This window comes from Bradysia coprophila, unplaced genomic scaffold (genome assembly GCF_014529535.1).
Source record: "Bradysia coprophila strain Holo2 unplaced genomic scaffold, BU_Bcop_v1 contig_50, whole genome shotgun sequence".
NCBI classification, from domain to species: domain Eukaryota; kingdom Metazoa; phylum Arthropoda; class Insecta; order Diptera; family Sciaridae; genus Bradysia; species Bradysia coprophila.
In genome coordinates, this window is record NW_023503751.1 from 2,004,407 (window position 1) to 2,148,585 (window position 144,179).

General features: G+C 37.9%; 2 protein-coding genes and 1 long non-coding RNA gene across 3 annotated transcripts; all 3 read left to right on the top strand.

The window, feature by feature from the left end:
* Positions 1-31,646: 31,646 nt before the first annotated feature.
* LOC119082930 (heparan sulfate 2-O-sulfotransferase 1-like) lies at positions 31,647-58,735 on the top strand. The gene is made up of 4 exons (XM_037192586.1): positions 31,647-32,465; positions 57,596-58,086; positions 58,158-58,312; positions 58,384-58,735. Exons 1-4 carry the CDS (start codon positions 31,647-31,649, stop codon positions 58,551-58,553), a joined length of 1,635 nt encoding a protein of 544 aa, XP_037048481.1. The 3' UTR covers positions 58,554-58,735.
* A 1,731-nt stretch (positions 58,736-60,466) lies between these two features.
* LOC119082900 lies at positions 60,467-60,684 on the top strand. The gene is made up of 2 exons (XR_005088739.1): positions 60,467-60,546; positions 60,611-60,684. It is a non-coding gene; the product is annotated as an uncharacterized LOC119082900 (long non-coding RNA).
* Positions 60,685-88,360: 27,676 nt separating this feature from the next.
* Positions 88,361-89,836, top strand: LOC119082897. The gene is made up of 5 exons (XM_037192559.1): positions 88,361-88,570; positions 88,632-88,913; positions 88,969-89,037; positions 89,104-89,232; positions 89,603-89,836. Exons 2-5 carry the CDS (start codon positions 88,632-88,634, stop codon positions 89,618-89,620), a joined length of 498 nt encoding a protein of 165 aa, XP_037048454.1. The 5' UTR covers positions 88,361-88,570; the 3' UTR covers positions 89,621-89,836.
* Positions 89,837-144,179: the final 54,343 nt, after the last annotated feature.

Consider the following 144,179-nt stretch of genomic DNA (forward strand, 5'->3'; position numbering starts at 1 on the left):
AGGATGAATCGAAATCTGAAGCAGAGTCGATTATCAAAATTTGCCCATATGAATCCTAAAAATATTGGTAATTTTAACAAAAGTTTGTCAAACTTCTGAGTCCCACAATTTAAGATGGTCGATACAGAAGCACATGAAGCAATTACCGTAACAACAAGATCGGGACGGCGATAAAAAAACCAGCCAGATCCGGATGGAATGAATGAACTTTTTAGCCCCGTACGAAGTACGAAGGGGCTTATAGGATTACGATGCCGTGTGTAATTGATGGAATTCGAAGCAGACGGTAAGGGCAAAGTGTTTGCCTATGTTTATAGATGACGAATCTGCAATAAAAATTTGGGCCGTCTGTCCGTCTGTCCGTCTGTCCGTCTGTCCGTCTGTCCGTCTGTCCGTCTGTCCGTCTGTCCGTCACGTCGATATCTTGAGTAAATCAAATCCGATTTCAAAAATTTTTTTTTTCCCTGAAAGATAGTCAAAATAGTGAGGCTAAGTTCGAAGATGGGCATATTCGGGTCGGCCCTTCGTGAGTTAGGGCCACCTAAGTGATTTAAGGTCTTTTGGTGATATTTATGGCAAAATAAACTATGGAAATGTAAATGACACGGCAAATGATAGGTATTGTCAATACCAATCTTCTTCTTCTTCTTTTTCAGCCTGTTTCTATCCACTGCTGGATGTAGGCCTCTCCAACTTCTTTCCATTTCGTACGATCCATTGCCATTTGCTGCCAGTTTGTACCTGCAATATTCTTAATTCCGTTTGTCCATCTCTCTGGTGGTCTACCTATAGCTCGTCTTTTATATGGTCGCCAGTTCATGATGTTTTTGGTCCAACGTTCGTCTGTCCTTCTTGCAATATGTCCCGCCCAGCTCCATTTCAGAGATGCTATTCTTTCCATGACATCAACGACCCTGGTTTGTTGTCGAATCCATTGATTCGTCATTCTGTCTCTGAGTGTTATTCCAAGCATACTCCGTTCCATGGCTCTTTGTGTCACTCTCAATTTTTCTTCGGATGCTTTCGTTAAAGTTAACGTTTCCGCTCCATAAGTGAGCACTGGAAGGACACAAGTGTCGAAAACTTTGCGTTTCAGACTATTATTCATTTTGCTTTTGAAAATGAGTCTGAGTTTTCCGAACGCTGCCCATGCAAGACCAATCCTACGTCTTATTTCTGCAGTTTGGTTGTCCAGACCTAACTTCAGTTTATGTCCTAGATATACATAGCTGTCGACTCGTTCAATGACAGTGTCACCAATTTTGATTTCTCTATCGTCCCCGATGTTGGTCATGACTTTTGTTTTCGATAAGTTCATCTTGAGGCCAACTTTGTTTGCCTCTTCACTTAACTGTTGTAGCATAAGCTGAGCCTGACCTAGATTCGCTGCTATCGGTACAATGTCATCAGCGAAGCGGAGATTGCTCAGGTACTCTCCATTTATCTTTATTCCCATTTTACTCCAGTTTAACTTCCTAAAAACACTCTGCAGAATCGCCGTGAATAATTTCGGTGAAATGGTGTCACCCTGCCTTACACCTCGGCCAATTCTGAATTTCTCCGTGCTCTTATGAAGTTTTATACATGAAGTAGCATTTTTGTACACATATCGAATTGTGTTGGAGTACCTTGAGTCTACTCTACATTCGTCTAATGCGTCCAATATCGACCATGTTTCCACTGAATCGAAAGCTTTTTCGAAGTCTATGAATAGCAAGACTATGTCGATGTTGTATTCACGACACTTCTCAATAAGCGTTCTCATCACTTGCAAATGGTCGTTTGTGCTGAAACCAGATCTGAAAGCAGCTTGTTCAACAGGTTGGTAGAAGTCGAACTTGTTAGTGTTCCTCTTCGTAATGATTTTCATAAACAACTTGTAGAGTGTTGACAATAGGCTTATGGGTCGGTAATTTTGCAGCTTTGTTATGTCTCCTTTTTTATGCAGCAATGTAATTACCGCATTTTCCCAAGCTTCTGGTACTTCTTCCCATTGGAGACATTGATTAAACAAAGCCGTGATTGCCTTTAATAAGGAGTCTCCACCTAGTTTAATGGCTTCCACTGGAACACCATCTTCTCCGGGAGACTTTTTGTTTTTCATCTCGGCTACTGCGGCCTTGACTTCATCAACAGTTATGTCGGGCATATCCTCCGATCCCACGTTTCTTATTTTTGGTCTATCTTCGGTTTCTTCCGTTGGACTCTGTCTTGCTGAAGAAAACAAATTCTCATAAAATTCTGTTGCAATATTTAATATCGCATTTCGATCCGTTTGGATCGTTCCTGTTTTGTCTCGTAATTTGAAGATTTCTTTTTTGGCGTTTGTCATTTTTCTCCGTAGGACTTTCATATTGCAGTTAGCTTCAATTATGTTTTGAGCCAATTGGACATTATATTTTCTTTCATCCGATCTCCTTGCTTTGTTGATACTTTTAGACAAGTTCCGGTATTCCACCGAATCTCGTCCTCCGTTTTTTACCAACTCTGCTCTGCTTGCGATCAGGTCTAATGTTTCTCTGCTGAGTTTTGATTCTTTCCCTTGGACGGATTTGCATTTGGATTTCATGAAACCCATTATTGTATCGACGATTTTGGTATTCAATTCGTCCAATGTTTCACATTGATTGTTGACGTTATCTAATTCGGCAGTCATTTTCGTAGCAAATTCTTCATTTTGTGTGTAAAGCCGTTGTACGTCAATCCTTTCACTTTTTTGAACTAGTTGTGATCTTTGAAATCTGGTATTTAACGTGACTCTTGCACGAACCATTCGGTGATCACTACCTGTTGAAAAATTGTTTAGGACCGTAACGTTCTTAACGGTTGACTTACAGCCAGTTATGATGTAATCGATCTCATTTTTCGTTACACCATCTGCACTAGCCCAAGTCCATTTACGTTGAGGCTTTCCTGCAAAAAATGAATTCATTGCGTACAAATTGTGTTGCTGTAGGAAGTTGAGTAAAACATTTCCACGCTCATTTCTTTGGTCGTTGCTAAAACTGCCAATAGAAACTTCGGAGTCTTCTTCTCGTTTTCCCAGCTTCGCATTGAAATCACCGATGAGATATTGGTAATGTGATGGGTTTTCGTCCAGAGCTTTCTCGACATCTTCATAGAATCTTTCTACTTCTTCGTCATCATGGGTGGACGTGGGTGCGTAAACCTGAATTAATTTGACACTGTATCTGTTATTTATCTTCAGGCTTACGTATATCACTCGATCGGATATGCTTTTCGTGTGAGTTATGCGATCCGACCACCGCTTGTTTATGAACAATCCGACACCGTGCATCAGCATCTGACTATCACTTCCTCGGTAGAAGAATGTATGCCCTGATTGTAATTTCAGGCATTCCTCTCCAGGTTTTCTCACTTCGCTCACTCCCACAACATCCCATTTTATCTTTTCTAGCTCTTCTTCCATTTCTTGCATTTTTTGTCTTGACGACAATGTTCTGGCATTATATGTGGCAATGTATAATTCGTTGTGGCTTCGTTTGAAGGTTTTTAGCATTAAAACACCACGCTTGCTACTGCGGGTTGGTGAGTATGAAAGCTTTACTTTGCTCGCCCCCGGTAATCCCCGAGCTCTGACCCGCGCATTTCTGCACGTACCGGGACCACAGTGCCTATCAAAGTGCACAGTGCCCGACGGAGTAGTGTTACTCTTTTTGAACATTCTTTTCCATAAAGCTTTGCCCATTCTTTTGAACCTATCTGAGCAAAAGGTTATTGACGTCTTTTAAAGGACGTCGTTGAAAAGCTTAACCTAGTAGCTAATAAGAATTCTGGGATCGTTCTATCCTTGGGCTTCCTGATCGTGTTGTTTCGCCTCAACGTTGGTCCCTTAACCCCAATTCTTTCGGCTTCCAACTCACGATTCATTCAGCCTTAAGATTGATCTATCTAATCCTATCTTATCTTCTGCTACGTCCTCGTTAAACTTCATTCCCTCCACTCTTTTTCAAACTGGCTTGGGACAGTCTTTGGCGGTGTTTGTCAATACCAATCCAGGAAAAAAAAGTTTTTTAAAATCGGGTGAGTGGACCGTGAGTTAGGGCCTTAGAAGTGAAAAGCTACTAGGGCCCTATGTGTATTTTACATAGAACTCAAGTAAATTTCATCCGTTTTTCGTAATTTTTGTTTCATTTGAAAGATAATCGAACACCGAATAGAATGTTGTTGAAAAAAAAAAAAATTGGGTCCTTGGACTAAGGCCGCTACTAGGGCCCTATGTGTATTTTACATATAACTCGAGCAAATTTCATCCGTTTTTCGTAATTTTTGTTTCATTTGGAAGGTAATCAAAGGCCGAATAGAATGTTGTTGAAAAAAATTAAATTTGGGTCCTCGGACTAAGGCCGCTACTAGGGCCCTATGTGTATTTTACATATAACTCGAGCAAATTTCATCCGTTTTTCGTAATTTTTGTTTTATTTTGAAGGTAATCAAAGGCCGAATAGAATGTAGTTGAAAAAAAATTGGATCCTCGGACTGAGGCCGATACTAGGCCCTATGTGTATTTATACTCAATAAATTAAAATTTTAGGGCTATTTGAAATTTTTGTTTTATTTGAAAGGAACGTCGTACGGGGCTTCGTAATTGCGCTATGCGCAATTTCTAAGATGTACATATTACATAATAATTTTACTTTAACTACTTTAACCGGCGCATAGGCTTACGGTCAAAGTAGGGTGACAGACGCACTAGGGTCACGTACGCAATAGATATACGGGTTTGTACGGGGCTCAGTCGCAGCAAACGCTCCGACTGTTCTGATGGCTCGTTTAATTAAAAATTGGCTGTTACATTCCAACCCTTTTAACTTTCAATCACTTGTTCGTATAAAATAACTCTAGCATTTCATTGTAAATCTACTACGTCAAAGATCGTTTTGAATTGAAAGTAATTTAGCAAACGTTGATTCTGCCTATAAATACGGTGTAATTCGAGAAATAAATTCATTCAACAAGAACGAGTTAAAGTGTTCACATCTAAGTAGAAATAGAACAGCAGAAGTTTAAATGTTTGTTTAAATTATAGTTTCGTTTTACACATTGAAATTGAAATAATCGAAGGCCATTTGACTGGCGTCTCTGTTATGATTATCTCGGAATCTTCCGTATCGTTGGGTGAGCAGTTGGAATTTTCGTGATTGGGCTTTATCGCTCTTTTCTAATGCTGCTTTTGAGCTAACCAGTGCCTGTTCTCTTTGATCAGCGCACTGCCGCACCTCACGTCGACTAGATTACCAACCGAACTCTGTGAATGTCATCTGTGAATTTCAACTTTGTGATCTTGTCCCACACAAACACAAAACGTCTAACCCAAAGCAATTTGAAGATTTTTTTTTTTTTGAGAATTTCGTTTCACTTTGAACCAAAATATTTTCTTCGTTGACGTAGACTTCGGAAACTACACTGTGTCTCTATTAACCATACAGTAGCAGCGTCTCTTTGGTTAACTGGCAAAAAAAAAATGCCTCACTAACTTTGAACCTCGTGGCTGTTTTTTTATGTTGTGTAACTCGATGGACGTGTAATCTGTAATGAATTAAATTTAAACACAATGCGAATGATATTTGCCCTAAAAAAACAATTCGAAAAATCAGAGATCCATAACATAAATTCCGACAGCGATACACCTCATCTCACCTTGGGTCAACTCGGTGCACCACGCGTCACCTCTTTGTACCACGCGTCACCTCGTTGTACCACTCGACACACCTCCCCAGACACATAAAATATATGTGAATAGCGTGAATTGTATCCCACCCGTGACGCGGCACCAAGGGCCAAGCCGCTGACGGTGTTTTTCAAAAACGGTCTCCGACGGGTCAGCGATACAGACGTTTGGGGGCGATTTTCAAAATCGACCTCCGACGGATCAAAGGCCATGACGTTGTTGTGCAAGATTGATTGCATGGGACAACCGGCTTATCTGAATGAAATTCTTGTGCGTGGTCGGTCAACTCGGACGAAACAATTTGTTATTCCTCGAGCCGAACATGTGGTGGGAAAGCAGACTTTGTTTGTACAAGGAATCAACGATTGGAATTCAATACCAGTGAGGACGAGAATGGCTAGTTCGTTGAGCCTGTTTCGGAAGGAGTGTGTGGAATTTTTCAATGGTCAAAGTAGGCCAACGATATATGTGTGAGTGAGGACTTTTATCGGTTTAGTCTATTTTTGTGAGTGAGAGAACTCCGTAAATCAGATAACGTTGAGATGAAAGTTATGATACGAGACTAGTTGTATCCGGTTTTGAGTTGCTTTGTTCATGACAGACAAACGTTATGTTTTAATACTTTGTTTGTATAAATTATTATTAAGCAGTGAGGGTGGTGCCAATTCTGCTATTGTTCTCTTATTTTTATTTTTATTCTTCTTCGTAAATTTTTCATGTGTTAATGTAGAGTGTAACGTCTTTTGCTTCCTTTTTTCTTTCTCTTCTTCTGTTTTTATCTTACTGTTGTGGGCCAACGAAATTATGCGCAAATTTTTGTATAAGGGTTACCCTTGCATAATGGGAAAATAAAATGATGAATGAATGAAAGGATCAGCGTGGCAGGTCTCCAGATGCGTTGTTCAAGCCTGTGCGGGGTATGTGATAAAACGCCACGTTTTTCCTTTTTACTAAAACTATATTGATCGGATAATAATGTTTGCCTGCGTCGTTCGACCGTCTAGATAAGAATGACTCGATATAATACAATGTAGAACCTTAATTCGCGTCCAGACCCAGAAATTCGTTTGTTTCGAGTGTCGATTTGTTTTCGTGGTGACAATTCGCTTGTCGTTCGATGGATTCCGGTCTGCTGAACCTTAATTCGTGTTCGAACCCAGAAATTCGTTTGCTTGTTTCGAGTGTCGATTCGTTTTCTCTGAATGGATTGGTTAAGATCGTCGACTGGTCTTCCCGTTAAACCAGTGTTAAACGAAAGGTTTTGGATGTGTGATTTTGTTTCTATAGCTCGTGTCGATGGTTGTTCGCTCGCTGTCTGCAATGTAAGTCGCATGTAGTTGTAAAAATTCTAGATTGTCGACTCAAAATTCGTTGAATGTTCGTGTCGTGTGCCTGTTATCCAATATAAAATGGGTCTTTATGGTCGGCGTTTAGTTTCGTTCGTATACTAATCGATGACTGGAGGAACTCCAGTGTTGATTTTTCGTTGTTTTTGGTTCGTCGTTGCGGTTGATTCTCATCTACGGTTTCGATTCGTTGTTTTGTTGCTTGTTGTTTCGTTGATTGCAGTTTTGATTTGGAATCGGCGATACGCTCGAGTTTTGTGAATAATTCGTTTTCCGTGTAAAGCTGTTTGTCAACAATTCAAAATCGCGGTGATGTACCAAAAGTAGCTTTCGTTGAATTTTTGTGTAAATGTTGCCATGAGTGATTTTCGTTGTATTAGCAGACTTGATGTTAGTGAATTTCAGTGAACTTTATCTATTCGTCGTCAGATGACGCTGTGTGGCACAAAACGAAATGGAGGCCGCAAGATTGTTACAGCGACACCCATATGTAGCAGGTTGGCGGGGTGGAACACACAGTATCTATCACTTAAGAGCACTTCAGGAAAACCGCCGTTTTGGTGGCGATTTTCCATTTTTTAGTACATAGAAAAATAGGTCTATTTCTGGCTATAACTCAACGATGGCTAGCCTAAATGAAAATTCAATGTCTATATTATACAGACATTGGGCTACTTTTTAGAAAAATCGCAAGAAAATAATAAAATCGGCATTCCAAAAAAGCTCTACACGTACGGCCATTGTACTCAGGCCCAACGAACTAAAGTTGAAATTATGACCATTATTGTCCATGCATAGATTGGAAATTACTCTTTTTCGATATGGAAGTTCAAACCTTACTCGTAACAAACATAAACATCGCGTCAAACAGTAGAAATTAGTCGCAAACTAAATAAAAATATTCCAGCCAAAATAAAAATATCGTTCATTCGATGACATTTGTAACATGTCCCGAATGTATGCACATATGGTGATTACACTGTAAATTTTTTTTAGCACACATTCTGTGAATACTAAAATGTTTCTTATATAATTAGATCTGAACATTTTCGATATAATACGAAAAATTCAAGCCAATTCACGTAAAAATTATATTTCTGATGTTGTATACCGCTTATTTTTGGTGTATGCAATTTCAATAAAAGAATTTTACATGATTCGCACTGAATTTTCGCGTACCAAATTTGAATTTTTGAAATAAAATACGTTTGGAAACCGTAGGAGCATTTTCGAGTTGGTTTTTTTTATCAGAATAACATATTATAAAGAGGATGGTTCTGTTCATTCATATAAATAATTGCACAATTTTTTAGTTGTTTCAATTGACAAGGATTTCCTTTATAGTTCATGTTATATTGTAAAGTAGGAACGAACTTAGTACTTACAAAGCCGAGTAGAGGTCAGTAGCTCCACAAAAATGCCTTTTCCAACATTTTTTTGGATGTTTGCACAAAAACAAAAACGCCAAGTATAGCTTCCCAGTCGCTGAATAAATTCTTCTTTACCTCATCAAGCAATGCAAATTGCCTTTTCTTACATTTATTGTTGATACATCACTTACAAACTGAATGCAAACAAATCTGCAATGAAACCTAAATTATGATCTGGGTGTTTTCGAGTGAAGTGATGAAATCCATAACTGGCTAAGGAGAATGTTTTTCAATGAAATCGAAAACTTTTTCTATAATTTCTATAAAATTTGTACTCAACGAATTTACTCTGCATATTGGCTCAACAAAATTTTTATCTCAAGGTTTGCAAATCACTATCCACCTCAATTAGACCTTTGATAATGTAAAATTTAGCAAAAATTTTGACTAACATACTTCAATCAAGAGAAATCAAGCTTACACTCACTAGCTAAGATAAAACTGAACAAATATGGATGATCATCATTGACTTTCTAGGGATTGCTGAAATGAAAATTGTCACCTCCGGAAAAGTGTAATGTGTAATTCAGACGATATTTCTTTACATGCGATTCAACATCATGATATTTACAAACATTTTTATTTATTTGGCTCTCTGATTGCCATTCCTCTTTTTATTCTCGGATCAATTATTTCGGGCAGCAACCAATCGTTATAAAAAGAAATCAGACGATTCTTCATTTTTTCGTTGAAGAAATTATCATCTTTCTCGACCCTTTCGATGAACATTTTGTATCGGTTCGATGTCCATATGACAAACATACAAGTTTTCTTGTCACAGATGTGTAACTGGCCTTGTATGTCATAGTAAATATTGTCGTTTCGTTTGAGCTGGTAAATGTTCGTTTCGCCCGACAGTGCCATGAAATTCAGTTTTGCTGAAAAAATTGAGTTTGTTACGAAATGCTGATTTTCTAATATTTAAAAGTAAAACGTAAAAACTGACACTTTCAAACTAAGGGATCAATCACAAATACGCACGCTCTACTGGGGTTGCCAGAACATATTGTTGGGTGTACGGTATTTGTGGTTTGATCTAGCCATATCATCTAGGTATACAAGATACAAGGAACACTACTTTGTCTATCTATTTACACCAGTTCACAGCAGGATTCGAAAATGAAAATGAAATCAATAGTGATCATCAATGAAACAAGCGTAACTATCACATACTCGATGATCATCCTGGTCAGCCAAATTGATCATCGATTATGTGATAAATACGCTTGCTTTATTGATGATCAAAATTGATTTGATATCAGAAATTGGATTTGATTTTCGACCCCTGGTTCACAAAACAAAAGTTCATTTTGTTACATATACGAAATTCCTAATATTGATAAAACAGACGTCGCGGCGTTTGCGATTTTTGAATGTGTGCAATAGCACATACTCTGCTTGGCTCACACCTGCAATCGCGGAAGAACATACTAATATAATTACAGAAATCAAGTAAAATTCCCAAAGATGTACTAGATTTCACCAGCTTCGACAAACGATTGGCATAAAAACAATCTGTGTTTAGTTGCTTCCTGTCCCATGTCGTGAAATTGACAAACCATAGGACAAATTCAAACAGAATAAAAAAAAAATTGCCCCTCCAGCTCTTACTAAGAATTATATTTGCAAGCCAACACGTGTAGAATTGTATCTATATCCTACACGTGTATCATTCCGTAAATGTCATTACACGTGTAAGACAAGGGAATATTACTGTCGATTTGGGGAATCGAACTGGCAGCAACTAAACTCAAATTCTTTGCGAGCTAGCGTCTAACCCACTACGCCATTGGGGCTGCCGAATTCAAATACATTATTGCCAATTTGTTTGGTTGTGATCGGTGGATTTATCTCCGCTCGATTGTTTAGGCAGTGTATTGCGCAACATTATTTATAAGTCACTGCATTTTGAGAATATTTTTTGTCGAAATTCGATAAATAATAAAAAAAAAAATCGGTACACAGCGCGATTTGAACACGGGATCTGCAAAACATCAGTCGTGCGTCTTACGCACTACACCACAAGGGTGTACACCACTGAACGATAAATAGCAAATACCTTCGGTTATCAAAACATCTTGCAATCTTCAATCTTGTGTAATTTGACGATTTACTCACACTGTTGCAACAATAAAATGTTCCGGCAGAACATCAACCACATCAACTACGCTGTGATATTGAAATTGTTCATGTAAAACACAAATTGATTAGCAAACGTGTTGAGGTGTTTCATTCGAATTTTTATACAAAATTTTTTGATTTTATTTTCGTTGTGGCAGTTTTTGTACTAACAGCAGTCCAACTTGATAAAAATTCGGTAGCAATATCGACACAAGTCAGTCTTGTGTGTATTGGTGTTTATTTACAATTTATGAATATGGCGATGGAATAAATTGCACAACGAAAAGGCTTCGCAAATATGTTCTCGTAGTGACCGAGTGGCGTAGCACACAAGTCGCTAAGCTCATGTTTTGCAGGGCGGTTCAAGTTTTTTTTTTTTTAAATAAAATTGTCGGCTACGAGTATTTATGAATTTTATGATTTTTACGAGACATCGAACTGAGATACCTTTTCACACTTTTAGGTATATAAATAGTAAATTAGTGACTTGTTGGTACATTTTTTGTTGAGCTGTGTGGGAAGGTTGTATTTCGAGCCGAAGACAGCAGCAGGACAGTACGGTATGTCTTGCGGAAGGAAAATGTGAAAAACCGATTTTGAGCGAGACAGTAATGACACAATTTCTGGCCGCAAAGGCGTGGTGTAATCTGGCACACTGTGCTAAACAACACACTTTTCAACTACGAAAAAAGGGAACTCGCACACAGTTTCGTTTTACCGAAATTTCGTAAAAGAGAGAATTACGTTGGCGACAGGGCTAACAAATGTTTTTAGTATGAAATTTGCGAGTGCGAGATCGTGAAAAATTCATTTTAGAAACGTCATTTTTTTGTTCCGTGTGCGGTGTGCCAAATTACCCGATACCCCTCCAAAAACGTTGTCCCAATTTTAATAAAAAAAAAATACTCACCCAAGACATTTGGATCGTTTGGGTCCATGTTTGTGATAGCCACAGGACATTGAATTTCGACAATCATATCGGTGTCACTTACAGTACCGGTTGGAGATGCAGCCAGAAAGTCATGATCTTTATCGATCACAAGCCCAATAGCTCTAACGTCCAAATTTTGTTCCGCGCCCAGTTGTTGTAGAGCTACGGGTTGCGATTCCTTCTGATGCTTTGCAGATTTCGTTTCAAAAAAATGCCGCTGAGTTTTCTCTTTTACCCATAATGACATTGATTTCGCTTTGCAGATGTTTCCGAAATCTCGGGACAATAGAATTTTTGGAGCGATTTCATTCCACACATTTGACTGCTGTTTGTTTCGTGTCTGCTCTTCAATCGATACTCTATTGGCTTGATAATTCTTTAGTTTCTCGAGGTGAATCGTCTTTTCGTTTTCAAAATCCGCTGCAGACATATCAGCCGTTTGAGCATCAGGGCCGTATCCAGAGCCAAGGTCCTTTACTCTGCAGAAAGGCGTGCGAATTATTTTGTTCTGTTTCATAATTTTTCGCCTTTCTTTTCCTTGTTCAGCCTTCCGCAATCTTTTGCATTCAATTTTTTTCGCCAAAAGAGGAGCGTCCTCTTTGAACTTGGTCTTATAAAGTGCAGACAAGGCTTTCTTTGTATTGAATTGAACCGCTGCAATATTAGCTCTGTATCCATATGCATTTGAAAGGGAAAAATTGACGCGTTTTCCACCCACAAATTTCGCCACGATCGAGTTGAAATGTTCTGCCGGATTGTTGGTTTCGCCCTTTATGAGGTCCTTGGCACAGTACATTAGCTTCCGCATTACAGCTGACATTTTTTCGTAGGTGTTGCACTGTTCGAGAGCTGGAATGTAGTTTCGGTCATCCTTACAGAAACTTTTTATGTACGAGGGACAATTCGAATGGTCTCCAAAAACGTGGCGTAGTATATTGCTCAGATCCGACTTCAACAACGATATCATCTCTTCTGGATTGGTGTTGCCTCTTTTTCGATATTGAATCGCGGAATGAATATCTTTTCGAATACGTTCCAAATTGTCGACGACGTGCTTGTTCAAGCCACGGGGACATCCTTTGACTGCTGCCTCGATACCTTTTCGAAAATTCCGGAAGAGATGGTTTGTACACTCAATTTTCTCAATGTAATGGTCCGGGTAGGGTTGGTGTTCCAACAATTTCGCATAGGTGCTGGAGTCACCATCAGCAATGAGCTTTAGGTATCGAATGTTATACAGTTCCACACTCGATTTGAAACCTTCTAAAATCGTTTCCCATTCCATTTCTGAGGACGGACCGGTAAAATTTTTTGTGCATGGATGATTTCTCGGAGTAATTCCCAGATTTTTCGCTCGGACACATCTCACGCAATATCGGTTCCGAACACCGAGCCATAGGACCTTGCCAGTAATAGCACCAACAACCGCACCAACACCTGACAGAGCTGTAAAGTTTTTGTTGTATGATCTCTTGCTCCATGCCGCATCTGTTACAACGGTGATGTACGGAATGCCATCAACTGGATCCACGTCGCCTCTTTCAATTGCTAGCCGTGCCTCTTCCTCTGCTGCCTCTCGCATACTTTGAATTGCGGTTTCTTCCCAAAATTTACCGATTGTATCATTCAGACTTTTGAATTTGTCAGCACACATTGCAGGAACATCAACTATGCTCGAAAACTGCTCTAACTGAGAATAACCGATTCCAATCAAACTTGCTCCAATGACGGCTGCTGAGTTGATGTCCAGAGTTTTTGCTGTTCGTGCATTTTGATTTGCGTGAATTCGGAACCGTCTGTGGCAGTCACCACATTTGACAACAAATTTTGAGTGGAAGCCGACTCGAATCTCTTGGACAACCCGCATTTCATTGAAAGAACAGTTTCCTTTGTTGTGGCGCGACACACGTCGAAGTTCATCAAAAAACAAATTCATTTCAACAATTCGTCTTCCTATAACTTCCATGTCTTCATCATTCTCTTCATTGCCACCTCCATCGTTGTCTTCATCGTCCTCTCCATCGTTGTCTTCATCGTTGTCTTCATCTTCCTCTCCATCGTTGTCTTCATCGTCCTCTCCATCGCTCTCTACAGCATCTTCATCGTCATTCTCGCAGTCGTCAGCAGGCTCCTGCTCTTCACCTGCAGCCTCATTCGAATTGCTTTCGTCAGAAAATAGTTGCACATCTTCATCGTCTTCGGCAGAATATCGTTCCTCTTCTTCAAATCTCTCAACGGTTGGCCCAATCTCTCCACAGGATGTTCCAGACTCTACCTCACACATATCATAATCGGAATTGCTGCTGTGATCTCGATCATTTTCCTTTTCTTGATTTTTCATCGACTCGCCTGACTTGCTCCTAGTAATAGAGAGATAATCTGATATTGTGGAGCTAGGAGTTTTATAGTTTTACTATGTTGTGTGCGAATGATGCTTTTGCTAGACCTTAGTTTACTGAGACAGACTTTCAAGAATTTCGTAACTCAGCAACATTTTCAGAGAAAAGGAACTAAAATATAAAAGTAAGAAGAACGAGCCGAAGGCGAGTGGAGTAATCACATGTGCCTAAACAAGCATTTACAAGCAGTGAAGTAACACATTTTATGTGTTTGTGGACGGTAAGTGCATTTTCCCTGTCGCAAACAGTAATATAAAGTGCACTTTACCGTGCATAAGCATGTAAATGTATATTTACTCACACTGTTGCAACAATCAAACGTTTCAGCCATCGATATAATATACTGTAGATAATGAGACACGAAGAACGAAATTTCGGAAATATAGCACACATACAAGTGCAAAAAATACGAATCACAACACAAAACGAAGAGAAAAAGGAAATTGAGAAATGCAGAGTTTCAATTATTTTCAAATATTTGTATGACATTGTTTCGCGCGCTTTCTCAAAACGTAAGTTACGTTACACATACATCTATGTGATCTTTCCGCATAAAGTTGCTTTGACATTACTTATCTACCCTATAATCGATGGTTTCAGCAGATCGTCAACCACATCAAGTCAGTCTTGTGTGTATTGGTGTTCATTTGCAATTTGTGAATTTGGGAATGAATTGCAGAATGAAAAGCCTTCGTAAATATGTAACTGTTATCGTAGTGACCGAGTGGTGTAGTACATAAGTCGCTAAGCTCATGCTTTGCAGGGCCCGGGTTCAAATCGAGCTCAATCCATTTTTTTTTAATAAAATTATTTATAAGAGAACGCCAAATGATTTCTTGTGGTGTCTTTTAGTACGAAAGATAAACTGAAATTTCGATGACAGCATTGGATACATCAATTTTTTTCTTCCTATTAGAATTTTTCTCTAAGAAAACAGAAATGCAACTGATTTCATTAGCCCCGACGGCCGAGTGGAATAAACACTAGCTCGAAAGAAAATGAGATTGATCGTTGTCAGTTCGAATCCCCAAATTGGCGGACAATGACGAACCTACCTATATGTCACACGTGTAAGACAAGGGATATATCAATAAATCGTCGGCGGGGCTTTTTTTTGTACCGATATCATACACGCGTAAGATAAATACAGCGATTCTATCATAATAATATATTATCTGTTCAAACTGACATCAACATAAGACAAATTATAAAAGTAATTTTTGATAATGCATTTTGTTTGTTCATGCAACTCAGATCAGCATCATTGTGTTGATTCTGTTGCATAAATCTCGGTGCAAAATACCATATTACGATATGTATTATTATGTATTACCAACGCACTCCAAGCTGCAAAGAGTACAATTTTGTATGAAAAATTTTTACACATTTTTTTACAGTGCCAAAATTTGTTCAGTTTCAGTACTATATTTAGAATGCTTGAAGTGCGTTGGTATTACACATGTAGAGCCTAATAAAGTACGTTACACTTAGATGTCATAAATAACCATCCGGCCTAAATTGAATCCGAGATCTCCAAAACGAAAGTTGCGCGTCGTACGCACAACACCACTTAGGCAGTGTTAGCACAACAAATAGCTAAGAACTTTTATCGCTATAAATTGTTTCAGTGTTTTTTAGGCGCTCAAGCACAACTCGGCTCCGCCTCGGATCAACAAAATTCACACGAAAAGTCTACTTTTCATCTTTTTATCCCTAGATGTAAAATACTATTTACTGACGATTCGTCCGATGACAGTTTATAGGATAAAATGACGGCAGAGAAAAGTAAACCAGGCTGGAGCGCTTTATTTGACTATGGCCCATTTCAGTTCATTTTCATACATTATTATTAGGACCGTAATTTGAAGTTTCAAAAATGCACCGTTCCTGCCTGGTTTATTTTACGCTGCCGTGATAAAATGTCTAATTTTTCCCCTCTTGTTTTCCCGGTGGAAGAAAATAGTATATTTCGTACCTAGGACTAAAAGTCTTTTTTAGAGTGTGAGAGGTTTCCATATCGCACTTTTTTGGTCTTAGGTATGAAATATAAGTTTTCTCCACCGCACACATTCGATTTTTTCTTTCGAACATGCATGCCTGAACTGAACAACGTTTCATTCACATCTGGAAGAAAATAATAAATTCGGCTCGAACGATTCGTTTTTGTCAGAATTTAATATTTTTCTTCCTTGGCAAACCAATAACTATTATACATTTCTATTACAAAATTTTATTGTTTCTATAAGTTATGCCTTCAATGCTTCACATCACATTGAAGTTATGTGTTTCCCTTACAGCGACTCTGTGGCGTAGCCCATAAGTCGCTTAGCTGATGTTTTGCAGGGCCTGGGTTCAAATCCAACGATTTTTGTTTTTTTTTTTTTTAAATATTTTTTCTCATATCTTGCCCAGTAATGCATTACGAATCAAGAAACACTTATAAAATTACTGCATGATTTTGACTTACGCTGTTTTTACTTAGCAGTGATACATTTGATTTTATCAGCCCCGACGGTCGAGTTGTCAATTCGAGCCTCCAAATAGACGTATATTTCACAAATGTGAGACAAAGGATTACATCGAACTGTCGTCTGTGAGGCTATCTTCATTTATATAAATTGTAATTTATTGAAAAAATACACCTCCGAAATGTACCGACCTATATGACACACGTGTAAGACAAAACGATACCATCATATGTTATTGACAACAAACGGACCTTATCACAAGTTTCTACTTGGTTAACATTCTAAAGATTTTATTATTCCACGTTGAATCGCATGTTGTCAACAAAATAAACGTAACGAAAGTTGCTTCACTCTGTTTCCGTGTGGAACAAATAAAACGAAAGAAACAAACGAAAACCACAAAAAATTAAAGCTTATGACACAATTCTTTTCGAGCTAGCGTCAAACTCACTACTCCATCGGGGCTGCCGAATTCAAATGCATTATTGCAACGCACTTCAAGCATAATACAAGTGGTAGTCTAAACAGTATTCTAACTGGACAGTGTATCTTACAAACAAAAGAACACTTTTATGTAAAATAGAGTACTTTCAGCAGCTAAGTATTATGATCACTCATGCTTGAAGTTCGTTGATTATTGCCAATTTGTTTGGTTGTGATCGGTGGATTTATCTCCGCTCGATTGTTTAGGCAGTGTATTGCGCAACATTATTTATAAGTCACTGCATTTTGAGAATATTTTTTGTCGAAATTCGATAAATGATAAAAAAAAAAAAATCGGTACACAGCGCGATTTGAACACGGGATCTGCAAAACATCAGTCGTGCGTCTTACGCACTACACCACAAGGGTGCGTTGGTCACTGAACGATAAATAGCAAATACCTTTGGATATCAAAACATCTTGCAGTCTTCAATCTTGTGTAATTTGACGATTTACTCACACTGTTGCAACAATAAAATGTTCCGGCAGAACATCAACAACATCAACTACGCTGTGTGTTATTGAAATTGTTCATGTAAAACACAAATTGATTAGCAAACGTGTTGAGGTGTTTCATTCGAATTTTTATACAAAATTTTTTGATTTTATTTTCGTTGTGGCAGTTTTTGTACTAACAGCAGTCCAACTTGATAAAAATTCGGTAGCAATATCGACACAAGTCAGTCTTGTGTGTATTGGTGTTTATTTACAATTTATAAATATGGTGATGGAATAAATTACACAACGAAAAGGCTTCGTAAATATGTTCTCGTAGTGACCGAGTGGCGTAGCACATAAGTTGCTAAGCTCATGTTTTGCAGGGCCCGGGTTCAAATCGAGCTCAATCCATTTTTTAAAAAATTATTTATAAGAGAACGCCAAATGATTTCTTAGTACGAAACATAAACTGAAATTTCAATGACAGCATTGGATACATCAATGTTTTTGAATGCTCGATTCGTTTTGTTTATTCATCAATGTCGCAGAAATCTCGGTGCAAAATACTTTGTTAGGCTCACGTTGAGTATAATTATGTATTACACATATATAGCCTAATAAAGTACTTTACACTTTGATGTCACAAGTAACCATTACGGCGACAAAAATGTAAACTAAAGTTAGGTCTGGACAATCTGTAGAAATCGACCTTAGAATTGGTCTTACATGGGCAGTTTTTGGGAAACTCCAAACTATTTTCAAAGGCAAATTCTAGTCATGGAGAAAATTTGTTTTTTTTTTGTCTATGAGTCCTTGTGTAATCAACTTTATTTTATGTGTTTTTATGAGGACTAAAATGAACGATCCACATAGAACAGAATATGGTCCACCAAAAACATCATTCGCTTTTTCAAGTAGATCAAAGAAATTCACACTAATATACACGTGTAGGATATAGATAAAATTCGATGATCGGTTTTTGGTCCAAAAATTTTAAAATTGAAGGGAAAAAGCTTACAAATTATACATCCGCATTCGTTGCTTGCGTTTATTATGTTTTCTTTCGCCGAATTTGAAGTTTTTCCCCATTTTTTATATTCTTTTTATAATTACACAACTTGAATACTGAATTCTAAACAAAGCTGACTGCAAGCTCGCATAGCCTGCCTGATCATTTTTACTTTTTCATAAGTGCTAAGAGTAAGACGTGTAATATATTACCGCAAGTTTAAAAATTTGCTTGTGGATCATTGTTTCTCCTAATCAATTCAATATGTGGAATGCAAATATAATATTTTTCAGATATTCAACCCTCGCCATCAAATTCGATAAAAAAAACCAACTCGAAAATGTTCCCACAGTTTCCAAACGTATTTTATTTCTCTTTGGTACGCGAAACTTTGCCCAATTTTTGGTGTATGTGTGGAAAATTCAGTGCGAATCAAGTAAAATTCTATTATTGAAATTGAAATTATTGAATTGAAATAAGCGGTATATACAACATCAAAAATATAATTTTATTTGAATTCAGATCTAATTAGAAACATTTTAGTATTCACATGAACAGAGCAGAATGTGTGCTAAACGTAATTTACAGTGTAATCACCATATGATCATCGAATGAACGATATTTTTATTTTGGCTGGAATATTTTTATTTAGTTTGCGACTAATTTCTACTGTTTGACGCGATTTTTATGTTTGTTACGAGTAAAGTTTGTACTTCCATATCGAAAAAGAGTAATTTCCAATCTGTGCATGGACAATAATGGTCATAATTTCAACTTTAGTTCGTTGGACCTGAGTACAATGGCCGTACGTGTAGAGCTTTTTTGGAATGCCGATTTTATTTATTTTCTTGCGATTTTTCTAAAAAGTAGCCCAATGTCTGTATAATATAGACATTGAATTTTCATTTAGGCTAGCCATCGTTGAGTTATAGCCAGAAATAGACCTATTTTTCTATGTACTAAAAAATGAAAAATCGCCACCAAAACGGCGGTTTTCCTGGAGTGCTCTTAAGTAGTCACGTGCCAAACTACTAAATATGGGTATCGCTGTAAAGCTGAGGTCCTCCACATTCATAATAAATAATTTCATCAAATAATTGTATCAGTGATGTACCAGCGCTCGTTAAAGTTCACCGAGGTTCTATCGATTCTCAGAAATTTTAAGGACGTCACATTTTTGGCTGTTTATCATAAAATTTTTTGAAGTTAATATTTGCCCCGGGCAGGCGCGCCGAGTTCTGTACGGCGTATGGGGCAGATGCCCTATACGACTTCCTGTCGCCCCATACGTTGCCCCATACGGTTTTACGTATTTCTTTTGTTTACCAAAATTTTGCCCCATACGAGCTGATAAAACGTCGGCTCGTCTGGCCCCGGGAGTACTCGACCTCAGCTTTTCAACGAACCCACATACGAAAGTATCCTCGCCACCTTACAGAAGTGAAATCCGGACTACGAAGCCACATTTTTCGACCTTTGGCCACTTACCAACAGCCAGGTATGGAAGATCAAAAAATATCTGAGACTGGTTTTGGGGCCTAGGCACCAAGGCCTAACTAGGAATATATAAGAAAATCCCGGAAAAAATAGCGCCGATTTCCGTCAGTCGAAATTCAAAAGAATCCATCAAAGCGTTTTCTATTATTGAAATAAAATAGTTTTATTGTTCAAATTGCTATCAAAGCTAGTAATGGAAAAGACGGTCCGTTTATAACAAGCTCCCCTTCCATATGCTAATTTCCGACACACGAAGAAATACTCTGTGAAATTGGAAGAATGTCTCCCGTTCAAAAAGCCATGCTATTCAGCAACTAATTCAGACATAAAGCAACTTGTCATAGCGTCCTGGACTTTCTCAATCGAACTCCTAGATTGTAGATAGTCCAGCGTGGGTACGCACAACAGGCCCACTAGAGGCTTAGGTAGTAGGGAAGCTCTACCCACTTACACTAACTATTAACTAACTAACTTGTCATAGGAATTTAATATACTTGCGTGATGTGTACATATAGGCGCGGAGATCCAGCTTGTAGAGATTTACTATTTTGTTAATTTCTCCAAAGACTGAAATAGTTACATCGAAAATTTAGTTAAACTTTATGCGCAGTATTTAAAATGAGAAAACGTCCCAGAGGTCCTCATTTCGGCGAAGTTGACTTTTCAAGTCCTAAATTGTTTTTTGAATAAACACATCGATTGCAACGTCTGAGCATCTTCGAAACTTTCTTTTCCATAAACTAGCAAAACTATTCTCAAATTTTATTCGTGGTACCAGCTCTGGGATAGCCTCTTTTATGTGATGTGGCTCTTCTTCTTCTCTTCTTTTTCAGCCTGTTTCTATCCACTGCTGGATGTAGGCCTCTCCAACTTCTTTCCATTTCGTACGATCCATTGCCATTTGCTGCCAGTTAGTGCCTGCAATATTCTTAATTCCGTTTGTCCATCTCTCTGGTGGTCTACCTATAGCTCGTCTTTTATATGGTCGCCAGTTCATGATCTTTTTGGTCCAACGTTCGTCTGTCCTTCTTGCAATATGTCCCGCCCAGCTCCATTTCAGAGATGCTATTCTTTCCATGACATCAACGACCCTGGTTTGTTGTCGAATCCGTTGATTCGTCATTCTGTCTCTGAGTGTTATTCCAAGCATACTCCGTTCCATGGCTCTTTGTGTCACTCTCAATTTATCTTCGGATGCTTTCGTTAAAGTTAACGTTTTCGCTCCATAAGTGAGCACTGGAAGGACACAAGTGTCGAAAACTTTGCGTTTCAGACTATTATTCATTTTGCTTTTGAAAATTAGTCTGAGTTTTCCGAACGCTGCCCATGCAAGACCAATCCTACGTCTTATTTCTGCAGTCTGGTTGTCGAGACCTAACTTCAGTTTATGTCCTAGATATACATAGCTGTCGACTCGTTCAATGACAGTGTCACCAATTTTGATTTCTCTATCGTCCCCGATGTTGGTCATGACTTTTGTTTTCGATAAGTTCATCTTGAGGCCAACTTTGCTTGCCTCTTCACTTAACTGTTGTAGCATAAGCTGATGTGGCTGAAGAGTAATAAAATCGTCGAATTCAATTCCTACAAAACGTAAACAATAAAGATCACTGATCATAAATGAGAATGCCAGAGCGAAATAAAGCTCGATGTAATAAGTCGACTATAAAGAGTAATGGTTGACTTTTAGCACATTGCGCACGCATACATTCATACAAATCTCTTCATGCGATTTTATTTATGTAACATCATTCGCTTCATATAAAACAAAATTACTCGCGACAAACGGGGCCTAGACAGCACAGCTAGTGTTAAGACGAATCTACACATGGCTAAATTGTTGCCTACATTTCGGAGCAAAATTATTATTATTTTGACTATAACTTTGGACTCGCATCCTTTTTCGAAAAAGTACGACCATCGTTTGGTGTTAAAATGTGTTAGTTTTCAGCAAAAATTAAAATGTTTGTGGTGATGTTACCTAACTCCGAGAAAACTCAAAATATGTGTCAATTCTCGTGAAATATTGAGTTTTCTGGACCACAAACATCTAAAGTTTTACTGAAAGCTAAAACATTTTAACACTAAACGATGGTCGTACTTTTTCGTAAAAGGATGCGAGTCCAAAACTATCATCAAAATATTAATAATTTTGCCCTGAAATGTAGGCAACAATTTAGCCATGTGTAGATTCGTCTTTTAATGTTGAAGACTGAAACATTGCAGGCCTCCAGTTCAATACCACATGAACCAAATTTGATGAAGCAATCTGATAGCAAACCAAAATGTTTTTTTTAATCTCACAATGTTTCTTTATCGATTTGATACATTTCTCTTTATGGAACTCAGGTTTAGTCGACTTAAATGTACAAAAATAAAGTCAAAGACCGAATTCATTCAGATAGTACGGTTGTATGTGTCATTCCGCTCGCCTTGCAACTTTTGATTTTTTTGATATCGCATGTTATTTGCCTCGTGAAATTTCCAATATGGTTCGTCAACGTTCACTAAATCTGGACTTAATACGCCGTTTTCGTCGTCCACTGTGATTGTTAGGTTTATCTTCTTTTTTCAGCCTGTTTCTGTCCACTGCTGGACGTAGGCCTCCCCAATTCTTTTCTATTCCGAACGATTAGTTGCCACTTGTTGCCAATTTGCGCCTGCAATTCTCTTTATACCATTACTCCATCTCTCTGGTGGTCTACCTCTAGGTCGTGTTTTAGGTGGTCTCCAGTTCATGATCTTTTTGGTCCAACGTTCGTCTGTCCTTCTTCAGAGATGCTATTCTTTCCATGACATCAACGACTTTTGTTTGTTGTCGAATCCATTGATTTGTCATTCTATCTCTGAGCGTAATTCCAAGTATACTTCGTTCCATAGCTCTTTGTGCCACTCTTAATTTATTTTCGGAAGCTTTTGTTAACGTTAACGTTTCCGCTCCATATGTGAGCACAGGAAGGACACACGTATCGAACACTTTACGTTTCAGACTATTGTTCATTTTGCTTTTGAAAATTAGCCTGAGTTTTCCGAACGCTGCCCATGCAAGACCAATTCTTCGTTTTATTTCTGCAGTTTGGTTGTCTAGACCCAAATTCAATTTGTGACCTAGGTACACATAACTGTCGACTCGTTCAATGACAGTACCACCGATTTTAATGTCTCTGTCGTCGTCAATGTTTGTCATGATTTTCGTTTTTGACAAATTCATCTTGAGGCCGACTTTGTTTGTCCGGAGTTATTTTGTCCTAGAGCCGACAAATCAATGGATTCGACAACAAACAAAAGTCGTTGATGTCATGGAAAGAATAGCATCTCTGAAGAAGGACAGACGAACGTTGGACCAAAAAGATCATGAACTGGAGACCACCTAAAACACGACCTAGAGGTAGACCACCAGAGAGATGGAGTAATGGTATAAAGAGAATTGCAGGCGCAAATTGGGGCTCTAGGACAAAATAACTCCGGACAAAATAACTACGGACAAAATAACCCGGACAAAATAACTACGGACAAAATATCCCCCCCAAAGTTTATGATGACTTCCAAGGGGGGATTCTCCCCCCTTCACCCCCCTCAGCGGGGGCTGCCGCCCCTCGACCCCGCTTTTTTATTTTTCCTTATTCTTCACGGCCTGCGGCGCTGCCACTTCTGTGAAAATCGTGATCGTATTCGCATTTGCGATTTTCAAATTTTGTGTATCGTCTGAATTCCAGTATGATCTAGTCACAATTACAGCCGATCTGAATTCGCTCGATATTCTCGAATATTGTCGATATTATCGAATATTGTGATATTCTCAAATATAGTCGATATTCTCGAATATTGTCGATATTCTCGAATATTGTCGATATTCTCGAATATTGTGATATTCTCAAATATAGTCGATATTCTCTAATATTGTGATATTCTCGAATATTGTCGATGTTATATTGTCGATGTTCTCGAATATTGTCGATGTTCTCGAATATTGTCGATGTTCTCGAATATTGTCGATGTTCTCGAATATTGTCGATGTTCTCGAATATTGTCGATATTCTCGAATATTGTCGATGTTCTCGAATATTGTCGATGTTCTCGAATATTGTCGATGTTATATTGTCGATGTTATCGAGCATAGTCGATGTCATCGATAATTGTCGAAGTACTCGAATATCGTCGATGTCCTCGAATATTGTCGATATCCTCGAATATGGTCGATATTGTCGATATTCTTATATATTGTCGATATTCTCAAATATTGTCGATATTCTCGAATATTGTGATATTCTCAAATATAGTCGATATTCTCGAATATTGTCGATGTTATATTGTCGATGTTCTCGAATATTGTCGATGTTCTCGAGCATAGTCGATGTCATCGATAATTGTCGAAGTACTCGAATATCGTCGATGTCCTAGAATATTGTCGATAACCTCGAATATAGTAGACGTTAACAAATATTGTCGATGTCATCGAATATTGTCGATATCATCAAATATAGTCGATGTACTCGAATATAGTCGATATATATAATAGATCTGTGAAAGAGTTATGTACACCAGCAGTCGGAGTAAATAACATAAAGAAATTCTAAAATTTTGGTTTTCTTATAATAGTCGACTACTCATGCATATCTGGAGATTGGTACAGCCGTTGAAAAGTGAAAACTAACATGTTTTCTGTTTTGGGACTAGTTTTGGGTTGAATTGTGGGACAAAAATACTTAATTTAATGAACAACAGTGGCGCTAGTTGTCCAGCAAAGTTTTTATTCAATAAAATTCTGACACTTTTGATTCGGGGTGCTCACATTCGCACCAAAAAAAATTCAAACGAGCAGTTAACAAAATCGAGAACATAAATGTACACATTTTTTGCGATGCTGACCCTTCCCAAGAATTGTTGACATTGTATCTTGAAATACACACAATATCCTCATATTTATTTCTGAAATTTAAAGTAAAATTGTGAAATCTTGATGCATTGGAATTGAAGCTGCTGGTCACATTTTTAAATGGTACGGTAATGAGCAGCCAAAATTCAAATGTCAGAACCACTGTTCTCGTAGTATTGTTCTCGCATTCATTACTCTTGTGTCAATTTGATTCGGTTGTGATGTGAGAAAATTTCTGCTAAACTTTGTGCATTATTCGCGATTTTTAAGTGCGTTAAACATTGCAAATATTTTTGTGAACGGCTAAAAGTGTTGAGGAAATTTCGGAAATATACGTGTGTGGAAGATACACATCAAAACATTGCTGTCGGTTTCAAATTTTAACATCCACAGCCAATGTTTTGATCGTGTTTTCCCATACAAATGATACGAAAGGTGAAATAATAAATTAACTAAGTATTTGGTCGCGGTTAATTGCTAATAATTTCTATTTTCTAATCGAAAATCTTTAAATCGAAGATTTTGACTTCGGAGGAATTTTATGCTTTTGATGTGGTCAGAAATAATCAATAAATTATTTGCTTTTCTTCATCTGAAAAGGTTTTTTTTATCAAATTTTCCTTCAAATCAAGATAAAGCAGCTGCCGGTTGTTAGACGAGTTTAAGTTCATCAATCCTCTACGTTTTAGTAATCGAGGTTTTGTTGATGTGGTGAAAATAATGATTCAATTATTGCTAATTTCGTGTGAATGCGATAATTTTTGAACGGTTCCCTTAAAAGATGGAGAAACAACTTAAAAAATGAAAGATCTCTCTTCTTGACACCCAAGATTCTCGCTTGGTTAAAAAAAATTGCCTTTGTTAAATGTCAAAATTAGCCCCTTTCCAGGTCAGTAAGTAAATAAGTAAGGGCAACTTTTTTAGTTTTATCTGGTTTTCGGCCGTTTACATGAAAAATTACTTGTGTACCAGTTTGGGACGATTGATCTGAGGCACTTTCGCTTGTGGACCTTGCTCTGCCCAAACTACAGCTCGTGAAATTGCCTCTAATCAGTCGTCCAAAACAGCGACAAATAACTAATTACTTCAACAGTAAAAATTGGTAAGGAAAGAATTGTCAAGGTTGTAAGCTTTTGGGAAGATCTGCGTGACTTGAAAATTCACATCATAACGGCGACGAGAATCTTCACGCCCAATTGTATCGTCAACCACGTATTGAGAGCAACACTGAACTGAGTGTGTTATAATCGCTACACGTGTATTGACTGAATTGATCACAGTCATGAGATTTTGGTCGATCAAAAAAATAATTTAGAAATGGGTCCCTTCGTTTCTTTATGCTGCATAGTGAAATAACCAAGGTGTAAGTTGACTTTATCAGTGCAGCTGTACCTACCGCGGTATAGTACTTTCTCATAAACGTTGTCATGCTTTTGGTAGAACTATACGGTTGATTGATTCTGTTCGAAAATCTCTAACATCACGAAAATCGTTCATATCACTTGCTATAAATGCGTTCCTGTTCCTAGTCTATTTTGATAAATCATTATTCAGCTGTTATGAACTTTGTATTACTAAAAACTCCCAGATAATGAAAAGTCTGATGACTTGAAAGGGATCTCGCTGTCAACTACAAACGTCCTCATTTAAGACTTGATCTTTTGATAGTAGGAACTTCTTAGAACACAAACCGAACATTCGAATAGCATGCATCGATTTGCTAGGCTCTTGTTTTCGGTGAGAGATACTAACTGTTGATATCAGTGTACAGTTCATATAAAATGCTGATGCACATTTCCATGTGTTATTAAATATTTCGAAAATATTGACGCACACAGAGACTCAAAAAGCTTCTTGAACAAGATAACTTTCTTATGAAAATTTGATAAAAAAAACCTTTTTAGATGAAGAAAAACAAATAATTTATTTCTGACCACATCAAAAGCATAAAATTCCTCCGAAGTCAAATTCTTCGATTTAAAGATTTTCGATTAGAAAATAGAAATTATTAGCAATTAACCGCGACCAAATACTTAGTTAATTTATTAATTCACTTTTCGTATCATTTGTATGGGAAAACACGATCAAAACATTGGCTGTGGATGTTAAAATTTGAAACCGACAGCAATGTTTTGATGTGTATCTTCCACACACGTATATTTCCGAAATTTCCTCAACACTTTTAGCCATTCACAAAAATATTTGCAATGTTTAACGCACTTAAAAATCGCGAATAATGCACAAAGTTTAGCAGAAATTTTCTCACATCACAACCGAATCAAATTGACACAAGAATAATGAATGCGAGAACAATACTACGCGAACAGTGGTTCTGACATTTGAATTTTGGCTGCTCATTACCGTACCATTTAAAAATGTGACCAGCAGCTTCAATTCCAATGCATCAAGATTTCACAATTTTACTTTAAATTTCAGAAATAAATATGAGGATATTGTGTGTATTTCAAGATACAATGTCAACAATTATTGGGAAGGGTCAGCATCGCAAAAAATGTGTACATTTATGTTCTCGACTTTATTAACTGCTCGTTTGAATTTTTTATGGTGCGAATGTGAGCACCCCGAATCAAAAGTGTAAGAATTTTATTGAATAAAAACTTTGCTGGACAACTAGCGCCACTGTTGTTCATTAAATTAAGTATTTTTGTCCCACAATTCAACCCAAAACTAGTCCCAAAACAGAAAACATGTTAGTTTTCACTTTTCAACGGCTGTACACTGACCCTACGCCATATATTCTGCTAGCGGGTGTTATTCACAATTTGTTTTTAAAATATGTGTTTCGTAGTTATTTTGTCCGGGGTTATTTTGTCCAGAGTTATTTTGTCCGGGGTTATTTTGTCCGAAAGTTATTTTGTCCGAACGCCGATTTGTCATTCTATCTCTGAGCGTAATTCCAAGCATACTTCGTTCCATAGCTCTTTGTGCCACTCTTAATTTATTTTCGGAAGATTTTGTTAACGTTAACGTTTCCGCTCCATATGTGAGCACAGGAAGGACACACGTATCGAACACTTTACGTTTCAGACTATTGTTCATTTTGCTTTTGAAAATTAGCCTGAGTTTTCCGAACGCTGCCCATGCAAGACCAATTCTACGTTTTATTTCTGCAGTTTGGTTGTCTAGACCCAACTTCAATTTGTGACCTAGGTACACATAACTGTCGACTCGTTCAATGACAGTATCACCGATTTTAATGTCTCTGTCGTCGTCAATGTTTGTCATGATTTTCGTTTTCGACAAATTCATCTTGAGGCCGACTTTGTTTGACTCCTCATTCAGCTGTTGCAACATAATTTGCGCCTGATCTAGATCAGCTGCCATCAGGGAGATGTCATCTGCGAAACGGAGATTACTCAGGTACTCTCCATTTATGTTGATACCCATTTCACTCCAGTCTAATTTCTTAAAAACACTCTCCAGAATCGATGTGAATAACTTAGGTGATATGGTGTCACCCTGTCGTACACCTCTGCCAATTCTGAATTTCTCCGTGCTCTTATGAAGTTTTATACATGAAGTAGCATTTTTGTACACATATCGAATTGTGTTGGAGTACCTTGAGTCTACTCTACATTCGTCTAATGCGTCCAATATCGACCATGTTTCCACTGAATCAAAAGCTTTTTCAAAGTCTATGAATATCAATCTTGCATTCATTGCATTTCTCAATTAGCGTTCTCATCACATGTAAGTGGTCGTTTGTGCTGAATCCTGATCTAAATGCAGCTTGTTCAACAGGTTGGTAGAAGTCGAGCTTCTTAAATATCCACGATATTTATACCCTACTTCACAGAATACTCGATACAGTTAATTCTAAATTTAAGATAGTGCGATTAAAACAAAAATGAACGACAAGTTACAATTTACAATGAACTACAATTTTAACACTTAGCGATGTTGTTTCACATAATGAAATATGAGAGATCCTTGTTGTACTCTGTCTCAGCTTTCTAATGATACCTCAAGTTGAGCCCGTCGAGTCTTCTTGTTAAAAAAAAAAACAATTTTGAGCGTGTCTATTAGTTTATTTTTTCAAAAACAACACCGTTCGGAATCATTTTCAAATCCCATTTCCGATGAGGCACCAACACTTTGACAAACACTCTATTAAAACTTATATTACCTACCGCGGTTAATGTGGTCAGGTTCGGCATCGGTGGCATCACTGTGAAATATTTCATCAGTTGCTGAATCTGGGGTCTGAAGTAACCAACCCGGACATAATAACCGGGAAATTATTACCCCGGACAAAATTACCACGGAAAAAATTACTGTCTGCATAATCAAAAACAGTAAACCGGTCAAAAAACTTTCGCATCTTTGTTCCAAGGGTGGTTTCACCCCCTCGAATGGAAATAATTTGTTATGTGTGTGGGGTGTTTCAGGCATTCCATATATGGACATCTATATATATCTATATTCACCTATATTGAGCTATATGCAGGCATATAGAGATATATAATAGCATATTCCTCTGTGAAATGTTTATTTATAGTGAAATATAGGTAAATATAGCGGTATATAGCTGTTTAAATAGGAATTTATGAAAGTTGACTTCGTACGGGGCTGTCTATATTGCCTGTATAATGCAAGTGATTTTAAAGGGCGAATGGCTTTTCAGTGGAGAAGAGTATGAAGTAAGAGAAATAAAGAGTTTCACATTAAAGGCTTTTGAATCAAAAGTTTTGATACGAATTAGGTGTTTCGTACGGGTCGGCGTTAGCTATGTTTTTAAAAACATTTTTGGTAGTGGACTTGCGTCACGCCCGCTTACTAACGTGCGGACATGATATTGGTCGAAATCAAGTGAAAACTTATCGTTTAATTTTCTTAGTTGAATCCTGCGTTCCGATTATACTAAACCAACGATTTTTTTGCTTGATCAACAAGAAATAGTTTCCAAGATGCACATGACATTGAATACGTTGCAGGAAGGAAATATTAACGCGCATATCACGTTGATATGGCCTATCTTTAGCGCCAGATATAAGCCGAACAGTGAAAACCACAGCAATAAGTCACAGTTTTGTGAATAATACATGTTTCGAGATGATAAAAAGTTCACTTGCAGGAAATTACATCATGATTAAGACTTGACTTGTCGGGTTTCAATCGAACTAAATTTCAAATTGCCTCAACCATATTGTCGGCTCGTAGAGAAACTTTTGTATTCACTAGAAATTATATGTGTAATGCAATACAACGATATTGTACGTTGTGGGGCCGTTCATAAATTACGTAACGCAAAAATTGACATTTTCAAGACCCCCTCCCCCCTCCTGTAACGCTAGTGTAACGCAAGGTCATACCCCCCCCCCCCCCTCCCCCGGTTTCTTACGTAACACAACTCATGAAAAAATTGATATTTTTCTTACAGTAATTACAAAAAAACTACACGAATTGTATGTATACGATTGCTTCGGATTTTTTTTTACAATTTAGACAGACATGTCCATGGTGATAAGTTTCGGGCGTCACCTACTGAAAAATAATGTTGCAATGTGCAAGTTTTTAAGCACATATTAATTTATTTTAAATGGAAATGTTTTAATTTGATTTTTTTATGTTACAAACCATGTATTTGAAACTCGATTCGCTGCACAGACTTTTTAGTACGAAATATGTTGCGTGACGTAACGTTACTGTCAGACCCCCCCTCCCCCTGTAACGCTGTGTAACGCTAGACTGATACCCCCTCTTCCCCTCTTTTGCGTTACGTAATTAATGAACGGCCCCTGTGCAGATATAAAGTTTTTGCGACCTACTTTCATCAAATGGGCATTATTCCGTATCGACACACTATATTTTCTAATGTGATCGATATGTAAGACAGCGCCATCTGTGTGGGACTAGATTTAAGTCTATTTAGGACTGAGCCCCGTATATCTATTGCGTACATACGTGACCCTAGCACGTCTGTCGCCCTTCTTTTACCGTAAGCCTATTGCGTCCCAAATTTTTATGAAATGTGTACACATAGGGCCGAGTAGCCTTTCACTTCTAAGTCCCTAACTCACGGTCCACTCACCAGATTTAAAAAAACTTTTTTTTCCTATATTGGTATTAACAATACCTACCATTTGTCGTGTCATTTACATTTCCGTCGTCTATTTTGCCATAGATATCCCCAAAAGACCTTAAAACACTTAGGCGGCCCTAACTCACGAAGGGACGACCCGAATATGTCCATTTTCGACACGGTGGGGTTGAACAAAACTTAAATAGTTCGCGGATCCACTCATGGCCGTGCGGGACCAACGAGTCAATTTGAATACAGATTGTTACCGCAACGGATAGAGGGACTAATTCTAAGCTAATTCGTGTTAAAATGGCTTCCATCGACAACATAAGCCGTTTTGCCTCCGTTTAGCTTATCGTGACATAAGTCACATCTGGCCGGCCATACAAATGAAAATCGTCTAGTAGACTTAGAAGTAGCCTATATATACTTTCCACGAATAAATCATTCGTTCACAGGCATGAACAACATCTATGGTCTTTTCTTAGTAGAATATTAGATCGTAGATTATACTATATTGACGAGATCTACATCTACCATAAGCTAAGCCGCGCCTCGTTTTAATTGTTTAGAAAGTAGACGGAGTAAGTGGAAATCAAGCATAACTATTCAATTCGTTTTCGATTATATTGTTCTTGCTGATAACGTTCATTAAACCGGATGCTTTACTTTTACAGTAAATGAGTTAGTTACATTCAGTGTTTCAGTCAAGTCACATCGATTTAATACGAAAATGTTCCAATCGACAGCTATTCTTTTGCTTGCAATTGTAAGCGAGTTTGAAATAACCAATTGTGAAATTCTCGCGGTACCGTGTGCAATGTCGCAGTCTAATCAAAATTGTACCATCTCCGGCTTAACGACATTAAGTTTGGAAAATTATAAATTTAAGCCGACGACATCGTATCCGAAAATGGTCATCAACTTCGACATTACCAAGTCTGTAGTTCCGGTGCTAACAAGCGACATTTGTGCAGCACTTCCGAATATCCTCACATTCGCTGCAGTCGCTCAAGGCATAGAAATTGTTGAAGACTTCGCATTCGTCAACTGCACAATGGTGACGTCCATTCGCATACACTACAACAATATCCATAAATTGGGCAAAGGAATATTTTCAACGACCAAGTTATTGCAAGCGTTAAACATACACGGTGCATCGTTAGAAGCGACCGACATGGTTGAACTGTTAAGCAATCTAAGTGAAATGGTTTCATTGGTACTGAGTGCTAACGGATTGACCGCGTTACCAGTTGAGGCGGTTAAAAATATGAAAAAATTGAAATATTTGTATCTCTACTCAAACAATCTGAGCGAATTGGATGCAGAGGCTTTCGTTGAAAATATACCGAATTTGGCAGCAATTTTCTTGAATGACAACAATTTTCTGTGCCATCGTTCATTAGAAATCTTCAGAGTTTTCAGAGCCAACGGCACAGACGTCAACAATTTCACACTGAATTCGTACACGAAAAAACGAGACTATTTGCCCGGCATGCGATATGGCATAATTTGTCTCACAGAAGCACAACAACGAATTGAAAATATGAAACGTGCGTTGACGATGTCACTGGACGAACTGAAGGACTATCCGATTGGAAAAGCGGTCATTCAATTAAAGGACGTCGTACAGTCCGAATTGATTGAGGCTGACAGAAATATTTTGGAACTATTCGACGCACTGAACAAAGCTGCCGAAACCAACCGACAACGGAGCGCTTCTTTATACCATGTAGAGGCGATCTGGGTCCTCCTCATTTTGCTGATGTGCACTGTTGCAGCGGTAATTATTTTTGTTACCAGAAAATTGAGGTATGTTCATCGAGATGTGCCGATTCTGTCCTATGAAAATAGGTCGGAGTGCTTGACACATCGAGTCATTGTCGCGTGAGTGATTGGCATTCTCACCTTTGGCTTCACACTGCCTGATCTGCGGAAAAAATCATTCTTACCAACATAAATACACTTTGATAACAACAATGTAATCCGAATACTCCAAATTAAATAAATAAACGGAAGCAACTGCATCGCGAACTACGACATCCCTTTACTGTTGACACATAACATAATCATAGTTGACACATAAATCTAACGGATTTATTTTGATTTCGTAGATGTGTATACTGAAGAGGTGCCTGATGGTGCCTGGCACTACACTTAAATTCACTCGAGTGAGTCCAGAAATAGGGTCAAAAAGCGATATTTTGTGGAGGAGGGGGCGGGGCTGGCAAAGGTTTCTAGCAAATTTTAATTGTGGAAATTTCACATTTTCAAAATCGTATCACAGGATCGAATGTTAGGGTACACATAGTGGGTGAGTAACAGCTAATAATCCGTACAGTAAACATAGGGTTTTTTTGCGGATATTTTAAATTTTCATCCGATTTTCGTATTTCTTTTTATGTTTGAAAGATCACAAAGTCGTAGTGTGTGTTCCAGTGCTTTAACAAAATCAGTCAAAAAACCCTTCAAGGGTAAACGTGACGCAAGTCCTTTATCTTACTTACAAAATAATTGATATCGATGAGTGTGACTCATTGTGCGCCGTACGCAAAAGTGTTATCAACAAAAAATTGACCCAAAAAATTTATTTACCCAAATCCATCGAAAAATCATATTGAAGTTTGGTAGTGCCAGAGGAATCATCTGTCATCCCAAAATTTATAGAACCAACGTTGAAACATTTCACTAATTCGAAAACCAAATCCATCGAAAAATCCGATGGAAGTTAGGAAGTGCCAGAGGAATCATCTGTCATCCCAAAATTTACGTACCAACCTTGTAACGCCTCACTCATGTCAAAAATAACCCAAATCAATCAAAAATCCGATGGAAGTTAGGAAGTGCCAGAGGAATCATCTGTCATCCCAAAATTTAGTAACCAGCCTTGGAACACCTTACTCATGTCGAAAATAACCCAAATCCATCGAAAAATCCAATGCAAGTTAGGAAGTGCCAGAGGAATCATCTGTCATTCCAAAATTTAGGAACCAACCTAGTGGAAGTTTATACTTAATTTATTTTTTAGTCCTGTGGTTTGGTACGTAGAACGCTTCATAAGCAAGAGGTCCACGGCTCAAATCTCGTTGGGCGCATAAAACAAAAATTTTATTTCCAAATTCTCATTGATATCTTCATGCACTCTTCATGCATAAAAAAACGAATATGCTATTGGCACCGGGTGCCAATAGTCTTTATAATACTGTGGCTAATGGCACCAGGTGCCAATAGTCTCTTTATTATACTAATGCTAATCGCACCCGGTGCCATTAGCCACAGTATTACCCAGTATTACGGACGGACATTTTTAGCCCCGTACGAAGTACTGGGGTCTTATAAGATTAATATGCCGTTTGTAACACGTCGAATTGGAAGCAGACAGTAAGGGCAAAGCATTTGGTTATGTTCATAGATGACGAATCCGCAATAAAAAAAATGTCCGTCCGTCCGTCCGTCCGTCCGTCCGTCCGTCCGTCCGTCCGTCCGTGACCCCTATAACTTAAGTAAAAAGTGTCCGATCTTAAAAATTTTTTTTTCCCTGATTGGTATGGACAAAAGTAAGGTCAAGTTCGAAAATGGGCATGGTAGGGCCGGCCCTTCCAGGGCTAGGGCCTTATAGGTGTTTTTCAGTCTTTTGACGATATCTACAGAAATACGCACGCAGTAGCTGCTTGTGATATATCAAATGAAAGGTATTGACGAGTAGAACAAAGTTGCTGAACATTGTTTTTGGGTAGGATGCAACGTGGGCTTGCTGGGAGGGCTCAAAGGGCGTTACTCGGCCCTAAGTGATTCACTATAAATTATCTCATGACATATGACAGATGGAATATTGGTTTCTTCGGCAAAGTCTTAGAGTTTTGAGAGTAGAAGACGGCTGTTTTCATGAAAATGTCGAAAAGTTGGACATTGGTGTTTCAATCAGGTTTTTAGAATTATCTCATGACATATGACAGATGGAATATTGGTTTCTTCGGCAAAGTCTTAGAGTTTTGAGAGTAGAAGACGGCTGTATTCATGAAAATGTCGAAAAGTTGGACATTGGTGTTTCAATCAGGTTTTTAGAATTATCTCATGACATATGACAGATGGAATATTGGTTTCTTCGGCAAAGTCTTAGAGTTTTGAGAGTAGAAGACGGCTGTATTCATGAAAATGTCGAAAAGTTGGACATTGGTGTTTCAATCAGGTTTTTAGAATTATCTCATGACATATGACAGATGGAATATTGGTTTCTTCGGCAAAGTCTTAGAGTTTTGAGAGTAGAAGACGGCTGCATTCATGAAAAAGTCGGGAATTTGGAATTGGCTGTTTCAATTATGTTTTTGGGGTTATCTCTGAACCTACAGGAGTTATATTGCTACTTTTTGTTTCGTTTGTCAGATTATTCAATACCGAAAGAAAGTTGATAAAAAAAGTTGCAAATACGGGTTCCTAAAATTACATCGTAAACTTTTGTTTTACTTGAGAAGTACTTCGTACGGGCTTTTGTAATTGCGCTATGCGCAATTTTAAAGATGAACACTTTCAAAAATGGGCAATAATGTCAAGTACGCAATAAGGTTACAGAAGCATTTTGGTAACGGACGAATATGGGTTACGGGCTTATTAGGGGCTACGGACGTATTATGGTTACGGACGAAATAGGATTACGGGTCGTACGGGGCTAAGTCGCAGCAAACGCTCCGACTGTTCTGATGCCTTGTTTTTATTGCGGATTCGTCATCTATTAACATAACCAAATGCTTTGCCCTTACTGTCTGCTTCCAATTCGACGTGTTACAAACGGCATATTAATCTTATAAGCCCCCAGTACTTCATACGGGGCTAAAAATGTCCGTCCGTCCGTCCGTCCGTGACCCCTCTAGCTTGAGTAAATCACAACCTTTTTTCAAAATTCTTTTTTTCCCCGATTGGTATCGACAAAAGTAAGGTCAAGTTCGAAAATGGGCATGGTAGGGTCGGCCCTTCCAGAGCTAGGGCCCTATAGGTGTTTTTCAGTCTTTCGACGATATCTACCGAAATACGCACGCAATAGCTGCTTGTGATATATCAAATGAAAGGTATTGACGAGTAGAACAAAGTTGCTGAACATTGTTTTTGGGTAAGATGCAACGTGGGCTTGTTGGGAGGGCTCAAAGGTCGTTACTCGGCCCTAAGTGTTTTTTGCACATAAATCGAGTGAATCTCATCCGATTTTGCTAAGGTAATTGAATACCGAAAAGAACGTGGCGAAAAAAGTTTCAAATTTGGGCCTTTGGACTAAGGCAATGGAATAAAGGCAAAAAATTTTGGGTTTCTAAAATAATCTCGTAAATTGTTGGTTTTATTTGAAAGGTACTTCGTACGGGCTTTCGTAATTGCGCTATGCGCAATTTTAAAAATGAACAGTTTCAGTAAATTTGACAATGCCCAACTTGTCTTGCATTTTGGTAACATACGCATTAGAGGGTTGTAGACGTATTAGGGTTCCGGGCTTATTAGGGCTACGGACGTATTATGGTTGCGGACGAAATAGGATTACGGGTCGTACGGGGCTAAGTCGCAGCAAACGCTCCGACTGTTCTGATGCCTTGTTTATTCAAATTTTAATTTTTCCGGGTGCGAATAGTCTTTTTATAATACTGTGGCTAATGGCACCGGGTGCCAATAGTCTCTTTATAATACTGTGGCTAATGGCACCGGGTGCGATTAGCATTAGTATAATAAAGAGACTATTGGCACCCGGTGCCAATAGTCTCTTCCTAAAAAAATGTATTCTTAATGATTCCAGGGACCAGGAAATTCCAACAAGAAACACATCCCAAAACAATACACACCTTTCACCACATTATCATCCATATCATGCACAAAAATATACAAATTGGCTTTTATATGACATTTGTATGGAGACTTTGGAGAGCTCCAGCTCTCAATATATGGGTTTTTTCCAACTTTTGAAAATTCTATTCTTATTTTTGGGCCATTTATAGCCTATAACGAAAATTTCAGGAAAATCTATAGTAACGCTTAAGAGTTGCTGGATCCACTTTTCCATAGGAACTAACTAAGGAACTAACTAACTAACGTTGCTTATTTTCATACAAAAATCTATATTTCGAAGTTCAATATCTCGGCCAATTTTGAAGCTGCAGTAACGTGTGATAGCTCGTCGAACTCGTATGGATTCCTAGATTCTAGACATCCGAGTTTTGGGGTCATTGAAGCCAAGGGGGAGAAATAAAAAAGTTGCTGTAAATATGCTCCGCCCCCGCCGTTCCCAAAAAAAAAATGTGTAAAATGTGTGGACTTGCGTCACGTCCGCTTACTAATGTGCGGGCATAATGGCCGCCGCGCCGGCCGCTATCTTTTACCTTAGTAAAAATGCAATAACTCGGTGTGATACGTAGAAAGTTGATATCAAGGCGAAAGTGATTAGTTTTTTGCTGGGAGTGTTTCAGCCATCCGATATCTTATAACGATTAAATGCATCCCTATTGAGCAAAGCTATATTGACCAAATACTAAGCCATATTCGGCTATATATTAGCTGTGGATTGACAAATTGTGGCAAAACAGTGACACTAAGTGTACTTTGTGCTGCATTTTCAACATTGTTTCAGGCAACTTAAATGTAAGTTAAGTTTAAATTAGAGGTTTTAAAGATGCAGTGAGGTTTCTCAATTTGACAACCTCTTTGCTGAAAAATAACAACCGTCAAAGCCTAAAATACTGCGAAGAATTTCCATTTATACGAATTATGTTTCGAAATTATAACGTGTTTGAATACTTGGTGGGTTGGTCTATTTAATTCCGTAATTTTCTTTCCGGCCGACCGACAATAATGGTACGATCATTGGGAAAGGTTTCAAGAAGATGACGACAGCAGAATCAAAAAATTAATTTAGCGACCGAATATTCCCAAATTTATTGAATTCATAAAATTTCTTTTTGGCTGAATGACTTCCTTAACTCTAATTGGTTCGTTTCTTAATCAAAATTCACTTTCTTAAAACTAATCGATTCCGTCCTTAAGCTAAAGCACTTCTTAAGCTAATATTCGCGAATGTTCACGTCTGTATTTATGCGCATAAATATTAGAAATAATCACTTACGGTGGAGTTCATTGATGTTCGGTTACGACCATGTGGTTGAGCAGATGTTAGGTACCATGCGTGATGTATGACGATTACCACGAACTCATAATGTTGTTAATAAAAATCGCATCGATAATATCACTGGCGATCGGGCTCCGATCATTTAACGTTAAGATTCTTTTTTTTATTCTATTTCTTTAAACACTGATAGGCATCGACGGCCATTTGTATTTCACTTCTTTGTTTCACTCGTGCGTCGGCAATATTATTGAATTAAATCGATTTTCATCCATTCGGATTATTGATCTTTTTTTATATTAGCAAATTGTTAACACGGATAAGACTAATTCAAAATAATTCGTTGGTTACGATTTGTGATGGCACATTGGCCTTTGTAAGTTCTAATTATATTTCAATGGATATTTGTTTAGGGTGAGACCACTCGTCTCGATGATTGAAAACGAACTGACTTTGTAAAGTTCTCCCCTTTAGAGGTTTACTTAGGGTTTTCGCCTCTCTTCTTTTTCTTCCTGTAGCTCCCAAGAAACCTTTTGCGGCGCAAAAGCGATCCTTTTATCGAACTGAGTGTAAATAATGAAGCGAAATAGCTTCTGAGATTTTTGCACTTGAAATAAGTAAATGATTCGGTTTAGCGACCATAAAATAATTTATTGACTTTGAAATTTTTAAATGACGAACTTAACCTAAAAAAACTGATCTTACGTCTACTTGACGGCCTTAAAATTAAGTAACGGTCTTAAACTAAATTGACGTTTTATTTGCTTGAAATCCCTACTTAGTCTATGCGCATAGAAAACACTCTACTCACGGTGGAGCTCATCCAGAATGTCCAAAACGACGGATATCCGACCACGTGTCGACAAGGGAAGGGCAATGCTTGGTTGAGTAGGCAGGATCAGAAATAAAAGAAAATTCAGTCCAGAATATCACTTAGCCACAGAGTCTTAGCACATCGTTTTCACTTCTTTGTCTCTTTAAAAACAACTCACGGTTCGTTTTCTTAAGTAATTAGTCTCAGTGTCCCGTAATCGTACTAAAAAACAAGGCATCAGAACAGTCGGAGCGTTTGCTGCGACTTAGCCCCGTACGACCCGTAATCCTATTTCGTCCGTAACCATAATACGTCCGTAGCCGTAATACACCCGGAACCCTACACGGAAAATTCGGCAAATTCGACATTTGTTGTGTGCTGAATATATTTGCTGCAGACTGAATAATGTTCCCGTGTGTTGTATTACAATAAACATGTAATATGAATATTTTCAAAATATAGTTCCGGCAACAATATTATTCAGCTCGTAGGAATATTGTGAGGTTCCCAGGTATATATTTGCTGTGTGCCGAATTATATCTTCAAATTAGTTGTGGGATGTATTACTTAACTTTACCTGCATGCCGAATATTGACTAAATGGTACTATCGAACTATACCTGCATGCTGAATATTGACTAAATGAATAAAGTCGTCTGTATTTAGAATGGACTATGCAACAATAAATTTATTGTTTTAATGAAATAAAAGGAAGATCTCAAGAACATACGCATAAAGATGATTATCAAATCTAATTTTATTCCTTCATTTAAAGTTATTTCTATTTTTACCGAATTAATATGCAATGATAATGTTACATTTATGTATTTCAATAGAAATTTTGACGAACGAACTTTTAAATCCATTTTCGGTGTTAAAGGCTTTTGAAATGTTAACAGAAATAGTTGGTGGTATTCAGCAATAAATGATGGAATTTGTTTATGTACTGTCCGTTTGACAAGAGGATCGCCACGGTTCAGCAGGGGTTTTTGAACATTTGTTTTTTATACGTTGGCACACGTGCTCTTGTCAGATTCAAGATTCTTTTTACGAAGGTTACGCTGATTATACTTTGTGAAAAAGGACAATACCTTGCAAATATGTCACATCTTGGACAGAATTTGACACTGCAACATGAAAAAACTAAATGTTCGAAACCCCCTGAAACCCCGTGCTTCCACCTACGTAATATACACAAACTAGGTGAGCCAATCTTAATTTATTAATTCGCGTAATAGATGCTCACTATTAATGTGAACAGTTTTTTTGTAGAACGATTGAAAAAACCTCTAATTCAGAACCAGGCTCAGAATTAAAATAATAATATCCGATGACATTGCTTAGTGGGGAGAAGTACTACATTTCATAGAAAATAAATTCAATTAAATGTTGTTGCATAACCAATTCTAAATACGGACGACTTTATTCATTAAGTCAATATTCAGCATGCAGGTATAAATATGCCTGTGTGCTGCATAAAGCAAAGTAACAACGGTTCGAAATAAGACTGCCACTATATGCAAGCAGTATAGCAGCAGTGGTAAAGTCGTTGGCAGTCAGAAACTGGTGTTAAGCATCGATGGTCGCGGTCCGTACTTGGGTGGGTGACCGGAAAAAACGTAAGCAAAAAAAAAATCTGTTAGCAATTTAATATGATGAATTTAAATATAAATCTACGGCTAATAACAAATAATAATAATAAAATTGAAAATAAAAAAATAAAAATTTTGAAAAAGTTTTTTTGTTTTTTTTTTGCTAACGCAAATAAAATTGATAAAGTTAATTAAATCAATTTCTTCTATTAAACGATAAATAAACAACCTAATTGAATTGAAAAAAATGGCGTCATTTTATATTATAAAACAGGCATACAGCTAAGACCTGCACGCTGAAAAATAATATCCAGCACACAACAACAATATTCATTAGGCGGGCATTGTATGATATTCAGATCAATATGCAGCACACAACTAATGTTCTATAATCGTGAAGCTGTTCCCGATTTCTTCGTCTGGGGTGCATATATGAGTTTTCCGTGTAATACGTCTACAACCCTCTAATGCTTCTGTTACCAAAATGCAAGTCAAGTTGGGCATGGTCAAATTTACTGAAAGTGTTCATTTTTAAAATTGCGCATAGCGCAATTACGAAAGCCGCCCGTACAAAGTACCTCTCAAATACACCCAACAATTTACGACATTATTTTAGAAACCCAAAATTTTTTGCCAACTTTCCATTGGGTATTCAATTACCTCTCAAATAAAACAAAAATTAGCAAAATCGGATGATATTTACTCGATTTATGTGCAAAAAACACTTAGTCCAAGGGCCCAATTTTAAAACTTTTTTTGTCACCATTCTATTCGGCATTCAATTATCTCTCAAATGAAACAAAAACTAGCAAAATCGGATGAGATTTACTCAATTTATGTGCAAAAAACACTTAGGGCCGAGTAGCGGCCTTAGTTCAAGGGCCCAAATTTGAAACTTTTTTTGCCATAATTCTATTCGGCATTCAATTATCTCTCAAATGAAACAAAAACTAGCAAAATCGGATGAGATTTACTCGATTTATGTGCAAGAAACACTTAGGGCTGAGTAGCGGCCTTAGTCCAAGGGCCCAAATTTGAAACTTTTTTCGCCACGTTCTTTTCGGTATTCAATTATCTCTCAAATGAAACAAAAACTAGCAAAATCGGATGAGATATACTCGATTTATGTGCAAAAAACACTTAGGGCCGAGTAGTGGCCTTAGTCCAAGGGCCCAAATTTAAAACTTTTTTCGCCACGTTCTTTTCGATATTCAATTACCTTCCATAAAAAACTAAATCTAGCAAAATCGGATGAGATTTGCTCGATTTATGTGCAAAAAACACTTAGGGCCGAGTAGCGGACTAAGTCCAAGGGCCCAAATTTGAAACTTTTTTCGACACGTTCTTTTCGGTATTCATTTACCTTCCATAAAAAACTAAATCTAGCAAAATCGGATGAGATTTACTCGATTTATGTGCAAAAAACACTTAGGGCCGAGTAACGACCTTTGAGCCCTCCCACGTTGCATCTTACCCAAAAACAATGTTCAGCAACTTTGTTCTACTCGTCAATACCTTTCATTTGATATATCACAAGCAGCCATTGCGTGCGTATTTCGGTAGATATCGTCGAAAGACTGAAAAACACCTAAAGGGCTATTGTCGATACCAATTGGGGAAAAAAAAGAATTTTGAAAAAAGGTTGTGATTTGCTCAAGCTGGAGGGGTCATAGACGGACGGACGGACGGACGGACATTTTTTTTATTGCGGATTCGTCATCTATATCTATGAACATAACCAAATGCTTTGCCCTTACTGTCTGCTTCCAATTCGACGTGTTACAAACGGCATATTAATCTTATAAGCCCCCAGTACTTCGTACGGGGCTAAAAGCTGATTAAGAACCGGCCGATAAAAAATCACCAAATTGAAAATCAAAAGTCTCTTTTACGTTATACTCGAATTATCAAACTTGTGCTTAGAAAGAAAAAAAAAAATTGAAGGAAAAATATTTTTTATCACCTCGAATGTTCGATCTAAAAATTTAACGTCTGTTCTTCACCTCGATCGCAACAAAACTCGCACTTGAATCGTCCTCTACTATTCATCACATTTCACTCCTCTTCCGATCACTTTGGATTGGTCCACTCTCTTCACAATGCAAAAAAAAAAGAAATCGACACCAATTATGCGTCGATGGCAGATATGACACGATTGACTGTAGAGTCTTTGAGCGGGTACATTTGAACTCTTATAAACTAACTTAACCTAAGGTCGCTTTCGTCTTTTCATTTCTTTTGTGTTGTTTTATTATTCTTTTGTAGGAGAAAGCGTTCTCTTCACGCACTAAAACTCCTTTAAATCGTTATAAAAATTCACTTAAGGCTAAACTTATTTGCTAACGAACTGTCACCGTAGTGCTATTTTTCCTAATTTATGATCGCTAATCTGGTACGATAAATTAACTTCATTTAACCGAAAGGGAAAAGAAAGGAGAGTCTTAGAATGCGACGATGTCATGTCGTCACATTATAACTTGATCGAGCAAAACGAAAAGGAATCGTCCTATGTGTCCCGGTGATTTGGTAATAAAATACTACTCTATTTGACGTGTAAAAACCTCTATTACCCTGCTAGGTGCTTTGGTGGGTAGCAAGGTTCTATATAACATTTCCTGTTCAAAGTAAAAGTTAAAAAAAATTTCTGATGTGTCGTTAAACTTTTTTTGAGTGACAGACCAGTGAGTACAGCGAATGTTGAACCGCCCATATAAAACCTTGGTAATTGCGATGTGTCCTTCAAATTAGGATTAAAAATAAAGAAATGTGGGAGACGTCTGTCCTTGACGAACGGGAAAGAAAACACACACTTTGGACGGCAAAATTATGATTTCGTGAAATATTTATTTGACAAAATTCAAAAAACCTCTGAGTCGAAAGTCGATAGAAGTGTCACTGCTTGAGTTTCGTTACACTTTTTCCAATCAAAAGCAAATGCACAATTCAGCGCCAATGTCTTCGGTCTCCCGCTGACAACAGCTAGAATTTCCGAAAATGTCTTCCCATCTATCAGCGTCAGTACATCATGAATTTCCAATTCTTCCAACTTCACTAGCTGACGGACGATTTCGACAAGAACTTTCCCTCCAATAGACTCACAGCCGTTCAGAAGTAATTCAGTTAATTGAGCCAAGTGCCGAAAATTGTCAGGATTTTTCGGTAATTGGCAATTGTGCAATACCAACTCACTCAGTTGCGTCATGGGTGCAAAAACTTCCAAGTTGTCGAACGACACATTCCACAATTCCAAAATTCGTAGAGATTTTAAGCGCTGCAGCGGTTGCAGCGACGCAGATGAGAGATGACACATATTTGTCACTCGTAGATCCTCCAATTCCGTGCAGTTAGTAATGGTTTGCAGTATGCTCGTCCAGCCTGTTTCATCGTCTACGGTAAATCTAAAAAATTCAAAAAGAGTAACACTACCCCGTCGGGCACTGTGCACTTTGATAGGCACGGTGGTCCCGGAACGTGCAGAAATGTGCGGGTCAGAGCTCGAGGATTACCGGGGGCGAGCAAAGTAAAGCTTTCATACTCACCAACCCGCAGTAGCAAGCGTGGTGTTTTAATGCTAAAAACCTTCAAACGAAGCCATAACGAATTATACATTGCCACATATAATGCCAGAACATTGTCGTCAAGACAAAAAATGCAAGAAATGGAAGAAGAGCTAGAAAAGATAAAATGGGATGTTGTGGGAGTGAGCGAAGTGAGAAAACCTGGAGAGGAATGCCTCAAATTACAATCAGGGCATACATTCTTCTACCGAGGAAGTGACAGTCAGATGCTGATGCACGGTGTCGGATTGTTCATAAACAAGCGGTGGTCGGATCGCATAATTCACACGAAAAGCATATCCGATCGAGTGATATACGTAAGCCTGAAGATAAATAACAGATACAGTGTCAAATTAATTCAGGTTTACGCACCCACATCCACCCATGATGACGAAGAAGTAGAAAGATTCTATGAAGATGTCGAGAAAGCTCTGGACGAAAACCCTTCACATTACCAATATCTAATCGGTGATTTCAATGCGAAGCTGGGAAAACGGGAAGAAGACTCCGAAGTTTCTGTTGGTAGTTTTAGCAACGACCAAAGAAATGAGCGTGGAAATACTTTACTCAACTTCTTACAGCAACACAATTTGTACGCAATGAATTCATTTTTTGCAGGAAAGCCTCAACGTAAATGGACTTGGGCTAGTGCAGATGGTGTAACGAAAAATGAGATCGATTACATCATAACTGGCTGTAAGTCAACCGTTAAGAACGTTACGGTCCTAAACAATTTTTCAACCGGTAGTGATCACCGAATGGTTCGTGCAAGAGTCACGTTAAATACCAGATTTCAAAGATCACAACTAGTTCAGAAAAGTGAAAGGATTGACGTACAACGGCTTTACACACAAAATGAAGAATTTGCTACGAAAATGACTGCCGAATTAGATAACGTCAACAATCAATGTGAAACATTGGACGAATTGAATACCAAAATCGTCGATACAATAATGGGTTTCATGAAATCCAAATGCAAATCCGTCCAAGGGAAAGAATCAAAACTCAGCAGAGAAACATTAGACCTGATCGCAAGCAGAGCAGAGTTGGTAAAAAACGGAGGACGAGATTCGGTGGAATACCGGAACCTGTCTAAAAGTATCAACAGAGCAAGGAGATCAGATGAAAGAAAATATAATGTCCAATTGGCTCAAAACATAATTGAAGCTAACTGCAATATGAAAGTCCTACGGAGAAAAATGACAAACGCCAAAAAAGAAATCTTCAAATTACGAGACAAAACAGGAACGATCCAAACGGACCGAAATGCGATATTAAACATTGCAACAGAATTTTATGAGAATTTGTTTTCTTCAGCAAGACAGAGCCCAACGGAAGAAACCGAAGATAGACCAATAATAAGAAACGTGGGATCGGAGGATATGCCCGACATAACTGTTGATGAAGTCAAAGCTGCAGTAGCCGAGATGAAAAACAAAAAGTCTCCCGGAGAAGATGGTGTTCCAGTGGAAGCCATTAAACTAGGTGGAGACTCCTTATTAAAGGCAATCACGGCTTTGTTTAATCGATGTCTCCAATGGGAAGAAGTACCAGAAGCCTGGGAAAATGCGGTAATTACATTGCTGCATAAAAAAGGAGACATAACAAAGCTGGAAAATTACCGACCCATAAGCCTATTGTCAACACTCTACAAGTTGTTTATGAAAATCATTACGAAAAGGAACACTAACAAGTTCGACTTCTACCAACCTGTTGAACAAGCTGCTTTCAGATCTGGTTTCAGCACAAACGACCATTTGCAGGTGATGAGAACGCTTATTGAGAAGTGTCGTGAATACAACATCGACATAGTCTTGCTATTCATAGACTTCGAAAAAGCTTTCGATTCAGTGGAAACATGGTCGATATTGGACGCATTAGACGAATGTAGAGTAGACTCAAGGTACTCCAACACAATTCGATATGTGTACAAAAATGCTACTTCATGTATAAAACTTCATAAGAGCACGGAGAAATTCAGAATTGGCCGAGGTGTAAGGCAGGGTGACACCATTTCACCGAAATTATTCACGGCGATTCTGCAGAGTATTTTTAGGAAGTTAAACTGGAGTAAAATGGGAATAAAGGTAAATGGAGAGTACCTGAGCAATCTCCGCTTCGCTGATGACATTGTACCGATAGCAGCGAATCTAGGTCAGGCTCAGCTTATGCTACAACAGTTAAGTGAAGAGGCGAGCAAAGTTGGCTTCAAGATGAACTTATCGAAAACAAAAGTCATGACCAACATCGGGGACGATAGAGAAATCAAAATTGGTGACACTGTCATTGAACGAGTCGACAGCTATGTATATCTAGGACATAAACTGAAGTTAGGTCTGGACAACCAAACTGCAGAAATAAGACGTAGGATTGGTCTTGCATGGGCAGCGTTCGGAAAACTCAGACTAATTTTCAAAAGCAAAATGAATAATAGTCTGAAACGCAAAGTTTTCGACACTTGTGTCCTTCCAGTGCTCACTTATGGAGCGGAAACGTTAACTTTAACAAAAGCATCCGAAGATAAATTGAGAGTGACACAAAGAGCCATGGAACGGAGTATGCTCGGAATAACACTCAGAGACAGAATGACGAATCAATGGATTCGACAACAAACCAGGGTCGTTGATGTCATGGAAAGAATAGCATCTCTGAAATGGAGCTGGGCGGGACATATTGCAAGAAGGACAGACGAACGTTGGACCAAAAAGATCAAGAACTGGCGACCATATAAAAGACGAGCTATAGGTAGACCACCAGAGAGATGGACAAACGGAATTAAGAATATTGCAGGTACAAACTGGCAGCAAATGGCAATGGATCGTACGAAATGGAAAGAAGTTGGAGAGGCCTACATCCAGCAGTGGATAGAAACAGGCTGAAAAAGAAGAAGAAGATGAACACTGAATTGACAAGTGTCAAATTTGGAGGCTTAAGTGATGAGAGCTACCGCTTAGGAATGTTTGTATTGTATGTCTTAACTCATACAACGAAAGCAAGTCATCTATCTTTACAAAAGAAACGCAGTGCCTACTGCTAGAAACTGCGGGAAAAAGACCGAATTCGACTTTTTCAAAGAGATATTTTCATTTATTAATTTTAATGTCACTCAAAAACAATAGATGTGTCTTCGTCTTCGATTGTTTATTGCCTTTGGCAAGCTTAGAATCCAGACATGACAACTAATCCATCCACAGTCTTCATTCCAGGTTTCTGATATATGTGTGTCTAGCGTTGTAGTTCTCCAGATTTAAACATTGAAATAAATTAATAAATAATTTTCTTGCCGTACGCTAAAGCTAAAGCGTTCGATACGCTTCTTGTTTCAAAAATATTAACAATACAGCACGAATCCAACAAAATTAATTTACATTTTCGTCTAATCGACGCATCAACATAACACTTTCGAAATCTGCCGCTCGCATAATATTCATTTTGTCGTTCGACAAAACGCCGTAACAAAAACCCGAAAAAAATACAAACGCAGTTGTACATGTAACGTACGACAGTTGTATGTACATGTTTGTACCGAAGTTTTCAAAATGTTATTTCGTCGTAAATACTAAACATTATGTTATGAAACTTTGGGCACTGACAGATCTAATTTGGATTCATCATTCTCAACTTTAATATCAAAAAAATGTTTCGTCGTTAAGACATGGCAGGTATGTGAAAATGGACAATGTCGTGGAAAAATCGACGGTAAATGCTCATCTTCTCACTTCTTCTTCTTTTTCAGCCTGTTTCTATCCACTGCTGGATGTAGGCCTCTCCAACTTCTTTCCATTTCGTACGATCCATTGCCATTTGCTGCCAGTTTGTACCTGCAATATTCTTAATTCCGTTTGTCCATCTCTCTGGTGGTCTACGTATAGCTCGTCTTTTATATGGTCGCCAGTTCATGATCTTTTTGGTCCAACGTTCGTCTGTCCTTCTTGCAATATGTCCCGCCCAGCTCCATTTCAGAGATGCTATTCTTTCCATGACATCAACGACCCTGGTTTGTTGTCGAATCCATTGATTCGTCATTCTGTCTCTGAGTGTTATTCCAAGCATACTCCGTTCCATGGCTCTTTTTGTCACTCTCAATTTATCTTCGGATGCTTTTGTTAAAGTTAACGTTTCCGCTGCATAAGTGAGCACTGGAAAGACACAAGTGTCGAAAACTTTGCGTTGAACGGGTCGACAGCTATGTATATCTAGGACAAAAACTGAAGTTAGGTCTGGACAACCAAACTGCAGAAATAAGACGCATGGGCAGCGTACGGAAAACTCAGACTAATTTTCAAAAGCAAATCGGTCCGTTAATTCTGCAAAACAAGAGAAGGTCTGGGTAGCGATATACACTTGAGCGGATTAACATGCGATTCAATTGGATATCACCAAATCGATCAGTACTCCAGAATCCATACAGTCACTAAAACGATTCATCTTTCAATACGGACGACCAAATAACGTCATGTCGGATGATGGCATAAATCTGCAAAGACGAATTCGAAAATAATGGCGTATGGAAACAATGAATTGGAAATCTCAATGGTAGGGGTGGATTTCGGGAACGAATGGTTCGCTCCGTCAAATAACCATTGCGACGAATACTCGGCAATACAGTAGTAACTTACAATCAATTCAAATGGGGTTAACGTCGTGCAGAAACGATCGTCCATTAACAATGATTTGGACTCACTCACACTCCGAATATGTTTCTGCGTGGTACGAAGAATGCATCTTTTCTTTAAGAATAAGAAATTAACGACAAAAACAAATGGGAACGAATGAATCTGTTCAAAGCAACTTTGTAAATCAGATTTCGAAGGGAATTCTAGGTCAGTTGGTGAAACATTCCAAATCATCAGCAACTGCAACGATAAACGTTGGAGAAAACGACACGCGTGGCCGGTGGCACTAGTGGCGGAAATAATTCCTGGAGCGGATAATGAAATCAGAACAGCAAAGTTAAAGACAAAATTCGTCCACTACAACGTTTGTATCCATTAAAAATGTCGAAACCAGAATCAAAGCCAATCAATTCGACTCCAATCAATTTAAAAACCGATTCAGCTCAGGATGAATCCAAATCTGAAGCAGAGTCGATTATCAAAATTTGCCCATATGAATCCTAAAAATATTGGTAATTTTAACAAAAGTTTGTCAAACTTCTGAGTCCCACAATTTAAGATGGTCGATACAGAAGCACATGAAGCAATTACCGTAACAACAAGATCGGGACGGCGATAAAAAAACCAGCCAGATCCGGATGGAATGAATGAACTTTTTTAATTAAAAATTGGCTGTTACATTCCAACCCTTTTAACTTTCAATCACTTGTTCGTATAAAATAACTCTAGCATTTCATTGTAAATCTACTACGTCAAAGATCGTTTTGAATTGAAAGTAATTTAGCAAACGTTGATTCTGCCTATAAATACGGTGTAATTCGAGAAATAAATTCATTCAACAAGAACGAGTTAAAGTGTTCACATCTAAGTAGAAATAGAACAGCAGAAGTTTAAATGTTTGTTTAAATTATAGTTTCGTTTTACACATTGAAATTGAAATAATCGAAGGCCATTTGACTGGCGTCTCTGTTATGATTATCTCGGAATCTTCCGTATCGTTGGGTGAGCAGTTGGAATTTTCGTGATTGGGCTTTATCGCTCTTTTCTAATGCTGCTTTTGAGCTAACAAGTGCCTGTTCTCTTTGATCAGCGCACTGCCGCACCTCACGTCGACTAGATTACCAACCGAACTCTGTGAATGTCATCTGTGAATTTCAACTCTGTGATCTTGTCCCAGTGGGCGGTCCGCCCATATAAAACCTTGGTAATTGCGATGTGTTCTTCAAATTAGGATTAAAAATAAAGAAATGTGGGAGACGTCTGTCCTTGACGAACGGGAAAGAAAACACACACTTTGGACGGCAAAATTATGATTTCGTGAAATATTTATTTGACAAAATTCAAAAAACCTCTGAGTCGAAAGTCGATAGAAGTGTCACTGCTTGAGTTTCGTTACACTTTTTCCAATCAAAAGCAAATGCACAATTCAGCGCCAATGTCTTCGGTCTCCCGCTGACAACACCTAGAATTTCCGAAAATGTCTTCCCATCTATCAGCGTCCGTACATCATGAATTTCCAATTCTTCCAACTTCACTAGCTGACGGACGATTTCGACAAGAACTTTCCCTCCAATTGACTCACAGCCGTTCAGATGTAATTCAGTTAATTGAGCCAAGTGCCGAAAATTGTCAGGATTTTTCGGTAATTGGCAATTGTGCAATACCAACTCACTCAGTTGCGTCATGGGTGCAAAAACTTCCAAGTTGTCGAACGACACATTCCACAATTCCAAAATTCGTAGAGATTTTAAGCGCTGCAGCGGTTGCAGCGACGCAGATGAGAGATGACACAAATTGTTACTCGTAGATCCTCCAATTCCGTGCAGTTAGTAATGGTTTGCAGTATGCTCGTCCAGCCTGTTTCATCGTCTACGGTAAATCTAACTTTGAGTTTTTTCAAGCCAACAAAACGGGAAACGGCACAGCAAAACACGTCCAACGATAGATCCATGTGCGGTGTCTGAATTGCATCGGTCATTTCATCTATGCAGCATGTTAATCGTTCCAGTCTGGGAAAAGGGTTCTGCAAAACTACTGCACCATTTTCCACCCACGCCAGTTCCAATTCAACTATTGCATCTAGTCCAGCGAATAGCGAAACATTTTCCTCGATGTGAACACAGTACAAGTGGAGCGTCTCCAATCGTTTGAAAACTGTTTTCAGTTTCGGGGTGAAGTCCTCCGAAATTCGGACATTATTCATACTCAGGCTTTTGAACTCGTTCCCACAGTACCTGTTCACGGCATCCAACACAAACCAATCTTCTTTCGAATGGGTGCATGTCTCCAACAAACTCAAGTCACACAGACACGCAGACGAAGTCGAAATTGAAAGTGTGGTTAGACATGGCCCGAAAATTTTCAAAATTCTTTTGATGTCCCTTTTTTTGTCGGTAGTGTGGTTGTACTTTCCCAAGGTGACCTCGTACAACGATCCAACGATCGTGACACAGAATGATTTCGGTAGGATGGCACGCCTGACAATTCGCTTTAAACGTTGACTAGTCTCCCCGATCGAACACAAGTCCATTAACTCCAACGAGACTTTCGAAAAAATTTCCAGCAAACAATCTTCCGGCATGTTCTGAAGATTGCGGAAGTCAAATTCATCATTACCCTGGAAAGAAACAACACGCTGATTGACGCGTCTATAGGAGACAAGGTTAACCTAAATTTTTACCTGTTGAGCCAACTGATCACAAATTTGCGCGTCCATGGTACTCAGCGAAATAAATAAACAAAATTTCCAAAAATGAAATGACAATGAAACCAGCAAGAAATTTAGACTGTGTAACGTTCACACCAACGGCTGACAAGCGAATGAACAGTGTCTTGAGTGGAAAAGTAAACAAAATGGCTACCTTGGCGGCCATGACACTTTGTAATTCCTATGTCACACACAAAGTGACGCCACAGTCGCAAAAGTCCCACAAATAATATGTAGACAGGAATGGAAATGACGTTTCTCGTAGAGAAATTACTATCTGGTGGTGATATGAATTTTCGGTATTGTTGACGCCGGAAGTGCGCTGAAACATCAAAAAATGCAGTGCGAATGACCTCTGCTGATGAGATATCATCAGAGAGATGCTAATATGACGACTGGGACAGCTGGTTTTTTGAGAGAGAATTCAATACATTTTCTCTCGACCAAATTCACAATCACTCGACATGTTCCCTCTAATCATTCGACATGTTCCCTCTATCCGTCGAAACAACGTCCCAGTCGTCATATTAGCATCTCTCTCTGGATATCATTTCTCAATGAAGAATCAATAGGTGGCGGGAGCATTTCTTTATTCCACCTTTATTGCACTAGTGTGCAAAACTGACATTTGGAAAAATGAAGATACCACTATACTACTGTACATAAAATCTTGTTTTCAACATGTGCATAAACTGGAATTTTGCGCACACGATGTGTTGTCAACCTCGGCTTCGCCTCGGGTTTTCTATTTTCTATTTAGTGTCTTTTGATACAACACTGCTCCTAACATGAGCATAGAAAATATTCAGAGGCTGATGAAATCACAGGAGGCACTGCGTTACTTTTGTAAGGATCGGTGGCTTGCTTTTGTTGTACGAGTTGAAACATACATGTATTGCAATACAAACAATTGTAAGCGGTAGCTCTTATCACCACAGCCTTCAAATTTGACACTTGTCAATTCAGTGTTCATGCTAGGAGCAGTGCTGTGCTCTTGTCCTTTTGAATTTCGTAGAGTCAATGCCTACATCTCGATATCATGGAAATGCCAGTACTACAAGTGTTATACTAGTTGTACACATAGGCATTACACTAGGCGAGAATGAACTGAAAAATGTCATTGCTCGCGTCAGATGAAACCAAGACAAGGCATCAGAACAGTCGGAGCGTTTCCTGCGACTTAGCCCCGTACGACCCGTAATCCTATTTCGTCCGTAACCATAATACGTCCGTAGCCGTAATACGCCCGGAACCCTAATACGTCTACAACCCTCTAATGCGTTTGTTACCAAAATGCAAGTCAAGTTGGGCATGGTCAAATTTACTGAAAGTGTTCATTTTTAAAATTGCGCATAGCGCAATTACGAAAGCCCGTACGAAGTACCTCTCAAATAAAACCAACAATTTACGACATTATTTTAGAAACCCAAAATTTTTTGCCAACTTTCCATTGGGTATTCAATTACCTCTCAAATGAAACAAAAACTAGCAAAATCGGTTGAGATTTACTCGATTTATGTGCAAAAAGCACTTAGGGCCGAGTAGCGGCAAGGGCCCAAATTTGAAACTTTTTTTTGCCATCATTCTATTCGGCATTCAATTATCTCTCAAATGAAACAAAAACTAGCAAAATTGGATGAGATTTACTCGATTTATGTGCAAAAAACACTTAGGGCCGAGTAGCGGCCTTAGTCCAAGGGCCCAAATTTGAAACTTTTTTCGCCACGTTCTTTTCGGTATTCAATTACCTTCCATAAAAAACTAAATCTAGCAAAATCGGATGAGATTTACTCGATTTATGTGCAAAAAACACTTAGGGCCGAGTAGCGGCCTTAGTCCAAGGGCCCTAATTTAAAAAAATTTTCGTCACGTTCTTTTCGGTATTCAATTACCTTCCATAAAAAACTAAATCTAGCAAAATCGGATGAGATTTACTCGATTTATGTGCAAAAAACACTTAGGGCCGAGTAACGACCTTTGAGCCCTCCCAACAAGCCCACGTTACATCTTACCCAAAAATAATGTTCAGCAACTTTGTTCTACTCGTCAATACCTTTCATTTGACATATCACAAGCAGCTATTGCGTGCGTATTTCGGTAGATATCTTCAAAAGACTGAAAAACACCTATAGGGCCCCAGCTCTGGAGGGGCCGACCCTACCATGCCCATTTTCGAACTTGACCTTACTTTTGTCGATACCAATCGGGGAAAAAAAGAATTTTGAAAAAAGGTTGTGATTTACTCTTGCTAGAGGGGTCACGGACGGACGGACGGACGGACGGACGGACGGACGGACGGACATTTTTTTTATTGCGGATTCGTCATCTATGAACATAACCAAATGCTTTGCCCTTACTGTCTGCTTCCAATTCGACGTGTTACAAACGGCATATTAATCTTATAAGCCCCCAGTACTTCGTACGGGGCTAAAAACACTTAGGGCCGAGTAGCGGCCTTAGTCCAAGTGCCCAAATTTAAAACTTTTTTCGCCACGTTCTTTTCGGTATTCAATTACCTTCCATAAAAAACTAAATCTAGCAAAATCGGATGAGATTTACTCGATTTATGTGCAAAAAACACTTAGGGCCGAGTAACGACCTTAGTTCTATTCGGCATTCAACTATCTCTCAAATGAAACAAAAACTAGCAAAATCAGATGAGATTTACTCGATTTATGTGCAAAAACCACTTAGGGCCGAGTAGCGGCCTTAGTCCAAGGGACCAAATTTGAAACTTTTTTCGCCACGTTCTTTTCGGTATTCAATTATCTCTCAAACGAAACAAAAACTAGCAAAATCGGATGAGATTTACTCGATTTATGTGCAAAAAACACTTAGGGCCGAGTAGCGGCCTTAGTCCAAGGGCCCAAATTTAAAACTTTTTTTGCCACCATTCTATTCGGCATTCAATTATCTCTCAAATGAAACAAAAACTACCAAAATCGGATGAGATTTGCTCGATTTATGTGCGAAAAACACTTAGGGCCGAGTAGCGGCCTAAGTCCAAGGGCCCAAATTTGAAACTTTTTTCGACACGTTCTTTTCGGTAGTCAATTACCTTCCATAAAAAACTAAATCTAGCAAAATCGGATGAGATTTACTCGATTTATGTGCAAAAAACACTTAGGGCCGAGTAACGACCTTTGAGCCCTCCCAACGAGCCCGCGTTGCATCTTACCCAAAAACAATGTTCAGCAACTTTGTTCTACTCGTCAATACCTTTCATTTGATATATCACAAGCAGCTATTGCGTGCGTATATCGGTAGATATCGCCGAAAGACTGAAAAACACATATAGGGCCCTATCTCTGGAAGGGCCGACCCTACCATGCCCATTTTCGAACTTGACCTTACTTTTGTCGATACCAATCGGGGAAAAAAAGAATTTTGAAAAAAGATTGTAATTTGCTCAAGCTAGAGGGGTCACGGACGGACGGACGGACGGACGGACATTTTTAGCCCCGTACGAAGTACTGGGGGCTTATAAGATTAATATGCCGTTTGTAACACGTCGAATTGGAAGCAGACAGTAAGGGCAAAGCATTTGGTTATGTTCATAGACTACGAATCCGCAATAAAAAAAATGTCCGTCCGTCCGTCCGTCCGTCCGTCCGTCCGTCCGTCCGTCCGTCCGTCCGTCCATCCGTCCGTCCGTCCGTCCATCCGTCCGTCCGTCCGTCCGTCCGTCCGTCCGTCCGTGACCCCTCTAGCTTGAGTAAATCACAACCTTTTTTCAAAATTCTTTTTTTCCCTGATTGGTATCGACAAAAGTAAGGTCAAGTTCGAAAATGGGCATGGTACGGTCGGCCCTTCCAGAGCTAGGGCCCTATAGGTGTTTTTCAGTCTTTCGACGATATCTACCGAAATACGCACGCAATAGCTGCTTGTGATATATCAAATGAAAGGTATTGACGAGTAGAACAAAGTTGCTGAACATTGTTGTTGGGTAAGATGCAACCCGGGCTTGTTGGGAGGGCTCAAAGGTCGGTACTCGGCCCTAAGTGTTTTTTGCACATAAATCGAGTAAATCTCATCCGATTTTGCTAGATTTAGTTTTTTATGGAAGGTAATTGAATACCGAAAAGAACGTGGCGAAAAAAGTTTCAAATTTGGGCCCTTGGACTAAGGCCGCTACGCGGCCCTAAGTGTTTTTTGCACATAAATCGAGTAAATCTCATCCGATTTTGCTAGATTTAGTTTTTTATGGAAGGTAATTGAATGCCGAAAAGAATGATGGCGAAAAAAGTTTCAAATTTGGGCCCTTGGACCAAGGCCGCTACTCGGCACTAAGTTTTTTTTGCACATAAATCGAGTAAATATCATCCGATTTTGCTAATTGTTTTATTTGAGAGGTAATTAAATACCCAATGGAAAGTTGGCAAAAAATTTTGGGTTTCTAAAATAATGTCGTAAATTGTTGGTTTTATTTGAGAGGTACTTCGTACGGGCTTTCGTAATTGCGCTCTGCGCAATTTTAAAAATGAACACTTTCAGTAAATTTGTCTTGCATTTTGGTAACAGACGCATTAGAGGGTTGTAGACGTATTAGGGTTCCGGGCGTATTACGGCTACGGACGTATTATGGTTACGGACGAAATAGGATTACGGGTCGTACGGGGCTAAGTCGCAGCAAACGCTCCGACTGTTCTGATGCCTTGTTTTTATTGCGGATTCGTCATCTATTAACATAACCAAATGCTTTGCCCTTACTGTCTGCTTCCAATTCGACGTGTTACAAACGGCATATTAATCTTATAAGCCCCCAGTACTTCGTACGGGGCTAACAATTCAGTTATTAATCGATAATCTTCAAATGCTTTCAAACTGCTGTTATCAACCAGATATTAAAGATCTCCTCGGCTGCCGTTGTCTCAAAGTGATTGTTTTTGCTTTGTTTCAGATGCAAAGTCTCAGCTCAACAATATCAGAAAGGCGGGCACGCAAATCTTATTATTTAACCGAGTTCCTAAGGTAATGTATGACCGTCCACAGTCACTACAAGGCATCAGAACAGTCGGAGCGTTTGCTGCGACTTAGCCCCGTACGACCCGTAATCCTATTTCGTCCGTAACCATAATACGTCCGTAGCCCCTAATAAGCCCGTAACCCATATTCGTCCGTTACCAAAATGCTTCTGTAACCTTATTGCGTACTTGACATTATTGCCCATTTTTGAAAGTGTTCATCTTTAAAATTGCGCATAGCGCAATTACAAAAGCCCGTACGAAGTACTTCTCAAGTAAAACAAAAGTTTACGATGTAATTTTAGGAACCCGTATTTGCAACTTTTTTTATCAACTTTCTTTCGGTATTGAATAATCTGACAAACGAAACAAAAAGTAGCAATATAACTCCTGTAGGTTCAGAGATAACCCCAAAAACATAATTGAAACAGCCAATTCCAAATTCCCGACTTTTTCATGAATGCAGCCGTCTTCTACTCTCAAAACTCTAAGACTTTGCCGAAGAAACCAATATTCCATCTGTCATATGTCATGAGATAATTCTAAAAACCTGATTGAAACACCAATGTCCAACTTTTCGACATTTTCATGAATACAGCCGTCTTCTACTCTCAAAACTCTAAGACTTTGCCGAAGAAACCAATATTCCATCTGTCATATGTCATGAGATAATTCTAAAAACCTGATTGAAACACCAATGTCCAACTTTTCGACATTTTCATGAATACAGCCGTCTTCTACTCTCAAAACTCTAAGACTTTGCCGAAGAAACCAATATTCCATCTGTCATATGTCATGAGATAATTCTAAAAACCTGATTGAAACACCAATGTCCAACTTTTCGACATTTTCATGAAAACAGCCGTCTTCTACTCTCAAAACTCTAAGACTTTGCCGAAGAAACCAATATTCCATCTGTCATATGTCATGAGATAATTTATAGTGAATCACTTAGGGCCGAGTAACGCCCTTTGAGCCCTCCCAGCAAGCCCACGTTGCATCCTACCCAAAAACAATGTTCAGCAACTTTGTTCTACTCGTCAATACCTTTCATTTGATATATCACAAGCAGCTACTGCGTGCGTATTTCTGTAGATATCGTCAAAAGACTGAAAAACACCTATAAGGCCCTAGCCCTGGAAGGGCCGGCCCTACCATGCCCATTTTCGAACTTGACCTTACTTTTGTCCATACCAATCAGGGAAAAAAAAAATTTTTAAGATCGGACACTTTTTACTCAAGTTATAGGGGTCACGGACGGACGGACGGACGGACGGACGGACGGACGGACGGACGGACGGACGGACGGACGGACGGACGGACGGACGGACGGACGGACGGACATTTTTTTTATTGCGGATTCGTCATCTATGAACATAACCAAATGCTTTGCCCTTACTGTCTGCTTCCAATTCGACGTGTTACAAACGGCATATTAATCTTATAAGCCCCCAGTACTTCGTACGGGGCTAACTAGCGTTACACTGTGAACGCAAACTGATCGAACGCATGTTTAACAGGTGGGAAGTCAAACATTTATGGATCTGTTGCGACGTCTATCGGCGAAAAATAATTTTCATTTCCATCGTGATGCCGTACAACGCTTAGAAACGATCCGATTGGCGCCGGACCAGCAACAAGAGCTTGCCGAAATGATCACCGATTTGCCTACGCCATCGGTCTACGTGAAACACGTCTGCTACACCAATTTCACAGAGTCAGTAACATTGCCAATTTTCTGCTCCTTTCGTTCATTCGATATTGTTCGTGATCCCGTCGAACGGGTCATCAGTTGGTACTACTATGTTCGAGCGCCGTGGTACTACGTCGAACGGAAAGAAGCTTTTCCCGATCTGCCGTTGCCCGATCCACGTTGGTTGCGAAAGGACTTCGAGACGTGCGTTCTGCAAGGTGACCGAGAGTGTACAAACAACGAGGGCGAAACGCATGAAGGAATCGGCGATCATCGACGACAGAATTTATTCTTTCGTGGACACAGTCATGAGTGCACGTAAGTTTGTCACGGAGTTAGCAAAGACCGGGAGTCGTTGTACGATTAAGACTGGGAAATTACATTTTCAGACCGTTTAACACTGTTGGAGCATTGGAATGGGCTAAACATGCAGTGGAAAGTCAGTATGCTGTCGTTGGCGTATTGGAAGATCTCAACACAACGCTATCTGTGTTCGAAAAATATGTCCCACGATTTTTCGACGGCGCTACTGACGTATACTACGGTAAGAGTCGATGAACGTTTTTGTCGAATAAGTTCGATCGATGTTCAAATCAAAATTTCATTTTGACGCAGATCAACGGGACAGCTTCAATAAAATCAACACAAACGCATTCAAACCACCCGTCAGCGAACGTGTGAAGGAAATCGTACGAAGAAATTTCACCAGAGAAATCGAATTCTATCAGTTCTGCAAACAGAGGCTGCACAAGCAATATTTGGCTGTTAATTTGCCGTTGAAATGAGTGTGTCGCGGACTGTATTACAAGCAGTGAGTGGATTTCTAAAGACGATGGAAAATCTGAGTGAAAAAATAAATTGTTTCCGGTTTGCATTGAGTTTACACATTGAGTTTAAATATACCGCACCGCCAAGCGAATGAATGTTTTTCCAAAATTGTTGAAGTTTACAGTTGACTGAAAAATTAGGACTCTAATTTAAAAATAAAATAATCAAACTGTAGAACAGTCCCCAAAGTATCCACATAACTAACTGAAGGTAATGCAAACTTTAACAGTTCCTGTTTGTAGAGCATTGACCCGGTGGTTTTTGACGAATTTACATTGCCTTCAATAGTTTACATTAAAACTTTGGGACATTTCAATGGGCACTTTTCGACAGTTAATTTGACATTGCTGTCAGTTGGAATTATTTGAATTTTTATCGCACACTTTTGGGGGGAATTTTACATTGAAAACGTTGTGCACATACTTGCCTTGGCGACACATACTCACAAGCACACACACTTTCTCTCTCCCTATGATATTTTATGCTATCTTCCGCATTAACCGACCAGATCATGGAGCAATTCATAAATTTGAAAATTGTAAGCCAAAGCGGGTCCCCATAATATGTCGAAACGCCTATTAAAACTAGCTCTTGCTGAAAATTGGTGTCCGATCTGAGAAAAAATGGTTGTTCGTATGGGGCGTTGAGGATGTAAGTGACGTTGATCACTTCAAAGTTTCCAAATGGGTTGTAGATGAACAGGTTCACCGATTTCGAATATGGAGCGGCAATGAACACATGGATTATTCCCTTGCTCCAAAACCATTCAAAATGTTCACTTAGACGTTCAGTAGGAAGAGCATGCCGAAAAAATAGTCCAATTTTCATTCGTTTTCGGGCTATTTGGATGCCTTTAATTTTCGTCAACAATTTGACGTTCTCGTCGAATGTGTCACTGTCTGACGTAACGATCATCAATAAATTTTTGCTATTTCTCATCGCGACTATGTCATCGGAATATTGATATCCAAATTCCTCCGTTTCACTTGCGAAAATTGGTGACATCAACTTATCCAATCCATGAATCTGATCGCCAGTGGTAGTGTAAGCATACACACTATACGGTATCGAAACATCATCTCGTCGTGCATTTAAGAATTGATCCGCGTCCGTATTCGAGCTCAGCAGGAAAATATTGTGGTCAAAGTGATGATGGTGGTTTAATTCACGGATGACCCGCATTTCCAGATATTCTGTACTGGCGAAGAGTCCCAATAAATTATAAATAATTGCCGCCATTTTCTTTCCTTTTTTTCTGCACACAATTCAGCAATATTTTAGTCCAGAATCTCGAGTCTACGACTAATTTTTTGTGGATCACTGTCGAAACGATACTAAAAATTACGTAAATGAATGACTTTCGTCCAACAGCTTCAGTACAGTAAGGTATAGGCGTATAATGTAATATCACTCAAAAACCCTAAAAGGACAAAGGTGACGCAAGTCCTTGTGGCTTATCTTACAAAATAACTGATATCGTTGTAAGTAGCGCCTGTACACTGTTGGGCAACGCTGCAAGGATGACAGCACCGACTCAACGACGAGATTGCCAGATGGCAACAAAAAGTAGTTGAGTGACAGTTGAGAGATTTTTTGTTCTTTACATTTCGCCGGCCGACCGTTTAAGTTGATGATTCAATAGTTAACCAGTATTCGGAATTAAATTTAAATTTAAAAGTCGACACAAGTCGCATTAGCATTAGATTAACCGTGGATTTACATAGCAACGTAAAAGTGACAGATGCAATGTTTTTTAAATACTGCAACCCGAAATTTCATTCATAAAATTAAAATTATGAATGAAATTTCGAGTTGCCGTATGAGAAAATTTTTGCATCTGTCACTTTTACGTTGCTATGTAAATCCACAGTAAGTTTCGTGAGTGAAAATAAAAGCGAAAGTCGTGTGTGTGATTCTGTTTAGCGACGGAATTTCCGAAATAGCCGAAAGGTAAATAAATAATTTGTTCAACTGCCATGTGCGCAACTGAGTAAATGTTCCGATGAATTTGTAGGCCTAATTTCGTCATCGACACAGAATACGTTCATGCTGGGTCGTAACTTTAAGTTTAGCAGAGCGGTATAGAGCGTAAGGATTTTCTTTAGTATTATTTGACCGCTGGTAATTTGAGGTTATGTTATTTAGGATCCGGATGTACACACACACACGGACTTTGTAATTTGAATTGTTTGAGCACACGCAGAGGATACAAGATGTAAGAAAATTGTATTAGTGGATTAGATTAACTCGTTACTCAACTTTCATTGTTTATTTTATAGAATTTTGAAGTGTTATAGACAGTAACACGAGCGACAATAAAATTAAAGGAAAACGCAAACTACCGTCTATTCACTGGTCAAAACCCACTCCTTTGCGGGTGCACGCGTGAAACGATTTTTCACATACACAAAAAATTTAACAACAAAAATTTGATTATAAAAGTTTTGAAAGAAAATTTTACAGAAAAAAAATTGCGTCACAAGGTGGCAGATGATTCATTTTTTTCCCCTTTGAATGTTTTTCTCTCCGTTTTAGGACATATTTTTCCCTGATTTAGCTGTTTCGCTAACAGTAGCTTCCTGAAATATTTAAGTCAAAAAATTGCTGTAAATATGTGCCCTAGTCCCTAAAAATTGCTCTGGGTAAATTTTGAGAACTTCCGTCACGTCCGCTTACTAACGTGAGGGCATGATTATATCTGTACTAATTTATGGTTTTGCTGTCAAGGTTTTTCAGTTACGAGGTGTTTTCATTAAAAATGTTTTTTTGTCGCTTCATCCAATATTTACTTATCAATGACGGGAAAATGCTTTATAGAAATGATGTGTGCTTTTTGATTGATTGATAATGAATAGTAATAATTTGTTAGATTAAAAGTGCAGCAATGGAGATACGACCTGCGGATAAAAAATTAGTATGTTACATTGGGTGCTGTGGAGGTAGTTCATTACATGAGGGTTCGATTCGTGATACGAGGGGAACTCACAAGTGCGTTTTAAGTTTAAGCCTTCGACTCGGATATGCAAACTCTACCCTTTTCAAAAGAACAGTTTCCAAACCGAGTTGCTTGAAACACACGAATGAATTCCCAAACAGCACCCAATGCATACATCAAACGTTTACATTAAACGCCAAACGTCTACATTGAATGCCCCATTTAAGTCTGAATTTACAGTTATTCTTTTTCATTTCGTTTTGCCTCCGTGTACAGTTTGCAGTTTGCATTTCATACAATATAGCACATTGTTTGAAATGACAAATGTCATGTACACGAAGGCAAAAAACGGAATGAAAACGGATGATTGTTTGTTTGTTTATTTCGATCAATACACAGGCCACTATCCTAGTTACATATCAATCGTTAATCATTCAATACAATCAAATCATTAAATTAAATAATTAAATAAATCTGTGATCTCAGCGCAGGAGATCAAAGTGAAAAGTGAAAAGGAAATCAAAGAGAAAAGCAATAATAAAAAAAAATTCTCATACCATCCGAACAAGTTTTGAGATTTAAATTTCATAAAGCGACTTCACCCGGTTCTTAAACACATGAAAATTCGGCTCAAACACATTAATCGAAAAGTAGTATTCATTGTGGCTATTTTGAAGTCTGTACACAGGGGAATTACGTTCGATGTTCGTTTTTTTGTTGAACGGCAGGTAGAACGTGGGCTGATTCCGAGTGACTCGGGATGGGTGATTAAAGCTGAGTTCAGAATTCAGGGTCGAGTCAATTTTGCCGTGGATCAGTTTGTGGAGTAACAGTTCGTCGAATTGCAGCCGACGTGTCTCGAGCGATTGTAAGTTCAGTTGCTTCAATCGTGTGTGATAGTCCGGTTTTTGCCAATGGAATTTGTAGTAGAGCATACGAGTGAACTTACGCTGGACTCTTTCAATAATGTCACTGTACATGTTGTAAATGGGATTCCAGATTGAACTACAGTATTCCCGTTTGCTTCGCACGTATGCGTTGTACAATATGATGAGACTCTTTGGTGATCTGAAGCACTTCATCGATCTGAAGATGAAGCCCAGCATTCTGTAGGCCTTCCTGACGATATCATCGATATGTTGCTTAAAGCTGAGTTTGTCGTCGAAAAGTACACCCGAGTCTGATTTCTCAGTTAATGGTGCTAAATCCAATCCAAGCCATCGATATTATAGACAAAACTAGTTTTGTTTCTCTTATTCGATGTAGTTAAGCTGAAGCACTTGCCGACATTTAGGTACAAATTATGCGCGATACACCAATCTTTCAGTGAATTGATGTCCTCCTGAAGCAGAGCACAGTCGTCTACACTTTCGTTTTTCCGGTACAGCTTCAGGTCGCCGGCAAAGAGAGATGAGTTCGCTGATTTAAATACCGTGGGCACGCTGTTGATGAAGATGAGGAACAGCAATGGACCAAGTATTGATCCTTGAGGAATTCCGGAAGTAGGAGAAATGTTCGCAGATTTGGTGTCGCCTATGACGACGAATTGCAACCGGTTCACCAGGTAGGATTCAAACCACGGCAAAAGACTGGTTCCGACTGCACAGTTTCTAAGTTCCTGAAGAAGCAAGTGACACCTTATCGAATGCTTTTGAAAAGTCAGTGAATATCGTATCAATTTGACCACCATTGGCTATTGCTTCCACAACTTTGTGCACGTATTCGAGAAGATTCGTAACAGTTGATCTACCCGGGACAAACCCGTGCTGAAATAGACTAATTTTTCCTTTAACATTTTTGTACAAATGACCAAAGATCACTCTCTCAAAGACTTGGGATACTGCGCACAACACGCTTATTGGTCTGTAATTACTAACCTTCGTCCGGCTTCCACTCTTAAATACCGGAGTCACGAAGCCAACCTTCCACAGAGATGGATACTTCCTTTCTCGCAAAGACTTGTTAAACAGCAGACTTAAAGGGACGCTAATCGTGGAGAAGGTCTTTTTGTAGTTTTCGGCTCCGCCTCGGTAGGACACTCGTGACAAAAGAAACTTTTTTGGTACAATCGGAGGCAGTGAAATTTCAGCCTCAACATAAACAAGTAAAAAATTTTGATTGTCCTTGTGGATCAGCTGAAAAACAGCCGAAGATGCTTTTGACTGTTTCGGAAAAAGTGTGTTATCACAAACAGGTAATTACACACTTCTTTGTTCGACATTTCGTTTAAAAAAATACGTGTGGAAAAACAGCTTAAAAGAGGCCATGCGGGATGTTGATCTGTTCCACATTTTGCCCATTCGCTTGAACGTACATATTGCGGCACATTTTGTTTGAAACCGGCAAACGTGTATCCAAGTGGTTTCGATGACGAAAACAATGCCACTCAAGCCCCATCCATAAACAATGAACATTGGAAATGAAAAATTTTCAATTTCGTGTCTGTCTTTGGATTGTTCGCTGTTCATAAGATTAAGATTCTCTTTAACGAGTGCCTTCACTTTCAATTCGTTGCTTTTTTCCAACCACCGTGTGTATAATCCAGCATATTGGGTTCGTAGCAAAATTTCATTGACGCGGTCAGCGAAGAACGGAATTGCATCGTTCACGTAGTACGTACGCGGATATCCATAATTCTCAAATTTGCTAAGGTGATAGCCGTAAATATTCAAACGTTTCTGCGCTTCTAACAGGATTCCGTCGCTTGTACTAACAAAAAAGACTGCGATCGGCGAATATGTGTCCATCTTGTGGTAAAATTCATTATGAGGCAATTGAATAAATTTGTTTGTCCAGTCGGCTGAATATTTTGTTGAGTAAATTTGTCCCAACGCTTGTGCATTATGTATGGTGGAAATTTTCAATGGAGACCGGTAAAAGTCTTCGACGGTATCAATTTGTGTTTGAAGAACTGGTCGAACGAAATGTTGCTGTAAGTTTGAAAGAATGCCACTCACAAAGATGAATCCGACGAATGTCCAGGGGATCAAGAGAAATGCCTCTACGGTGTGTAGTTGGGGATACTTGATAGCCCCGTTGTCATTCATCAGTAGATTCGTAACATCAGCAATGCTTCGGAACAGTTCAAATTTACCGTTTTTGTAGTATCTAATCGTGATCAATAGAGTTGTTACAACCATTAGAGTGGTTGAACAGTAGATGAAGAAATTGTGCGAAGTCATCGTTCGAAGATAGGCGGAAAATTCTGGATATGGTCGTGCTTCCGGTATCAGTAATGCATTCACTTCCCATATCACTGGGTAAATGTTGAGGTAATATGCACCGCTTGGATGATTCAGTGGAGCCAACCCTGGTGTTACATACAGTCTGTTCTTAAGCGTCGCCTTTATGCTATCTTCCGCATCAATGGTCGGTTGGAGCAATTCATAAATTTGAAAATTGTAAGCCAAAGCGGGTCCCCATAATATGTCGAAACGCCTATTAAAACTAGCTCTTGCTGAAAATTGGTGTCCGATCTGAGAAAAAATGGTTGTTCGTACGGGGCGTTGAGGATGTGAGTGACGTTGATCACTTCAAAGTTTCCAAATGGGTTGTAGATGAACAGGTTCATCGATTTCGAATATGGAGCGGCAATGAACACATGGACTATTCCTTTGCTCCAAAACCATTCGAAATGTTTACTTAGACGTTCAGTAGAAAGAGCATGCCGAAAAAATAGTCCAATTTTCATTCGTTTTCGGGCTATTTGGATGCCTTTAATTTTCGTCAACAATTTGACGTTCTCGTCGAATGTGTCACTGTCTGACGTAACGATCATCAATAAATTTTTGCTATTTCTCATCGCGACTATGTCATCGGAATATTGATATCCATATTCCTCCGTTTCACTTGCGAAAATTGGTGACATCAACTTATCCAATCCATGAATCTGATCGCCAGTGGTAGTGTAAGCATATACACTATACGGTATCGAATCATCATCTCGTCGTGCATTTAAGAATTGATCCGCGTCCGTATTCGAGCTCAGCAGGAAAATATTGTGGTCAAAGTTATGATGGTGGTTTAATTCACGGATGACCCGCATTTCCAGATATTCTGTACTGGCGAAGAGTCCCAATAAATTATAAATAATTACCGCCATTTTCTTTCTTTTTTTTCTGCACACAATTCAGCAATGTTTTTGTCCAGAATCTCGAGTCTACGACTAATTTATTCTGGATCATTGTCTAAACGACACTAAAATTACGTAAATGACTGACTTTCGTATAACAGCTTCAGTACAGTAAGGTATAAGCGTATAATGTAATATCACTCAAAAACCCTTAAAGGGCAAAGGTGACGCAAGTCCTTGTGGCTTAATTTACGAAATAACTGATATCGTTGTAGGTAGCGCCAAACAACGAAAATTTGATTAAAAAAATGTTGAAAAAAAATTTACAAAAAAAAGTTGCATCACAAGGTTGCAGATGATTCATTCCCCCTCCCCCCCTTTGAATGTTTTTCTCTCAGTTTTAGGACATATGTTTCCCGGATTTAGCTGTTTCGTTAACAGTAGCTTCCTGAAATATTTAAGTCAAAAAATTGCTGTAAATATGTGGCCTAGTCCCTAAAAATTGCTCTGGGTAAATTTTGAGAACTTCCGTCACGTCCGCTTACTAACGTGAGGGCATGATTATATCTTTACTAATTTATGGTTTTGCTGTCAAGGATCAACGGTTTTTCAGTTACGAGGTGCTTTCATTAAAAATGTTTCTTTTTTGTCGCTTCATCCAATATTTACTTATTAATGACGGGAAAATGCTTTATAGAAATGATGTGTGCTTTTTGATTGATTGATAATGAATAGTAATAATTTGTTAGATTAAAAGTGCAGCAATGGAGATACGACCTGCGGATAAAAAATTAGTATGTTACATTGGGTGCTGTGGAGGTAGTTCATTACATGAGGGTTCGATTCGTGATACGAGGGGAACTCACAAGTGCGTTTTAAGTTTAAGCCCTCAACTCGGATATGCAAACTCTACCCTTGTCAAAAGAACAGTTTCCAAACCGAGTTGCTTGAAACACACGAATGAATTCCCAAACAGCACCCAATGCATACATCAAACGTCTACATTAAACGCCAAACGTTTTAATTAAACGCCAAACGTTTACATCAAACGCCCAACGTCTACATTGAATGCCCCATTTAAGTCTGAATTCACAGTTATTCTTTTTCATTTCGTTTTGCCTCCGTGTACATGGCAGTTTGCATTTCATACAATATAGCACATTGTTTGAAATGACAAATGTCATGTACACGAAGGCAAAACGGAAAGAAAACGGATGATTGTGTGGCCACCTTATTATTAAATACGGCGTATCCATAATTGCTTAAGCAAACATGCACTTAGGCTGCCATGCCAGTGAGCCCATTGTGCCACCTTAAGAATTGCCCTCAGCGCAAAAAAACTAAACAGAGCACTAGCTATCCCCCTTACCCATCTCGCATAATATTTAATGGAGAAAAGCCCAACGTTTACATTATACGCATAACGCTTACATTATATGCCTCACGTTTTAATACATTAAACGCCTATTCAAGAATTGCCCTGTACGCGAAAAAGCTAAAGACGGCACTGGCTCTCCCCCTTACCCATCTCGCATAATATTTAATGAAGAAGTAATCCCCCCAGTATTACGATTCCATTTAGTCGTTGAATTATTACAAAGGGTTAATGATTTTCATTAATCTATTAAATAAATTAAATATTAATGACTGAAGTTGTGCTGCCTGCACACACAAACACACTGTCTGCTCTGTATATTATAAATATCATTCAATAGTCCATCCAATTTATGAATATCTTTTCCTATCCAAATCAAACCATGCTCAGTTAGCTAACATGTTTTTATGTACGGCCAAAACCTCCCGGTCTCTTTCTAAAATATTATTTGAATATGAGAAACATGTGTTCGGTCCATAAATTAATCCTTTAGAGATTTGCTCATTTACTTAAGGGAGTCATAAATTGCACGAGAAAGTTAGGATTTATGAACATTGCCTAACATTGCCTATTTTATGCAAAATTTAAATTTTCGGTAATGTGGAAGTTCGGCTATCATATGGCATGTTCTTTTGTAACATTTTCGTGCATGGTATTTTTTCAATACAAAATAAAGATATTGCAAACATTGGAAATGATTTAAAAACTGTTTCTAAATGATAAATAAGGATGAATCTTCATATTAAGATAAAAAAAATACAAAGTGTTATGCAAAATCTGCCAAGTACAACCAAATCAAGCGTCGTTCCGAACGTTTCTCAAGTGAGAAAAATTGTATGCAATCACATACGCCAAGCGTGTTTCTTCACAGTTAATTAATAAAATTTAAATCATCACTTAATTTAATGCTTAGGAAACGGATAAAACTTTATTTTAATCACATTTTCTGTTGAGATTAGGGCAGTATAAAAACAAAACAATTAAAAATATCAGCGTTCCGAACGTTTCACATTGCAAATAAAAGTAAATTTCATGTCAAAGTTGAACGTGAATGTCGTAAAAAATGTAATAGATTGTAATCTGATGAGCTTTTTGTGTCATTGACGTAAAGCGCAAAATATTTCAAATGAGTGACAACAAATGAAGTGTTTGTAGAGCTGTTGATCAGAATGGAGTTTTTTCACGGCATTTTCGTAGTTTTATAATCTTTTGAATTTCAATTTCAATTTCATTTATTTCACCGCCAATGTAATCAGCTGTATACAAACATCGATTTACAAAAATCCATACAAATTTGAAGCAAAAAATCATTAAAGTCAAATACAATGAACACATCACGGAAAATTTCGTCAAATTTTAATAAAAATTCCAATAACACTCTAATAAAAAACACGAAGAAAGAAAAAAAAATCTACGTTCCATCATCCAATTCATCATGAGGCTGTTCTTTCAGTTTCTTCGTTATTTGCACTTTGAACTCATTTCGATTCATCGCCATTAGACCACCAAATTCATTCACTGTCCGAATAATCTTAGCAAGCGGTTGATTATACCCATATCTCGTTTCATAGATGGTCTCAGCTAGTGGTCTTTCGTTCCGAAGCTGTCGATGGTGTTGTCTTCTGATGAATCTCGTCTCAATGTTCACATCATTGATCCTTCCGTTGTACAAATCATATGCCATTAATGCATTGTTTATCTTTCTACGGGTTGATAGTTTATCCAATCCAAGTTTTTCACATCGCTCTTCATATGGTAACAATCGGTATGGCGGAATACGATTTGTGTCACCCAATGCATACATCACGAACTGTTTTTGGACGGACTCGATATCATCGCTATAATTCTGTTGATATGGATCCCAAATGACAGAAGCAAATTCTAGTTTCGATCTCACATAGGCGTTGTATAGCACCACTAATGCTCTCGTACCAAACTGCCCTTTCGATATCGACTTTATGTAGCCCATTGACTGCCTCGCCCTAGTAATACTTCGTTCCATGTGTGCTAGTAGATCGAATTTAGTATCTACTGGAATACCGAGATCTCTAACTTCCTGTTTGCGTTCGATGACATTTTCACCCATGAAATACGTGACGTAATACGGATCATTTATTCGTGCCAACGTGATTACTTCACATTTCGCCTGGTTGAATGGAAGCCTGTTTATTTCACTCCATCTCAGAACATTGTTGATATCAGTTTGAAGTTCTCTCGCATCAGCGGTCGAACCAACTTGCATGAGTAACTTTATATCATCTGCAAACAGAAGTGGAAGTGCAAATACCACACATTCAACTATGTCGTTGACACCAATTAAAAACAACGTTGGGCCGAGAATGCTACCAGCTGGAACACCCGAAGTCGCTACATAGGTTCTTGATTTGACATCGCCAATAGCCACATAAAATTGCCGTCCACTGACAAATTCAAATAACCACTTTGCCGTTCTTCTTCCTATGCTAAACCATTTCATCTTTCTTATTAACATCCGATGCCAAAGTTTATCGAACGCATTTTGAAAATCACCGTAGAAAGCATCCAGTTGCCGCTTCTTAAAGAAAGCATCATGTGCTGCGATGGACACATTTAGTAAATTCGTTTCCACTGATCGTCTAGGCCTAAACCCATGCTGCGCGTTACAAACTTTTGGGTTTATTCCGCTTAAAAGCTTCGGCTGAATCGCACTCTCATAGACTTTTAATATGACTGAACTGATGGCTGTGATGCGATAGTTCGTAACGTCGTTCTTCTTCCCTTTCTTCTTGTAAACAGGCACCACTTTTGAGATCTTTAACTTTGAAGATATTATCCCAAGTTCCATCGACTTACGAAACAAAATCCAAAGTGGCCAAACCAATACGTCCTTGCATTTTTTCACAAAAATTGGCGGAATATTACCGGATCCAGCACTACCTTTAGCATCCAACCTCTCAATCGCTGTATCAATATCAGACATCGACAGCTCGACTTCCCATGCATCATCAGGTTCTGTACCGTACTCGTCGTCAAAATCGAACGGTTCCTCGTCTTTTGTGTATAGTCCCTCGAAGTAATCTGCAAACATTTCAACTACTTGCTGCGGGCTGTCTGCTTTCCTTTCACCAAATGCCATTTCACGTGGATACGTCGCAGTTTTCTTTTTCGATTTAGCATATGACCAAAACTTCGCTGGATCTTCAATGATACCTTGCTGGATTCGATCAATATATTCTTCGTTCAGCCTTTCGTTTAATTCATTGAAATCCTTTACGGCTTCTGTATATTCTGGTGTCATCTCATTCTTCGGTTTCCGTTTGTACATTTTTTTCTTCTTGTTCAACTTCTGTTGCCACTCTCTAGTCCACCATTTTGGCCTATTATTTTGTCGTCTGATATGAATTTTTGGCACATACTCGACTATCAATCTGTCGATTAATTCAAAGAAATAATTAAACGATTCTTCTACGTCCATACGATCAAAAATTTCTGCAAAATTAATGGAATCCAATCGCCTTATTATTCGTTCATAGTCTGCTGTCTTGTATGAAAATACTTCGACGAAATCATTTGCTATTTGGGGATTATCTTCAGAGCAATATTCAAAAGATAATTCAATCGGCACGTGAAATTTATCCACTTCGGTGTTCAGCGTGATAGCGGCAGGAGCTTTGCAGACATGCATATCACCAGTTACATTCACAAACACTAGGTCCAAAACGTTCGATGAAATGTTCTTCAAGTTCGACAACTGAAACATTGGTAATTCATGCACTTTCTGAAGAAATTCGGCAGCTGCTTGAAAATAAACTGAACCAGTATGCGAAGCTAAGTTCTGTGGCAACAAAAACGTGTCGGACTCATCCAGTTGCCAGGCTATGTCATGCAAGTTAAAATCCCCTATCACTGCCACTCTTGAATCACTTTCCATCAAAACAACTTTCCGTATCAATTCGTAGTGTTTCAGTAAAATATCCATCCTCGTCGAATCGTTTACGTATGCAAGATAGACCACTAGTGCACATGGACGAAGCACAATCTTGACACACACACTTTCACAATCTGGATCATCTCCAATGTCAACTGTCGAACTTTTATACTGTTCGTCAACCAGCACGGCCACACCACCACCAGTTTCGTCTCTATCTCGTCTATAAACAATAAAACTTTGCGGAAAATACTGTTCACTGTCATGTCCTTTACTTAGCCTGGTTTCCGTAAAAAACAGCCCTTTATAGCCTGAATACTTAATGCGATTACGAAGGTCTGTTCTTGCAGGAATGCTACGCACATTTTGATAGTACAGTGGGAGGTAGGTCAGATCCACAAAAGCGTCACTATTGCATATCTGGTCCACGTTTCGATCAAGTTTACTGGTCACGCATTCAGGTTCGTTTATTCTGATTTGAGTAGTCGGATTAATGTCATTTCCATTCGAGTTTCGGAAGAACGCCGTGATAAGCGGTTGAACAGTTGATTTACGGTTTGTACATGCAGTAACGGAAATACGACTCAAATTATTTCGTGTAGCGTCATGTCTTGCTCGGCTAGAGCATATACTGTTTAATGAGTTACCTGTGCGATATTCATCGGTGCTAGGTTCGGTAACTGATTGGCATTCGTCGTTACTTGCACGTTTTTTGGAACTGCAACACCAGTTGACGGTTCTGGGCCGAATTCGAATTCACGTATCAGACAATAAGATGGCCAGTATGCCGGATTCATTAAGGTCTGGAAGTGCGCCTGAGTGCAGCCAATGCGAAATGAGACGAAACGGTATGTCGTGATATGACGATCCCTCTTCACCAATTTACAGACGTCAAAATCGGTTGGTAGGAGACCAGTAGCCTTATTGATGTAGTCCGCTAACTCCTCCACTGTCGTGTCACGCTGCATGTTAGAAATCCAGACTGCCTTCTCAGGATTCGGCCGAGCAACTTTACGCTGAACTGGCGATGGCGGTTTACCAATCACACTGTTAGACTGTCCGGCAATGACTGGCTTGGCTTGCTTTGGCTTCGGTGTTTTCGGTGCTTGCTTTTGCTTCGGTGTTTTAGGCGTTTGACCGTTTTTAGACGATTTTGGCGTATCATTGAATGAAATTCCCTTCTTAGCGATGTCAGCGTAGGTAGTACGAGCTTCCTTGATCGATTCACCAACGGCGACAGAATTCTGCTGAACTACACCCTTCATCGAATCCACAGAGACTTGAAGACTTGCGATCACTTTCGTTTGACAATCGATTTTCTGAGTTAAAGCCTCAATAGCGGTTTGAAATTGCTGATTCTGCTTGGTTGCTACGGTTTTCGGCGAATTGACAACTACCGGCGAAGATTTCGACAACGTAAGATTGGGGTTCAGGACGTCGAACGTACTTTGTACCAGGTTGCCAGTACCATTCGGATTCGGTTGCTTTCGTTTCGGTGATGAATAATCTTTCGGACGAGCCAAACATTCGTCACAAACCATCACAATGTTGTCAATGACAAAGATATCCTCCGGCCGCTTCTCGATTTCGTAACACGGCAAATGCATCGGATTATTGCACACAAAGCAGTACCAAATTGTCTCCGTCATTATCTTCTCAGGTGGACATTCTTTCGAACACTTCCTTAACGGTATCGGCGCCATTATCTCGAACGACCAGCAGATGAAAGGTTCTATTTGATCCAATTTGTCCGACAGGTGAAATGACACTGCTTGTAGCTATAGACGGCTGTGCTGAAAAAACTTTGACAGCGACCGGTGACGTACAGCTCAATCAAGGAATTTGGGGTTATGCGCTTTCAAAACTTTTATTCACTTTTATCGACCAATTTCACTATGAATCACCAAAACTCCATCAATCCACGATGCTCGACCAACGATCAAACGACTATAGTCACAAAAACAATCAAACATTCACTACAAACTCTGAATTAAACGATCAAATATGCACGCAAAACTTTGTTGTCATTCAACAGTCGCAGGAGGCAACCGTCTGTACAAATTGTATGCAATCACATACGCCAAGCGTGTTTCTTCACAGTTAATTAATAAAATTTAAATCATCACTTAATTTAATGCTTAGGAAACGGATAAAACTTTATTTTAATCACATTTTCTGTTGAGATTAGGGCAGTATAAAAACAAAACAATTAAAAATATCAGCGTTCCGAACGTTTCACATTGCAAATAAAAGTAAATTTCATGTCAAAGTTGAACGTGAATGTCGTAAAAAATGTAATAGATTGTAATCTGATGAGCTTTTTGTGTCATTGACGTAAAGCGCAAAATATTTCAAATGAGTGACAACAAATGAAGTGTTTGTAGAGCTGTTGATCAGAATGGAGTTTTTTCACGGCATTTTCGTAGTTTTATAATCTTTTGAAAGTCGGAAAACTAGAAATACGGTTTATACGCGAAGGAATTTTTTTTTTGTGACTGAAACATTTGAAGAAGAAGAAGAAAACATTTTGTTATCGTAAAAATAAATTTGTAAAACAGTTATTGGGGAGTTGTTGGAGTATCCCAAAATATACAGCAATTGAAATTCAAACGCTATAAGTGGTACGTCAAATACCTTTACAATACTGATCGACAATTAAAAAGTTTATAAAAGTTGGTTTACCGAAGCGTGAGCTAGGTCCCTTGGAGTGAGCTCATATTTGACTATTCAGCAGTACAGTGAATGTGGTGTATTTTGACAATATCTCGAGTAAATTTTGACAGAATTTCATGAATTTTTTTTTGTTTGAATGGTATTGACGAATACAAAGTGTTACTACTATTTCCGGTCTCCTAACAAAATGGCTGTCGGCGGCCATGTTTAATGTGGTTTTGCTTGTTTCTGATCTTGAACCAACATACAAATAGTTATCTGTGTACCTGTTTTGGACGATTAATTTTAGACAATTTCGCGGGTTGTAGGCCGAACGAAGTGAGGGCTACAAGCGAAAGTGCCTTAAATCAACAGTCCCAAACAGGTGCACATGTAAGTTTTCATGCAGACGGCCGGAAACCCGAGAAAATTCTAAAAAATTGCCCCCATTTTCGGGCCCGAAGCATGAAAATGTAAATAGCGTCTCAAGGCTTAGTTCTTAAAGAATAAAGAAAAGTTCTATTTTCAATTTAACTTTCGGGCCGGGGTTAATTGAATTTATTCGCAGGACCGCTTCATCAGTGATTCATTTTATTAAAGTAACACCAATTGAACGGTTTGGTTCACATGATTTCAGCTGCTGTGGATTTGTGGAAACAATTTTTGGAGGAAATGTTTTCTAAAAATAGTTTCTCATCTGTTTTGTACTGTAGAAATATACTTTATTCCATCACAATTCGTTTAGGTGACAAAAATAACAAAAAAGTTCTTTGGTTTGGTAGTTTAACAAAGAAATAAGAAAACATTTTAAACGTAAACAAAAGAGTAGACAAAATTATAGAAAATAAAGGTAGGAACACAAAAATTGGGTTACATTTGGTAACCATCATCGCTTATAAGAAAACCGATCACATTATCTTTCACCGCTTGTATTTGGTGGAATGTCGAGATGTTCTTCAGCCCCTTTACGTTATCGAGCAACTCGAGTGTGTTTAATTCGGTGTTAATCCGATGCATGTCGTCACTAGACATTTCAGTTACATTTATAACCGACTTTGAAATGTTGAATGCGTTCACGAAATCCTTTGCATTATTCACAATGATCTTTCGCGAATCAACCATCGTCCGGACCTTCTTTTTTACAACCGCCCCCAATCCATCAATGCAACCCTTACCGTGAGCGGTTGCAAAATAGTTCCAAATCAATTTGAAACCGAAAACCTTTTCGAAAATTTTGATCGAATGAGCCATGAACTTATTCTTGAATTGTTGTCTCGGTCCGTCACTCCATATCGTAACCTTTTTGATGTGTTGTGGCATTGTTCGAAGAATTGTATGAATGTACGGAATGATTGTGTATTTCGAATGGTCGGTGTTATCCGAAACTGTAACTGAAGGTCGAAACCCAGTGGACCAGGTTAAAGCTGATGTGAATAGACTAATCTGAAGCGAGAACAAAGATTAATTAACAATCAAAGCATATGATCCTTTCCTATAGAAACAAACACTTACGTTTCTTTGATTCCAATGCGCTACTTGCACCTCATCCTGAGCCACACAACAATAACACTCGGCAAAATCAATTTGCAGCAGAGCTTCATCGGAACTGTTTTTTATGCGTTTACAGTCATTATTAAAACTTGCGGATTGACGGCGTTTTGTAAACGAATGTACGAGGAATGAGTCGCACAGTGAAATGAAGTGATCGATAAGTGTTTCTAATGACCCATTCTCTTCCGATTTGTAGAAGCGATTTTCCTTTCCATCTTTTTTCCACACAAACCATTTCACTGATGCTTTCTTGTTTAAAGAAAGAAGGGATTGGCTGATCTTTTCACGTATCTTCTTAGTGGTACATTTCTTACATTGTCGCAGCCAGCAATTTCTGGCTTGACCGTCACACAATATTAGCCCCAACAGCACTTCCCCATATGCTGGAAATTCTGGTATTGCTTTGTGCATAGCTGCACAGGCTTCAATAAAATTGGAGTGATAAATGCAAAGGCACATATTCTTTGGCGTGTTTCCGACTATATTCACGTGCGATGGTCTTAACGCACAAAACTTCGATAAAGTCAGTGGTAATTTACCGCTGCCGTCAGCTAAAAGTTAGTTACATTAAAACCAACGAGATATTAAGCTTTAGAAAAAGAAAACGTACGATTTCGACTTGAGTACTCTTCGATAAACATGTTATGTGCTTCACTGAGAGTTATCACCATATGGCGCTTGGCTTTCAATTCGGTCTTCCCAGTCAGCGGATCGATGAAATATCGCGTATCCTTCACATTCGGAGATTGTCTGCTCACGTCGTCGCGGATGTAAAATTCAATGACTTCTTTGATCAGATCCACTGGCAAACCGCGGTTTGAAGCGTTTATCATTTGCTTATTACTTTTCAGAATTTCTTCCTGTTCGTCAACCGCCAAGTCAAAAAATAGTTTTCCGATAATTTCCTTTCGTTTCACCGGACAATACGGCATAGATCGCTTGACTTTCTTGACAGCTTTTCGTAGTGCGTGTGACGTGTACACATTTTTCGCCAAGAGTCTTCCGTTCGTTTGTTTTTTCTCTCGAAATTTCTTAACCCGCTGACGAGATTCGTTTCTTCGCAATTGTAACATTTCCATTTTCATTTTCTTTGGAACTTTTTCTAGATTTTCTTTCATTCGTGATCGTTTCAGTTTTTCGTCGGCTGCTTTTTTTCTTTTTATTTCTTCGTATCGACCACTCAACTTCAAATTTTCGATGTATTTTCTTTTCCTTTCTGCGTTAGTGAGAGCCTGTAATTAATAAAATTATCTCTGATGTACATCGCTAACGAGATTCATTGATGTTTTTTCACACTGCTGAGACCATCACGGTCGACATTTTTTGTGTGTATTGTTTGGGCGCATCTTTAATTTTGTTCGTGGCACGTCCTCGAAGATACACAGAACTCGGATTAAATGTCTTCTGTAGATCCCTAAATGCCTTCTCAGGTAACATACTTACCATTTCTGACCGAAACAGTTAATTTCAATAACACCAATCAATCACGCATAATCGAAAAAAACAAACTGAAACCAAAATAATGACAACGTCAAAAAATGTACGAAATGTACTGAGATATGAACACTAGTACTACAGTGACGGTGTGTGTTAGTACAAATTGTGATTTCTCACTGAGCGTGGAAACTGCCATATATATAACGTGCGGCGAAAAACATGTTAAAATATGAATTTTGTGCGGATATGTTTCGGCGGTGACTACTACACACGGGTTGATGTATCGTTACAATTATAATCCGTATAGCATTAAACAAAGTCAGGTTCACGATGTAACTTGTACCGAAATAACATCGCACGTACCACACGAGGTAATGTTTGTCTTCGGGTTAAGTAAATTGAAGTTAAAGGTAGAAGTTAAACAACTTAGGCCATGCATATAATGTGTGTGTACGGTCGATGTATATAAATATATCCATCCTTACACACCTTTTGTTCCTCAGACATATTATATCAAAATTGGAGAGATAGACCTTGTCAATTAATTATAAAATTAATTGAAAGGGGGTTTATTCACTATTTACTAATAAAGTTACTCTTGAGAGTTTAGGTCATGAAAAGGTTAAGATTGCATTTCTAAGGTTAATTTTGGATGCTTTCAATCAAAGTTGGAAAGTTACTTATCCCTTGATTGAATTTTCATTATAACAATATTCATGCGAAGAACGTATCTATATGGTATATATGGTATGGTTATAACAACTCATCATGCACGCATTGCAGTGATGGGAGCAACACATAAACACAGCCCATAACCTGAATGCCCGCAATTGTTTGGATGGTAATTATAAATTATAAAAAAATTAAATTTAGTCAAACGATCGAATTAAAAAAAAAACGAAAACACTAAAAACATGCCCGTAAATCCTGTACCGAGCCTCTTCACATCCGCAATAACCAAAAAATATTGTCGTCATTGTGTGTATCGTCGAAAACCGAAAAACCAAAATTTTAAATAATTAGCTTGTTTAAGCGTTTTGTACATCGCGCACCGCACACAATATCACAATTATAAACGATATAATGTTGATAAAAGCCGTGGTGTTTACTTTTGCAGATATTAATTACAAAAGCCTTTAACAGAGAAACATCGGTCCCGGGGAAATTGTTTGCATATTTCGATGATTTCGAACCAACAAAGCATGTTTATTGATGATTTTAATTATAAAATTGCGACTCCGCGCGCTCTCACTCTGCTTCATTTCTATATTAGGAGAGTGTATTTCCAGTATAGAAATTCGCAAAGTCGGAGCTGGGGTCTGATTAGGTAATGGAAACGTATTTTAAATATCCTTTCCGTTGTTTAAATAAACGCTGAAAGATCTAATTGTCGTTAATGTGGAACATTTATAGTTTGATTGTGGACAACTCTGCAGCAGCCAGCAGCTGTGGATATTGGTGCGGGAGAATTATATAGTAGCTGGGGCAGAGTGTATACTACTATATAATGTCCTTGTCTTTGAGCACGTAAGCACTCTAAGATGGTTCTCAAAAAATTTGAAATTTAAGAAGTTTTCAACATGGATCGAATTTGAAGGGATAAGAAATATAGTCAAAGTTCGATCAGAAGAAGTAATAGATTCTAATAGTAATAGAGTCACATACGGTCAGTCATCTGTTATCAATGACTGGGTATATTACTAATATATGGCCATTTATGTAGGAACGGGTACTATGCAGGTGGCATAGTGTTCCTTATTATTGTATCGAGTAGCTTACACACATCTCCTGATATAAGTCAGTCGTAATATAACCATTGCCATGAACTGAACTATTTTGTATTTTTCATCTGAATAAAGAAATTATTCTATTAATTGGCAATCAACGGAGTACTTTATTATTCTTTTGGTTTCCCATATGGGGGCTCAACCGGGATTACAAAGGCTATTGAGTGGACGATTTCTAATGATTTAGTGCAAGGAAAGTGGGCGATTATGTGAATTACGACTCAAATAAGTGATACGATATCAGATGATACGACAGTTCTATACTGTCCTGTGACCACCATCGTATTCGGAGGTCGAAACAGCTTCTCTTTCATTGATTCAATCACTTAACGTGAACCGTGGGTAAGGGAAGAGCATAAAAGCTCTGTTCGTTCTTGCAATCAAGCTTTGACGATTCGTTGGCTGAAATCCCGAACGAATTTCAGTTGTTTAGTTAAACTTATGAGGCATTTCAGTTATTTAGCTAAATTCGTAGGCATTTCAGCGTTTAGCTATTTGAATTTGTAGGCATTTCAGTTATTTAGCTAAATTCGTAGGCATTTCAGCGTTTAGTTATTTGAATTTGCAGGCATTTCAGCTTTACGCTGCTTCAGTTTGTAGGCATTTCAGCTTTAAGCTATTTCAGTTTGTAGGCATTATTAACCTGTTAGCCTCGTGCTGTAGGTGGTAATAGGTTGGTCTTCATCGTTGTTCGTTTAGTTCGTTGCTAAAGCGCAACGTTAAAAAGACCGGAAAGATGCTTTATAGCTATCTGATGTGAATGCGAAATAAAACTTGTAACGTGTATTGTGAGTTAACTAAAAAATTCGAAAACCGCGGCGAAATATTATTGAGAATTAAAATTTGCGCAAAATCGCCGCAGCCAATGACAGACGAGATTTGTTCAATTCTCTCATACCTCTCTCGTTCGGTTAGTGTCACATTATAGAAAAGTCAAAATAAAAAATCTCGATTCAACACGTTGCTTTAGGTTTGCGTAATTATAAATAATGGCTGGTGAAAACGAATCAAAGTTTTTCTTTTTTGCTCACATCTTAAACCGTGAGTTTGTCGGCCAAAAAGCGCTAAACGAGGATATTGAAATGATTGTGACAGGTGAAAGCATCGACGAAATTTTAGATCATTTATGGTCAGCGTCGGTTCAGTACATCAAACGCGAAGTACTTGTGGTTGGTCAAAACTTTAATTGGGCAGTCAATGAAAAACCAGAACGTTCCGAGGTCGAAAAGTTCCTCGTACTGCAAGAGCAAACCGGCAAGAAAGCAGCAGTGCAAGTTACGCAGATCAACTTGGAGTACATGAGAAAGATTCGAGGAAAGCATGTCAACGTTTTCGTTTACGCCTATGGAAAAGTGATTTGCAACAAGGCGATGCACAAGGAGTTTTCGTCGAAGTTGTTAATACCGGAGAAGCGCGATAGATCGAATGCCGACAGCACAATGTCAGTGATGGAAATGGTTGCCCAGCTGAAACAAATCCACAGCACGCACTATTCGGGAAACCATTCAAGTTGGATGATGTGGGCCAACTATATTCAGTGTGCGCCACCAGCTGAGTCACGCGAACGACTACTAAACGAATGTCCACCTGCACATTTGATTGCTCTTTTCCGCTCGGTACCATTTACGGAAAATGAACGCATGCAAAGCGCCCGAAATGGCCTCCAAATAACCGACAACATGATTGATGGTTTCCGGAGTCAATTAAAATTGTTGCGTGATGACTTCGATACGATGAGACAATCATTTTTGCGAGCAATGGAAGTAATGGAATGGCGAATCAAGGGAATGGAAGATGTGGTGGAGAGTAACCATAGATTGGTCGTTGCTATGACCAATACTTTGCATCCACAAGAGAATGAGGTAAGTGAGCGACAGGAAAGTCTCATCATGGACTGCGATGATGTCGACCACTCTAATTAAACACTAATTCGGCATCGATAAACGTTCATAAAACTTCACTCCGACACAATGTCCGTAATTTAATCCTTTAATTATATGTATTCTCCAATAAAAGAACTTGAAAACATCAAAAATGCAGCGATTGTCTCATTAAAACCCGAAGAGAGTAGGATCTTGCGTTTGGGCAACACTTGGGTCGAATCTTCCACTAGCTACGTATCCACAGGATTTGAAAATTGATGTGCAATTGAAGTTCGACATTTTCTTAAATTCTGCGTTCACTTCAAACTCCATGTTCTTGGTTGACTTCGCAAACGTTTTTTTCAGGTGCTTCTTGACAATCCCAAACACAATCTCAATAGGATTGAAAAACGGGCAGTATGGTGGCAAGAATATGGGAATTATGCCAATTGATCGAAGGTATCGAATAATGGGTGCATGGCAATGGATTTTGGCGCCGTCCATGATCCACACACTATGATTACCGGGATAAACATAACATATTCCACCCAGTGCGAAGTTCTTGCAGCAATCGAAAAATTTCTGTCTCGAAAATGTTCCTTCCGTTTGATACGTTTCTATGATGCCAGACTGTCCTAAAAAACACAGCAAAGACATTCTCGGCTTACGATTAAACTCTCCGCGAAACACCAGTTTTTTACCAATTGCACCATATCCCTTCGACCGAATTAAACCACGATTGTCCACAGAAACTTCGTCTAAGAAAACCAGATTAGTGTAATGCCATTCAATGGAATTCATTTCGTAAAAGAATTTCTCAATCTCCTGATCCTTTATTTGAATGGCCCGAATCTCCAATGTCTTCCAGGTGAATTTGTTTGCGTGCAGAAGTTTACAAATGTATGATGCAGAAATGGTCACACCGAAATTCCGTTGAAATTTATGTTTTGCTTCTTCCAAGTACAAGATTGGACATTTCCGGTAAAGATTGAGCAGCCATTCACGTTTTTCATCATCGATTTTCAGTGGTTCTCGGATCGTTGAATTTCTGCACACTGTTCCGCTTGTCTCGTACCGCACAATCCAGTTGTTGATAGTTGTGGGGTCTTTGCAATAAATTTTCGCGATTTTCGATTTGTTGTGCCCCAGAAAAAAATATGAGTACAGTGCATGATATTTCACATCATCTGAGGCATGTTTGTTGCGAACGTTTTGCAAAATTAGAGCCATGATTGAGAAAAGTTAACTTAAATCGACAGGCCAGACTTCCAACAAATGATGCGCTGTTATACACATATACTGCGTTTTGTGCTATACTCTGCTGACAAATACTTATTCTGATTGCTTTGCTAAAATAACCAAAATCATAATCCCTAATTATTAGTTTATCAACATGGGCTAAACAGGCATTCTCTCATCCGGTTAGTAATGAGTCTCCTATCGACAATTCCGAATAATAATGTAGAAAATTGTCGCACTTTGGATCCTCTATTGCATAAAACGTTGTATGAATCTATAGTGCAAAATCTTTCATTAGGCATACGATGTGGGTTGTAACAGTCGACCACAATTACACATCTCACTCCTAAGAAAATACTTCGCAGTCGATTTCATTAATAACACCAAGACCAAGGAAACCAATTAAATTACTGAATAAGGATTACATACATTTGTGGACAGAAAATGCTTTTACTACTGTAACAAGCATAAGATTGTGTCGAGCTCATAAATATCCAGCGTAAAAAATCTAGGGTATCAACCTTTCATAAACTAAAGTACCAATATGAAGAGCGGAATGCGTTTTTAACGCATTTCCACTGTAGTTGCCAGACAGTGCATAAAGTATGACCAGAAAAGCAAAACTTTGATTCATTCTCACTAGCCATATGTGCATTGTCTTTCAAACAATAACACGAAATTTTTTGTATTAAAAACATAAACAAAAGTTGATGAGAGAGAAAAAATTTCGCCACTTCTGATTGGTCGACGGCAATATTCAGTTCTCATAAATAATCTCCACCAAACTCGAAATTTTGGGTAAACTCACAATATTACCGACTAAACTTACAATGATGTTGACCATTTCACGAGTCTTTACGGACGTTATGACTCGATGGAGAATTTGGATGGTAAGCAGCTACGAAACCACTTGGACGCTTGTATGGCAGTTAAATAACGAAATCGGAGTTACCTGCAATAGGATATTGTCTTGAGGCTGATTCATTCGGTGTGGTGTTTTCATTTTGCTGACTGAAATTCGTTGAATTTCCTTGGTGTTTCATGGATTCTGGCGTGGTTTTCGTGTTTAAATGTGCGTATACGAGCCAGGAGATCGATTTGGTGATTCATTGGGAAAGAATTTGGTTGAAATTGTGTAATCGTGAGTACGATGTCGCTGACTTTGTGTTTTGTTTGTTGATCAAATGTGATGAATTTTCGCTCATGTTTTTGCTACATGTTGGGTTTTCAAAGTAGCCATCCATTAGTATCCGAACATTCCATCGAAGATGGCAATTTTTCTATGTAAATTTTCAAAACTTGTTCAATCGAAAATTTACGCTGTCTTGTGAACGAATACGATGGAAGCAACTGATGATGGACAGTTCTATACTGTCCTGTGACCACCATCGTATTCGGAGGTCGAAACAGCTTCTCTTTCATTGATTCAATCACTTAACGTGAACCGTGGGTAAGGGAAGAGCATAAAAGCTCTGTTCGTTCTTGCAATCAAGCTTTGACGATTCGTTGGCTGAAATCCCAAACGAATTTCAGTTGTTTAGTTAAACTTATGAGACATTTCAGTTATTTAGCTAAATTCGTAGGCATTTCAGCGTTTAGTTATTTGAATTTGCAGGCATTTCAGCTTTACGCTGCTTCAGTTTGTAGGCATTTCAGCTTTAAGCTATTTCAGTTTGTAGGCATTATTAACCTGTTAGCCTCGTGCTGTAGGTGGTAATAGGTTGGTCTTCATCGTTGTTCGTTTAGTTCGTTGCTAAAGCGCAACGTTAAAAAGACCGGAAAGATGCTTTATAGCTATCTGATGTGAATGCGAAATAAAACTTGTAACGTGTATTACCGACTAAACTTACAATGATGTTGACCATTTCACGAGTCTTTACGGACGTTATGACTCGATGGAGAATTTGGATGGTAAGCAGCTACGAAACCACTTGGACGCTTGTATGGCAGTTAAATAACGAAATCGGAGTTACCTGCAATAGGATATTGTCTTGAGGCTGATTCATTCGGTGTGGTGTTTTCATTTTGCTGACTGAAATTCGTTGAATTTCCTTGGTGTTTCATGGATTCTGGCGTGGTTTTCGTGTTTAAATGTGCGTATACGAGCCAGGAGATCGATTTGGTGATTCATTGGGAAAGAATTTGGTTGAAATTGTGTAATCGTGAGTACGATGTCGCTGACTTTGTGTTTTGTTTGTTGGTCAAATGTGATGAATTTTCGCTCATGTTTTTGCTACATGTTGGGTTTTCAAAGTAGCCATCCATTAGTATCCGAACATTCCATCGAAGATGGCAATTTTTCTATGTAAATTTTCAAAACTTGTTCAATCGAAAATTTACGCTGTCTTGTGAACGAATACGATGGAAGCAACTGATGATGGACAGTTCTATACTGTCCTGTGACCACCATCGTATTCGGAGGTCGAAACAGCTTCTCTTTCATTGATTCAATCACTTAACGTGAACCGTGGGTAAGGGAAGAGCATAAAAGCTCTGTTCGTTCTTGCAATCAAGCTTTGACGATTCGTTGGCTGAAATCCCGAACGAATTTCAGTTGTTTAGTTAAACTTATGAGACATTTCAGTTATTTAGCTAAATTCGTAGGCATTTCAGCGTTTAGTTATTTGAATTTGCAGGCATTTCAGCTTTACGCTGCTTCAGTTTGTAGGCATTTCAGCTTTAAGCTATTTCAGTTTGTAGGCATTATTAACCTGTTAGCCTCGTGCTGTAGGTGGTAATAGGTTGGTCTTCATCGTTGTTCGTTTAGTTCGTTGCTAAAGCGCAACGTTAAAAAGACCGGAAAGATGCTTTATAGCTATCTGATGTGAATGCGACGGTCAGGCTGATATAAAGAGACGATAAGGCAAAGAGTTCAATTGAGAAAAGCTGATCAAGTTGGACAAATCGAAAAGTTGAAGACTGAGGTGCAATTGCTACGGGGTGCATCTGAAAGTTGTAAAGCGAAGAAAAATTGACACGAACCTTCGAGAAAGGCTGCACGCGGTCGATCATTCGAGAAGGGTTGCACGTGGTTGATCAAACGCATTTTGTGACAAGACAATGGAAAGTGGTCGTTGTGTAAATTGTGGAGGCAAAAAGCATCGTACGGCAGAATGTCCACATAAAGAGAAAGGCGCACGGTGTTTTATATGCAACGAATTCGGTCACATCGCAAAAGGGTGTAGCAGACTCACGAACAAAAACATAGTGGAAAAATCATCGGCTGACGGTACGCGAACGGAAACATCTGCGACGAAATGTTCTACAGAAGGGAAATTCTCACGAAGTGGTAGTCAAAACGAATTGCCACCAAACAATGCATTGCCAGTCGTTAAGGTTGATGCGTTACACAATTCATTGGAGAAGACACTACACGTCGGATTACAAATATCGAGCTGTAATATTAGAATGTTTCACGGCGACACTGAATTGAAAGCTATGCTGCATACCGGATTAACGAAATCTGTAATAAAATATGCCAGTATAATGCGATTGGATTACAGGCCAGAGTCAATCAGAGAAAGCCGAACGGTACGTTTGTGGGGCAGTGAGATAAAGTCGCCAGAGTTTATTACGCTACACATGTCAATTGAACGAATCGGTTATTACATAACATTCAACGTGGTACAAGACAATGAAATCCCACATGATGCGATTTTGGGAATGAATTTCATCAAGCAAGTTGATATAACAATAAGTAAGGGGAAAGTTCAAATCTCTAGGTCGGTGATAGACAACAAGGACGATACGAGAGACAGAGAGAATGAAAACGGTGAGTGGTGGAATGATATAAAGAAGTCGGACATTTGAGGACAAATGTTTAATTAAAGAAGGGCTGTGTAGGAACGGGTACTATGCAGGTGGCATAGTGTTCCTTATTATTGTATCGAGTAGCTTACACACATCTCCTGATATAAGTCAGTCGTAATATAACCATTGCCATGAACTGAACTATTTTGTATTTTTCATCTGAATAAAGAAATTATTCTATTAATTGGCAATCAACGGAGTACTTTATTATTCTTTTGGTTTCCCATATTTATACAGTAAAAGACGTGTTAAAAAAATTGAAGTACAAGATTTGAAATCAACCGATTCAAAATACTTTTTGATCGATGGAAGTAATGAACCTCATAATAGTACTGGTCATATGCTTGCCGTCTGTAACAGGTTAAATGATCAGTTATGTGATCAGAGATATATTGAGCTATACATAGCTGTATTAAAATTGTTAGTGCGCAGTGGTAAGAAACTCTTATTCAAAAATAAACGTTCTACACTCCAACCAACTATTTATCGTATTTGCACTCAGGGTAACAATAGATTGAAGACATCATGTTATCATTAAATTTTCTTGTTGGTGGAGAAAGCTACGCTCATATCGAAAAACAGCCCAAATGGTAGCCACCTCCATTTGTTTTTATTTAATCACCACACATCGTAAACGAACGGTGCTTTGTACAGCGAGCTTAAATTTTATGATAGCAACGAGTGGAAGAAAGCCTTGAATTGGCGAACCACTTACCACCACCCCCAACCCCCGACAGCTAATTCAACTCGATGTAGCCATTCGTAAAACCTTACGAAACAACGGAATATGTTTTATTTTTTGAAGAGCAAAAGTATGGAAAAGCACATGGGCAAAATCGAATCATTTATCAGATCCGTATCTGTCTGTTTTATACAACAAAACAAGCAAAGCATGAAGCGAGTGCTGGAGAGAAGAAGTATATAGACGAGAGCAGCAGCAACAGCAACAAAAAAAAAATCTCGTAACAATCTATTTGGGAACATTACTAATTACGTCACGCGATTCTCTCGTTTATTTATTTTAGTTTTTCATGTTGTTTTTCGTTGAAAATATTTTATTCGGATCGAAATGTGTTAGAATTGTGACTGTTATAACCAATTGTTATATTTAAATATATTTAGTTTGTCAATTTCCCGATTTCTGGTCATTTCCCGATTTTTGGTCAAATCGCGATTTCTGGTCAGTTTCTGATTTATGAGCATTTTCCGATTTTTGGTCAAATCCCGATTTCTGGTCAATTCCTAATTTGGTCATTTCCCGATTTCTATTAATTTCCCGATTTCTGGTCATTTTTCCATTTCCAGTCAATTTCAGTTTCTATTAATTTCCCGAAATCGGACTGATTTTTTGTGTGCCTAGACAGGAATGGAACCCTACAGTCCAAAATCGTGGTCAGTGGGTGATTGCAATTGCAATTTTCTTTCCTATTTTTGCCCTCAGGTGACGAGGCACATGACCGACCATGGTATCATTGGATAGCTGAGGTCATGTGGTTATGGACTAACATTGGTTATGTATCGAGCAAAATCACTTTGAAAAATGAAGATTTTATGCTGAAATAGATGAACTTGGGGGGGTGGCTGTAGCTTTGCTGAAATAATGTTCGATATAAAAGAACGTCTGCTCATACAGTACTCTGTCTCAGCTTTCTAATGATACCTCAAGTTTAGCCCGTTGAGTCTTCTTCTTAAAATCTGAACCGGTGGAACAACTGAAGATGACCCTGGGAAGTGTTGTATTTGTTTAGTTAAAATTTGTCAGGTATTTCAGATGAAAAAGGACGAATTTAAAGAAAACCAAAGCCGGTTTAAGACTTATAGTGCCACTGGGCTATTTCGTTTCCAGCGACATGCTTAAACGCATCGTTTAAATTTCCAGCACCAATATTAGTGAATTTTTTTCAACGCTACTGGCCTAAGCCCATGTAGCCCATCGGTTTAAACTCGGCTATGGCGAAAACCCTCCAAACTCTCCTTTTGAGAATGCTGAGAGTGTATTGAGAATGGGGAAGTGTAAGTGTTTATGTACTGATAAAAATGAAGTATTACAGTTCTAAGAGGCAAACTTAAAATCCCAAAACAGTTGAAATCATTGACTTGACAGATCGAATGTTATATCGGTTTCTGCATATGGGACAATTCGATTAAATGTTCATAATTTGAACCGCGAATCTCTCGTCGTCGTTCAATTAAAGCTAAACAAAAAACAACAATTTTAGTACAATCGTCAGTCACTTCAGAAAATTTCGATAGGATGCAGTCATCGCACAAACTACGTCAACGTTTCATCGAATTCATTCACATTTTCGGCAACGGTCCACTAATCGATGCGAGTGTTGATCGAATCGAAACAATGTAAAAGCGACTGGGTAACCGCTCGACAATAATCCATGTTTTTATTGCTTCAGAAACCATCGAAATATTGGCTGCGCACAACTGAAATTTAATCAGCGCCACGGGAGTCGTATAGTGAAGTAGAAAGCTCAGATAAATAAATTAAAATCTAATCAAAAGACCTCGCATTATTAATACTAAATGAATATTAAATAGCTCTTCACTTATACAGTCCATGGCTGAATTTCAAGGTGTTTAAATTTTTAGTTTGCCATAAAAATTATTATCTAAACCCAATTTAAATGTTCTACCCACAAGTGGCAGATTATTCGACTCTTTTTTGCGAAAATGTTCCTATCAGGACATATTTTCTTCTTCTCAACTCTCAACTCAAGATCAGTAAATTTAGGAATTGAGTTGAGATTGGGACCCGTCTCTGATAAATAATACCGTCAAACACCTAATGCCGTAACACCTAATGCCGTCAAACACATAATGCCGTAAAACACCTAATCCCGTGAAACACATAAATGCCGTGAAACACCTAATCCAGTGAAACTCATAATCCCGTGAAACCCCTAATACAGTCAAACATGTAATTCCGTCAAACACCAAATCCTGTTAATCACGTAATCCCATGAAACCCGCAATTCCCTCAAACACACAATCCACACACAATCCCGTCAAACACGCAATCCCTTCAAACACGCATTTCCGTCAAACACGCAATCCAGTCAACCACCTAATTCCGTCAAACACTTTAGTTATCATTTCTCTGTTCATATGACACTTGCCCACGGGGTATTCACTACCGACTGCTGTATGTTCTCAATATGGAGGATATGAGTTAACTATTTGACAGCTGTCGACGTTAAAAAAAACCGTTGGCAACTTCACATGAGTGACAGATATTTTAATTGATTCTTCGTGTTTTTTTTTTGCTAAATTTTATTTTATTTTATTTCTTATAAAAACCATAACAAACTGCTGATAAATTAGCTAAAGTAAACAAGGTGATCATAAACTGTGTAAAATCTCTATAAGCCTTCAATTGATTCAATGTAATTTATTTAGATGCCGATTTACTGTTTTGTGCCAGGATGCACCACAACCGGTACAAATGGATTGCATCGCTTTCCTGCGAATCGAGAACTGAAGATTGAGTGGATGAAAAAAACTCAGACGACTCATCTTAACCCATCTAACAACTCAAAAGTTTGTAGAAAACACTTTAAGGACTGTGATTTACGTGTTGACATAGACGGAAAAAGAAGATTAGAGCCGAATGCCGTGCCATCATTGTTTTTACCGGAGCCTTCCACACTGAAATTGAACTGGGATCATACTTATCATTCGGTATGGAAAAATAATTGTGTTAAAAGTAATTCGTAAGTTAAACTTTATTTTGTAGATCACCTCTCCGAAGAAGCGTCGATTCTTGCGTTTGAAGCCTTCCGAACAATCAGGTAACGTCTTAGATGTAAGTGAATCACAGATTCCCTTAAAGATATCTAAAGAATTTAGTGCTCTTTTGATCGCATTGTAGGATAATGTTGGCAATGAAATTGAAATTGGAGCTGACAGAGCTGATGTAAAAGATAGCATGAAATTGGGATCGGTCATTACCATTGATTATTTGCGTTCGTTGGAACACAAAATACAACATCAAGCGAAGGTATTGAACTTTATTGTAATACTACGTTTAATCCCGATATACACATACACAACAATATTTCTGAAAAACAATTTTTGAGCTTCCTATAATTATTCAATGATGTCTTTCAATTCTTCAACGTACATTTTCAAAAAAAAGTTTTGGAAGAAATTGGAGAAATTGAGAATTGTAGGAAATTCAAGTAATTCATTACACAGAAATAGATGTTAATACAAACAACCCATCTTCCCCAACCCATTAGCCCGAAAAGTATCCAAACCCCGTTAACCCTAAATACCGAGTTCCCCACCAAAACATTATCCTACACAATCGCACTATCATATACACAATTAAGTGACAATAAACTCAGCCGTTTTTTTTTTAATAATAGCTGTCCATGTGTACATAGAAGACACAATGTCTACTAGAATGCAAACCGTAACACTGATTTGATCCACTTAGATTCTTGCTGCCCAACTGGATTGGGGTTGGTACGATAAGTCTGGATGGTATGAGGTACCTCAAATAAATTGCTGTAGCATTTGAGACATCGATTTCAGGATTATTATTGGAATTAGTTTATCGAAATTATTACAACTGCTAATAAACAAAATTGCTAAAAATTAAACAAAAAAAATATTTACTTTTGCCACCGAGTGATAAATGCTTTCGAGATCGTGACTCAAGGCTGTAAAAAGCATTTATCACCGAGTTGCATAGTTGAATACAATGTTTTTCTAAAAATAACCAACGGAAGTTTTACTTTTCGTCACTGAGTTGACGAATTATATTTTATCATTTATTTTTTCATCATGGGACGGTCATGCAGACTATCAATATTAGTTTAGGGGTTTTTACGATTTTTTCGGAAGTAATTCGTCAAATTTTGGACCATTTGCTGATCACTCAACTTTGATAATTAAAATATTTGCGGAATTTATATTCAAACTGATTCGTTCATTTTAGAACTCTTTAGGAAATATGTTCGCATGACTTAACTGATCCGATTTGACCCAAAGTCACAAAATCTTTCAATTACATTTCATACGAATTTTGCCCTATTTTGTTTCTAGAACTGCACATACAATTATTGGAAAACATATAAACTACTGTTTAATTTTTAGGAAAATAAAGAATTATCCCGGAAGCTACGAAACACTTCCAAACAGCTTAAGCGACTGCAACGTACACCCAAAAAACTCAAAATTAATGACAAACAAGTGTTAGAATATCTGCGAACGAAGAAAAAGTTTAGCAGCGCTCAAGTTGAATTTCAGGAGATGCAGCTCCGAAATTCTCATCGAAAGCCCCATGGTCGGCGGTATAAACTGAAAGAGAAAAGCATATGCCTAGCATTGTACAAGAGTGGCCCGAGGTCATATCGTTTCAAAGAAAACCATTTAATGGTTTTGCCATCATTGAGCACACTAAGCCGACACAGCGCTAATTTGATGTTTCGATCGGGAATCTGCCATGAATTGTTTGCATTCATTAAGGAAAAGGTCAAAGACTGGCCGGCGAAAGATTTATGTTGCTCATTCGGATTCGACGAAACGCATGTCAAATCGGAACTACAGTACGGTACGATAGACGATGAGATTATTGGATTTGTTGAATTAGCTGGAATGAGAAGACCGGTTTTTGCAACACATGCCTTAACATTCATGGTGCGTGGCATTACTGTTCCTTTCAAACAGCCTGTGGCTCATTATTACACGCATGGTTTGAAGTCGCATGAATTGGCCGAACTTATCACATTGGTGTTACGATCTGTTCTTTGGACAGGTAGGTCTGACGCACTTGGAAAATTCCAGCTATAGAATTAGATTAGATTATACACCCTTGAAGAAATTACCAGAGCATCCGGTTAATAGTTGTAATTAAAGGGAATGCTATAAATTGATGGAATTACAAGGAATTGACAGGAAATAAGATACATTGAAAGAAATTGAGAGGAAATACGGATGAGTATGATGATCGAAAGAATCAGCCAATGCGAAAAACAACTTGTTATTTTCACTCACTGCATGTTTCGCGAATTGCGATCTTGTCGATTTGGTTCGTTGAGATTTTTTGCAACGCTAAAACGGAATCTAAGCATCGGTTTTGGTATTTAAAATTAAAACCAAAAGAAAACACAGTCGCTGGTTCTTTCGTCCATCATACTTAGCCGTATTTCCTTAAATTCACTTTCAATTTGTATTAATTTCTCTTATTTCCATTCAATTCCTTGTAATTCCATCAGTTTCTAGTCTTTACTTCAATTACTATGATTTAAAATCCAAATCCGACCCGAATTAAATTTTTGTACGTAAAATCACCGTGTCGAAGAGTTATATCATATATGTGTACTTAGCCTATTTCTCTTTTTTGGAAGAAATTCAGAATACTGTATCTAAATGAAATAATTTTTTTCGTTTTCTAAATATTCGGGATTATATCTCGGATTATATCGCGTCTCAGAATTTCTTTCAGGTTATCGGATCTCAGTTTCTTTCGGGTTTCGTTCTAACGGGTCTCAAAAATTTATTTCGGGTCGGGAAGGGTTTCAACATCCGTCGGGTTTTAGGCTCTCGGGTTTAAAAAAAAACCTCGGCCCGCTCACCTCTATTTTCCAGTGGACTTTTTTATATGTGCCTAGAAAGGTATTCGACCGTAGAAGCCAAAGCCACTTTCAAAAAAATTCGTCGAAGCTTATGTGGCTGGTTTGAGATGATCAAAAACCGAAAACCGAAAATTTCCTACAAAAATTTCTCCATTTACACAAGCCGTAACAGTGTCGTGAGGGGTGTTAATAGAAAGGTAATCAGATGTACTATTGAGCCGAATAGCACTTATTGGGCTTAAAATTTGTCCACACTGAAATATGTGCAGTTGAAGTTTTCAACTGAAAAAAACACTGAGAACTTACACTGCTCTTACAGAAGTTTCTCTAGGTACACGAAACGTACATGGTACTTTCGGGTCTTATGGGGTTTGGATGCGATGAAATATGGGCACTTAAACATTTCAACTTCTATTTCATCGCAGGTGCATCCAAACCACAGAAGACCTTATTTGGCCCATAAAGGACATATAACATTACCTTTCAAATGATACCCTACACGACCATGTACGTTCTGTATCGAGAAATTTCTGTTAGAACAGTGTAAGTTTTTAGTCTTTTTTCGGTTGAAAACTTCAACTGCACATATTTCAGTGTCGATGAATTTTGAAACCTACAAGTCCCCTACATGTGATTACCTTTCTGATGACACCCCACACAACCCTGTACAGCTCGTGTAACTGGAGAAATTTTTCTAAGAAAAGTGCGAGGTTTTATTTTTTGATGACCACTCGCTAGCAACACAAGCTTCGAACAATTTTTTTGAAAGTGGTTTGATAGATGTTCTCACGCTAAATCCACTTATATTTATGTTTCAGGTCTCAATGTTTTGATGTCCGTTAGCGACCAGGTTCAAATTAACGAATCAGCCATTCACATGTTGATGGATCGTGATTTTGCCCGTTATCCTGGTTGCTTACTCCAATATAAAGTGGATGGCAAAACAATCATTCATTGCTACGACGGACCACATATAATTAAGGTCGTTCGGAACAACTTGTTGACTAAAAACGTCAAGCACCACATCAAGGAAAGATGGACCGTCTTAAGTTCGAAACGTTTCAGCAACGAACAAATCGCGTCTTGGGATGATGTGCAAAAACTTTTCGATTCCGATAAAAAAGGACGTCCCCGTTTGCTGCTAAATATAACCGACGAACACATGAAGCCATCAAAGTTAAAAATGAAAGTATCTGTTGCAACACAGGTACTAAGTCAGACATATGGTATGGCCTTGCTGGACTGCGCTGATAAACAAAAAATACCAGAAAAGTTTATTGCGACAGGTCAGCTGTTATTGTTTTTCAATGACTTCTTCGACAGCATTAATGGAGGTGGTCCAGCACAAACAGATAGTCTGAAAGGTTCCATCAACAAAGATTCAATTCACTTTGCATTCTGGGAGTGGGCATTGACCATGCTCTCAAGAATGAATTTCATTGACAAAACAACAGGCATAGCCAATTCGCGTTCTACAGTGCTGAACAAAATAAAATCAACAATCAAAGGGTACCAAGAAGTCGTGAAAATGTGCTTGAACATGAACATTGAATCCGTTTCTTTGAGGTATTTCCTGAGTCTTTATGTTCATGTTTGTGCTGTCTCTTCAAATTTTAATTTTAATTTCTCGGGTATTCGTCCCTTTGCATAAAAGATTGTTTACCTGTTTTGTACAATTGATTTGAGGGATTTCATTCGGGCTACAACTCGAAAAATTACCTAAAATCAATAGTCCAAAACGTAAGTAACTATTTCAATTAATTTGTTCATCCAGTAATTCATCACAATGCAGTTTTTCCATTACTGACCTTTTCAGGCTTATTTTCGGAATATCTATTTAATGAATTTTCTAAAATTTTATTTTCGACACTTAAAAGAAATCGATTTTCCAAAAATTTGCTCTGAGCAGGAAATCAAAATTTTCCATTTACAATGATCTATGTTTAGTTGTAGCTGTGTTTGTTCCTTAGTTCCTGTTGGTATGTGTCGTCTGTTTTTATGAATCTTTATTCATCAACCAATGATCCACTTTGACTTTATTTGTATCTCTTAGAAACACGGATTCCGATGGATTGGAGAATTTTTTCGGCTGCGTCAAGTCGGTAAATCAAATTGCGTGCACGATGACACCGAGACAATTTAGATCGGGATACACAACTATGATTTTGAACAATCTGATGAGCTCAAAATCTAAATCCACCAACTGTGAGCAAGACAATTCTTTTGCTCTTCTGACCGACGTCCATGAATTGATCGTTCAGCACATGACAACCGCCAATGCAGAAACAAATCATACAGAAACTGCATTTGAGGACATTATTATGTTTGATCCGCAGTTTACGAATACCGAACTTAGCTTTCTTGAATTGGAATCCCTGTCTCGAAATTCTGGCCTGATCTGTTCGAAAATTGCGAATCGTAGTTTTTGTGACAGTTGCAAGCGAACTTTACTTGGTTCAGGAGGATCGGAACTTTTCGACAATGATCTGGAAAATCCCTCACCCGTTTTCATCAAACTTTTTCAAAAAGTGTTTGGAATTACCGTACAAATCGTTCCGTCGTTAGCGGAAGAAAAAATGCTGAAAAAAATATTGCTCGTGGAAGTTAAAAAGAAATTGCAAGAAGAAGAGGAAAGTAACAACGATGATTTTAAGCTTATTGGTTGCGTCGAACACAACACAGAAATCATAGACAGACTACTTGAATGTACGATAGTATATGCAATTGCAGTTTTTTGCAAAAATGTAAATGATTTGATATATGGAAGATTGACAGAACTTCCATCTCAACCTAATGCCATTGAAGAATTGGCGCACGAATTTTGGTTAAAAAAGAAGCGAATTGGAAAACACTCAGATGTTTTCAAAACATAATTTTAACAATGATTTGACTTTTATTGTCACGACTTTTAATCCAAATAATTTTCTTTCTTAAATTTTAGTTTAAATTCCTGTTAAAATCTTTAAAAAAAATTAAGCTTCATGGGGGATGTAATCAAAAGGAAAAATATTAAATTCAATAAATGTAAATAATTATGGGAATAAGGCATGTGTCATTAATTGTACCTCCTGATCTTCCACTTTGATATAACATATGATGTAGTTGAGGAAGAAGTGTTCAATTATTATTTTTTGAACTTCCTAGAGTACAATGCTACGTTGCTACTATCTTGCAAGAACTGTAGTTATATCCGAAATGGAAATGAATTGACCCCATTCTAAAATTAATTTTCGACACTTGATACATCAACTAAGGGAACCCATCAACTCTTGGAAGATAGTCTATTTGTTTTCCCACAGGTTTCTCTTTGTCAGAACAGTACAATTTCTGTATAATTAGTAAAATCTGAGCACGATTTTGAAATTGCATAAGACTACAATGATTTTTTGCCCTGGAGTCATATAAAATTGAACCAATCTTGTTATGATACCATGGTCTTGGGCAGTGTACGATTGTGACATATACCTCAATCAGCGGCCTTCTTAGCAGTACTCTTAAAAGTACATCGAACTTCGGCCTTACCTATACAACGTCAATAAATGAACTAGCTAACTAACTAAATTAGGTATACTACTTTGAGGGAATTATGCACGCACATGACGCACATTCGTTAATGCATCAGGCATAGTTTGAAGGCATAGAACTTCGTACGATTTCAATTGTGGGAACAAAGTTTTATACAACACAAAGCATGAAAAATACAACACATTTAATTTGTAAACCAAACAACGCAGTAGATTGTTGCTTATTAACAACAAGTTGTGGACCCCTCTCAGATTGTTAAGAACATTTTAAAGTATCTCGTAGTTAAATAGTTACCACTACAGTAGTTAAAGCACAATTGATATGTGTATTGTTGAGGTAATTATTGTCGATTACGATCAACTTCTGTGAAAATATTTCACTGGTCTAACCAAAAGGATCAGCTGTAAGATCAAACTTTTTCCCCGCGCTTCCAATTCAGCAAAGTATGACACAACTGGTCCCTTTAAAATCTGCCAATTCCACAGGCAAAGTATACAAAGTTTTCATTTTATTCCTTCATTTTATTTCTCTTTGGAATCACCGTATAAATCCTTCCGGCTTAAAGTATTTGGAATTACCGTACAAATTGTTCCATCATAAAGCAAGAATCTTGCGTAAAAAATAGCGTTGCTTGTTGAACATTACTTTATAAAGAACATAATCTGGAATATCATATGATACACTAGATGTGAATCAGTCAATCAACAAATAGAAAAAACACGGCTTGCAATCTAAAATCTAGCGTACGTTTCGGACAGGTATCGTTTGGTTTTGTTGTAGGTAGGATCTGTAGAACCGTATACAATATAGTTTATCTTTCAGAATTAATTTCTACCACCGATAAAACTGATTCTCAGGCTACAATTTTGTCGAGATATGTAAATCATATTGAAATAGTTTATCTTCACATTCAAACATCAAATTTATTCTGAGAAATATGAATATCTCCCTTCTAGGTAAAAGCATACTATGTTGAACTATATTTTCCACAATAAACTGAAAGTTCCATTCACAAAAACATTAAAACATTTGAGATTTCCAAAAAAAAACTCTTTGCACAAATTTTATAAAAAAAAAATATACTAAAATGTCATGTTCTCATCATACGTTTGTTGCTGCTAACTTCACTCTGAGTTAACTTGATTTTTGGTTACCAATTGTGACAGAGCGCTGACATACCCGTGCACTTGCCGCAAGTAGATGTGTCAAATGAAGCAGAAAAAGGAGAAGTTTGACATTTCTGCTTTCAATTTCTAACAAAATGGACAACAAATTCCGCTCGGTTCATCCCATCATAAGATCAAACGATTTGAGAATCGCTTTGAAGGTAAATATTAATTGTACTTCAATTGTTTCAACATGCATTTTAATATATAAGTCCCCTTTATTACTTTTTACACAATCTAATGATGAAAACAAACGAGACATTGGAAACATGTTTTGGTCCTAGTTTTCATTGACAAATGCAGCAATCGTAATTTTCGATAGAGAAATTTCTAATTTTATTTGACAGTTGCGACAATTTCTTCATGAAAACAAGGACCAAAACATGTTTTGAATGCCTCGTTTGTTTTCAGCATAAGCAACTGCAGCTGATGAAACCGCTGAAAGGAAAGTTCACGGTCACCAAAATGGCGAACACGAAAGACCTTCGAATCACCGTGACTGCTGAAACAATAAATGGCCCCGCAGAATGAAATTTCATTTTAGTGTCTTGGATTTGAAAAATAAAAAAAACTACTCCAACTAACCACTGTCATGTTTTGTCGTTTTGACGTTTATTCGAGATATAGGCAAAAAACAAAAACAACACGCGAAAGGACCTAGATCAGGATCCAGTGAATTGAATTTCATGAACTTTTTGCCTGATTGGTATTTACAACTACCTATCCAATAATGCAACAATGGTCGAAATCCGTTCAATTTTGTTCGCTCTGCTTGGTGCCCTGTATTTCGTTTTCCTAATTTTTTGTTTAGACCCGTACGAAGTACTGGGGTCTTATAGGTTTAAGCATACGTTTGTAACACGTCGAACACTCCCTGAATAAGGAGAAACCTATTGTGGTTGTCCAAGATGCCAAATCCGCGAAAAAAAGTGTCCGTCCGTCTGTCTGTCTGTGGGTTCTCTAACTTGAGTAAAACGCATCCGATTTGAAAATTCTTTTTTTCCCCGTTTGGTAATGTCAAAAGACAGGCTAAGTTCGAAGATGAGTGATTTTGAATCGACCCCTCCCGAGCTGGGGCCTAGTAAATGTTTTACGGTTTTTTCGACGATATATCCGGACATTTAAACGCTACACTTGTAAGTGATACGTTAAATAATAGTTATCAAGACATCGTGTGCGATAAAATACCAGCATACGATTCGTGTTTCATACAACGTTGCAATTCAGTGAGCGAATTCCACGCGCACACCAATTGAACACCAAAACCAAAATTTTCACTAAAAAATCTGAAACTAAAACGTCATTTACTAGAAGACCTGTTACAACAGTGGTAACAACAGTTGTTACGACAGTGGTTACAACAGTAATTACGACAGTTGTTACTACATTTGCCATTCACGTGATGTATTATTGCGGTTCTGATTGGTGTATTACCGTGGATTTACATAGCAACGTAAAAGTGACAGATGCAATGTTTTTTAAATACTGCAACCCGAAATTTCATTCATAAAATTATAATTATGAATGAAATTTCGAGTTGCCGTATGAGAAAATTTTTGCATCTGTCACTTTTACGTTGCTATGTAAATCCACAGTAAGAGTATCAATCTGTTGAAAGAGAAGCAAAAAAGGATCGAACATCAGTAATTTAAAAATATATTTAAAAAAAGCATCCGTCTCAAAATTTACTTAAAAAAAGGAAATGGTAATATTCGTCATCGGATTGATGCAAAAAGCGGATCCGACCACAACTATGAATGACATATTTCAATCGGTTAGAGTGGAATTCCAACAATCGATTTCTAATGATGATAAACTAATGATCCGTAAATTAGTGAATTCGGTGAGTCGAAAATGTGCATTATTAAGTTTATTAAGTGTTATTAAGCTGTTCCACGGCTTGAAAATGATATTAGTTTTATTATGGCTTTTGTATTTTTAAGCCAATCCGACTAAACTGCTTCTTGAAAAAATCTAATAAAAACAAACGGTTCATTACAGTATTTAAGAGAAAATCCACCAAAACAAAGTACTGTACAAACCGAAGGTCCCCTAGACGACGGGAAATGTATGGAGGTAAGCAGTTTTAAAATTTTTGTATATTCGATAAATTGCTAAATTTTTAGTACATATGAATGTGTGTGTGTGAGTAGTACATATAAATGATGCTGATTCGGGAGGGTACAACATAACTGTCCTGATAAATTTTGGTCAATTTTGACCTGTTTTGCGTGACAGGAGGAAATGGCGTATGGTAATTCAAACAAAGATCGTGGGAATATGCTTTATTTTCCATACGATCACAACAAAACTCAATTTTTCTTTTTTTCTTCCACTTCTGGTTCATCCCCGGGGTCTATTTCTGCAGTTGCCACATCATTTTCCTCATCAGTTTTCTCGTCTGTTTCAGCTTCGCTCCATCCATTATCCCATGCGTCCGAGTCAGAGTCGCTTAAATACTCTGCTGCTACTATCACCGAACCGCCTGCTCTCTAAATAGATAGAGTAAACATCTGTGTAGTGAAACCCTTTTAAAATAAATTAAATTTAAATTACCTGGTGGATTACGAAAAGGTCTCGGGGATACATTTTAGTTTTCTTTGTATTGATTTTTTTTAAAGTTTTAATATGCATAACAAATACTGATAACATGACTGCTACATATCGATTTTGTCTGACGAGAAATGGGTCTCGGAAAAAATGTCTGATCTTGCAACCGTGCGAACAGCGAACCCATATAAAAATCTAATCCTTTAGTTGGAATTTGTTGCTCATCAGCCATGTCGAAAACTGCGAATTTTGTGCTCATGTTGTCCTATGTAGACTTAAGAAACGGCTGGCCGCGTTGTCTTGGATGTTGATGAACTCAATAACTGAGCGCAGTGGAACCTCGGTAGCCGAGAATGAGTTCAATAGTCACATTGTTTCGAATTCGTGGCTAAATACGTTACGAAAATGGTAAAACTCTGAGCGAAGAAAGAACTACGACTTGACGTTCTTCTTCTTCTTCTTCACTTTAGTTTATAGGCGAAGTTTGTGGAATACACGATCCATGAACTTTTTATGCCCTAAATTGAATTAACCAGTAAACTCGCTAATAACATCTTATACGTTATATCGATATACGCATCAACATACTCGAGAGCACCGTATACCCATAGCGTCTTAATCGATACACGACACACTCCAAGAAAGCCCTTTCAAACTATTTGACATCTTCAACTATGACTCTATAAAAATTGATGGAACAATGGTAGCTCAATTGGCATCATATCGGCAATCCCCCTTCATTCCCTATAATGCACCCTAAGTCCACACATTCAAACTTGGTCCTCTAATTCCATCCAATTAAACTTAGTCTACAAGTGAAACATTTAAATAGCATTAAACAACAGACAACTGATTTGCCAAACACCAGTTTCCTTTACATTTATTTACTCCGGCAAATACATACCAAATAACAGATGAGAGGATCTTTTCATCAACGGTTTCCTGGCAATCACTTTTCGTTACTAGTTTTCATTTCTTTTGTACAGAAGAAACTTAATTAGTTCTAAGACGTGCGTCTGAAAATCGTTGCAAAATTGCTACTCGTTACAGGGGCGATTAGGATTAAATATGTTGCTTGCAAATTATAAGGTCATATATATCGAAAGCATCGTCTTAGTGCTTTTCATGTATTTCAGGTGTCATAAACTCGAATGATCCCATGACTTATTTGTTCAAAGATGCGATCTTTTAATGTTGCCAGTCCTTATAAGACAGATCTCCTATTTTTAACTACACGCTCGAAATTTTGAAAACCAACACATTTTCTGTTTTTTCCAAAGATGAAAAAATCGACTTTCTTGGACCTCACGAAACAAAATTTTCGTTTCATTAACTTATGTGGGGTTGGCATACCACTAATGTATGAATGTCTATCGCAGCATTCGGACAAGGACAAGCATTCGGAGAAGGACAAGCAGCATTCGGACAAGGACAAGCAGCATTCGGACAAGGACAAGCATTCGGACATGGACAAGCATTCGGACATGGACAAGCATTCGGACATGGACAAGCATTCGGACATGGAAAAGCATTCGGACATGGACAAGCATTCGGACAGGGAACAGCATTCTGACAAGGGGAAAGATAATCCTGAGAAACCAATGGTAAGCACCGTGATAGATTCATGCTTTGTTTAGCGAAATGTCTGATGCTCGTCGAATAAAAATGTGTTAACATTAGCATTAGCGTCCCATTACAGCAGTGAAATTGAACTTTTATACACTCTACTGAGACTGGGACAGAAAGCCTCCGTTCGATTTCTGGGCATTTTTATTTTTTTGTAATATCTCGACTTTCCTGAGCTAAGAAATTCAGCTTTCAACATTACAGAATTCATGAAATTTAATAGAAATGATTGAGTCGCAAGTTTCTATTGTGAGAAACTTTAACGATTGCTTCCATCTTAAACATATCGATGAAAAAATGACAATAGGTTCTAAGTCATAATTTCTAAACAGACATCATCAATAAGACCTATCTCAAAAATCGCATCAACAGGACCTATCTCAAAACCCAAGTGAACTGCAATACCATCTGTAATTTTGTCATGAAGTCTATTTTATCTTAAAACAACGAGATGTCATCATGCGACAATGAATCAAAAATAATATGGTAAATCGACGGAAAAATTTTAAGATTTATTTATCATACTTCAAAGAGGATATTACCTACACTTTTTGCATTGATTAACTTTGAGATTTTCGACAACAGTTTGTTGTTCTTTGCCGTTTTGGCTTTTGTCGCACACTATATTACACAGACCACACAATAGTCGTAGGAAACAGGTTTCTCCGTTATCCGAAATTCCAAAACATGAGATTTACCGAGCATTATGAGTGCAATAATTTGCAATTTCGGCGGAACCATTTTACGTTCAACTTTCAAGAAGAAACGATCAAGGTAAAAAGGCTTCTTCGTAAGTTTTATATTTTATTTCAAAATATTGCAACACAGTTGAAGTGAACAATTTATTTTCCAGTCATTTTGGCTTTGTTTTTTTGTTCTCGGTTTTCACAATTTTTGGTTTCGGCGTTTTTTTAACGAGATGAATTTTCTGCATTACTTTTTGCAGCTTCTCACTGTCGGTAGCATATGTTTTTGGCTCCTCTAAGTGAGGAAGAGAGTCATAAAAATTATGGCTCTTTGGATCGAGTACTGGTTTCAGTTCTTGCAAATGTGTCCATTTCGCAAACTTGATCGGCAGGCGTCCTTTGTGCAATTGGTTTGGCTTGAGAATGGATCTGTCCGAGATCTTTTGTGGCAATTCTTGGAATATATCATCAAAGTTCAATTTATATAACACCTTGCCGTCAGCAGTATACTGAAGGCAACGAATATCATTGACCTTTGGGTCTCCGGGTTTTTTTCCTTTTATAAGTGATAGAGCAAAAATTAAAGAAAATTTTTAAATTCAGAATAAGAATGTGTGTTACCTGGGCGAATCGAATTCAATGTGAGATATTGCTTGTCGTCATAGTTGTAGAAAAATTTGTGCGTTAAGTGTTCTACTTCAAATGGAAATGGTTTGTCTCTGGCCTCTTTCACGGCTTTCTCAAAATCACAAGGCAGATTGATGATCAAGTCTCTGGTTTTTCTCTCAATACACGCGTGTGAAGAGTCGCATTCCATGTGAGTATGTCCCACCTCAAGGAATTTTTGCGTGATACTTCTGCAATGTTTTATAGCCAGTAGCCGTAGTGCATTTGACAAAACTACATTTCGATTTTGGTAGCCACACCCGTCCGAGTATATTGTGATCGGAAGTGGACTCGATTTAATTAATTTTTCAAGATGTTGGATGATTATCGAAGTAAAACTGGATGACTGTAGATCACCCTCTGTTTCGTCCCAAATGTAATTTGTTGAGTCGTGCGATAAAATGTTGTAGAAGGTAAAATTGTGTAGTTGCAGTTTTGATCTGTAATACAGAGCACTCGCTTTCAACTTAGGACATAAAACAACAGCTTCGGTATCCATGCACAACAACATGATCAATCCTGATTTTGCAGCCTTCACATCCAATGATTTTTCTTCTGCAGCTCGATGAACATTTTTCCGGTGTAAATCGTATTCGCCGAGATTCAAGTTTCCCACCTTATGTGCTGAACATGTGTCACACTGATCTTTGCGTGGTTTGAACAACGAAAAATTCAAATTCTTCAATGTTCCGCTGAAGACTGGAAACGATAACTCGAGCGTATTTTCATCTTTACAGACTGCCACGTATTGCTTGTACAAGTCGATCAGAGTCCGATGCTCGGTTTCGAAATATTCTTTGTCCGTGTCTTTGCGGCAATAATGGGATTCCAGTTTTGGAAAGTCGATCAGAAACGACACCAATCTGATTTTTCGGTTGAGGAGAGCTTGATGCGAATCAGATTTTGCTCGTGCGGCATTTTTTCGACTCTGCACTGTTTTAGGATTCTCTCGTAGACCAAATTTCTTTCGATTCCTGAACCAATTTTTCACCATTTTTTGTTTCAAGCCGAAGGTGGACAAAAACATTGAACGACATACTTGCACATTTCTTCCTTTCAAATTTTTTTAAAAAAATTTGAAGCTGTTACCACGACGTGATTCTGTTGCAGTTCTATGTTGCTTCACATCATCTTCCTCTATCAGCTGGCAAACGTACATTTGTTTCTGTTGCCAGCTCATTTTCCAAAAGTCTTCGAAGAGAACGGCTCTTTGATGATCGGTGAACAAATTACAATGCCGCAGAGAGCTCTTCCGACAGAAGGAGGAGACACATGGTGGTCCTTGGTTTCGAGCTGGTCTGATCGTGTTTTGAACAACTTTCGATGAATTTCGCGTATATCCAAGATACGACGTCCCGTTTTCACGCTGGACCCGTGCTTGATCTTTCTTACTAGTGCTCTTAAGTTTCACTGCGCGAACAATGTCGTTCGGAATACCATCGACACCGCTGTCAACGTTATCTTGAGGAGAACATGGTTAAAATTATGTGAAATTCATTGAAGCTTGGAATAGCAAATAGTTTTTACCGTGTGAGACGGACACGTTATTGGATGTCAAAAAATCAGCCAGATCAATAGCCGGTTCTATTGGCATCTGATTTGAAATAGCACTATCTCCGAGGCCTGTAATAGAAATAACTATCCTGGAAACATCCGTATACGTTATTATGTTTGAATTTACATGCGAGCGTACCATTCTCGAATTCAGGGGATTTTCGAATTGATGCACTCTGGGAAAAAAATTCATCCAAATCCAACAACGGTTCACCGGCTCCAATAAAATCTTTGAGAAATATAACAGGTTTTGAAATCTTTGGGTCCGATTATCGGAAGTATTATTTACATTCGGTCGATTCAAATTGATGTCCGTAAAGTGTTGAATTCTCAGGAACGACAGAATCTAAACTAGTCACTTCAAACTCAAATAACACTTCGGCCTCATTGTCCGCATAGGTTTGCGAAGGCGACCAGAATTATCGCCCAGGGAATTATCGCCCAGACAGATTTTTTCAAAAATTAATTGGTATTATCACCCGGGGAATTATCACCCAGGAATTATCACCCAGCTCGATGGGAATTATCACCCGGGGAATTTTCGCCCAGGAATTATCACCCAGCTCGATGGGAATTATCACCCAGGGAATTATCACCCAGGAATTATCACCCAGACTAACTGGGAACTTTCACCCAGGGAATTATCGCCCAGGAATTATCACCCACCTATCTGGTAATTATTCCCCAGCTATTCAAAGCTGAGGAATTACAGCCCAGTAAATTTAGAATTATCACCCAGCTTTTTGAAATTGAGGAATTATCGCCCAGTAAATTTGGAATTATCACCCAGCTATTTAAAATTGAGGAATTATCGCCCAGAGAACTTGGAATTATCACCCAGCTAACTGAAATTGAGGAATTATCGCCCAGAAATTTGTGTTTAAAGTATTACTGAGTCAGCAGTAACTTTTCAATTATGTTAAAAGATTGATCACATTTTCGATATACACATCCTTTACTCCTATTACTCCTATTAATTTGCTCAGTGTGTAAACTTTATTGCGAATTTACGTTTGATCCAATCAATTGTGGACCGTCTTATGTTAATCTCATTGGACCTAATCGATCTTAAATGGATGCACTTTTAGTCAAACTAATTGTGCATCAACTTAGAGGCATCTACAAGTAGTCTAGCGAATTGTGCATCATCTCAAGTGGATGCACATTTAGTCTAGCTAATTGTGCATGTGCATCAACTTAGAGGCATCTACAATTAGTCTAGCAAATTGTACATCATCTCAAGTGGATGCACATTTAGTCTAGCTAATTGTGCATCAACTTAGAGGCATCTACAAATAGTCTAGCAAATTGTGCATCATCTCAAGTGGATGCACATTTAGTCTAGCTAATTGTGCATCAACTTAGAGGCATCTACAAGTAGTCTAGCGAATTGTGCATCATCTCAAGTGGATGCACATTTAGTCTAGCTAATTGTGCATCAACTTAGAGGCATCTACAATTAGTCTAGCGAATTGTGCATCATCTCAAGTGGATGCACATTTAGTCTAGCTAATTGTGCATCAACTTAGAGGCATCTACAATTAGTCTAGCAAATTGTACATCATCTCAAGTGGATGCACATTTAGTCTAGCTAATTGTGCATCAACTTAGAGGCATCTACAAGTAGTCTAGCGAATTGTGCATCATCTCAAGTGGATGCACATTTAGTCTAGCTAATTGTGCATCAACTTAGAGGCATCTACAAATAGTCTAGCAAATTGTGCATCATCTCAAGTGGATGTTCATTTAGTCTAGCTAATTGTGCATCATCTCAAGTGGATGCACATTTAGTCTAGCTAATTGTGCATCAACTTAGAGGCATCTACAAGTAGTCTAGCAAATTGTGCATCATCTTAAATGGATGCACATTTAGTCTAACTAATTGTGCATCAACTGAGAGGCATCTACAAGTAGTCTAGCGAATTGTGCATCATCTCAAGTGGATGCACATTTAGTCTAGCTAATTGTGCATCAACTTAGAGGCATCTCCAATTAGTCTAGCAAATTGTACATCATCTCAAGTGGATACACATTTAGTCTAGCTAATTGTGCATCAACTTAGAGGCATCTACAAATAGTCTAGCAAATTGTGCATCATCTTAAATGGATGCACATTTAGTCTAACTAATTGTGCATCAACTTAGAGGCATCCACAATTAGTCTAGCAAATTGTACATCATCTCAAGTGGATGCACATTTAGTTAGACTAAATGTGCAACCATTTAAGATGATGCACAATTTGCTAGACTACTTGTAGATGCCTCTAAGTTGATGCACAATTAGCTAGACTAAATGTGCATCCACTTGAGGTGATGCACAATTTGCTAGACTATTTGTAGATGCCTCTAAGTTGATGCACAATTAGCTAGACTAAATGTGCATCCATTTAAGATGATGCACAATTTGCTAGACTAATTGTAGATGCCTCTCAGTTGATGCACAATTAGCTAGACTAAATGTGCATCCACTTGAGGTGATGCACAATTTGCTAGACTATTTGTAGATGCCTCTAAGTTGATGCACAATTAGCTAGACTAAATGTGCATCCATTTAAGATGATGCACAATTTGCTAGACTAATTGTAGATGCCTCTCAGTTGATGCACAATTAGCTAGACTAAATGTGCATCCACTTGAGATGATGTACAATTTGCTAGACTAATTGTAGATGCCTCTAAGTTGATGCACAATTAGTTAGACTAATTGTAGATGCCTCTCAGTTGATGCACAATTAGTTAGACTAAATGTGCATCCATTTAAGATGATGCACAATTCGCTAGACTACTTGTAGATGCCTCTAAGTTGATGCACAATTAGCTAGACTAAATGTGCATCCATTTAAGATGATGCGCAATTTGCTAGACTATTTGTAGATGCATCTAAGTTGATGCACAATTAGCTAGACTAAATGTGCATCCACTTGAGATGATGCACAATTAGCTAGACTAAATGAACATCCACTTGAGATGATGCAAAATTTGCTAGACTACTTGTAGATGCCTCTAAGTTGATGCACAATTAGCTAGACTAAATGTGCATCCACTTGAGATGATGCACAATTTGCTAGACTACTTGTAGATGCCTCTAACTTGATGCACAATTAGCTAGACTAAATGTGCATCCACTTGAGATGATGCACAATTAGCTAGACTATTTGTAGATGCCTCTCAGTTGATGCACAATTAGCTAGACTAAATGTGCATCCACTTGAGATGATGCACAATTTGCTAGACTACTTGTAGATGCCTCTAAGTTGATGCACAATTAGCTAGACTAAATGTGCATCCACTTGAGATGATGCACAATTCGCTAGACTACTTGTAGATGCCTCTCAGTTGATGCACAATTAGTTAGACTAAATGTGCATCCATTTAAGATGATGCACAATTTGCTAGACTACTTGTAGATGCCTCTAAGTTGATGCACAATTAGCTAGACTAAATGTGCATCCACTTGAGATGATGCGCAATTTGCTAGACTATTTGTAGATGCCTCTAAGTTGATGCACAATTAGCTAGACTAAATGTGCATCCACTTGAGATGATGCACAATTAGCTAGACTAAATATGCATCCACTTGAGATGATGCACAATTTGCTAGACTACTTGTAGATGCCTCTAAGTTGATGCACAATTAGCTAGACTAAATGTGCATCCACTTGAGATGATGCACAATTCGCTAGACTACTTGTAGATGCCTCTCAGTTGATGCACAATTAGTTAGACTAAATGTGCATCCATTTAAGATGATGCACAATTTGCTAGACTACTTGTAGATGCCTCTAAGTTGATGCACAATTAGCTAGACTAAATGTGCATCCACTTGAGATGATGCGCAATTTGCTAGACTATTTGTAGATGCCTCTAAGTTGATGCACAATTAGCTAGACTAAATGTGCATCCACTTGAGATGATGCACAATTTGCTAGACTAAATATGCATCCACTTGAGATGATGCACAATTTGCTAGACTACTTGTAGATGCCTCTAAGTTGATGCACAATTAGCTAGACTAAATGTGCATCCACTTGAGATGATGCACAATTCGCTAGACTACTTGTAGATGCCTCTAAGTTGATGCACAATTAGCTAGACTAAATGTGCATCCACTTGAGATGATGCGCAATTTGCTAGACTATTTGTAGATGCCTCTAAGTTGATGCACAATTAGCTAGACTAAATGTGCATCCACTTGAGATGATGCACAATTAGCTAGACTAAATGAACATCCACTTGAGATGATGCAAAATTTGCTAGACTACTTGTAGATGCCTCTAAGTTGATGCACAATTAGCTAGACTAAATGTGCATCCACTTGAGATGATGCACAATTTGCTAGACTACTTGTAGATGCCTCTAACTTGATGCACAATTAGCTAGACTAAATGTGCATCCACTTGAGATGATGCACAATTAGCTAGACTATTTGTAGATGCCTCTCAGTTGATGCACAATTAGCTAGACTAAATGTGCATCCACTTGAGATGATGCACAATTTGCTAGACTACTTGTAGATGCCTCTAAGTTGATGCACAATTAGCTAGACTAAATGTGCATCCACTTGAGATGATGCACAATTCGCTAGACTACTTGTAGATGCCTCTCAGTTGATGCACAATTAGTTAGACTAAATGTGCATCCATTTAAGATGATGCACAATTTGCTAGACTACTTGTAGATGCCTCTAAGTTGATGCACAATTAGTTAGACTAAATGTGCATCCATTTAAGATGATGCACAATTTGCTGGACTAATTGTAGGTGCTTCTAAGTTGATGCACAATTAGTTAAACTAAATGTGCATCCATTTAAGATGATGCACAATTTGCTAGACTAATTGTAGGTGCTTCTAAGTTGATGCACAATTAGTTAAACTAAATGTGCATCCATTTAAGATGATGCACAATTTGCTAGACTAAATATGCATCCACTTGAGATGATGCACAATTTGCTAGACTACTTGTAGATGCCTCTAAGTTGATGCACAATTAGCTAGACTAAATGTGCATCCACTTGAGATGATGCACAATTTGCTAGACTATTTGTAGATGCCTCTCAGTTGATGCACAATTAGCTAGACTAAATGTGCATCCACTTGAGATGATGCACAATTCGCTAGACTACTTGTAGATGCCTCTAAGTTGATGCACAATTAGCTAGACTAAATGTGCATCCACTTGAGATGATGCACAATTCGCTAGACTACTTGTAGATGCCTCTAAGTTGATGCACAATTAGCTAGACTAAATGTGCATCCACTTGAGATGATGCACAATTCGCTAGACTACTTGTAGATACCTCTAAGTTGATGCACAATTAGTTTGACTAAAAGTGCATCCATTTAAGATCGATTAGGTCCAATGAGATTAACATAAGACGGTCCACAATTGATTGGATCAAACGTAAATTCGCAATAAAGTTTACACACTGAGCAAATTAATAGGAGTAATAGGAGTAAAAGATGTGTATATCGAAAATGTGATCAATCTTTTAACATAATTGAAAAGTTACTGCTGACTCAGTAATACTTTAAACACAAATTTCTGGGCGATAATTCCTCAATTTCAGTTAGCTGGGTGATAATTCCAAGTTCTCTGGGCGATAATTCCTCAATTTTAAATAGCTGGGTGATAATTCCAAATTTACTGGGCGATAATTCCTCAATTTCAAAAAGCTGGGTGATAATTCTAAATTTACTGGGCTGTAATTCCTCAGCTTTGAATAGCTGGGGAATAATTACCAGATAGGTGGGTGATAATTCCTGGGCGATAATTCCCTGGGTGAAAGTTCCCAGTTAGTCTGGGTGATAATTCCTGGGTGATAATTCCCTGGGTGATAATTCCCATCGAGCTGGGTGATAATTCCTGGGCGAAAATTCCTCGGGTGATAATTCCCATCGAGCTGGGTGATAGTTCCTGGGCGATAATTCCCCGGGTGATAATACCAATTAATTTTTGAAAAAATCTGTCTGGGCGATAATTCCCTGGGCGATAATACCCGTCACCGTTTGCGAAGAGTTGTCCATTTTTTTACAAAATATTCAAATAAAATTTAGATGATCAGAAAATGTGTGATTCAAATTTCGAAATGAACGCGGTAATGACATTTATCGCCAACTGCGCCTACTGCGATTTAATTTTCTATTTCAACAAAACTGCATTATTGCGCAGTAATGGTAATGCAGTTTGTTTTCATAAAATCTGAAAAACCCTCAAAATGACTTAGGCCCTTTTGATTGATAACTGATATAGGACCTGTTGTTATTTTTTCATCGATATGTTTCTGAAAGGACTTGCGTCCTGAGCTTATGCATCATTTTCATGACCTTGTAAACGTCAGACACGATACCAGCTGTCAGACATGTCGAAAAATATCGAATAAATTGAACCAACGATTTTCATGTAAAATCCAGTAAATTGAACGCAGTTAACGTCAATTAATTGAGGCTAAGGACTACTTGACGAAAAGTGGGGTTACGTTGACGAGTACCGTATAATGAAAATGATCTATAAAAACTCAAGAGATCGTAACGCTACTCGTTAAGTGGGCTATTAGAATTAAATATGCTGCTTGCAAATTATGAGTGCTCTTCATTATTTCAGATGCCATAAACTCGAATGTTCCCTCGACTTAAAGATGCGATATTTTAATGTTGCCAGTCCTATAAGACAGATATGCTATTTTTAACTACATTTTGAAAACCGACACATTTTCTGTTTTGTGGTTTACTGGTGTTTTTGTGAGTTTATCATGTAAAAGATAGAAAATGTGTCGGTTTTCAAAATTCCGTGCGCATACCAGGTCTTTCCTAATAAAAATGTTGTCACGTCTAAGATCACGATGAATGCATTTGGTTTGATATAACCACATCAATTCAGTGATTATTGTCTACTGAATCGTATATATTTGGTGGCTGCCTCTTCTTGTTTGACAAATACACGAATGAAGAATTATTGAAAATGCTACGATCATATCTTTTGGAGGGTTGAAATTCGTAAATTCTCGTGTGTATCATTTATGAATCAATTTTTTGGACATTTTTATAATTTGTATTTCTAGGTTTTGATTTAAAGTGAAAGCAAATTAAAATGATCGACTCTGAGCACGGTTGGTTTGAAACGAGATTAAATAGGGACCGCCGACCACCAATAATTTTTTTTCATATTTATAATAAGTGATGGACAAGAACTTCACACAGGAAAAAATTAGCCCAAACCCCTGAGCCGTTTCTGAGAACCAGTGGATGCGACTACCACAAGCACTCAGGTACAGCCTGAGCACATATTTTAATTGGGATCGGTAGAGGGAACAATTCTAAGATATACCGTGTAAAAATTATTTCTTTCGATCATCTGCTCTCGGAGCAACAACAGTTGACAGTCGAAATTTCCCCATTTTCGAAGAGTAATACATCCCTGACAAAGTGACCAAGACAGCCAGTTAAGATTGATTCTAGACGCGGTTAGTAAGCTCTTTCGAATGGCGAAGAAAGTTTTTTGAAAAAGTTCTTTGATGTTACATTTTCAGAGAAGTTACTTTTTCCGCTGCCCTCGGTGAAATTCGTCCACTTCTGTTCCCTTCTGGTAGCCTTATTTCAAACTAATTTGTCGCTTATATTGTAGCCTGAAGAATAGGCTTTTCAACGATACCAAACATGCCATACTTGATCCACAACAAGTACTGTTGATGATTCAGTTTTTCAATCGAAGTCACTCTACTCGCAAATCTGGAGCCCTCGAAAACGAAATTATTAAAGAACTTTTTCAAAAAACTTTCTTCGCCATTCGAAAGAGCTTACTAACCGCGTCTAGAATCAATCTTAACTGGCTGTCTTGGTCACTTTGTCAGGGAACGGAAAATTCTTCACTCAGTGAACATTTGACGATTCGTTTAATGTTACACTGACAGTTGTCTGACGTTTGCCGTTCAGATACGTTAGTGAAAGTTACGAGTTAACTTTTTGTTTATGTTTACATTCACACACCGTTTGCTTTTCAGAAAATATCATGATGCATGAAGGTAATTCTTTTAAGTAGGAACGTGAACTTAAGTTAAGTGATTGAGGGTGTATTGTCACTTACAGAAATAGACATTTTAATTTTTAATTCATTTATTTTACGTCCACTACTGCAGTCTGGACTGCAAAACAGCTAGAGTTTTACGCTCACACTTCCGAATAACAGTAGATCGGGTCAGGTTGAAACAGATTTAAGGTGTCAAATTGTAGCCAGCGGATCCTGGTCTGAAAACATTGAAGACCTAAAGTAGCGACTGATTTATTGATGAAGAGAAAGGATGTGCCACAAAAAACTTACAACAGAACCGTTTACCTTAGAAATTTATTTGACCATGACGAACATCACAAATCCATTATTCAGAATTCATTCGACTCAATGAAAAATCGCAGAAAAAAAATATTTCCACACAATCTCTAGTGCGCTTTTTTAACATTTCTTTGATCATCTGAATTGCATCAGGCGTCTCCTCATATGCCTCGTAATAGTATTGAGCGGTTACCTGGGCATGATCTTCACTTCCTTCTTCCGTCTTTCGGATCGATGAGACCGGGCCAAATGTACTAATTCTCCGTCTGGCCGAAGTCGAACAGCTGCTTCATCTGCTTGAGCAACGTTTTGATCAAAAGATTCTGTTTTTTACTGATGAACAGATCCTTTTCCTTCGCCACAATGTTTCTGTCAATTGCTTCTTTGCGGATGAGATTGACTGGTTCCGTAGGAAGCGGTACTTGTCCGTACATAAAAAACGAATGTTGCAGCGTTTGTACGTCCCGTAAAAATTTCGTTTTGATCAGCATCAATGCTACGGCATATTGTAGTAACCTAAGCATTGTCTAAAACGCAACATATTCGCCGGCAACATGAAGCTTGGTGGTTCTGCACGCAAAAACTTCTCTGCCATTTGATGGACGTTTCTGGCATTTTGCACTTGGATGCTTGCTACTTCGTTTTTAATATCAGCGTTCTGATGTTCTCGACAACGATATATCAAATACTGCCTGTACTGTGGTTGCTTGCAGCCCCCGACTCGTACAGGATTGCCTTTAGCACAACATCCGTTTCTATGAAAATCCGTTTCTATGAAAATGTTCTGTTAGGTCGGTGACAGATCGATTCGACATCGGAAAATCTTTGTTCTTGAACTGTCGACGCTGGCATATAGATTCATCAAATGGTCCACAGAAACCGAAATGATTTCTATCAGCAGATAATTTTGTAACAAAAAAAAATTCAAACCACAACACATCCATTGTAAATTCACTTCACCGAAGTTTCATGACATTTGGGTAACATTTCACGACCAAAATACATCGTGAGAAATCTAACCTCACAGTTACACCTGTCATCGTTAACTGAACGAAACTCAGTGAAGAAAAAATCGTTCCTGAACGAGCTCCAAAAGAGACGTTAAAAGATAGAAGTGTAAGCTCGGTTAGCTCGCGTCACTAATTTCGTTCGGGATGACGTAGACGTCGTTAAATTGCCAAAACATTTGCTGTGCGCGCATTTGTGTATATTTCTAATCATTTTTTTTCTCTACGCACGAAAAAATGGATTTTTTCGAAAATACACGTCAAAGTTACACCATTGAGGATGATGGCAACGATTTTTTCGAAGACGCTATCAATGAGGAAAACAAAGTAATAGTTCATTTTTACTAAACAAGCGAACACAAAACCCCAAACAAATTTGGAAGATTACCGATGCGACCGAAGGTACGAATATCCAATGTATGTTTGATTCGACTCTCGTGTATTTTCTATTGTTTGACTGTAGAAATTTCTGGCAAAAAATTGAGTAAGAGAGAAATCACAAGTTTTTGGGAAAATTTGTCTGATGAATTGAACAATATGGACGAGTGTGGACCATGTACAAATCGAACAAGAAGCGTAAGCACTCTGGCTCGCATCAAGGTACTTTCGAAATGATGGGAAAAATTCCGTTATGATCACAGTCTCCTATCATTGCCGTTTTCAGTCGAACTACCAGATCAGGACTTGCCACCAGTTGGAAATATTGGAGATTGTAGTTGCTTGCAACAAGTTATGTACAAATTGGATCTATTGCTTGACAAACAAAATGAGAATGACAATCAATCCGGCGGTAAGTCTTTCTCAATTTCGGCATTTCATCAGTGAAACGATTAGCTTACACCGTCGTATCATCGCTCTTCACAGTGCAACAGGACAAATTAGCTGGTGCTCAGCGTTCACGTAAGTGTGTTCGATCATATGAGCCGTCTGAACAAATTGGGGAGAATTTGGCTGGAATTTCGGCCAAACCGTACGAAGTTGTCAAGCGATCTGGTCCGGTCGATGACATATTGGATACGTTGGATCTATTGCTTGACAAACAAAATGAGAATGACAATCAATCCAGCGGTAAGTCTGTCTCAATTTCGGCATTTCATCAGTGAAACGATTAGCTTACACCGTCGCTTCGTATCATCGCTCTTTACAGTGCAACAGGACAAATTAGCTGGTGCTAACGTTCACATAAGAGTGTCCGATCATATGATCGGTCTGAACAAATTGGGGAGAATTTGGCTGGAATTTCCACGAAATCGAACGAAGTTGTCAAGCGATCTGGTCCGGTGATATTTTGGATACGTTGAACAAACAAAACGAATTTGTCAGTCAATTCGGTGATAAAGGTGAGTTTCAAATTGATAAACTCCTGCGGTTTGGATCATTCGAATGTATAACTGACTTCACATCGTTGCTCCTTTCAGCGCTCGAATTTCAATGTTGGAACATGTGGTCCGCTCGATCAGATCTTCGCCAAATTAATGTCGATTCTCGACAAAGTCAATATTATTCTCGATAGACAAAACGTAGATAAAAATTGAAAGAAACTCAAAAAATAAATTTCGCCGCTGTGTTTACGGCTGGTTGCAAACACTTAAATTTGAGGATAATTTTCCATCTTACTTGCGGACTGCGACGAACGGTAAATACAAAGACCGGACTTTCTTTAAATTTCACATAAATTTATTGAGTCTTGTTCGTTCGGACGGTAATTAACAAGTGGTGAAGATATTTTTTTTTACTATCGTCAAGGTGTCGTTGTGTCTTCGACATCGGCAAACTCCGCCCAAAACTTGCCACGAGAAACAACCTGCTTCGCAAGCTCACGGGTACAACTTGGGGTGCATCGGCATCATGCTTAAGAACAACAGCGCTGGCACTGGTTTACTCATGCGCAGAATACTGCAGTTCTTCGTGGCTAAACAGCGCACACGCACACAAAATCGACGTCGATCTGAACAAAGCTATGAGACTGGTCACCGGGACAGTAAAATCAACGCCACTAGATTGGTTACCGGCCCTAAGCAACATCGCACCTCCAGCTATCAGACGACAAAACAAATTGCTGTCGCTATACCGGAAAATCATGGAAATGGAAGAGGTGCCACTGAACAGAGACATTGCTCTACCCAGAATCGAACGCCTTAAATCCAGAAAACCAGCTATTTCCACAGCTAATTCACTAAATGCAGCTGAATTCAATCCGAAGGAAGTGTGGAAAGAATCTTGGGAAAGAAACGGCATCGGCACCGAACTGTTCAACTTCGGCACACATACATCCAAATCCAAAGAATTCCACCTGCCTAGCAAAATATGGTGCAACCTAAACAGATTGCGAACTGGTCACGGACGTTGCAATGACATGCTTTTCAAATGGAAAATGACCGACAGCCCCAGTTGCCAATGCGGAAGCGAACGACAAACTATGATGCATATACTGCACGACTGCCCCATTCTCAAATACCACGGCGAAACCGGAACCATTTCCTCACTGACTACAAGTGCATTAGACTGGCTCGGTTCGCTGGACCTATAAAACGAACAGACTGTGATTTGAACTCGTGATATTTTTCTTCTCATTTTTTTTATGTCTGTGATTTTGTAATTTATAATTTATTGACTTCACTTGTAAACTTGTAAACATTTAACTGAGCTCATACCATACGATAAATAAATAAAAAATGTGTCTTCGACCTCCGTCCACAGATCCATCGTGACTTTCGCGATTATCTTCGGCGTCTCTCATTACAAATTTTTCCAACAGTGATGTAAGCATTAACCTTGCTGACATATATGCAATGCATCCTCTACACCACCATATTCGATGTTTTGAAAAGCGATTGCCTCGTCGCCTGTGACGTCGATAATATCAAAATGAACCTCTTGAAATGATGACCATGCTGCATTTAAATTTTCCAGATACACGTTCAATTCGGGTAGCTGAGTTTCATCGTTGAATTCCGACACCTTCTTTGCGTTTTTCAATATCGTCGCTTTATGCGTATCTCGACGACGCAAAGACATTTTCGATTTCAAACACACGCGAAATTCAGAACAAATCGTAACCGCGCGCACTTAATGTTCGAGAATGTTCACACGAAAATGTTTTTCGAAACAATAGACCGCACGTACTCGACGTTCGAGAATGTTCACACGAAAACGTTTTTCGAAACAATAGACCGCGTGCACAACTCACGAAAATGTTCCTTTCTTTCATTAAATTACAAGAACCAAATTTGCTAATTGGTCCCTGCCCGGGCGCCAAAATGTTTAAGGGTCATTCACAAATTACGCACGCTCTTAAGGGGGGAGGGGGGTTTGACAAAAGCGTAAGCTTCAAACATTTTTGAAATTTTCTCCATACATTTTCGCGTGCAAGGGGGAGGGGGGGGGTTTGAAATTTCGAATTTGGTGCGTACCCAATTTGTGAATGGCCCCTTACGGCTGGTTGCAAACACTTAAATTTGAGGATAATTTTCCTCCTTACTTGCGGACTGCGACGAACGGTAAATACAAAAACCGGACTTTCTTTAAATTTCACATAAATTTATTGAGTCTTGTTCGTTCGGACGGTAATTAACAAGAGGTGCGGTACATAAAAATGTTCTAATTCAAAACAATGCAAATTTCTACGTACAAGAATGTGTGAGTGTATTAAGGCAAGGCAATATAAATTTCAATCTGTAACACCGCTGTGTGGTGAGAAAAAGTTAAACAATTGCGAAATGACTTGTTTTTATCACACACAACAAGGGGTGAACGGATGTAACGGATGAACTTGACTTTTCGTCCGCCTCCCGGCTTTTGGATTGTTTCTGATTTTTGTTATGCTATGGAGGAATCTATCGTTTTTGCTGCTCTTGTCGCAAGCTTTTGACTCGACCTCTGACGAAATGATCAGGTCGAAAACATGGAATTTTATACAAGTTTTTACGGCGCTGACAATCATCTAATTTCGCGATTACGGCGGCCGGAGTGAGCTTCATATCAACTGCAACTTATCGTAATGTGTAATCAGTGATATAGCTTTAAGGATACCTATCGATAGATGAAAGAGGACCGACACACGCTACATTCACTTTCTCAAAATCGTGGTCGGATAACGAAAAAAGTTATGCACACATAGCGTATCCATTTATTCATTTCTCTTTTCAAAAAACATTCCATTAGGAATAACATGGAAATCCCATCTTAGACACGACACCAGCACCTTCGTGAATACGCCGGAAAAATTAATCTCGTATGTTTTTACTGTAGACGTGCTGCTCTATGAATTGAATCATGTTTGCCACATCACACGAGCGAAATTCAATGATAAGTTTCCTCATTGTGTGGCCTAGCGCTCGGCACACACGAATGCTCTTTTCAACTTTTCCACCATCGATTTTGAGACACGTTCCGAACTTCTGTCGGAAGGCCCTTTCGCCGCTGAATTTCGTAGTATAATTTCTTATCGAGCAGACATTGACCAAATCGTCATGACTCAAATACTCGAATACCGATTCCAGACAATCCGAATTCAGTTTTAAAATTGATGGTTTTTTCTTAAAGATTTTTTTTAACTTCTTGAAGCAATCCATTTTGCAAGATTTTTTTTATTTTATGACGAAAGGTGCACAACCCAATGCCTACTTAAAAACTACTTTTAAAAACAACACGTAACCATAGGGTTAAAGAGCATTATTTATCTAATGAATGAATGAAAGAGTTAATTTATTTTATCACATACGCGCGGTGTTCGGATGTCTTCGGATGTCAAAATTACTTACCTAGAAGTTTAATTCAAAAATTACACTTCAGGTCTATGTTGTTGTCTCGTTTTCGCTTATGTGATTAGAGTACACACTTGTCACTATATATTATCACATACGCGTGGTGTTCGGATGTCTTCGGATGTCAAAATTACTCAACTAGGGGAATAATTCAAAAATTACACTTCAGGTCTATGTTGTTGTCTCGTTTTCGCTTATGTGATAAAATATGATACACACTTGTCACTGTTCGGCTCGGTAAACCTCGCTCACTTCGTGACAAGTGTGTAATATACACTCGCGGAATTTTGAAAACCGACACATTTTCTGTTTTGTGTTTTACTGGTTTTTTGTGAATTTTGCATGTATTTTTATATGGAGAAATAAGAAACTCAAGTAAAACACAGAAACAGAAAATGTGTCGGTTTTCAAAATTTCGCGAGTGTATATATAGCATTCACATAAAAATACATCGGTTTGTTACAAACGTTTACATCCGTCATTCTTTCATATGTTCCAACAACAGTCTAAGTTTATATGCTAAAATTGATTACTGTAGAGGATATTTCGAAAACTACTAAATCTTAAATCAGAAATTTATTAAATAAAACATTTTAAAAAGAAAGACCGTTTAAACCTTTGAGAGTCTTCAGCCTGTTAGTCAACGCTAATTTGCACCTCGATTTTGAATTATTATTAACCTATTATTTGAAAATATTGAAATTAACAAAAATTTCCGATTTCTAATTCTTCATCCTGCACTACTACTGGCTGTGAAATCGAAAAATTGTTTTATCAAATAAGTTACTGCACCAGCACCACCAAGAACATGAGAAATTTTGAAGTTCAATTTCATAATACTGTTCAACTGAACATTAATGTTTAGCAAAACAAATGGAGACATACGGTGTCTGCCAAATGTAAGTACTGAGTTGGCAGGATTTTTTCTCGAGTTCTCGTTTCTTTGCGTGGAAACGGGCATATACTACCTGTGGGGTCTTGAAAAAGTTTAAAATACTTAGATGGCCTATCTTCAAACTTAGCTCCTTTTTGATTATCTTTCAGAAAAAAAGTTTACTGCCATCTCTTAGCGTAGACATACAACTTTTCATATAGATCATTAATTCTCAACATACTTTAGCAAAACAGTACAATGGAGACATACGGTGTTATAAGATGTCTTTGGCATAATGTATGTCAAATACAAGTACTGAGTTGGCAGGTCGGTAAGTTGGTGGACTAGAATGTCGGAGGCCTTGGGGTCGAGTCGCAAAGTCACCGTTCTCGCGTTTCATGGAAAGAATGGCACCTTTAACAAATGATAATGCTCCTGTTAACAAATGCCAGAGAAAAACTGGAAGAAAACAAACCCCCTGTTGTTTTCGACAGACATCCTGTGCGAGGGAAATTGCTATACTATGTTAGCTGGCTTTGTGTAACTTCTAAAATGAATGATATCGCTGGAGGTGTCGCTTTCAGTTCTACGCGCAAATAGTTGACTTCATGAAGAAAATCTGCATTTCAATCTCAATCTGAAATATGAAAGGTGGTGAACACCTTAAAAAAAACTTTTTGTGCAAACTTTTTTCTGCAGTGTGGTTATACAATGACTTTTGTGCAAAATTAATTATTAACGAAAAGCCTGACCACCAATTCACCCAGCACCTTAATTAGCAATAACTGCAGCGTACAACATTTATAATTCATTAAATATGCGTAGAAAAGCAATCTATTGATTTTTGGTTTGTCAAAATAATTTATTGTTTTTGCTGCCATGGAAGAAATATTAAAGAAAAACGGACTCAATCATGCCATTGCAAAATTTGCAGGTATTTTTTCTATTTCGATTTCACGCTGAAGCTTATACGGAAAGCTTATTACAGAAAACGGCATCGAATTGCACCATCTAAAGTCATTGACAGAAACAGACATGAAAAAATTGCTTCCAAAGATGTGCGATCGGGTGACTCTAAGATCAATAATTAAGGTATATACCTACCATCTCAGATGGACGAAATCATTTATACTAGCAGTAGTGTCATGTTACTGTGTCTCTGTCGCCATTCACATCATTATTCACTTATGAAGTGCGCAAGTCATTTTATTTTATTCTACATCGCTCACATGATCAACAAATTCCTGTTTGTGATCTTCCTAAATGTTTCGACATTTCGTAAAATGCCAAAACCAGTCCTGTCAGTTACGAAAGGCGATGTCAACATAAAGTCGCGGCTGTCACCAAAGTCATTGAGATTTTGCCGTAGAAAATAGTTTGGCATCAAATTAATTAATCAAAAATCTCCTACAGAGTCTCATACATCAGCCCCCGCTTTACGTTTAAGAGTAGGAATTGAGGCAAATCTCTAATACTGTGCTGTTGCGGCAAGGCGTTCCAATAAAGCAACAAAAAAACGTGGTACTGAATATCAGGACACTGTTATTTGTCTCTACTTTCTTTATTCAATTGAATTATCTAATTAAAGAGTTTTTAATGAAACTATAAATTTACTGTTTGTTCAAAAATGAAATGCACAGTTTTTAGTATTTCGAGACATTTCAAAATTGCAATCTGTCAGATAGTAAAGGATGTGTTTAATTACCCGGCGCATTAAAAGATTTGAAATTTGAATGATTTTTTCCACAGCTACATATTTTTGCATGTTAAGTTTCTTACATTTTTGGCAGATAGCATTTTAATAGTAAGAAACTTAGATTTCGTAGGAAGAATTCGCTGACGGAAAAATGTAAATTTATTTTGAGTCTGAGTATTGTTCTACATCTATGATTTCTCTTAGATCGTGTTTCTATTCAAACAAATCGATGGTCTTTGAATACTCAAATCTGTAGAAAGACCGTCTGCTTCATACATTTAGCAAATTTTTTACAAGAAGTTTTATCAGCACTTGAAGTGACGATATTGGAAACACGAATAAGCATCAGGGAAAAAAAATTTGTCAACAATTATAAAAAAAATGTGGCTCCTCTACAGTCCAACCGACTAGGCGAATAGATCAATTTTTGCATTTATCAATTAGTTTCAGTGATCATTCTAGTAATTATTACGCACTACATGGGAATAGAGTTGAATTAAATTCTACTTTACACACATTTAATAGTTGCTTTTGTTATTCAATGCACAAAACTTATTCTACAAAACCAGTTCATTTGGCCAACATACATTTCTATTGAAATGGCAATTGTCAAAATGACATCGAAGCCATTGATTTATGATGCCGAGAAGGAACATTCATCTCGCTGAAATTTTACTTTTTCATTACTTTTTATGTTTTTGTATTTACTTTGAGGATTAAAAATAAACAAAACAATAAAAGAAATGAAAAAGTAAAATTTCTGAGAGATGAATGTACCTTCTCGTCATCATAAATCAATGGCTTCGATATTAGTTATTTTGACAATTGAAATTTCAATAGAGCATGTATGTTGGCTCAGTGGACTGGTTTTGTAGAATAAGTTTTGTGCATTGAATATTTAACAAAAGCAACTATTAAATGTGTGTTAATTATAGGTTAATTCAACTCTATGATTCCCATGTAGTGCGTAATAGTTACTAGAAAGATCACCAAAACTAGTTGATCAATGCAAAAATTGAACTTGACTTGAAGCAAATTTATTCGGTATTTGAAAAAGACTCTATGATATATACAGCTATAGTATTTTTGACAACTGTTAAAAGTTATGGAATGTATTGTGGATTGGATTGTTTCGATTTATTTAAAATTCTCAATAGTGGCTGGGTTTTAACAGTTAGCCGCTGTACAACACCATCGATTTCTTTGAATAAAGACACGATCTAAGAGAAATTATAGATGTAGAACAATACTCAAACTAAAAATAAATTTAAATTTTTCCGTTCGCAAATTCTTCTGACGAAATCTAAGTTTCCTACTATTAAAATGCTATTTGCAAAAAATGTAAGAAACTTAACATGCAAAAATCTGTAGCTGTGGAAAAAAACCATTCAAATTTCAAATCTGTTAATGCGCCGGTTAATTAAACGCATCCTATACTATCTGACAGATTGAAATTGTCAACTGTCTCGAAATACTAAAAACTGTGCATTTCATTTTTGAACAAACTGTACTACTGTTGCACTCACCTACATTATCCTAACTCAGACAATGACAAATAGCCCCTAGCGTTTTCTTAAATTCACCTAGAACTGAGGAAACTTCGATTGTCGAAACACGACACATGTACCAATTTCTCAGTTCTGGAAAAGCGAAAGACACCCGAAAGAAGACACTCTTCATATTGAGTTGTTAACACTAATACACCATTCTGTTTTGCAGCACTCAAAAAAGCGTAAATCAGAAAAACCCGCCGGTCATAATCGTTCAGGAAAAAACCGAAGGTAAGAACGTCGTTTTAAGAATGTATTTCATTACAATTGATGCTAGGCATTTCTCTAGCGATCGGACAATACTGCCAAAACTTTATTTAACAGTAAACGTTTGTTCTTTGTGTAGTTGTTCATGGGGGTAAATTACGTAAATAACTCTGGAATGAGGAAAGTATGCAGGTACCACCCCAGACTCAAAGCATTTTCTGATGCGGTCTTTTTACAGTGAATGTACATCAGCACTCCTTCTCGACATTCCTAATTGTACTTGCTCGTGAAGAGGTTTATTAAAGAAAATAGATTAGTTGGACCTATGTCAATTTCAGTGAAGCAGTGAATTTGCTTATTGTTGACCCCTCGTTCAGGACATTAATTTTTAATTCAGACAGTGGCCTATTTCTGTGATTTGTTGCGTCTCGCATATTCTCCTATTACTTCAAATAATCTTGAATTCCCTTGTCGACTAAAATAAGTAGATGAAGAGAGAAATTGTGTTTTTAAAAGACGAAAAACATCGCATTTCAAGTAGCACATGAGAGGCATTGGATAATCTGCCACATTCTCTTAACATTGAAGAGTCTCACGCAAGTGCATAGTAACTTATTTACTGGCTTTTAGGGAATTCAACACACAGATGTAGGTTAGGGTAATTTTGAAAACCATACAGGGAATAAATAATTTCAGTGTGCCGATCTAGCAACTCAACTGGTTTTGTATCAGCTGGTGAACATTGTAGCGATTGTTTACTTTTTGTTTATGTTGCTTTTTATTGCATGTGTGTGTGACGAGTAATAAACGATAAATGCAGATCTACTAACAATGAAATAGATACCAGCTGTTGCTAGATCGACACACCGCAATTATTTATTCCCTATTGTTACAAAAGTTTCTCTGGCCGTTTGTTTAAAGTCACTGGCCGTTCATGTAAATTGAATTTACATTAAAGACTTCATCAATATTCTCCAGCACAAAAGAATTCTTCTGTTTACATTTTCCACTAAGTCCCTCATGCAAATTACGGCTGTAAAGTCACTGGCATTTCGTGTAAAGTCACTGTGAATTTTTACTTAACTTTAAAAATACCGTGTGCCAATATTACCCCAGAAAGGTGAAATTGGCCCTGTGCAAAATGCACCTTGGAGATATGAATAGCGGAAATCTTGATGTTTACAACAAATTGAAAACTTTGAGTTTTCTGAAATTTTGAAGTTTTTTTTCATGCAGTCTTTTGTAACACCACTATTACTTATTGCAGCATTCGGAAAAAGAACGTCGAAGCGCTGAACCGAGGTCGTCCGACATAGCAAAGCTGAAGGTAAGACTTTAACCTTTTAATAGAAACTAGATTCTGTGTTTTTTCAAACAAACTCTACTTCTTGAAAGTCATGAAAAAAATTGTGTCGTTCTCATTATCATATGCGTAGTAGGGTGTAGCGTTTAAAAAAAAATATATTTTCCAAGGCAGAAGTTCGTACTTTACTTGTGCACTCAGATAATGCAAGTTTTCGGTATTTTTCTCGCAGACGAAAAGTCATGGTCGGGAACACTTTTGACTATTTCTCGGTTGTGAGACAATTTTATTTTTTTTAAATTTTAAAGTACAGCAAATTATAGTCACAGTCCGTAGGAGTAATTATCATGCCACTTTAGTAACTTCCTACTTACAAGTCTGCGAGAAAAATATTTCAGATGGCACTAGGTACCGAAATCTGAGTGTATACGGAAGCTTGAATTTAAAAATTTTAGTGTATGATAGTCGGGGGTCAATTCTGTATCAAACATACCTCAGGCCTTAAAAAATAAAATGCTTTTCTATTAAAATACGCTACACCCTAATGCGTAGTTTTCAGACCACTAAAGTAATGTGCAAATGTTTATTGCAGCATTCAGGTAAATCGTCTGGCCGCAAAGAGAAGCCGGAGAAACGGAAGGTAAGATTTTTGACAGATTCGACTTTGTTTAAGAAATTTTATTTTATATATCAATTAGACTTGCGAGAATACGTGATCTCTAGCAGTGGATTGAGTTTTTACATCAACTCCAACTTAATGAAACTGAGAACATGAGTGTCGTCGACACTTTTGATTAAAATTTCTTTATAAATGTGTCTCAAAAATTGTGGGAAAATTGAACTGAAGTGTACTTTCGGGCGATGAAAAATGAAATTCATTTTTCAAATACACTCTAAGTCGCGGCTAAAAATTGTTCCCATTAAACTGACCTCATCATAAGTTTTAATTTTTTGTGGGCTTCGTTTGTTTATTTCATTTTATTTGTTCCACACGTATTCCACCACACAGAAATAACGATTGTCTTTACGTTTCTTCAATTCCATACGTACGCCTCTTTTGTTGACAAAATGTGGTTCAATGTGGAACAACTAAAACTTTAGAATTCTAACCAAGTAAAAAATTATGATGAGGTCCATTCGAAAATCGGTGTATTTTTGCGGCATACCGTGAATCAATTTTCTGTTTAGAATAATGATTTACGTCGATCAAAAATAACTTCCGAAAGTTGCCTCAACTAATTTAATGAAACTGAGATAGTGCGTGTCGTCGATATTTTTGATTAAAACTTTCTTAGTAATTTGTTGTTGACAAGATTGGGAAAATTGAACAGAAGTGATGTGTTTTCCAACGATGAAAAACACAGTTCATGTTTCAAACACGCTACACAAATACTTCTTGGAACTAACAAAAAAATTGTTTTTTTTTTCGATTATTGCAGCATTCAGAAAAAACGCCGGACCGCCAAGAGAAACCAGACAAACGGAAGGTATGATTTTTGACAGATTCGATTTTGTTTAAAAAATCAATAAGGCTGCCGAGAATACTTAATTTTAGCAGTGGATTGAGTTTTGACATCAGCTCCAATTTAAAAAAAATGGGAGCATGAGTGCACGGAAAATCCGTGGATTTCGATGAAGGCTGTGTAGCTGTAGTTTTTTTTAAATGACTTATAAAAATGAAGCTACTAAACGCATATTGTATTAATGTTGGTTTACCTGCAATATGAGTAACACTACTATATTACATAGCTACATTACGCACCGTGGACACATTTTATAGCTAGGCTTTGCATGTTGTTGCTGTGTACTCTATATCATAGCTGTGTAACACATAGACGCATGAAAAATTTAACTGTGGACTGCATATCAGAAAATGTATTCAAGTCACACTGACAAAAAAGGTCACACTGACGAAAAACTCACACGTAGCAGGTAACTTTGTCTCCAGGTATCTACATTATCTGCCGCAGCTGTATTTTTTGTATGGGGCGCTACAGCTGTGGCAGCTATTGTAGATTATCTGGAGACAAAGTTACCCGCAACAGCTGAGTTTTTCGAAACTTTTTTGTCAGTGCATGATTCGTGCTGACGCTTGGTCGGACTCAATGTTAATAATAGATAGAGATTTAAAATGCGTCTCTCAGCTATAATATAAAGTGATGCAGAGTCTTCACAATATACAGCTATATGCCAAAAAATGGGGGTGGTACGTGTGTCGTCGATATGTTTGATTAAAAGTTTCTTAGTAATTTGTTGTTGACAAGATTTGGAAAATTGAACAGAAGTGATGTGTTTTCCAGCGATGAAAAACACAGTTCATGTTTCAAACACGCTACACAAATACTTCTTGGCACTAACAAAAAAATTGTTTTTTTTTTTATTATCGTGAGTGTAGTCAGGGGCGCCGACTTCTAAGGACAAGCGAGGCTCGGGCACCACTACTCGAATGATGAGCACCACTACATCTTTCCAGTTTTACTTGAAAGAGCCCCATTACTCCCAGAATCGCTTGTTGTATGAGCACCACTACTCCCAAACACAAGTCGACGTCCCTGAGTGTAGTTGTCATATCACTAATCTAATGTGCAAATGACTATTGCAGCATTCAGACCGCCAAGAGAAACCAGACAAACGGAAGGTATGATTTTAAGCAGATTCTACAGTTCAGTTGTATTCGTTGTATTCAATTCCATTTTTTTTTCAAAACCAAGTTTTAAAAAAATATTTGCATTTGAGAAGCATGCCGTATAATTGTAATTTGATGTTTAGAATAACGCCTCACGTTGATAAAATCACTTTTTTTTCGAAATTCCGACCGAAGTCTGAATTCGTTCGATTAAGTCTCACTTTATTTTTTTTTATACTGGGGTCCATTGGAGATGATTGCTAAAGTTGTTCGTTTTATTCTTTTCCTGTAGGACCTTAAAATGCTCAAGAATGCTCATGAGAAGCTCACTGAAAAAAGCCATAAATTATTTAAAACAAGGCATCAGAACAGTCGGAGCGTTTGCTGCGACTTAGCCCCGTACAACCCGTAATCCAATTTTGTCCGCAACCATTATACGTCCGTAGCCCTAATAAGCTCGGAACCCTAATACGTCCACAACCCTCTAATGCGTATGTTACCAAAATGCAAGTCAAGTTGCGCATTGTCAAATTTACTGAAACTGTTCATTTTTAAAATTGCGCATAGCGCAATTACGAAAGCCCGTACGAAGTACCTTTCAAATAAAACCAACAATTTACGACATTATTTTAGAAACCCAAAATTTTTTGCCAACTTTCCATTGGGTATTCAATTAACTCTCAAATGAAACAAAAACAAGCAAAATCGGTTGAGATTTACTCGATTTATGTGCAAAAAGCACTTAGGGCCGAGTAGCGGCCTTAGTGCAAGGGCCCAAATTTGAAACTTTTTTTGCCATCATTCTATTCGTCATTCAATTATCTCTCAAATGAAACAAAAACTAGCAAAATCGGATGAGATTTACTCGATTTATGTGCAAAAAACACTTAGGGCCGAGTAGCGGCCTTAGTCCAAGGGCCCAAATTTGAAACTTTTTTCGCCACGTTCTTTTCGGTATTCAATTAGACTCCATAAAAAACAAAATCTAGCAAAATCGGATGAGATTTACTCGATTTATGTGCAAAAAACACTTAGGGCCGAGTAGCGGCCTTAGTCCAAGAGCCCAAATTTGAAACTTTTTTCGCCACGTTCTTTTCGGTATTCAATTAGACTCCATAAAAAACTAAATCTAGCAAAATCGGATGAGATTTACTCGATTTATGTGCAAAAAACACTTAGGGCCGAGTAGCGGCCTTAGTCCAAGGGCCCAAATTTGAAACTTTTTTTGCCATCATTCTATTCGTCATTCAATTATCTCTCAAATGAAACAAAAACTAGCAAAATCAGATGAGATTTACTCGATTTATGTGCAAAAAACACTTAGGGCCGAGTAGCGGCCTTAGTCCAAGGGCCCAAATTTGAAACTTTTTTCGCCATCATTCTATTCGGTATTCAATTAGACTCCATAAAAAACTAAATCTAGCAAAATCGGATGAGATTTACTCGATTTATGTGCAAAAAACACTTAGGGCCGAGTAGCGGCCTTAGTCCAAGGGCCCTAATTTGAAACTTTTTTCGTCACGTTCTTTTCGGTATTCAATTACCTTCCATAAAAAACTAAAACTAGCAAAATCGGATGAGATTTACTCGATTTATGTGCAAAAAACACTTAGGGCCGAGTAACGACCTTTGAGCCCTCCCAACAAGCCCACGTTGCATCTTACCCAAAAACAATGTTCAGCAACTTTGTTCTACTCGTCAATACCTTTCATTTGATATATCACAAGCAGCTATTGCGTGCGTATTTCGGTAGATATCGTCGAAAGACTGAAAAACACCTATAGGGCCCTAGCTCTGGAAGGGCCGACCCTACCATGCCCATTTTCGAACTTGACCTTACTTTTGTCGATACCAATCGGGGAAAAAAAGAATTTTGAAAAAAGGTTGCGATTTACTCTAGCTAGAGGGGTCACGGACGGACGGACGGACGGACATTTTTTTTATTGCGGATTCGTCATCTATGAACATAACCAAATGCTTTGCCCTTACTGTCTGCTTCCAATTCGACGTGTTACAAACGGCATATTAATCTTATAAGCCCCCAGTACTTCGTACGGGGCTAAAAATAATCGCTATGTGAATTTTCAAATTTGTTAAAATGGTCTACATCACTCACCACCCTCTTGAGGCAAGGTAGCATTGATTTTATGTTAGTGATGCAGTGGTTTGCGTATACTTTTTAATGTAATAAGCCTCTTGTTCAGAGTATGGAGAAAATGAAAAGGTCTAAGTGAATTACAGTCACAGCGTACAAGAAAAATGGAATAACAAAATTCAATGCAGAAATAACTTGTCCTATTTGTGAAAGAAAGTACACTCCACAATATCGAAACGTAAGAAAGGACAAGTACGATTTTCAACTTGGATCGTTCCGGGTGCACTTGGTCTCCGTGCACAAGAATCAAGGTAGCTCTCACAAAAAAAGTCATAAAGTTTGGGTAGTTTTTAAAAAAAATAAGTTGTTATTAAACACTCTAGATTCACACTTAATAGCAATGGGTCCTTTGCAAATTTGTAGCCTACATTTAGGCTGAAAAATAATCGTTTTCTGATTATTTCTCTGAACCAAAATCTTTTTTTTGAAAAAGTGAAACCATAAAAGCACGCAAAAATGTGTTACTTTTAAAGAAAAAATTGGTTTGTGGGTGATAACTTGTCCCACTTGGAGCAACCTTTGCAGATTACATACATTTACACAATCTGCAAGTGGTTTAAGTTATGACTCACAGACCATTTTATCCTTTAAAAGTAAGACATTTTTGCGTGCTTTAAGAGGCACCGGTACTTTGCTGAAAAGCATACATTTGGGCGTTTTTTAAATGCTGGATTTTAGTTTAATTGTGATGATATCTCTCCACCAGAATCAGTTTTCAAAAATATACGACCGCAATTCCGACCACGAATGTGTTAGCTTTCAACAGAAAAGAGATTTGGTTGCAGCAGTTTGACCAGCTCTGAGAACAATGATCAGTTTATGAAAATTTCGTTAAACTGCTCACTTTTCTCAGAGCTGGTCAAACGACTACAACTAAAAACTAATTTTTATTTAAAGTTAACACATTCGTGAGCGGAATTGCGGTCGTACATTTTTCGAAAAGGATTCTGATGAAAAGAAATCATCAAAAATGAGATACGAAACACGCAAATGTAGGCTACAATTTTAGCTAAGAACCGGTGCCTCTTAATTGTTTCATTTTTTCGAAATAAGATTTTGGATAAGAGAAATCATCAACAAACGAAAAATTGTCCGCCTAAATGTAGGCAAATTTGTGAAGAGTCCATTGCTCTTAACACTGCATAGTCAATCAGTGGTGGTCATCATATGCTGCACGTTCTGACTCTGACATAATGACATTTTAAAACATTACAAGGATGACATTACCCTTTTAATATAGCTCCTTTTCTCAACCCCCTCAGAAGCGTGCGTACTTTGTGATTAGCCCTTCAGGGAGCGTTCAGAAATGCATTTAGCGAACAGACCACAGTTAGTGGGTGTCTGTTATATTTGGTAATGTCGTTGTAGTTCTACCAGCGTTTTGATGATCGCAGGTCGCTATTTTTCGAGCTTTTGCTGTCAGTGTGCGTTGTTGTCAATTTCAACGATGGAAATGTGATTGAGACAAATGTTAGTAATTCGATAAAATTAGATAAGTTTCGGCCGCATTAACAGCTAATACGACATACGTCATCTGCCGCGCCTCAAAGAAACAAAGAAATCAAGGTAACGCACAACACACAGATCATTAAGCTATTCCCTTACCCATAGGATTCACGTTTAGTGAGGACAGAAGAATTCAGATGCTGTTTCGAACTCGGGTATTAATGGCGGTCACAGGTCAATGTGATCTGACCATCTTTAGTTGTTTTTCCGTTCAGTAAAATAGAATATAAAACTTTCAAAAAAAGCCCAGCTATACATTTCTAAACACACTAATATGTTTAACAAATACTCAATATTACACAGGAGCAAGTCCTGTGTTTTATATACAACGTGAACCGCTACTTAATCTATTAATTTTCGAGATATTTTTCGTTCAAGAAACCACTGAGACTTCAGATAGATTGCAATTTTCACTTACTATTTAAGGTAACGTACAGCGTGAATACAAAAATATGAAGAGTTTTCGTAGATTTTTTTTTCAGTTTTACGTTAAAACTTAAATAAGTGACAATCGCTATCTCTCTCACTATTGTTTTAAATACTGCTCATAAGCTAATTCTCCAATCAGAAACTGCATCCAGAAAGACATCAAAATCTGAGTCTGAATCCAGCGAATCCGAATCGTCAGAGAGAACAGATTCAAGCGAAGTATCAAGCCAATATACCGATTCAAGAATACATAGCGATTCAAAAACACATAGCGATTCAAGCACAGCCGACTCAAGCACAGCCGACTCAAGCACAGCCGATTCAAGCACAGCCGATTCAAGCACAACCGATTCGAGCAAAACCGATTCAAGCACAACCGATTCGAGCACAGATGAGTATTAATAACCAAAAAAAAATAAATATTCTCGCATAAATCAATGAGCTTGTTTTACAGTAGCAAATATAGGCGCCATTTCAGTAAGTCATTCTTTGTGCTCTATTTTCAGAAAATAGAACTATTGAAAATATCAACGAAATATCATAGCGTCGCTGGCAAAAAACAGAGTAGTTTTAAGACGGTTTCTCAAAAATCTATTACATTTGAGCCTAAGTTTACAAACAGGTTTTCCCTATCAACTAACTGCTTACACCAATTCATTAGAGTAAAATAGCTGCTCACTACTTGTAATTGCAGACCTCACACTAAATTTAACCGTTCCTGAAATTCAGATAATTTACGTAAAAAATTTCAGATTTGAATCAGGAAGAGTTTGCAAAGTATTTTGAACACATTTCGTAAACAAATCCCACCTTTAGGAGCAAGTTCCTCAAATTTCGTAGCATTGTCATATATGTTTAAATGAAACTAGCGAGGGGGTAACAACTACGAAAAAATCAAAAAAAAACTACTTTTTTTATTTCGTTGTTTTTTCTTGATTTTTTTGGGGCATCAGTGCTAAATAAGTGTTTCTGTGGCGAAAAGGCATGTTTTCGATTTTCAATTTTGTTGAATTTTAGTAAAAACTGTAGCATCGAGCTTGTTATCCAACCTTACACCGAATTTTATCTTTATACTGAGAGGGAACAAGAAGAAATAGTAAATTTGATATTCGTTTCTGACGGAAAGTTCAAAAAGGGCTTCTAAAGAGGAAAACATGCCAATTACGGACTAGAGTGGAATGTAGCGAGGTAATTTCTACAGGTCACTTCACTGTGTTTTTAGAGATATTTTATTGCGCTCGCTCCGTCTATAACTTTTACCAGAATGAAAAATTTACCACCATCGTTAGTCATATCAGTTTCAAGCGAATCCGAAAACTCCACAAAATCATAAGCATAAACTAAGCACCGAATGCGCATTGAAAAAAGAAAACTGAGGGACACGTTAGATCCGTTTGATATTCCAGATGAACGATTTCGAGAGATGTACCGTCTCCTGCGACATTTAGGTACAAGCATACAGCTGCATACTCATTTAATTACTTGGTATATACGAACAATCTTCTTTAGCACTTGAATTTTTCTATGAGCTGGAAGATGTCATGACTAATGAACAACCGGAAATCCCACACAATATATACAGTTTTGTGCTGTCCTTAATTTTTATGGTAGCGGCTCTAACCAACGACGTGTCGGATCTGATGGATTTTGTGCGATCAGTCAAACTTGCATATCGATAGCAATAAATACAATATCAAAAGCTATCTCGGAATCATTATCTGATAGGTAATTATTTCAGATAACTGACTTCATAATAGTCTAAAGTATTGATATCGATTTCTCGACGAGATAGGGTTTGTTTGTCCGAATGTTTGAGCTTTGACCTATAGTTCCTTGGGCAAAGTTGTTTGTCTATGCCTAGATATGACGACTCAGCAATAAAACCGATGTCCATTCGTCTGTCTGTCTGTCCGCACGATAACTTGAGTAAATCGACCACGATTTCAATAATTTCCTAAAAGGTAATCGAAAAAGCGAGGTCAAGTTCGACCATGAGCAAATGGGTCAAGTGGCTCTAGAGATATTGTCTCAAAGGCGCTGTTTTGGAGGGCAGAGTCGACTATAACAAAAGAAAAGTTTTCTGATTTTCTTTAGACCATGTGCTAAAACAATGTGTAACAGCACTCAACACTAAGCAATGCAGTGCCAGCAATATTATTACGCCAAACGTCACGGGTTTAACATAACAAATCTTATTTTCACCCGGAACTTGGGTTCCGTGAAGTTTGTAATCTGCTGAGCATTTGCGTTACCTTCAGTATAGTTTCATTTTATATACTTTCACCCCCACAGGTTTAAGCAGCCCTAAATGATAATGTGATAATGATAATGATAATGTAAATGATAACATTGTTGATTTGATTTTATAAAAGAGGATTGCTCTAAAGTTAAAAGATTTAGTGATATCAATGTCTAAGTTAGACCGTCCAACTTCATTTGTTTTTCCCAACGATTTTTACAATCAGACGCTAAAGTTCATTTTTCTGTGTGTTTTGAACTTTTGAAGAAAAAAGCCTGCGAGGTCATCGGCTCAGAGCAGCGCTCACTTTTAGTTCATTTATTGACTTCGTACGGGGTACGGAAGTTAGCTCAAAATCGTTTTCAGGCTTAGAGAAAACTACACAAACAACCTCCCACTGATTATAGTCCAAGTGAGGAATAGCTAAGTTTCACTGTGGCCATTAAAATTATCAAATTCTTCTTTAACCAATAGGGGATTCAGTAAATTGTGCTCGGAACTTGCCAAAAAATTTGTGAAACTTCTAGACTAAACTGGAATCATAAATTTCGTTTCTAATTTTAAGGAAATTAACATCATTTCTCACACTCACAACAATAAGTGTTCTAAGTATATTATTGTAATTAGTAACATCGGCTCATCCATCGGGGGTAAAATATGGCCTTAAGACAACTCCAATAATAAGGTAAGCGAAATTTGAGATAGATTGTTAAATTATCAGTAAATAATCAATTCAGTAAATTTCGGAAGTTGCTTTTATAAACTTATATAAACTCTCTGGCAGCAGCTTAGGCAAGATCGACTTCCATCATCGTTTTTTGCGAAAATAGTGAAAACGCAGCAGAAGAAGAGTTACACAAGCATTCTTGAGGAACTGCTTTACAAAAGAAGCGAGTTTGGAAATAGTGATCCAGTAAAACATCAGACTGGTTGAACGCGACGCTTTGAAAAAATTTGAGGAATTTTTCGGCGATTACCCACTCCGAGACTGTGGTCTGTTCATTGATCCAGAGTTTTACTTTCTTTGTGCGAATCCATCGAAGTTGTATGGGAATGACGATATCGTAAATGTTAAATGTTCCCCTGAAGCAATACGGGAAAACATTTGACAAAGCGATACGAGAAATTCCTTTTTGGAAAAAAGTAAACGGAACATGGGAGCTAAATAAACAGCACGAATGGTTTATCGAGCTCCAAGGAGACCTACACATTACTGGTCGTAATTACGGATATTTGATGGTCTGGTTGGGAGAGAAGCTTGGCGAAGCACAATTTAGAATTGTGAGAATCCCAAGAGACGATGCATTTTTCCAGGATAAGATGAAATGTACGGTAAGTAATGTACCCAAATACATCTATGTGACGCAATATTGATTTGAGTAAACCAGATCAGCGTTCTGTAAAACCAGATCTAGCCCGATCAAACAAATTTTTACATGAAATTCCGCGAAACGGATTACAGCATTGAGTGCGCAATTATTAAAAAATATTCTTTTATGGAAATAGAATTCGGTTTCCTCCATATTATTTCAACAATTCAGAAAACGCAATAGTAGCGAAATTTATGAAATCGGGGGAGATAACGTTACAAAAACAGCAGATTTTCAATTGTTTTTACATTAGTCAACTAAGGATTCAAAATCAATTTTGAAAATTCAGAAATTCTTACTTGGGTTACGATTCTGCTGGTTATTTTCGCAATTCTAAATATTTTTTCTACGTTTTTACTAAAATGCGTAACTATCAATGTGGCGTTCCGGATGTAGAAAAGAAAAATTGAGCAATTATTGTCAGATGAATTGATATAATCACGACTAAATGATATCACCGACACTAAGTGATATCATTTCTATAAAACGACATTATCAAGGCACGAGACATGAAATGGTTTCACTTGGGAGGTGAACACGGTGAACACCAAGTGAATTTACACGATCTATAGACATAGACACACACGAAAGTTCACCCTATCATTATCATCACAACAGGTGAATTTGATTTTGATCACCAACTACACACGCAATAGCATATTCAACTCTTCATGCATTACGAGATAAGTTTCGAAACTTATGCCAAACGGGAGTATTCTATGTAATGCAGCAAAATTGCGAAAGTCAATTCTTTTCAAACAAAGTGAAATTCAGATTCAGTTACAAGCTTCCGTTAGGTTTCAATGACATGTATCAGTGTAAGGATCAACGTTTTTAGCCCCGTACGAAGTACTGGGGGCTTATAGGATTAATATGCCGTTTGTAACACGTCGAATTGGAAGCAGACAGTAAGGGCAAAGCATTTGGTTATGTTCATAGATGACGAAACCGCAATAAAAACAAGGCATCAGAACAGTCGGAGCGTTTGCTGCGACTTAGCCCCGTACGACGCGTAATCCTATTTCGTCCGTAACCATAATACGTCCGTAGCCGTAATACGCCCGGAACCCTACAACCCTCTAATGCGTCTGTTACCAAAATGCAAGTCAAGTTGAGCATGGTCAAATTTACTGAAAGTGTTAATTTTTAAAATTGCGCATAGCGCAATTACGAAAGCCCGTACGAAGTACCTCTCAAACAAAACCAACAATTTACGACATTATTTTAGAAACCCAAAATTTTTTGCCGACTTTCCATTGGGTATTCAATTACCTCTCAAATGAAACAAAAACTATCAAAATCGGATAAGATTTACTCGATTTAAGTGCAAAAAACACTTAGGGCCGAGTAGCGGCCTTAGTCCAAGGGCCCAAATTTGAAACTTTTTTTTTGCCATCATTCTATTCGGCATTCAATTATCTCTCAAATGAAACAAAAACTAGCAAAATCGGATGAGATTTACTCGATTTATGTGCAAAAAACACTTAGGGCCGAGTAACGACCTTTGAGCCCTCCCAACAAGCCCACGTTGCATCTTACCCAAAAACAATGTTCAGCATTTTTGCTCTACTCGTCAATACCTTTCATTTGATATATCACAAGCAGCCATTGCGTGCGTATTTCGGTAGATATCGTCGAAAGACTGAAAAACACCTATAGGGCCCTAGCTCTGGAAGGGCCGACCCTACCATGCCCATTTTCGAACTTGACCTTACTTTTGTCGATACCAATCGGGGAAAAAAAGAATTTTCAAAAAAGGTTGTGATTTACTCAAGGTAGAGGGGTCACAGACGGACGGACGGACGGAAATTTTTTTTATTGCGGATTCGTCATCTGTTAACATAACCAAATGATTTGCCCTTACTGTCTGCTTCCAATTCGACGTGTTACAAACGGCATATTAATCTTATAAGCCCCCAGTACTTCGTACGGGGCTAAAAATGTCCATCCGTCCGTCCGTCCGTCCGTCCGTGACCCCTCTAGCTTGAGTAAATCACAACCTTTTTTCAAAATTCTTTTTTTCCCCGATTGGTATCGACAAAAGTAAGGTCAAGTTCGAAAATGGACATGGTAGGGTCGGCCCTTCCAGAGCTAGGGCCCTATAGGTGTTTTTCAGTCTTTCGACGATATATAACGAAATACGCACGCAATAGCTGCTTGTGATATATCAAATGAAAGGTATTGACGAGTAGAACAAAGTTGCTGAACATTGTTTTTGGGTAAGATGCAACATGGGCTTGTTGGGAGGGCTCAAAGGTCGTTACTCGGCCCTAAGTGTTTTCTGTACATAAATCGAGTAAATCTCATCCGATTTTGCAAGATTTAGTTTTTTATGGAAGGTAATTGAATACCGAAAAGAACGTGGCGAAAAAAGTTTCAAATTTGGGCCCTTGGACTAAGGCCGCTACTCGGTCCTAAGTGTTTTTTGCACATAAATCGAATAAATCTCATCCAATTTTGCTAGTTTTTGTTTCATTTGAGAGACAATTGTATGCCGAATAGAATTTTGGAAAAAAAAACTTTCAAATTAGGGCCCTTGGACTAAGGCCGCTACTCGGCCCTAAGGGTTTTTTGCACATAAATCGAGTAAATCTCATCCGATTTTGCTAGTTTTTGTTTCATTTGAGAGATAATTGAATGCCGAATAGAATGATGGCAAAAACAGTTTCAAATTTGGGCCGTTGGACTAAGGCCGCTACTCGGCGCTAAGTGCTTTTTGCACATAAATTGAGTAATCTCAACCGATTTTGCTAGTTTTTGTTTCATTTGAGAGGTAATTGAATACCCAATGGAAAGTTGGCAAAAAATTTTGGGTTTCTAAAATAATATCGTCTTTTTTTTCGCTTTGAATAAATAAATATTAATATCGTAAATTGTTGGTTTTATTTGAGAGGTACTTCGTACGGGCTTTCGTAATTGCGCTATGCGCAATTTTAAAAATGAACACTTTCAGTAAATTTGACCATGCCCAACTTGACTTGCACAAACGCTCCGACTGTTCTGATGCCTTGTTTTTTACAATAAATCAGACAAAAGTTTCTTATTTCCTCACTCAGTAACTCAGTCTGAGGTGAGAAGAAATAATATTAATTGAATGGTTTATCGTTTCACTCTAATGATATCATTAGATCGAAATGATATCATTAGATCGAAATGATATCATTAGATCGAAATGATATCACTTTAACTTTACAATTATTACGGCCATTATCGTTGGCTAGATTAAATTATCAGGGAAAACGGTGTTACTTCATCGTACATATTATTGAATAACATGGAAGAAGGAAGGGTTTCAGGCAAGCAAATCGTTACCAAATTGAACAAAGGTTTATGATTCGCAACACAAATTTGTGCAGAGTTTCGCGTATTCTAAATGTGAGACTGTTCCGAAGATATCAGGAAATGGACTGTGGTGCGACTCAGGTTAGTGTTCTGCTACTAGCTTTTATAGAAAGTCAATTCATGAGAAAGAGTGAGTTCTTGACTGGTGTTAGGTTGCTTCACAGAAACGTTTTCCTTTAGACTTTCATCAGTCACCACAATAAAATTATTGAAGGCTTCGTCTTCCGAATCCATCTTTCAACGGTGATAGGTACATGAAGCTTTCACTTGCCGGGAATTCGGGACCAATTTTACTGTTGTTGTGGCAGCTAATAAACAATAACTCACGATTCAAATTGGACACGGGCCCACATAAACAATATTTACGAGCGTTAACACTTGTTGCACTCGAATACAATTATTTCCAACAGCCTTTTGCTGTATCGAGCTAAATCTAACGTCTATCGCCGGCTTTTTGTTTATTTCGGTTATTTATCAATGACAAACTAATCATACCACTACAGTAAAGATTATACCAACGCACTGCAATACCGATAATTACAGTACCACTCTTTTCGCATGAAATTTGAAATAGAGACAGACTTGCTAGCGAATATATTAGCCTAATCACGTAATCACGGCTAAAGTTTATTATTTTTGAGTTTCAGACAACGCAGAAGTGTGTATGCAGCACTCTCATGTATTTTGATGAAATTAAATTTCAACATTTATAAGTTTTTTATTGTAATTCAGTTCTGCGGACTGAGGGGGGAGTAACATGACCTTAGGAAATTATTCTCCGAACGAAGCACCTACTTAGTGTGATTAAAACTGATTGGTCAATTTAAAACCAAAGTTTGTTTATTTAAAAAGCAACATTGGTTTAAAATTAACAAAGTCAAGTGAGTTTAATAGCCCTAACCCGTTCAATTCTATCATTGTTTGCATCTTTTGAGAATTTAAAGAAATGGCCTTTCGAGCAAGGTTCAGAACCTTGCTTCCGAGGAGCTTTTCGGGATAATATGGTCGGACAGTAAAAGATTTTTGTTAGTAACAAAAAATGGCACGAGTTTTTGATATATAGCCATGTATGACTCCAACGATCCGAAACGAAAGACGAAAATTTGCAATTGCAAACCTGGACAGAGATTGGAGCAGGGCCATATTTCCTCCAGAGAGAAATTCAATTCATGAAGGAAGACAAATGATCGGAATTTGGAGGTGCGTTTCCCAAAATGGTCTAGGAGACCTGAATTTCACCAGAGCTGGTAATGCATACAGGAATGTATTACAAAACCACCTTGTGTCATTCGTAAATACATATACCATGGTGAATTGAACAATATCACTTTGTGTTTGGATAAAAAATTTAGTAAAATAAAGAGCGGAAGTTAGCGGATTTTAGTTTGGTTTGAACGTATATAAAATTTTTCGACAACTTCCAAGCAAGAAACGTTTCTCCTTTGGTTTGAAATTAACGTCATTTTGGTTTAACTAAACCTAGTTACAAAATTATCGCATGGTCAGTCGGTTCTAATCGAGGACAGCTTCGACAGATTTTTTTTTCTTTTTGGACAACTCTGGAATTCTGGAACACGATTTCAACATTTTGCTGTGCAGTAGTTTTTAGTTATAAACGGGATTAACCAAATTATTTTCATTCAAAAAAGTTAACGTCGGAAGGTATGATTTCAGTTTGGTTCAAACGTAATCTTACATTTTTGATCACTCCTACACTGCCCTAGTGTCTTCCGATTCCTATTCAATTCATCAAAACTAACTCAATTTTAGGTCAATATTTGCACACTTCCAATTTTTCTATAATCGCATCCAATTACTAAAGATGAAGTTGAAATTTGCAAAAAGACTAAACTAAGCAAATGAATTTTTCAAACAATTCATTAAATATATTCAGCACCTCTTCTTATTCACACATAAATCACAGTTTCTCTACAGTTTGTCACAGTTTGTTGAAAATATCGGAAAGTGTAACCGTTCGTTCGACGACTACCGTTCGTTCCACAACTGGCTCATCTGTTAAGTTGATATCTTAAGAACCTCTAATCATTGAACAAAGTAATTCAGATTACCTTGAAGTGAAGGCGTCGATTTGCGTTTCCTATTATATTTGTGCTGCGACCATTTTAACTTCCACTCGGAATCGGTGAAAATGGGAGGACCAAGGCAATTTAATTCGTCTACCAAACGTGTCCAGATCTCATGGTCTTTTTCGATGCATAATTCGCCTCGTTCTTCGATTGTATATAAATGTAGTTTATATTTAACGGTATAAGCGAAACTTACCTATCATAACAGCGATTAACATTATTATGGAACTATGTGGAATCATTTTCATTAACAATTACGTAGTTGGGGACGCTGACTACCCCAAAATTGCCGGTCATCCAACTGCGTTTATTAAAACACATTCCTAACGAGTTAATCTTAATCTATTGACGCTACCTTAAATGTGCAGTTTAGATTCTCAAAAATAAAACAAGTGAGGCGATTGACTTCAAAAACGTAGAATGGTGTAGAAAATTTGACAATTGTCAAACGAAACAGAATATTTATTGAAAATTGTAAATTAGTATAATCATCGTACTTTCAGCAGTGTCTAGTTTATAAAATGAAAAGATGTTTTCGGTCCGACCTTTCAAAACACGGGTTAAGTTTGAAAGTCCAATTCGGCCAAAAGTTCCAGTCGCTGGGTGAAAGTTGCTAACAGGGTGCTCTATGTTCACTGAAACGTTGATGTCCGTTTATATTTTTCCACGTTTTGGACACCGTAAGTCCACTAGTTTTGTACACATATTGTGTTGATTCCAAACTAACTAATATGAAATATGCGAAATAGACGATAAGGTCGATTCACAACACCATCGCCGATCGAATTCCGAAAAGTTCCAGTTTGAATGGAAAGCGTTGAAGGTTTGAATTTTTTCATAATTTTTCACTTATTTAGATGAAATTTGACTCAAGAATTTCCATAGTTTTTCTTGGCATGTTAATATTTTCTAATAATTTTTTGATAAACCACTATTTTACAAGAGCCGTTGACTGTATTTTACAGTAGTTCACACTGGTAAAAGCTTGATGGTCAGGTTGGATGATGACAAGGCATTATTGATGTGTATGATGTGTAAGGACTCAAATTAAATTGTGTTCTTAATGACAACGTTTGATAAACCATTTCGTTTTTCGTCTGTCAGACAAAAAATATCAAAGTCTATATGAAAACATTTCTATTTTCCAGCCACAGTTTTTGAAACGGTAAACGTATCTGGAACTAAAACTTCATTAGTTTCAACACGTACATAAAAGTAAAACAAGGCCAATAACCAATCGCTTTAATCGTTGCAGTCTCTGCGCGCATTGTAAGCTATAAGAATATTTCAGCATCATACTCATCTCATGTCTCGGATTAGTTCTGATTATTTCGTAATCGCTCTTTCAAGGAATCAATTTATAATCAGAAACATTACGAAGCAAAACTGCATCCTTGACATTTGCAGTTAAATTCTCGTTATATCTCTTTGTAACACTTGCTGTAACTAGAGAAATAACATCGAAAACTGAAAGCAAATCACAGTTTCTAAACGAATGCAGGGCAAGAAATGATTAATGTTCAATCAACATAAAATACTGTTTTTTCTAAGAGACACCGAGAGTCTGGGCGTATATTTTTTCGCTCTGAATATTTGTCAGGTAAAGCCCCTACTCAATTCTAGATTGAAAAAATTGTCCTGCATTAATCAAATAACAACTGTTGAACCGTTGTGAATGTGAATGAATTGAAGGATTATATCGCGTTGGTAAGCATTCAAACATTTTTAATTACAAATTTGGATAGATAACCTTCAGAAACGTGGAGAAAGCACTTCTCCTGAGCAAGTTGGTCACAAAATTCGGAATTATCATGGAATGAAGGATGAAATTCTTCCCACCTTGATGACTTCCAAGTAGGTTAACAGCTCATCATCCTGAGCTGCTACAGCTGGGAATAGGGTTTTAAGTGACAGAAAATGTTGGTATTTCAGGGATTTCTCGTGGGAACTAGGTTCGTGAATTTTACAAGAAAAAGTTTTGCGTCACGTGTGGCACAAGTCGTGTTAAGAAATTTGTTAAAACAAATCTTCCCTGAAAGAAAGGCATGCGTCACTGAAAACGATTTCAGTTGTTTTGGAAGCATATACATGAACTTGCGTCACTTTTTACTATTTTATGGTTGTTGTGACTGATTTATTATTAGCAGCAAATATTCACCATCTTCCGATGACACATTTTGATAGTGTCGGTTCGTTGTCCAAATTTTTGAAGCAAACAATTTCTATGAAAGCACTCTTCACTGTATTAGTACTCTGAATCGGAAAATACTACATTTATTGTAAAAATCTAAACAACCGAAAAAATTGTACTGGACTGGTTCTACAGATAAAAGAAAATTGCTCTTGTTGCTTGTCTGAATACTGTTTTTCTTGATATTTTTTTTAGAATATTATTAAGTGTTTATCGGAACTTGGAACATTGTTGTTCGGAAAATTGTTTTTTAAACATGGTTTTTTAGAGCATTGTTTTTTGGAACATTGTTTTTTGAACAATATTTATCGGAACAATGTTTATCGGAACATTGTTTTTTGGATCATTGTTTTTTGAACAATGTTTATCGGAACATTGTTTGTTAGAGCATTGTTTTTGCCCAATAAATGTTTTTCTTTTTATGTATTTTTTATGTTATTTTTTTAAATGAAGTAAGTGCAAAAAAAAAACACAAAACATGAAACCAATAATACAAGAAAACAACAGATAAAACAATTATCGTCTTGAAAAACAATATGATGTTTTGTATATTGAAGTTTGCATTTTAAAAGAATTTTGAATGGCACTCGCGACACTAAGCTCCATCAAATTCGATTCAATATTTCGGTTGGAGAGGAATGCATGGTGGGATGTCTTGATGTTACGAGGAATTATGAGTTTCAGCTGCATGAAAACAACTCGCTCGAACACTTTGGCTAAATTCAGCATCACATTTACTCCTCTGTAGTTCTTCACATCAGTTTTCCGTCCAGACTTGTAAACTGGAGTCAATTGCCCAATCTTAAACGCATCAGGATAGCATTTGTCGACTAGTGATTGCGTGTAAACGATGCTTAATGGTTCGGCGAAATAGTCGGCACATTCAAGAAGAACGAGGAGACTCCATCATGTCCACTGCCTTGGCTTATGTCCATGCCGCGCAACACAAAGTGTTCAAGTTCCATCGGAGCAGTGACATCATAGCAATCGTGATCGTTTCTTGTGTTTATGAAGTCGAGTAGCGATGGATCGTCGGGCTCGGTAGCGTAGACACTTTGGAAATATTCGGCGAAAAGATTTGCTTTCTCCGAGTCTGTTGATGCTTTCTTCCCATTCAGCTCAACAACTGCAGGTAGATTGTTTGATCAACCCCTCTTATTACACAAGCGCCGTTTTTATCTTTTGCCCTGTAAAAGGCGTTTCCGTGGTTCTAAAAATCTGAAATTTCACAGGATGACTCTAAATAGGCGTTAGAATCGATTTTTGATAGTAGGGCCCCACCTTAGGGCCGGCCCTTCGACACGGACCTAACGATTTTTTCGCTGATTTTGGTAGTATTCAATGTGCTGAACACGATGGTGGTGGAGAAATTTTTTATGGCGTTTTGCCTGTCAAAATGGCCGCCAAAGTGCAAAATTTAGCACTTTTCAATTGAGTACTACGGGCTGTGGTGGATCAAATTTTAAGCGGTTAATGGCTAATAAGGGGTAATCGAGGGTGTAGATTCCGAAAGTCAAGTTTTTTCGGCACCTCATAGTGGAAGAAGGGCCGCAAAATGCGAAAAAAACAGTTTTTTTTGGTACAAAAAATCGATTTTTTTAAATTTCTTTTAGACGTATCCATAGGATTGAAAACGACTATTATTAGTTGATAGTACTCGGAAAGACCTTTCAAATGAGCCCCATATCAAAAAATTCTATGGTTCTGCTCCCGAGCAAATGGGGTCTGAAGCTCAAAACAGAGGCTCAACTTTACTGTCAGTACGGCCACAAAAGATGGCGTCTATAGGTTTGTGGTAACTCGTCAACACTCGCCAACACTCGACAACATATCAATTCATCACAGTATGTCAATCAAATGATTCCAGACATAGTAGACATTGTATCCCCTATATATACGGTGTATTTGTTAGACTAAGATTCATTCAAATATATGGATTCAAACTGAAAGCATCTTGCCTTTTCGTTCCCCATATAATTGGTGACCCCGACTCTGAATACAAAGTCAATATCAAGCTATACGCTTCGATATATTAACAAGCAACTGTTTAAGATAAATTGTTAGCAATAACAAGAATAAATTCGATTGAGTTCTACCGTCCAAATAATTAAATTTATTTGTGAGAACAAAATCAATAAACGCAAAGTTTCCTTTGTCTCATCTAAAAAATATTTTGCAAAATAAATTTTTTTGCATAATCTACGATGAGTGATACAGAAGAAATTATAGTTGAACAACCCGCCAATGAAACAGACGGCGCAAGAAATGTTGTTCATGCCAATAACAACGACGGCACAATTCGATCTGTCCAGTTAAAATTACCACCTTTCTGGAAAGCAAAACCAGAAATATGGTTTATGCAGATCGAAGCTCAATTTGCGACAAATGCTATAAGAGCCGACACATCCAAATACAATCATCTGGTTGGAAAATTAGACACCGATATCCTTGACAAAGTCAGTGATATTGTAATGAACCCACCAGACAATGATAAGTATTTAACTCTTAAAAATCGGTTGATCAAAGAATTTTCAGTCTCTGACCGTAAAAAACTAAAACATCTTTTCGACAATAATTCAATTAATGAAGCGTGCAAACCTTCAGAATTATTACGAAAAATGAAAGACAACACTTGTAACAAAGTCTCCGATGACTTATTACAAGAATTATGGTTTAACCGACTACCACAAAACATCCAAAGCATTTTGTCGTATAGTTCCGAACCATTGGAACAACTAAGTCTCATGGCCGACAAAATTTACGAAACCATGGATTTAGATAAAATCCAGACTTTTACCAAACAACAACCAGTCAATGACTGCGATCTAGCACAACAGTTCTGCAAACTGGAAGACAAAATTGATTCTTTACAAAAAGAAATCAATAAGTCTAACTCCCGCATCAGATCTGATTCGCGAAAT

Excerpts from the sequence above, each read along its gene's own strand:
- LOC119082930 (XM_037192586.1), top strand. The coding sequence starts at position 31,647 with ATGGTCATCAACTTCGACATTACCAAGTCTGTAGTTCCGGTGCTAACA. Across the intron at positions 32,466-57,595 it reads GGAGCGCTTCTTTATACCAT|GTGGGAAGTCAAACATTTAT; the intron begins GTAGAGGCGATC and ends CATGTTTAACAG. Across the intron at positions 58,087-58,157 it reads GGACACAGTCATGAGTGCAC|ACCGTTTAACACTGTTGGAG; the intron begins GTAAGTTTGTCA and ends TTACATTTTCAG.
- LOC119082897 (XM_037192559.1), top strand. The coding sequence starts at position 88,632 with ATGCCGATTTACTGTTTTGTGCCAGGATGCACCACAACCGGTACAAAT. Across the intron at positions 88,914-88,968 it reads GGGATCATACTTATCATTCG|ATCACCTCTCCGAAGAAGCG; the intron begins GTATGGAAAAAT and ends TTTATTTTGTAG. Across the intron at positions 89,038-89,103 it reads AATCAGGTAACGTCTTAGAT|GATAATGTTGGCAATGAAAT; the intron begins GTAAGTGAATCA and ends ATCGCATTGTAG.